The sequence below is a fragment of the Bos mutus genome, chromosome 7 (assembly GCF_027580195.1).
Source record: "Bos mutus isolate GX-2022 chromosome 7, NWIPB_WYAK_1.1, whole genome shotgun sequence".
Lineage (NCBI taxonomy): Eukaryota > Metazoa > Chordata > Mammalia > Artiodactyla > Bovidae > Bos > Bos mutus.
In genome coordinates this window covers 77,782,392-77,926,570 of record NC_091623.1, presented here as the reverse complement: position 1 = coordinate 77,926,570, position 144,179 = coordinate 77,782,392, and the positions used below count along the sequence as shown (strand labels likewise).

Below are 144,179 nucleotides of genomic sequence, written 5' to 3'. Positions count from 1 at the left end.
GCCAGGTGTGAGAGGTAAGCATATAGGCTAGAGAACTTGGGTGCAAATTCAATGTAATCTTGGGCAAGTAACTTAACCTTTCTGGGCCTCAGCTCCCCTGTCTGTAAACTGGGAATAATAGTAGCACCTCCAGTACAGGGTCTGTGGGAGGCTTCCACTGTGCCTGGCTCAAAGTAAGTGAGCCAAAAACGTCAGCAATTTTTTTTTCTTATTATCATGGAGGAATAAAGGCACACCTCATATTCTGCCCTGGCCAGCCTTGGTCACTTCATAAGCCCCTCTCAGTCAATAGCCCTGAGACAGCCAGAGGGACCCTGGCTCCAATCTGGCTACTCTCTTCTGGGCTTGGCTTGCTGCAACCTGCCATCCAGTTCTAGCCTGAGCCTTCCCCCTTTAACTCAGAGTTATCTTTGCCCCCACTTTGCCCAGACCTGCTGAGGCATTGACAGGGTTGGTAATTTTAAGTATCTGCTAACAGGACTTCCTGAGTGGTCCAGTGGTGAAGAATCCACCTGCCAATGCAGGGGACACTGGTTCAATCCCTGGTCTTGGAGGGTCCCACATGTTGCAGAGCAACTAAGTCCATGTGTCAGAACTACTGAGCCTGTGCTTCAGAGCCCAAGTTCTGCAACAAGAGAAGCTATCACGATGAGAAGCCAGTGCACCACAACAAAGCTTAGCCCCTGCTGGCCACAACTAGAGAAAGCCCACGCAGCAACGAAGACCCAATGCAGCCCAAAATTAATTAATTAGTTAATAAAAGAAACAGAGAGAGAATCTACCTTCCAAAGCAGGGCACATGGGTTCGATCTCTGATTGGGGAACTAGGACCACATGCCATGGAGCAACTGGGCCCATACAGTCTGGAGACCACATGCCACAATAGAGAGCCCATTCACCACAAGGAAAGATCTTACATACCTCAACAAAGATCCCACGTGCCGCGATTGAGACCTGACACAGCCACATGAAAAAAAAATATGCTGACATTCCGGTGCACCTACTATGTGCTGAGTACCCTGATCTATCCATTCATTCCCCTAACAAATACTTATTGGCTGTCCCAGATCCACTATGTGCCAGATCTTGTTCTCAGCACTGGGTATACAATGGTGAGTGTAACAGTCAAGGCTTCCCTGGTAGCTCAGATGGTAAGGAACTTGCCTGCAATGCAGGAGGTCTGGGTTCATTCCCTGGGTTGGGAAGAGCCCCTGGAGAAAGGAATGGCAATCCGCTCCGATATTCTTGCCTGGAGAATTCCATGGACAGAGGAGACTGGCGGGCTACAGTCTATTGGGTTACTAAGAGTCTGACGACTAACACTTTCAATTTCAAACAAGCAAGGAAAATATTGTCTAATTGTTTACTGCATTAAGTGCTATGAAGGAAGAGAATTCGGGCATTGTGAGGGTACAGTAAAGGGACACGACTTCAGGCGGTCTGGCAGATCAATTGGGCTGTAGACTTTTTAACATTCCTCCTAGCAGTAGATGAGAACGGCTCCACTTGAGTATGATGCATTCATGGTGTTTTTTTTCCCTGTATTTTATGATTTGACATCTCAGAGGCCTTGCTGATCTGGGAGGGGCTGCCTGCCCATCTCAGGGCTAGGTAACTCCTAGAGGTAACAAATGATTTGCCTGCATATAAACCAACCAATTCAAAGCCTGTACTCCCAACTGCCGCCTTTATCAACTCTCACACACCAAGTCAATATTCCTGGGGCTTTAAATCTCCCCAGCGCCAGGTACTAGATGACTAAGGGTGACTCCTATGAGCTGCCAAAATTAGTCAAACTGTCCAATCTTGAGCCTATTCAGCTGCTTAACCTACAGCTTCCTTCCCACCTTCCTTCCCATGGAAAACGCAGTAAGCGCTCTGAGCCCTGCTCTCCCCTGGCCCCTCCTGCCTCCTGGCTAACCCTGGGGCTTCCCCAAGTGGCCCAGCATGGTCTGGCAGCCCCTTTCCTCTAGGGAACAGTGAGTAATAAAATCTTCCTTCAATGGGTTTAGCTTCTCCAGGTCATCACTCCATCACCTGCATAAATTAAAAATCTCAGGAAATTACCTGGCAGTTCAATGGGTAGGACACCAAGCTTTCACTGCTGAAGCCCTGGGTTCAATTCCTACCCAGGGAACTAAATTGCCACAAGCCATGCAGCACAGCCAAGAAAGAAAAGTCCCACAAGAATATACAATGGAAAAACAGACAGTCTGTTCAATAACCAGCACTGGGAAAATTGGACAGGTACATGTGAAAGAATGAAATTAGAAAATCCTCACACCATATATAAAAAATAAACTCAAAATGGATTAAAGACCTAAATGCAAGACTGGAAATCATAAACCTCCTTGTAAAAAAACATAGGCAGAACACTCTTTGACATAAATTGTAGCAATATTTTTTGGATCTGTCTCCTAAAGTAAAGGAAACAAAAGTAAAAATAAACAAACAGGACCTAATTAAACTTAAAAGCTTTTGTACAGAAAAGGAAACCATGTGATCTTAGTTCCCCAAAAAGAAAAGAACGTATGAAATAGGAGAAAATAATTGTAAATGATGTGACTGACAATGGCTTAGTATCCAAAATACATAAACAGTTCACACAACTTAATATAAAAAAAAAAACAATTAAAGAATGGGCAGAAGATGAGAATAGACATTTTTCCAAAGAAGACATACAGATGGCCAATAGGCACACAGAAAGATGTTTGGTGTTGAGTATCATCAGATTAATGCAAATTAAAGCCACAATGAGATATCACTTCACAACTGTCAGAACAGCTATCATCAAAAAGAACACAGATAACAAATGTTGATGAGAATGTGGAGAAAAAGAAACCCTTGTACCCTGTTGGTGGGAATGTAAATTGGTACAGCCATTATGGAGTACAGCATGGAGGTTTCTGAAAAAATTAAAAATAGAACTACCATATGATCGAGAAATTCTACTCCTGAGGATATATCTGAAAAAATGAACACTAATACAAAAAGACAAATGCAACCCAATGTTCACAGCAGTATCACTTACAATTGCCAAAACATGGAGGCAACCTAACTGTCCATCAACAAACCACAGATGAATGAATAAAGATGTGGCATATATATATGTGGAATACTATTCAGCCATAAAAAATAATGAAAACTTGCCATTTGCAATAACATGGGTGGACTTGGAGGGTATTGTACTAAGTGAAATGTCAGACAGAGAAAGACAAACACTATACGATACAGAATTTAAAAAATAAAACAAACTAGTGAGTACAACAAAAAAGAAACAGATACAGGGACCAAACTAGTGTTTACCAGTGGGGACAGGTAAGGGGAGGGGCAAGAAAAGGGTAGTGGATTAAGTACAAACTACTAGGTAGAAAATAAATAAGCTAAAAGGATATATTGTACAATACAGGGAATATAGCCAATATTTTGTAACAGCTAGAAATGGAATATAGATTTAAAGATTATGAATTACTATGTTGTATATCTGAAACATATAATATCGTACATCAACTATATCTCAATTAAAAAAATAAAACTCCTACATGTTTTATGATTAAGACATCTGGGCAGGTTCACTGACTGATCAATAGAATATTGATTCTATGGTGCCAGTTTCCAGACCCAGGTCTCATGATATTGGGAGTTTCCCCTTCCTGCCTCTTGGAACACTCACTCTTGGGACTCAGCAGCCATGCCGTATGGGATCCCAAGCAGCTCTGTGAAAAGGTTCATGTGGAGAGGAACCAAAGCATCTGGCCTCCAGGCCCTTCAAGCTCCAGCTGACAGGCAAAGCCCACCTACGTAAGCAAACCATGCAAGTGAACCACCCTGAAATGGTCCCTCCTACTCCATGAGCCATCCCTGCTGAGCCCTGTCCAAATGGCAGATTCCTCAGCATAATAAATGACTGTTGTTGCTGTTTGCCAGTGAGCCTTGGTGTGGCTTGTTTTGCAGGAGTGGATAATGGGAACACATGGGGTGGAGTCTTGAGGAGGTGAAGAGTCAGCAGAGATATGAGGGGTGAGAAGAGATGTTGTGTGAGGCATGGTGCAGGGAGGTTCCTGTTAAACATGGACAGTTCAACACCGTCCTTCCTCTTGAAACCCCACTAAAATGATGGTAAAGAGTTTAGAATTGGAATGAATTGATGAGAGATGATCACCTTATCAAGCTAATGATGGTTCACACCAGAGTAAGGATGGGGGTAAGGAGCACCCACAGGCAGTGAAGTGAAAGTCGCTCAGTCATGTCTGACACTTTTCAACGCTATGGCCTGGAGCCCCCCATGCTCCTCTGTCCATGGAATTCTCCAGGCAAGAATACTGGAGTAGGGTGCCATTTCCTTCTCCAGGGGATCTTCCCAGCCCAGGGATTGAACCCAGGTCTCCTGCATTGCAGGTGGAGTCTTTACTGTCTGTGCCACCAGAGAAGCCCAGGAAACAAGCTCAAAACCACAGCAAGCCTGTAGGATGGAAGCTTAGGACCCTCAGAAGCAGAGGTGTGGAGTGGCCTGGAGGCAGGAGACTCGCTGCACAAGAAGCAATTAGATTCCAAACATTACTTCCTCATCCCCACCCTAGAGCACAAGGAGGCTGCTTCCTGGGGAGCTTGAATCAGACAGATCTGGATTCAGGGACCCTTGGCCTGGTGGAGATAGGGGCACCATAGCAAGACAGGGCGTTAAGTGAAAGAGCACACTCTAAATGGTGACTCCCTCAGCTCCTTTCCCCCAATCAGTCCCAAGAGCACTGACCAATATGACCTCTCTCCCAACAACCAGATATAAAAAATTAGAGAGAGCTGACCCACCTAAGAGAAAACCCCTACAGATTCTGAAATGTGGGGCCTCTGTTGGATCCTTCCACATCCAGGAAGCAAGTCCCACAGGTTCCCAGTCAACTTTGTGGAGTCTCCTTCTTAGTTAGAGCCAGGGTGCTGTACTAAAACTGCCATCTTTTCAGGAATTTTGCAAACTGATTGGGATTATGTCGCAGCTTGAAATCAGCAGGGATGGAAGTATTTACACCATGGAAACAAGCAAGCACATCAAATCATGGAAACCTGCTAAAAAAACGCAGACACTGAAAAATCCAAACCAAATCAAACAAAAATGTGGAAATAAAGTCCTGAAATGTGAGGTCAAGTGGGCCTTAGGAAGCATCACTATGAACAAAGTTAGTGGAGGTGATGGAATTCCAGTTGAGCTATTTCAAATCCTGAAAGATGATGCTGTGAAAGTGTTGCACTCAATATGCCAGCAAATCTGGAAAACTCAGCAGTGGCCACAGGCCTGGAAAAGGTCAATTTTCATTCCAATCCCAAAGAAAGGCAAGGCCAAAGAATGTTCAGGCTACTGCACAGTTGTACTCATCTCACACACTATCAAAGTAATGCTCAAAATTCTCCAAGCTAGGCTTCAACAGTACGTGAACTAAAAACTTTCAGAGGTATAAGTTGGATTTAGAAAAGGCAGAGGAACCAGAGATCAAATTGCCAATATCTGTTGAATCATCAAAAAGCAAGAGAGTTCCAGAAAAACATCTATTTCTGCTTTATTGACTACACCAAAGCCTTTGACTGTGGGGATCACAACAAACTGTGGAAAATTCTTAAAGAGGTGGGAATACCAGACCACCTTATCTGCCTCCTGAGAAATCTGTATGCAGTTCAAGAAGCAACAGTTAGAACCGGACATGAAACAACGGACTGGTTCTAAACTGGGAAAGGAGTAAGTACATCAGGGCTATATGTTGTCACCCTGCTTATTTAACTTATATGCAGAGTATATCATGAGAAATGCTGGGCTGGGTGAAGCACAAGCTGAAATTAAGATTGCCAGGAGAAATATCAATAATCTCAGATATTCAGATGACACCACCCGTATGGCAGAAAGTGAAGAAGAACTAAATAGCCTCTTGATGAAAGTCAAAGAGGAGAGTGAAAAAGTTGGCTTAAAAACTCAACATTCAAACAAGATCATGACATCCAGTCCCATCACTTCATGGCAAATAGATGGGGAAACAATGGAAACAGTGACAGACTTTATTTTCTTGGGCTCCTAAATCACTGCAGATGGTGACTGCAGCCATGAAATTAAAAGACACTTGTTCCTTGTAAGAAAATCTATGACCAACCTAGACAGAATATTAAAAAGCAGAGACATTACTTTCCCAACAAAAGTCCATCTAGTCAAAGCTATGGGTTTTCCAGTAGTCATGTATGGATGTGAAAGTTGGATTATAAAGAAAACTGAGCACCGAAGAACTGATGCTTTTGAACTGTGGTGTTGGAGAAGACTCTTGAGAATCCCTTGGACTGCAAGGAAATCAAACCAGCCAATCCTAAAGGACATCAATCCTGAATATTCACTGGCATGAAGGAATGATGCTGAAGTTGAAGCTCTATACTTTGACCACCTGATGTGAAGAACTGACTCATTAGAAAAGACCCTGATTGAAAAACAAAAACCATATGATTATCTCAATAGATGCAGAGAAAGCCTTTGACAAAATTCAACATCCATTTATGATAAAAACTCTCCAGAAAGCAGGAATAGAAGGAACATACCTCAACATAATAAAAGCTATCTATGACAAACCCACAGCAAACATTATCCTCAATGGTGAAAAATTGAAAGCATTTCCTCTAAAGTCAGGAACAAGACAAGGGTGCCCACTTTCACCATTACTATTCAACATAGTTTTGGAAGTTTTGGCCACAGCAATCAGAGCAGAAAAAGAAATAAAAGGAATCCAAATTGGAAAAGAAGAAGTAAAACTCTCACTATTTGCAGATGACATGATCCTCTACATAGAAAACCCTAAAGACTCCACCAGAAAATTACTAGAACTAATCAATGATTATAGTAAAGTTGCAGGATATAAAATCAACACACAGAAATCCCTTGCATTCCTATACACTAATAATGAGAAAACAGAAAGAGAAATTAAGGAAACAATTCCATTCACCATTGCAACGAAAAGAATAAAATACTTAGGAATATATCTACCTAAAGAAACTAAAGACCTATATATACACTGGTGAAAGAAATCAAAGAGGACACTAATAGATGGAGAAATATACCATGTTCATGGATTGGAAGAATCAATATAGTGAAAATGAGTATACTACCCAAAGCAATTTATAGATTCAATGCAATCCCTATCAAGCTACCAACAGTATTCTTCACAGAGCTAGAACAAATAATTTCACAATTTGTATGGAAATACAAAAAACCTCAAATAGCCAAAGCAATCTTGAGAAAGAAGAATGGAACTGGAGCAATCAACCTACCTGACTTCAGGCTCTACTACAAAGCCACAGTGATCAAGACAGTATGGTACTGGCACAAAGACAGAAATATAGATCAATGGAACAAAATAGAAAACCCAGAGATAAATCCACGCACATATGGACACCTTATCTTTGACAAAGGAGGCAAGAATATACAATGGATTAAAGATAATCTCTTTAACAAGTGGTGCTGGGAAATCTGGTCAACCACTTGTAAAAGAATGAAACTAGAACACTTTCTAACACCATATACAAAAATAAACTCAAAATGGATTAAAGATCTCAACGTAAGACCAGAAACTATAAAACTCCTAGAGGAGAACATAGGCAAAACACTCTCTGACATACATCACAGCAGGATCCTCTATGACCCACCTCCAAGAATATTGGAAATAAAAGCAAAAATAAACAGATGGGACCTAATTAAACTTAAAAGCTTCTGCACATCAAAGGAAACTATTAGCAAGGTGAAAAGACAGCCTTCAGAATGGGAGAAAATAATAGCAAATGAAGCAACCGACAAACAACTAATCTCAAAAATATACAAGCAACTCCTACAGCTCAACTCTAGAAAATAAATGACCCAATCAAAAAATGGGCCAAAGATCTAAATAGACATTTCTCCAAAGAAGACATACAGATGGCTAACAAACACATGAAAAGATGCTCAACATCACTCATTATCAGAGAAATGCAAATCAAAACCACTATGAGATACCATTTCACACCAGTCAGAATGGCTGCGATCCAAAAGTCTACAAATAATAAATGCTGAGAAGGTGTGGAGAAAAGGGAACCCTCTTACACTGTTGGTGGGAATGCAAACTAGTACAACCACTATGGAGAACAGTGTGTGAGATTCCTAAAAAACTGGAAATAGAACTGCCTTATGATCCAGCAATCCCACTGCTGGGCATACACACTGAGGAAAACCAGAAGGGAAAGAGACACGTGTACCCCAATGTTCATCGCAGCACTGTTTATAATAGCCAGGACATGGAAACAACCTAGATGTCCATCAGCAGATGAATGGATAAGAAAGCTATGGTACATATACACAATGGAGTATTACTCAGCCATTAAAAAGAATACATTTGAATCAGTTCTAATGAGGTGGATGAAACTGGAGCCTATTATACAGAGTGAAGTAAGCCAGAAGGACAAACACCAATACAGTATACTAACGCATATATATGGAATTTAGAAAGATGGTAACGATAACCCTGTATAAAAAAAAAAAAAAAAAAAAGAAAAGACCCTGATGCTGGGAAAGGTTGAAGGCAGGAGGAGAAGGGGACGACAGAGGATGAGATGGTTATGTGGCATCACCAACTTGACAGACATGAGTTTGAGTAAGCTCTGGGAGTTGGTGATGAACAGGGAAGCCTGGCGTGCTGCAGTCCATGGGATGGCAAAGAGTTGGACACGACTGAGCGACTGAACTGAAAGCAACTCAGAGGCTGGTTTTTGTTCTAAACATTGTAGTATTATTTGAAATGTTTACAATAAATATTCATGTTACTTGGATAGGGAGATCACTGTTACAGGGTTCTTCCAGGTTGTATGAATAATACAAGAGATGGCCCCGGAGCAGATGAGAATGAGGTTTGTCCCAGGAATTGAAAGAGGGACTGTGAGGGTGGAGCACAGGGACAGAGTGGAGAGGGTGGGAGATGGGGTTGGAGAAGGAGACAGGGGCCAGATCATGCTGGGCCCTGTAAGACATGTTTTGTTTTATTATAAGATAAACAGAAGCTTGTTCCAGGGGAGCAGGGGAGTGACAGCACTCATTTACTTCTCTTAAAGATCTTTTGGCTTCTGTGGGCCAGTGGACTGAAATGGTGTCCCAGGGCTGGAGAGGAAGGGTGAGAGTAGAGATATATTTTGGAGACTGGATGTTAGGAAGTCACATAATTTAATTTACTTTAGCGGACAGAGAAACTGGGGCTCAGACTGATCCACTGAGGATCTCACAGCTAAGAGTGAGTGGGATTCAAACAGAGCTCTCCAAACTCAAGGCCCCCGTCTCTTCTGTGCACAGAGGGAAGGGTGCAGCCCTCCCCTTCCCCCCAGATCCCAGCACAAGAGGAAAACCCCTGTTCAGCTATGGACTCAAAATCTTTAAAACATTTGCCTTCGTACATCCAGTAATCTAACTAATCTAAAATAGAGAAACTTTTTGCAGAAAAGTTGTTCCTCACAAGCGATGATTTCTAACCTTGGAAAGTGGAAGTAACCTACACATGAAACACAAGCAAATGCTAAGAAAAACGTGGTCAAGCCCTTGGCAGAATGTTTGGCAGCCTTTAGACATCACGGTGATGAACAGCAAACGTTGCCACGAAAGGAACGCCTACTATGTGCCAGACCCTGGGCTGGGTGCTGTTTAATTCTCACAAGAACATTTCAGGGTAGAAACCATTATACCCACATTACAGATGGGGAAAGTAAAGCTCAGAGGAGTGAAGAGCCTTGGTTGTGCTCACAGAACTGAGAAGCTACACAGCTGTGCTGAGCAGTTCCCTGAGCTTCCCTGAGCTTGCTTCTTCATCTGTAGAACGGGAATGATACCTCCAATAAGTGGTAATTTGGGTGGGGGCAGGTAAATGGCAGTAGAACACGCCAGCTCAGTGCCTGGCATACAGTAGGTGTTTGGCAAATGCAAATCCTTTCTTTTGCATCTTGTGGGCCCATCTTCACCTTCTGACTGCTACTCCCCATGTGGTCACCACAGAAACTGCTCCCATCTCCCTCCGTGCCCCCAACCCCGGCCATGCCCTGAGATCGAGTGTAAACGTCAAAAACAGGGCAGGGCTGTTCTTGTGGATGATGCCAAGGACTATATTTCTGGGTCATTATCTGCAATGGAACTCTGGCCAGTGCCCCTGGGGAAGCAGCTGTGAAAACCCCTGGCTTGCCAAGGTCCCCAAATATGATAGCTGGGGACAACCCACGTGCAGGACAGCAGGGTTACGCTCAGCCAGGTTGGGAAATGCAGATGGACCTGGTTTCTTGGGAGGAGTTAATAAGCCCTCAGTCCTCAGAATCTTGAGTGCTGAGCCACAGTCATCAGCGAAACAAAGATTATTCCATGTGAGGTGCTGGCATGATGGAGGTGGGACTCAGGTCCGGGCGGCGCTAGTGGTAAAGAAGCCGCCTGCCAGTGAGGGTGGACATAACAGCCGTCCCATCCCTGGGTCGGGAAGATCCCCTGCAGGAGGGCATGGCAATACCCCAGTATTCTTGCCTGGAGGATCCCAAGGACAGAGGAGCCTCGCGGGCTACAGTACATAGGGTCGCACAGAGTCGGACACGACTGAAGCAACTTAGCAGCAGCAGCAGCGCATGCACGCACATGGTGAGGAACAGGTGGCCTGGGGGCCAGCTGGGGACAGGGATGGCAGAGGGGACAGAAGTGGTGATGGTGGTAGGGATGAGGTGGGGATGGATTCAACAGTGACCCTTGTGGTGATGCGGGGGTCGGGGGGATGCGGTTGGAGCTGGTGACGGTGATGGTGGTGGGCTGACAGAGGAGATGAAGACAGATTAGGGTTTTGGTGATGCTGACAGGTTTCCAGCATCCATTGTATGAGCAAAATTCAGGGCACTTAACCCTGCCTGGATGAAGCTAGCCCCGGCACCCCCTTGGGGGTGTGATCTTGAACTTAACCCCCTCACCTCTTTTTCTCTCTCCATTGCCCTCCTTTAGAGGTGAACTCAGAGCCACAAAACCATTTGCCAGTAAGTGTGCACCTCACCCAAGCTGAAGTGCAATTAGAAGAGACTCCTGCCCTGGGCTCCAGTCCTGAGGGGAAGGGAACTGGCCGGGATGGCCAGCTAGAACTTTGCACCCATTACCACTGAGTTCTTAGCACACCACGGTCCTAGACAGGAAGGGACGTGACTCAGTAACAGGATCAGAACCCAGAGCAGGACCTGCGTGCTGTCCTCTGCTAGGCTTCTGGTTTTCTCTTTCCCTTCGGCCATGCCCTCTGCACAGGCCTGTGCAAAGCCCCGGGGTCCAGGCAGAGGCAGAACAGCCTTAATTAGGGGCTTCATTCTGCAGGGTCCCTGAGACTCCACCCCCACATCCCCTTCCCACATCCAGCTCTACTCATCTTTCATCAAAATTTCTTCTGACACCCCCTCCCATTCTCACGGGCCCTCAAGAAGCCTGTGACCCACCCTCAGAGCAGTGTGATCTGTTACATTTGGGTAAGGCACAAAGTCTTTCCCCTGAGTTGAGCCTGCCTGGTTCCCGGGGAGGGAAGAGAGGGCTGTCAAGCCCTTTAGGCCTGAGTCCCAGGGAGACTCGGGCTCCTGCTCAACACGCCACTCCACCCCTCTGCCTCCGCGGTCCAGTGCTCCTTCTCCCTGCCATGCCAGGGCCCTGGGTTCACGGAGTCTTGCCTCCTCCTCGTCATGGGAGACACACGCTCATGATAGACACACACTCGTCTGATCATCATGAGGCCAAAGTTCTAACAATCTGGATTCGGTCACCTGAGAAAAATGCACAAAGCCTGTGTGAGCTCGGAAGGCACAGGCTGAACCTGCCCCAACAGGGAGCCTTCCAGCGTCACTGGCTCAGCCACTCCCATGCTCAAGCCTCTGCCATGGCTCCCGCTGGCTGCGGAACCCACTTCCTGTCTCTCCCCCAGGCGCCAGGCGAGCAAGCAGGGCCTCACAGCCGCTGGCTCCATTCACCCTTGCTCTCCAGGCATCCGATCCTCGGGCCACACCTGTTTTCCTTCTTCCAGATATTTGCATATACCCTTCCCTCCACCCAGAACACCTTCCTCAGTCTTCTGCATATGTGCAGATTCCGTCTATCCTCCAAGGCCAGGTTAGGTGTGGAGCCAAGAACAGGCGTTGGCGGCCCCTGCACTGGCCCCTAAGCTTCTGGTAGCCAGCAGGAGTAAGAGACAGAGCAGGCACAGATGAACAGGAAGTGAGTGGAGCAAAACAGATAACCAACGAGGACCTGCTGTACAGCACAGGGAACTATGCCCATATATTCTGTGAAAGCTATAAGGGAAAAGAATATGAAAAAGATTACATATATGTGTGTATGCATGCATGCTCAGTCATGTCTGACTCTGCAACCCAATGGACTATGGCCTGCCAGGCTCCTCTGACCAGGGGCTTCTTCAGGCAAGAATACTGGAATGGGTTGCCATTTCCTTCTCCAGGGGATCTTCCAGATCCAGGGATCGAACCCATGTCTCCTGCAGCTCCTGTATTGGCAGGCGGGTTCTTTACCACCCAGCCACCAGGGAAGCCCCATATAAAGATATGTATGTATATATAACTGAATCACTTTGCTGTATACCTGAAACTAATACAACATTGCAAATACTATACTTCAATTAAAAAAAAGAAGTGAATGGAGTCGCCCAAGGGCCTGACTGGGGAGGGGACCCAACAGAGTCCTGGCCAGTCCCTTCCCCAGGCCTCAACTATGCTTGGCAGCCCCAGGCAGAAGCCTGAGAGTGAAGGAGGGCTCAGCCTTCTTCAGGGCCCAGTCCCTGTACAGCTGAGCCCAGGGCTCTGCTTTGCTCCTCTCTGCCTCTCAGTTTGCCTTCTGAAAAATAGGACTAGGTACATTCTAGAAATTACAGCTTCACTTCCCCCAACCCCTCTCCCCGACATCCCTCTACTCCTCCCCTTTCCCTACCCTCAAAAGGTGCTTGAGAAGGGTTCACAGAGGATGCAGAATTAGAGTGACTCTGGCCTCCACCCTCTGAAATGTGCAGACCCTTGGGAGTCGTGTTGGGTTGGAAGAGGTGTAGCCACCCCCGCGGCAAACAGCTCTCAACAGCCCACAGCTCCAAGACATTTTAGAATTTGGAGGTACTGGGAATGGGGACCCCAAGACAGCCTGGAGGTCTCCCTCCAGGAGGGCCAGATAGGGAGGTGGCCCTCCTCGCCCACAGGCCCGTCCCTGTGGGCTGGCCCCACCACCAGCCATACCACCACCTCCAACTGACCGCAGACTCCCACTTTCGCTTTCTCGCCTTCTTGTTTATTTCTCATGGATATTTCCCATCTGTAAGCAATCAACATTCCAGGGTCCAGGTGAGGAAACCATAGTCCAGAGAAGCTCAGAGAGGGATGCCCCAGAGGTTAGGCCCAGACTGGTTCCCAAACCAGGATTCCCTGGCAAGCCTTGGTCTGGGGTCCACTTGATGCCATCAGGGCCCTCCTGCCCCAGCTCCAGGCTGCTTCCCTGGCAAACACACATGGAATCAGATGGCCCTGAGTTTTGATCGCCACAGTTCACGGGCCTCAGACCTGCCCTCATCCTCCTGCCTCAGTCTCCTTCTTGAGAAACAGGGTTTGGAGAAGAACCAGAGTCCACACAGGGGTATGGCCTGTCTCCATCATTTGGATTTCAGCGTTTTCCAGGCCCCTGCTTTCTGTCTAGTGCCCCAACCCAGCAGTTCCTGAAGAGGACCAGGCCTGGCCCAGCTCTCAGCTGAGTCTCTACCTGGTTCCCCAGGTCAAAGCAATGTATCAGGGCCTCGGCATGTGCCAGAGCTTGGGGGGAGGGTGCCTGTAGTGAGTAACGGCTGGACACTTCCTAGTCCAGCTGAGGTGGCACCGAGCTTCGTTACTGATCACAGGCCAAATTCCTTGGGGCTCTCCAGGGTCTTTCCTGCACTATAACCATCCCCATTCTACAGATGAGGAAACTGAAGCCCAGAAGAGTCACGGAGCCCACTCAAAGTCAGGAGGGAACTGGAATCTGAACCCAGGCCGTTGGAGTTGGAGCCCAGTCCTTCTTCCCTGAGCGCTAGTGCTGCCTGGCTCAGCCACCGTGTCTTCAACCCCTTAAGCTTCCCATGAAAGGGGCCTGAGGCAGCTGAACTCACTTCTCTAGGGGACCTGCCTCCCTTCTGTCCTGAGAAGAAACCTGTTGGATCCAAATCGCCTAAGGCCTTGGAAGGAAAGGGGGCCATCAGGGTCTTGGGAATAGGTGTTACTAGCTCTACACTGCAGAAGACACTGAGGCCCTGTGGCCAGGCTGGGACTCACTCCAGGTACACCCACCTGGGCCCCAGTGCTCACTTCCTCCACCCAGCGCCCCCATCCAGCTGAGGCGGAGGCCCCCACAAAGCTCACCGCGGCCCCAGCGACCCCACTCGGTCCATACCCCTGGCTCGGAGACCCCGCACCCCTGCTGCAGAGAAGCTGTGCCATCCCTACCTGCACCCCCAGGAGGGGCCCCGGAGGCAGCGGATGTGTGCTGGGGCCAGGTGGGCACCGTCTGGGGCCTGCCGTGGCACAGTCAGCAGACTTTGGCACCATCTCCACCTCCCCTGAGAAATCATTAACCCTGAGAGAGACCACACCTCTGGGGATGGGAAAGACTACTCAGGAGGACCGGGCCACAGCTGAAGAGGGGGTACAAGGGCACGACTGAGGCGAGGACCCCCTGCTCCCAGGCCCAGAGGCCTAAGACCCGAGAGCCAGCGCCCAGCAGAGCCGAGCCCACAGGAGGTAGGAACCGGGCCCCGGCCCTGCGGCACCTGTGTGTGGAGGCGGGTGACATCTGGGCCCTCCATATCCTCCCTGCTACAAGATCCCTCAGTGGCAGAGGACCTGTGAGGGAGGTGAGAAGGGAAATAGGTTCTGGGAGGGAAGTAGTAAAACAGTGTGATAATCCAACATGAGGTCTTCAGAGAGCAGTGAAGGCAACCGTGATGGATGCCCTCCTTTGAGGCCCCCACCCTCCCCCAGGGTTCATCCACCCCCACCCCCACCCCCCCCACCCGAGCTGATTTTAAATCACTTCCCCTCCCTGAGCCACAGCCAAGCTGCTTGTTTCTGGCCCATGGGGGGCTGTGACCTCCTACCCTAGGGGCAGGCAAGGGCGGCCAGGGAGACCCTCAGGCCAGGAAGGGCATTCAGTGAGGCCAGGAACAACCAAAAGAGACCATGAGATGCAAATATGCTCTCAGTTCCAGGAAAGTCCTGGGGGGAGGAGGTCGTGCCTCTTGAGAGGAGCTAGAATCAAATTCATTGAGCACCCACAGTATGCTTTATCTCCAACTCAGTGGACATGGGGACAGGGGAGCCTGGCGTGCTGCAGAAAAGGATCATGGGGCTCAGAAAGGAGAAGTGACCAGAAGCCAGGAACTGGCTCTAACGACAGCATCAAGGCCTTCGATGAGGGAAGAGTTCTCCCGGCCTGCCTCACCCCTCCCCATGTCTCCTCGCCCAGCAGGGCATCCTCCACACTTCCTATCCACCCCCTGTTCTGGCTGCCCAGCAGCTCTTCCGGCTTCCCTGGTGACAAGACCCAGTTTTCCTCTGTGGAACCTCCTCACCTAACCCCTCCTTACCCCCAGGGAGGGCGTATGATAAGGCCAGGCACAGCACCTCCCTGGCCAGAGCTTCTGGTTTGGGTTTGGGCATTTGACCAAAATTGGGTCAGATAGAACTGATGAGACTCAAATAAAAGACTTTTGTTGGAACTGTTACGAACAAGAACCTCATTCCTCCCCGCTGGGATGTCCAAGTCTGAGAAAGTGACTTCCAACAGCTGTCTGTCTTACTACCACGAGGGAAAAGGCTACTGAGAAATAACCCAAGACTGAGTTAAAACAGAACTAAAAAATGGAGACAGATGAATTCCTCATGACTTATGCGAGCCCCTAGATATACCCACACCTGAAGCCATCATAAGACTCCTCAGTTACAGAATCAATACATTGCTTTTTCTGCTATGTCTGGTTGAATTAATCTTTCCTGATTATAGTGCCCTTGAGGCAGGAAGTTCCTCATCCCTACACCACCCCACCCAGATGCTAAGGAAGGGGCACAGACAGAGTTAAGGTAAGAGAGAGAAGAGTTTGAACCTGGTTTGGCCAACTCCCTGTTAAGCCTCCTGGAGTTCCCACTTCTCCCCGTAGCATGCTATTGGACATCTGCATTCATAATTTGGAGAGAATAGTATTATTTACTTCATAGGATTCTTGTGAGGATAAAACCAGATCACTGAACTACTGTTCCTGGCATGGGGCCTGGAACACAGCATGGACCCCGCCCACCAGTTGTCTGAGCTCCCAGGGCATTGAATCCGTAGCTTGCCCAGCAACATGCCACTATCCCGTCATCATCCTGGGTGGCCTTCTCCTCGTGGGCAGGACTCACACTTGACTTACACTCAATAGATATATGTATCAGGCAGTTATGATATGACAGACACTTTAACAGAATGTTTGTTTCCCAAATCCCCAATTTTAAAACAAATTATCAAAATACATATGCTGTGTGCACACCCATGTTCATAGCAGCACTAGTCACAATAACTAAAACACGGAAACAATCCAAGTGTCCATGGACAGATGGGTTTGTTGTTGTTGTTGCTCAGTTGTGTCCGATCCTTTGTGACTCCATAGACTGCAGCACACCAGGCTTCCCTGTCCTTCACCATCTCCTGGAGGTTGTTCAAACCCAGGTCCATTGAGTCAATGACGCCATCCAACCATCTCATCCTCTGTTGTTCCCTTTTCCTCCCGCCTTCAATCTTTCCCTGTATCAGGGTCTCTTCCAATGGGTCATCTCTTTGCATCAGGTGGCCAAAGTATAGGATGAGTAAGCAAAATGTGGTCTATACATACAATGGACTATTAGCCTTAAAAAGGGAGAAAATTTCAACACATTGTGATATAAATGGACCTTGTTATGCTAAGTGAGACGAGCCAGTCTCATAAAGACAGAAATTGATTCTACTTATTGGAGCTATTTAGAATAGTCAAAATCGCAGACAGAAAGGAGAATGCTACTTACCAGGGGCCAGAGAGGGAGGAATGGGAAGTAATTGTTCAGTGGGTATAGAGTTTCAGTTTTGTAAGGTGGAATGAGTTCTGGAGATGAACAGCAGTGACATACAACAATATGAGTGTCCTTAATACAACTGTATATTTGAAAATGGTTAAGATAGTAAACTTAATATTATTTATTTTACCATAATTTTTTAAAATTGGAAAAATATGTGCTACAATAAACTTAAAAAGTGAAGAAACCTGGATGAAGGAAAAACAATTAAAAAAACGAGAGGTTAGCCCCTATAGAGTCCATAAAACATTTAAATATTTGCCTTGACATTCCAGATAATTGTCAGAGGTGGGCCATGAATTGGGTTCTGAGCCTCCAAGCAGGCAAGGCAAAGAGGGAAACACGATCTGGGATCCATTAAGCCCAACATCCATCCAACACACATACATAGTATATATGTATGTGAGAGAGAGAAAGCTCACTAGGATCTGGGAGTTGTGGTGCAATTCCAAATACCTAATAGGTTTTACCTCTTGTGTGTCTCCAAGAAAAGGATGCTACAGGATGTTGGATGGCACTTGACATGACTATTAAAATGTAGTTGCTAAGAAACCAGGTTCAGGATCAGGGGCTGAGTTCAATTGTAATGAGGCAAATTACAGAATCTCCCGAATCCTCAGTTTCCTCAAATGTAAATTATGGGTAATATATGAAACCTACCTCAGAAGGTGGTGGTAAGGATGAAAATGAAGTCATGCGCTTAGAGTGACAACGACCAACACAGAGAGAAGGCTCACAGAATGTTAGTTTCGTAATGGTGTGGTGCGATCACTAGGGGCCTAGTTGGTAGGAGGAGAGATGGGCACCTCTGCCCAAGGCTCCAGGCCCATCCCGGACCAAGGGAGCTAGCCTGGTCTCTCTGCCTAGGACCAGGTAGGAAAAACCCCAGCCCTGGCCCCTGCCCTCGCTCCCTGCTCTGACCCCGGGGGCCAACAGCTCTGAGTCACTGCTCTGGCCCTTACAGGGTGTGTCCTGGCCTTCCCAGACCTTTGGCCAGTGTGTGGATGAGCCAGTGTGTGGCCAGATGGTGCCTTTTCCATCTCAAGTGCACCTGTCTGCCTGCCATCAGGTGATCTGAGAAGCTCACTGGGCTCTGGGTTGTAATTGACCCAGGTCTGTGTCAGTTTCGGGGAGTGAGTGGCAAGTGGCCAGGCACAAAATAGGCCTAAGAGGTCAGAATATGAACTCAGATGACCTAGGTCCTAATCGTCTCCCCACAGCTTACCAGCTGGGGGCCTTGGGCAAGAGAGTTCATCTCCCAAACTCCAATGTCCTCATCTGTAAAATGGGCACAACTGCAGAAGCCAAGCCTTAGGTTTGTTATAAAAAATAAGCAGGAAATGCGCTAAAGCACTGGGGCTTCCCGGGTGGTACTAGTGGTAAAGAAACTGTGTAAGCTGTGCAGGAGACACAAGAGACATGGGTTTGATCCCTGGGTTGGGAAGATCGCCTGGAGGAGGGCATGGCAACCCCCTCCAGTATTCTTGACTGGAGAATCCCATGGACTGAGGATCCTGGCCGACTACAGTCCATGGGGTCACAAAGAGTCAGAAGCAACTCAGCACACACACATGCACTGAAGCACTAGCACAGGGCAAGTGACAGAGAGGAGGTAGCAATTTGGACCCACACCAGGGTTTCTTCATAGCCACTGTCTCAGGTGCGTGGTTTTTAAAAGCTTTTTTTCCTTTAAATTATGATTTATTTTTGGCTGCCCTGGGTCTTGGCTGTGGCGCACAGGCTTTCTTTCGTTCGGGCAAGCAGAGGCTACTGTTGGTTGTGGTGCACAGGCTCTAGGGCACAGAGGCTCAGTAGTTGCGGTGCACGGCCTCAGTTGCTCTACAGCATGTGGGATCTTCCCAGACCAGGGATCAAACCCGTGTCCCCTGCATTGCAAGGTGGAGTCTTAACCACTGGACCACCAGGGAAGTCTCTCTAAAAGTTTTGATCAGAAAAATTTTTCGTTGCTTGTCTTTTCTGGCAGTCTACTCTGTGCACTCACTCTGTGCTCAGAAATTGATCAAGTTGAAATCAAGCCCTGACTTGTCCTGTGGTGTCTGGCAAGTCATTCCTCTCTGAGCTACAACTTCATCTGTAACATGAAGTGCCCCGCTCACACCTCAACAGTGTATGGCTTCAGAGGTGACCTGGAGAGCCTGGGCTGGGTGTGTCTCTTTGCTGTGCATGTGTCCAACCCCCTTCTCAACCTTCCAGCTTCACACACTTTTGCAGAATACAAGTTTCCTTCATCACTCTGTCTTACAGCTGAGGAACCAGCCCAAGGTATTAATATATAAACAGCCCCTTGGTGTCAGACTCACGACCTCCCATCCTAGAAATAACTTGAGGACCCATGAGACCAACTCCTCACCCCTCCAAACCTCTGAGCCCCTTCCCAGAGCACATATTCTCTCCAAAGGACCCCTTCCACAGGGCTGCTCTGCCACAGTTTGCACAGTTCCAGTGATGGGGAGCTCACCTCTTCCCCTGACCTCCACTCCATGGCCCCATCTGTATTTGTTTTTATGGAGTTGAGGGTTGCCTGACCACTTCCACTGGGCTTGAGTTCAGGGAGTAACAGGCCCCACTTCCCCTCTCTGCTCTGCAACAACTTCCCTAGAGCCTTCCCTCAGGTTCTTCTCAACACTCTTCACCACCACCATCCTGGGAAGGTGTCACAGCCAGGAAGACTTGTGCTCCCATTCCAGCTCTTCTCAGCCTCAGTTTCCACATCAGGAAAATAGGGGGAAGTAAAATAACACGTGGCTGTCTCTGAGATGGAACAGGCCTCTGAGCCCCCAGGAGTGCAACCTGGTGTCACATGGCCCTCCTGGGGTCCCCTGCCTCTTCTGTGTCCCTTCAATGGACAGGAACTGATTGCTCACCTTGTCCAGGCACTGTGCTTGGTGGAGGACACTGGCCGGGGGGGGGACAAGCATCCCTGCCCCCACAGAGGGAAACTCTGTGTGACAGCAGAGTGGGTCAGGCTACAAGGAAGGAAAGGGAAGCCCAGGGAGAGGGAACAGTGTGTTCAAAGCCCCACTAAGGAAAGAACCTGGCTCCTGGGAGAACTGAAAGATCAAGATCCCTGGAACTCAGGGATCATTTCTTCAAAGGATTGAGTGTCAAAAACCATTGCACATTCATACAATAAGTTGCTAGCCATCAAGTTAGAAAAGAAAGTAAAACAAAATAAATGAACAATAACAAAAACCTGCCTGTGTTCATTGCAGTATTATTCACAATAGCCAATACTTGAAAACAACCTAGGTGTCCAGGATGGATGAAAGAATAAGCTGTGGTATATACATATATACATAGACACACAATGGAATATTCCTCAGCCATAAAAAATAGAGAAATCTTGCCATCTGCAACTACATGGACAGACCTGAGGGGCACCATGCTAAGTGACACATGCTAAACAGGGACACATGCTAAGTGAAATAAGTCAGTTAGAGAAAGGCAAGTAGTACATGATCTCATTGATACGTAGAACTTTTTTTAAAGTCAAATACATAGAAACAGATTGTAGAATGGTGGTTGCCAGGAGCTGGGGGGTGGGGGAAACCAGGAAGTGTTGGTCAAAAGATACAAATTTTCAGTTACATAAGATGAGTAAGTTCTGGGGATCTAATGTACAGCAAGGTGACTATAGTCAATAATACTGTATCTACCTTATACTTGAAAGTTACTATTGAGAGTAGCACAAAACAACCACAAAACAAAAACATGGTAACTATATAGGTGAAGGACCTGTTAACTAACATTATTTAGGGAAACGTTCTGCAGTATATACATGTATTGAATACTGTACACCTTAAACTTACAAAACGTTATATGTCAACATCAATCAGATCTCAATAAAGCTGGGGGCAAAAAAGAATAGACTATTGATATCACCACAGGTTGGATCTCAAAAAACATGATGAAATTGAATGAAAGAAGACAGCATTTACACAGAGAGTTATTCCACTGATACAAAGTTCTAAACACAAAAACAAATCTATAGTGTCAGGAACCAGATTCATAGTTATGATTGCAGGAAACTGACTTGGAGAGGGTAAGAGGGAACTTGCCAGAGTGATGAAAATGTTCTAGATCTTGATCAGATTTTAGTTATACAGAGGTATACATTTATGAAGAATGTACAAGTAAGATTTATTTTACTGTATAGCTACAAAGTATATCCTAAATTAGGCTTTAATGTAGTTCGTATTTAAAAAGAAAAAAACAAAACATATGTTTGCTAAAGGATGAACCAGAGTGAGGTAGAAAGCAGGTTCTGGATGCCAGGCCTGGACAGAAATCCTGAGCCCTGTCACTTCCTAGCAAAAATCCCTCAGCTCGCTATACTTTTGAATCTATAAAACAGGGACACTAATAATATTCCCACACTAGATAGAACTCAACAAAAGTAAGCTTTAAAAAATAAGGTGGCCTCGAGGCTGCGGGCCCTCCCTCGGCAGAGTGTGCCAAGTCCTGGGCTGGGGAAAGAGGGCAGCCTGTGAGAGTAAGGTCTGCAGGGACTACAGCTCCCAGCACGACCCTGATGGAGCGGGGCACGATGGGAGTTGTAGTCCTAGCCGGCTAATTACCCCCTAGGATGCAGTCTGCGGGGATGCCCTCTGCATCCCGGGCCTGAGCAGGTATTCTCACTTTGGTCTAGGCTGGCTGTAGCAATGGACAGAAGCATTCTCTTGTCACTAGTCTCCCTACATCCCGAAGAAGGTTATCATCATTCCCATTTCACAGAAGAGGAAACTGAAGCTCAGAGAATGACCCACAGAGAGGAACCAAGATCTGCTGACCTCAGAGTCTTTGCTCTTTGTATGTAGATCCTTGACACCTTCTCGCCCGCTCTCTCTCTCTCTCTAGCGCGCGCGCGCGCACACACACACACACACAAATGCCGAAGCTGAGTGAGGGGAACAAACTCTCCGCAAAGCAAAGGGTCTTTGAACGGCCACAGGCTCGTATTATCTTTCCTATTTAGTCACTCATCCAAGGTCACACAGGTAGCAAAGGGGTCGCCTAGGGTGCCAGACCCTGTAAGCCTCGCCCTTGCGCGCCCTTTGCGGCCGGACACTGAGTGGGCGTGGCCGAGACACGCTCCGCCTCCTTCCACCCTCCGCTCTCGCGCGCTTGGTGCAGTCCAGGTAGTTCCATACGTGCGCGGGAGTGAGGGTGAAGCTACGTTGCTGCTGTAGACCCCGCGCGCGCGCGCGCGCGCCCGGGTGAAGAAGTCTGTGGATCGTTCCACTGCGTGGAGCCAAAGGGGGAACCGCGGCAGGCGGCGCTCGGGCCGCAGCGGGACCAGGACCCCGGGCTGCAGCGGGAGCAACGCGCCGGCCGCCCGGTGGGGTTAGAGCCCCGCCGCGGCCCCAGGTAACGCACGGCCTGGACCCTGCTCCGTGCGCCCCAGGCGCAGGGCCAACGAGGATGGAGCGATAGGGGGCGGCAGTGGGCTGGCAGTGTAGCGCAGGGACCTCCAGCGAGGCCAGAGTCCGCTGGGCTGCGTCCGCTGGGCGGGAGCTTGCCGTCCTGGGACTCTGGGCCAGAGCCGCTCCTCCCGCTGTCTAGTGTTCCAGTACGGGGAGCTCCTGGGAACTACAAGTCCCAGAGTGCCCTGCGCTCCACGCATGCTCAATCGCAACCCCTGGCGAGTCCCGGCTAGAGCTGGAGCCCAGGAGTCCGGGACAGAGCTGCAGTGCTTTGGCCTCCTTAGGGCTGTCCCAAACACTTTACCAGCGCTCCTTGTCCCAGCTGCTGGGGATCCAGGGCGACCCGAACCTTGCCCTGGGGCTGCCTCGGGTCGGAAGAACAGACCACTGTACGCCAGCGGCGTGGGTACTGCTTTGAGGGTAAAGGAAGGCGCTGGGGCACCAGAGGGTCTGTGTCTTGCCCAAGGTCACACATTCTGTTGCCTGAGGGCTATGAAGCCCGAATCGAGATGGGTCCGGGGTGAGAAAGACGATGTGGGTGTAGGAAGCTGGCCTTGTTGGAGGGAAAATGGGGAATTCAGCTGGACTCATCTCCCGTGAGCTGCCAGGCTTCCACATTCTTGCAGCCCCCGATTTTCATCTCTGGATGCTGTGGTGACCCATACTCGCTCCTTCCTTTGCAGACCCTATGGGTTCCACGGTGACAGCTATAGCAGGGAGGGAGTCAGAAAGGGGATCCCCTCCCATTGCCCTACCCACAAAGCTCACACCTTCAAGCGCACGGTATCTTCCAGTACTGTGGAAGATGAGCACACAGTGGAAGCCACTGTTGACTCACAGTCACCCCTATTTTCACTGGACAAACTGTGAGCCTCGTAGAGGTGGCAGCTTTCTCATATCTAGGTGGTTGGCTTCTGAGGCATTGCACTTAACCATCAGTGTCTGCCTGCCCTCTTAGTAGCCTGTAGGAGATGAACAGCAGTGCTGCACACACTAAGTGCTCAGGAAATGTCATTTGTCACTACTGTTGTCATCATCCTGGTTTTACAGAAGTGAGAATGAGGAAGAGAGAGGCCACATCACTGACCAAGACTCAGAGCTGGGGCCAGAGTGCTGCAGCCTTGAACCCAGACCTGGGAACACCTTTGTAGACAGGCCACCCTCCCCCATATGCTTAAATGGCCTCTGCTTTTAAGGGCAACCAAAGTTTGGAGCTCAGGTGTGTTCAAGCCTGCCCTAAGCAGCAAGGACTTGGCAGAGTGGGACCTATCAACCCCTACCCTAGAGTGTGAGGCTCAAGTCTGATGCTCTGGAGTAGCTGGGAGGTCTGTGTCCTGAGCTGGCTTTATCAGGCTGTGCTGTGTGCTCCTGGACCGTCCCTCAATCTCTGTGTTCTGCCAGCTTCACTTGGGAAGGCTGCTGGGCCCTGCATCTGGAGGAGGGCTTGAGGGGTCTTAGAAAAAAGGAGTGGAGTTCTTTCTGACACCTGATGGAGGGAAGGAGGCAGCCAGCTATCCAGGCTTTTAGGTAGGCAGGTGGAATAGGGGAGGCCCCAGCAGAATCCATCTCCTACAGAGTCCTGGGGTGGAAGCTGGAATGTAGGTAGTATCCAGTACTTTGCATTCAAGGGACCAGGCTTCAAATCCCTCTCTGCCATTCTACTAGTCTGTGATCTGGAGAGGCTTTTTCCCCAAGGACATCTGTGCTTTTGATTATTGGACACTTGGAGACCCTGTGTTGGCATTTGCATTGCGTGAACCAAACTTAATGTTAGCTTAAAATGTGACCCCGTGTTTGCCCCTTGATGGCTATGTGATGGTGGGTGAGTCATGTCCTCTTTTGCCCAAACTTCCTCATCTGTAAAGTGGAGCACACACTGATACCTAGCTCTTAGGTCACCGGGATGACCAGTGAGATGATCAGGGTAGGATTTACCCAGATCATATGCAGGAGACTCCAGAACCCTGATTTCTCCACAGAACTTCATGGGAGGTGCTTGGCCAAGAGTGAGCCACCCCCATTGGTCATTTCTGGAGCTCCTTGGGCCACACTTCTGGGAACTGGGTCAAGGGGAGTCATTTCCTGAGCCATTTTCTTCATCTGTAAGATGAAAGTAACAGAACCTGCCTTCAGAAGGGCGGGGGCAGGGTGGGGTGATGAGGGTGAGGCACACAGTAGGTATATAGGCCACGGTCTCACACTGGGGTTCCAAAGCAGAAGACTCATCAATGAGAGGAAAGTCCAGATTCCTATCTTCCCTGGGAAATTGGGTAAAATTGAGCTTCCTTCCCGCTTGCTCCAGAGTAGATTTTGCATGTGCCCAGGAAAGTTTTTCAGGTTAGGGTTAGGGTGGACATGTTATTGGCCAGAACTCCAGTTTCTCCACAGAACTTCATGGGAGGTGCTTGGCCAAGAGTGAGCCACCCCCATCGGTCATTTCTGGAGCTCCTTGGGCCACACTTCTGGGAACTGGGTCAAGGGGAGTGGGAGACGTGTTATTGGCCTCTGGTCCTGCAGCGGGAAACTTGAGGGCTGTGGGGATTTGCTGAGGGTGTCTCAGGGACATAAACCGGACGGTCACGTGTGAGATAAAGCAGGACGAAGATTTCCTGGCCCTGAAGCATCAGGGGCAAAGAAGAGCAACCCTGAGCTCCTTCCTTGGACATCCACCGTCCAGTGTGAGCCAGGCCCTGCTGGGGGTAGAAGGAGCAGCCCCATGAGATGCCTTCTGCTGCCCTGATGCGGTGTGATAATAGGCGTGCTGCGTATTGTAGAAACCGGGAGACAGGTCAGGAGAGGCTCCGAGCAGGCAGCCTTTGAGCTGAGCCCCTAAGGTTGAGCAGAGTTTGGCCAGAGGTGAGTAGGGGATGTTGACACTTTAGGCAGAGAGAATGGGACAATCAGAGTGCTGGTTTCTTCAAAGGAGTAAGTGGATTATGGAGTAGTAACTGGAGTCACTTCCTGTGTGGGGTGGTGTCCGACTCTTGCAGCCCCATGGACTGGAGCCTGCCAGGCTCCTCTGTCCCTGGGATTCTCCAGGCAAGAATACTGCAGTGGGTTGCCATTTTCTTCTCCAGGGCATCTTCCTGACCCAGGGATCAAACCCAGGTCTCCTGCATTGCAGGCAGATTCTTTACCAACTGAGCTATGAGGGAATCCCAGAGTGTTAGTCACTCAGTTGTGTCCAACTCTTTTCAACCCCATGGACTGTAGTCTGTCTCTGTCCATGGAATTCTACAGACAAGAGTAGTGGAGTGGGTAGCCATTCCCTTCTCCAGGGGATCTTCCCAATCCAGGGATTGAACCTGGTTCTCCATGGCAATCCACTCCAGTATTCTTGCCTGGAAAATCCCATGGACAGAGGAACCTGGTTAGTCTACAGTCCATGGAGTCGCAAAGAGTCGGACACGACTGAGTGACTTCACTCACTCACTCCTGCATTGCAGGCAGATTCTTACCATCTGAGCCTGGTAAGGATTCCCACACTGTGGCCTCATGCAAGTCGCTTCCCTTCCTTGAGCCTCAGATCCTCACCTGTGAAAAGTGATTACCCCTGTGGTGTCTCAGTGAAGGCTGAATGTCAGTGCACTTAAAAATGCTGAATCCTCTCAGGCAAGGAGGAGATTACTGAGTGAGACATGAAGTGATCATGACAGGGCTGTGTGCAAATCAAATGGCGTGAAGTGAAGGGCAGGGTGCATATAGGCCTGAATTCAAAGATAGGGAAGTTCAGCACAAGCTAGAGACTTCACAGCTTCCTGTAAGAGGTGAGATGGGAGCCAAGCTTCAAGCGGCAGAGCAGAGGAATGGATTGGTAGAAAGGAAGAGAGAGGCAGGGAAGGCCAGAGGGAGCACAGTCAGGTAGCTGTGGGAGAGAGGATGGGGAGAAGTGAGCCTGAAAAGTTTGGTGCAGGAAGCTCGTCTTGTTAAGCACAGCCCTCAAAGCTAGGCATTAGGGAGCCATTGCAGGTTCTACCCCTACACAGGCAAGCAGGGGTTGGTCTGTGTACGCACTTCGAGTGTAGGACAGATTTTCTGATTGCTTTTACGGAGTGAGAAAAATAAGAGGTTGGAAGGGATTTAGGGGGAGGGAGAGTGGCAGTAAAGGAGATGGTTAGAGAAAGGCATCCCCATTTATTCTCATGCACGCATAGTTTAATTGTGATGAAGAGAGTTTGGCATTCCAGGTAACATCTGTAGCATGCCTCCTGAATTTGATCTCTGGTCCCTACAGGTCTGCAAATAGCCCCTGGATACCATTTTCAGTTTTTGTGTTATTGGCTGCACATCCACAGTATGGTGTCAGATTGTTGCTGCTCTAAACATTACTTGGATAGGCATGTCTGTTCCCCAAACTTCCTTCAGGGTTGTTTCTATTGGATGCCTCTAAAGGAACACAAGTTTTAATGACTGGAAATCCTTAAGACATACTGTTTTGCAGTAATTTTCTCTAGAATTTTCAGTAGGTTATACGGTATAGGGTTGTTTTTTTAACAGCAAATATACAAAAGCATATCGAATTAAAAATTTGTCCTCCTGGCCCAGTGCTCTCCTTCAGTTCTCCATGAGGGCAGTTATTCAGTCTCCTGTATATCCTTCCAAAAATATTCTATTCTGATACTGAATATATCCTATTTTAAAAAACATTGATACTGTTACCCTCAGTTCAGTATCTTTCAGTTTTGAAATTTGGGATTATGAAATATACCAAAGAAGCAGAGAAAATCACACACAGGCACACGCCCAACAGCCCCACTACACAGGCTTAGCAGATGTTTTAACATTCGTGCTGGTATCTCGTGTAGGGCTGATTCGGAGGTAGCCCTGTGTCAGTGCAGCTCCATCTACAGGAGTCTAGTTATGGATTATTTATATTAGGCCTGTTCTCAGCTCTTGAATATTTTAAATATTATTCTCTTTTTTTTCCCCCATCGATATGGAGGTAATACCCCATTTTGTATAATGTCCCCAGGCAGACATGGAGGCAAAAGGGAAAGAAGCTAGGCTTTGTCTTGGATTCAAGCTTCACCTCAGCAGTGTGACCTGGTGTTAATGACGCCCCTCTTGATGTTCTTTACCTTTGTAAAATGGGTAGGTTGTAGTAATCCGTCTCATAGGAATATTGTAGAAAACTAAAGACTTCATTGGGTTTAGTTAAACTATCCACCTAGGCAAGGAGCTCTCCTACGCCTCGCCTAGAGCAATTAGAGCGCAGGTGGCCTGGAGAATTCCATGGACCGAGGAGACTAATAGGCTACAGTCTAGCGGCTTGCAAAGAATCGGCCAGGACCGAGGGATTAACACTTCCTTTTCACGCCTCCTACTCTAGCTTCAAATTGTTCCCCGCCCCTTTCCCTGGCCACGCTAGGGGCGGGGCGGTTAAATATGTTTGTGACGTCAGCGCGCGCCGGGCCAATCCCCCTTCCCAGTAAGCGTTATTAGCTTATTTGCATGAATTGCCCTTTATTGGTTCGTTGAGCAAGCCAGGCCCGCCCAACTATTTAAAGTCACCGCGCAGTATAAACAAGGAGATGCGGAGCGGCTGGGCCATGATGTCATCGCGGCGCAGTAGCTCTCGGGGCTGACGTCATCTCCGGATAGGTTGCCGGCCCAGGGCTGTTAGAGCCTTCCTAACCACTCAGGCTGGCTTAAGGGACGCTCTTGCCCCGTCGAAGGTCTGGTTCATTGCACTTCAGTGTCCCAGGCGCCGCCCGCGCCCGAGGAGGGAACCATGACACAGTAAGTCCGGGCTGCGGCTCTCCCGGCAGGACCCGTTTCTCGGGCAGGGAAACTGAACCTCAGAAGCATGAGTGATTCGCGAGTTTGCATAGCAAGTTAGAGTTGCAGCCAATTTGTCTTACCCACGTAGAGGGTCTTCCATCTTTAGGTCAGGCCATGTGGCCCCGCCCCTTGCTTGTGATGGCTGCGGTCACTTTAAGTGAGGAGGTGGGGACGAGAAGGAGGTTAAAAAAAAAAAAAATCTGCCCTCAAGATGGCGACCCATAATCACGTGCCGAGCCCCGGCGGGTGATTGGCTCTTGGCACCCCCGAGGGGAGGAGCTCTTGACAAGGGGCGGGGCCCTTGCGGGCAGCTGCCGGCTACTGTTTGCCGGAACCTCCCGGCGCGCCCCCGCGAGTCCCCCTCCCGCCCGGCGCGCGACCCCGCCGCTTCGAATGTTGTGAATCAAATGTGGGGTTTGTTACATTCCGCTGCCGCCGCGGACAGTTCTTAAAGGGCCAGCCGCAGGCAGCTGCGCAAACCCGGCCGCGTCCTGCACTGCCTCCTGCTTCCCAAGGGCCTGAGCTGGCCACGCGTGGGCCTCGCGAGGCAGACGGTCGGCGGACGGACAACAAAGAGAGAGGGCCCCGGAAGGATCTGGACAGCCCCCGGACTAGGGGGTGGGGAAGGGAGCACATTGTTCCGCAGGGCGGGGGCTCTTAAAGGGTCCAGGCAGCATACTCCCACCCCCACCTCCGCCCCCTGCCCAGCTTGGCCGTTCTAGATCGGGAACAAAGGAGTCACGGTGTGGCCGAAGGTGAGTCGGGGTCTGAGCCCCCAACTCCCGATTTCTGCATCCCTAGAACTCCTGCCCTCCTTCCCCTGGGACTGGGTATTGTGATCTAGCTGGCTCTGCAGGAGTTAATCACGGGCAGTCCGGAGTGGGGACGGCGAGGCCTCTAGAATCCGGGACCCCTCCCCACCCCCAGCGCCCACCGAGGCCAGGCCGAGTCTCCTTCAGAGGCTAAGCGCTGCGGTTGGAGAGGAAGGAGCCGCCCTCCCCTGCCGCCGCCACTTCCTTTGTTGTTGCTTTTGTCTCACGCCGAGCACATGGTCCGGGATCCTCGGCTCTTAAAGTCACAGCGCTCTGGCCCCGACGCCGCAATCTGGCCTCTCGTCCCCGATGTTCCTCTGAGCACAGCACAAAGGAGTGAGAAGGGGGTGAGGGAGGCCCCGCTCTGGGCGAGTATCCGTACCATGCCCCCTCCCCCACGCCTGTCCCTTTTCCCGGGGAGGGTTGGTTGAGGAAGCTCCCCGAACCCCTCTACCTCCGCCTAGCCTACATGAGGAGGGGCTTGCCCTTTAGGGACACTGGTTTCCTTCCCCTATAATGTGACCACCTGGTTTCTTGCGTCTTGCTTATTGTGGTTTTATTTGGGAGCTCTGGGAAGGAGAGATTTCCACCCCCATTTTACAGTTGTGGCAACTGAGTCTCAGAAGGGAAGATTTCCTTGACCAAGGTCACCTAGGGAGTCTGGGCTGGCGCACGACTCTTACTTAACTCAGACCCTGGTGGTCCTGCCCTCAGCTGCCACCAGACACCACAGTTGGGTAGCTTTGCTTGTCTTCCAGGCAGTGCTGGGCCCAGCATGCCTCTTTTGGGGGGCTGGTGGGAGGGAGTAGGGAGGGGTGCTTCTCAGCCTACCTCAGTCTGCTCCTGTCCTCAGGGCCTCACTTGGCTTATCATCTGCAAAACAGCCCCTATTCCTGAGCCGCCAGGCCCAAATTATATGTTAGGGTCTCCCTCTACCAGGATGAGGATAGCTGCTTGGGGCACTGAAAGTGCCTGGGGGAGGAGATGGATGCAAGACGCATTCCCTGCTTCTGGGCAAGATTGGATTTAGGGATGGGACCCTCAGGGCTCTTTTTCAGAGACCTTATTAAGAGCCCAGCCCAAAGGATGAGTGGTAAAAGGCAGAGCTAACTAGGTGGTGGTTTTGCTGTTTGACCTTGAGCAAGTTGCTGGCTCCAACTTGGGGCCTCACTTCTTTCCACAATAGGGCTTGTCAGGATGCCTGAAAGAGAAAGCTCTTCTGATCTCCTTTAGGGCCCGCAGTAGAGATTTGGCATTAGGTAATTCTTGAGGGTACTGATGGTAATGCAAGTCAGGGTTGAAGAAGCCTGGGCCTAGGTGACCAGCCAGGACTAAGTCTGACCCGCTTTGGCTTTATAGTCTGGAGTAAGTTACTTCCTTCCTTGGGTCCCAGTTTGCTCAACTGTCAAGTGGGTGAGTTCCCCCTGGGCCATCCCTGTTCCCAGTCAAGAACCAGGGCCCCCTCCTTGCTAGCTGGGGTATTCCCTGAGGGAGCCTGTCTGACTCTCTGATAGTGTAAAGCTCAGCTGATACCTGAGCTTTACAAATCACTGCAGTGGAGTTTGGGGAGTCCTTACCAGTCCCCTGGGAGTGATTATTGGCCTGATCCCATTTTACAGATGAATAAGCTGTGGCTCAGAGAGAGGAAGCAAAGTGCCCAGTCCTCAACCAATACTGGCCCGAGATCAGGGCTGCTGCTGCTGCTAAGTCACTTCAGTCATGTCCAACTCTGTGCGACCCCGTAGATGGCAGCCCATCAGGCTCTCCCGTCCCTGGGATTCTCCAGGCAAGAACACTGGAATGGGTTGCCATTTCCTTCTCCAATGTGTGAAAGTGAAAAGGGAAAGTGAAGTCGCTCAGTCGTGTCTGACTCTTCACGACCCCATGGACTGCAGCCCACCAGGCCCCTCCGTCCATGGGATTTCCCAGGCGAGAGCACTGGAGTGGGTGCCGTTGTTAACAAAATGCAAGGGTTGACACTGTCACCTTTGGCACCATTGGCTACAGCTAGAGGGTTGGATTTCCCAGCTCCTTGCCACTTCCCTTTCCTGTGCTGTGGGAGTTTTTGAAGAGACTGGCCAGAGCAGAATCCCATGGGCCTGGGCCTCTGTGGTTCTTCACCCCTGAGCCTTCACATTGCCCAGCCTTCAACAAGACAGCATAGCATAAGAGGAGCAGTTGAGGCCACTGCTATGTCCCTGGGCACTCAACTCTAGCTGACTGGCCTTGGATCTCATTTTTCTCAGTGAGATCTTCTCCACAGTGTCCCTACTTCTGAGGGTTTCTATGAGGACTTAACTGGGATGGCACATGGAAAGTATTGTAGTTCTTGTTAATAACTCCCCATCAGCAGGACTGAGGTATCTCAGGATCTCCGAGGTCAGTTAGAACAGAGGTTCTTAAGCACTGCCTGTGCTATAGAAACTGCTGGGGAATTTGGTGGAATTCTAGGCACTCTTGTTCCCCAACCTTCTTAAGATTCTGATCCAAAATGTCTAGGGTGGGTCAGGAGTTTGTGTTTCAGTTATTTGGGGGTTTCCTCTGAGTCCCTCTTGGTCTGTGTTTGCTTGGCTGGATCATAAGCAGGAATCGAGGCTGTGTGCGTGTGTGTACACATGCGTGTTAGGATGTGCACTTGGCCTACAAGGGGGTTACAACCCCAGTCACCTGTGGTGGGCAGACGGGGAATGGGTCTGGGATGGCCTGGAGAGAAAGCTCATGCTCAGAGTGAGGGAGTCAAGCAGGAATGAGGGACCAGATTTTCTGCTTCACCACACACACAGTCACACTCACTCACTCTGAAAGGCCAGATTTTTATGTAATCTCCCAATTTTTAATCATTGGCACTAACTTCACTGCTGCCAGACTGATTACATAGACCTGTGTTATCAGCTCTCCTGGGTGCATTTACCACATCAGGCCTGCCCTGTGCTGGATCAATCTACTGGGCCTTGTCCACCCCTCTGCCAAGTGCTGGCTGGGAAGAGCGTGAATTCCAGCTCTTCTGTGGCCTTGGGCCCTGTGCTGTCTTAGCAGGTAGAGAAGAGTCCCCCTTTCAGGCTCATTGTGAAAGTTAGGGCCCACGCACATAAAGCCCAGTGCAGAGGAGAGGAACAAGGAGTCGAGGGGACAGTACACACACTCCTCTGTGAGCACAGAGGCAGCACTTGAGGCTGTGTGTGGAGGAAGCATAGGAGTTGCGTTCTGTGGAGGCGGGGTCCCTGCAGTAGGAACAGCCAAGGGCTGGTCCTGCTAGACGTGCCCTTTAGCTTTGCAGGGCCTGACAGATTCCAGAACTTTCCCTGCCAGGGCCTCATTCCAACCTCTGGAGTTAATGCCCCTCCCGCCCCCGCCCCCCGCAACTTGCCCCACCTGGACCCCAGCTCCTGCACCGCCTCGTTCCCACTCAGCTTCCTCCCTTAGGTTTAGGTTTTTGCTTCCTCTTTTTTCTCAGCAAGCCCTACCTCCCGCTTGCGGGCTGTGTTAGGTCAGGTTTGTACAACCCCCTCCAACCCCCTCCAACCCCTTCCTCCTGCCCCAGAGGCATGCAGCCAGGCCCACCAGTCCATCAGAGGTTGACTTCCTTTATCGCTTCATTGCGTCTTGCCAAAATTCTTGGCCTGGACCCTTTCTTGTTGGCAGCAGGGTACAGCCAGAGGCTTGTAGTCAGCCCACCTCCCCGCTTTGACACTTCCTGTGGCACCTTGAGCAAGTCCTTTCCTGTCTCTGAGCCTCAGTTTTCTGTTCTGCAAAATGGAGCTGACACCTACTCTTAAGAGTAGGTGAAGTCTCACTTGGGTGGGCACTGTGGTAACAGATTATGGAAAGAAACTATACAGTCTACTCTCTTTATCCATGCGTTCACATCCATAGATGTAACCAACATTGGATAGAAAATACTGGGGGGGGGAAATCCATCAAGTTGCAAAAAGCGAAACTTGAATTTGCCCTTTAGGTAGCATTTACATCATATTTACCCAGCATTTACATTGTATTAGGTGTCATAAGTAATCTAGAAATGGTAGGAAGTCTAGGGGAGGATGTGTATAGGTTATATGTGAATATTACAGCATTTCACATAAGGGATTTAAGCATTCTCAGATTTTGGCATCATGGGAGTCCTAGAACCAGTACCCCATGGATACTGAGGGATGACTCCTGACTTGTCTCGGACTGAGAACCCCCAAGGGCAGGAACCAAGTCAGAACCTCTCACATGTTAGTAGTGGAAGGAGTGTAGTCCTTCTTGAGCCAAGCAGGTGGAAGGGAGGAAGCTGGAGTCCCCTCAGGAACCCCACTACCTGTAGGACATATTTGTAGACCCTTGCACCACGACAGGGTTCCCTGGAGACCCACCCGGAGGGAGCCTTACACCAGAGCCACCTGGCCTGGAAGCATGTTAGCCAGCCCTCTGGACTCCCTGCAGGCCAAGGCTCTCTCTGGTCTGTCGGCCCTGAACCCCAGTGCCAGAGCACGGTGCTGCCAGGAGAGCACAGGGGCATGGTGGGCAGCATCAGTGGGCTTCCGGAACCAGGGTGCAGAAGTTTGATGCTCCTTCCCTGACCGCTTATGGAGCAAGGGACTGAACTTTCTGTGCCTTAGTCCCTTTGTTGGTTTGCCTCCTAGGGTCGTGTACCCTGGCGCAGCCCCTCCAGCCCTCTGCCACCCCTGATGCAACCATGGGCTCTGGCAGTGACTAGGTGGGCACCCTCTGCCCCTGGGGGTCAGCGGCGATTCCCTGCAGGACCCAGCAGCAGCCCGGGCCAGCTCTGGGGAAGGTAGGACGGAACTTCCCAGTCCCATGGATCCTGGAGCCACTGGCATGGGGGCTGTCAGCCTGGGCTGGCACAGGGGCCGGGGGCGGTGGGCCCAGGGCCCTGAGCTGTCTTCCTTACCCAGTGGGTAGTGGACCTTTGGCTTCTTCCATGCTCTGTGAATGAGCAGCCCCCGTCAGTGCTACTGGGGCCTCCTCTCTGTGGTGCAGCCCCAGCCACGAGGGCCCCGTGGCCAGCCTGCCGGCCCAGGATGAGCGCTTCCCCTCCCAGCAGCTGCCGCCCCGACCAGCACACCTCCCCGTAGAGGAGCGCCGAGCCTCGGCTCCTGCCGGCGGGAGCCCCCGAATGCTGCACCCAGTCTCCCAGCAGAGCCCGTTCATGGTTGATCTCCACGAGCAGGTAGGCAGAACTCCCCACCCCTGCACTCTGCCTTGCCGCCGTGGCCTCTGGCAAGTCGGTCCAAGGAGCAGAGGAGCAATACCCTGACTTCACCTTGCTGAACTCATTGCTCCGTTCAGGGAGGCATCTTTAGCCCTGGTGTACAGGTTGGTGCATTGAAGCCCAGAGAAGGGAAGGACCTTCCCTGGGGCCACACGGTGGATGAGTTGATAGAGCTAGAGAGCCCCTCCTGGGTTCCCAGAGGACTCTCAGGGGCTTGGGGCAGGAGGTAGCAGCCAGGTCTACAGTGGGTAGGCCCCAGCTAGAGAAGGGAAGAGAGCTGGCCCGGCGGGACTTTCTCACCTCAGGGGCCGCCGAGTGGCCTCCCCACAGTTCTGGGTCTCTCTTCTGCAGGTGCACCAGGGACCTGTCCCTCTGTCCTACACAGTCACCACGGTGACCACCCAAGGCTTCCCCTTGCCTGCAGGCCAGCACATCCCTGGCTGCAGCGCTCAGCAGCTCCCAGCATGCTCCGTGATGTTCAGCGGGCAGCACTACCCGCTCTGCTGCCTCCCGCCCCCGGTGAGTGAGCGCCCACCCAGGCTTCCTGGTCTGTCTCTAGCTGAAGGCCTCAGGCTTGGGCCTGTAGCAAAACTGAGCTGCACTTAACGGCCCTTACCCAGGCTGTCAGAGTCCTCTGGGCTCCAGGCCACAGCCTTGTCCAGAAGAGTGTACGTGTATTCATGTCCAGTGGAAGGGCATTGCAGAGCTCAGGGATGGCCCTGCATCGCAGGGCCTGCTGTATGGTTTGGAGTCGTCACTGTGGGCCTTCAGAGCAAGATGTCCTGCCTGGGAGGCCTAGGCCAGGGCTAGATGGTCCAGAGGGCTTCTCACTGGGTGGAATGGGCCCTGGCCCTGATCCCACAAACCTAAGACTGGACCCAGAGCCCAGAAGTGTTCTCCAGCCTCTGCCCCCTTTCTCAGCAGCTGATCCAGGCGTGTACCATGCAGCAGCTCCCTGTGCCCTATCAGGCCTACCCTCATCTCATCTCCAGTGACCACTACATCCTACACCCCCCGCCGCCAGCCCCACACCCCCAGCCCGCTCACATGGCGCCTCTTGGGCAGTTTATGTCCCTGCAGACACAGCACCCACGCATGGTGAGTCCCGGCGAGGGGTCTGGTGCTACAGGGGATGGTGGGCGGGGTGGGGGCCAGGGGACTCCCCTCGTCACTGACGGCCAAACCCCACCTCCCCCGCCATCTCCCCGCAGCCCCTGCAGCGCCTCGACAATGATGTGGATCTCCGGGGGGATCAGCACCCCCTGGGGAGCTTCACCTACTCCACCTCGGCCCCAGGCCCGACCCTGTCGGCGTCCGTGCCCATGCACTACCTGCCCCACGACACCCTGCACCACGAGCTGTCCTTCGGTGTGGTGAGTGCCACCCCTGCTCTGGCTCGAGGGTGACCGGGGAGACAGGCCCGTGGCTGACCTGCCCCTGGCCCCCCTCTTGCAGCCATATTCCCACGTGATGCCTCGGAGACTGAGCACCCAGAGATACCGCCTGCAACAGCCGCTGCCCCCGCCACCCCCGCCGCCTCCCCCACCACCGTATTACCCCAGCTTCCTGCCCTACTTCCTGTAAGTACCTGCACAGCTGCTCCAGAGCTGTGGGGCTGTGTTCTCCTGGGGCCTTTAGTGGTTAGACCCAAACAGGGTCCCACAGAGGTCCCAGGGCTGCTCGAGCCCCCCCACTCCCACCCCCCAGCATCCCCACTAGACCAGACCTGCACACTCACGCTCCCCAGTAGGGTCCCTAGTGTGAACAGTGCAGAGTTCTGGGCTTAGTTTCATGGTGGGAATCAGGGGAGCCCCGCAATGCTCTCTGTGCCTACTGTCCTTGACCCTGGGCCCACGTGCTTGTCTCCCACTAGCTCGATGCTGCCGATGTCACCAACAGCAATGGGGCCCACCATCAGCCTGGATCTTGATGTGGATGACGTGGAGATGGAGAACTATGAGGTCCCATGGAGCCCGGTCCTGGGAAGTGGGGGCCTGGGGGACCTCCAGCCCTGGCCGCCGCTGACTCTCCCCTCCTGCCCGCGTCCAGGCTCTCCTGAATCTGGCCGAGCGGCTGGGAGACGCCAAACCCCGTGGCCTCACCAAAGCGGACATCGAGCAGCTTCCATCGTACCGCTTTCACCCGGACAGTCACCAGTCGGAGCAGACGCTGTGAGTGCCCGGGCCTCCTCTTCAGCCCCCTCCCCCAGCCTCTCTGAGCACAGATAGGTTTCTAATCTCCTGGGTGGGGCTTTGCGCCCTGCCATGAGTCTGCCCTGCCATCAGTGTTGGGGTGACGCGCTGTGCCTCCTCCCAGGTGTGTTGTCTGCTTCAGTGATTTCGAGGCGCGGCAGCTGCTCCGGGTCCTCCCCTGCAACCACGAGTTCCACACCAAGTGTGTCGACAAGTGGTTGAAGGTAAGGTTCCCATGCTGCTCCCAGGTGTGGGGAGGGAGGAGGGGGACTGGAGGGCTTCCCTCTGCATCCTCTTCGGCATCCAGGAGTTCTGGCTCCACACAGGGAGCCAGGTCCCCACGGCAGCAGAAGAGCCTCAGATGGGATGGGGGTTGGGCGAGAGCGGAGTCTTGACATGTGGTTGTTTCCCCCAGGCCAACCGGACGTGTCCCATTTGCCGGGCCGACGCTTCCGAGGTGCCCAGGGAGGCTGAGTGAGGCCCCACAGCCACCCCGCAGAACCCTGCCCAAAGCTCTGGAAACTCGGGGGCCCAGGGAGGGCGTGGTCCCGGCCTGCCCTGCCGTTCCTGCCTGCCTCTCCAGAGCTGGTGTCAGGGTCAGCCCGAGAGAAGCCCCTGCAATAAGCCCCTGCATTTGCCAAGCTCCAAAGACTCCTTCCCCGTCTGCCCACCCGTCTGCCCACCAAGGAGCAGCCTGAGCGCCCGTAACTCAGTCTCTCCTGTTTGCCCTCGGGTCTGTCTCCTTTTCCTGCCAGCACTGGGAGCCAGGGTCCATTCCCCTAGTGTGGCCGGTGGAGATCGTTGGCCCCAAGATGGGCAAAGGGGGAGCTGTCCAGGGTCGCCTGGTCTCTTGCACTGAAGTGGCATGCCCTCTGTGCAGGTGGCACTGACAGGCGTGGACAGATGGTGGCAGGAAGCCCAAGTGGGTCCTTCTGCCTTGACCCCAGGCAGACTCAGGCAGCCAGGCCTCTGTGAGGGTGGGGCTGGCTCCCTAGAGGGCCCTCAGCCCAGGCACAACATTCCGGCCCCAAGCCCAGGCTGGGGAGCATCAGAGCCTGCCTCCCAAGCAGGTGGGAGGCAGGCTCTGAGCTGGGGCAGATGGGCCCTCTGAGGGCCTGGGCCAGGCCAGGGAGAGTGACCTCCTGTTTTGCTGGTGGCTGCCCTCCCTGGCGGTGACGGTGCCCAGACCCTTGCCCGATCTCCCCTTTCTGTCGTTTTGCATGAACGTGAGGAGCAGCAGTTTTTGTTGATCATTTGGCCCCAAATCGTGTGTAGGATCTGAGGGTGTGGATTTTTAAACAGTCCCTTTTCTTTTGGTTTAATGGGGGTATAGGGACCAACCAGGACCGAGTGCCCCAGGGGCAGGGAATGGTCCGTGCTACACCGCCTGGTCCGCATGCATGTGCACGGCTGGGGCTGGGGTGGCTGGCGGTCGTGGGTGGGGTTGCGGGGTCTGTGCTCAGCTGATAACTGCCATGCACTGTACTGCACACGTCCCCAGAGCCTCCCGGGACCGGACGCTTTTCAGGGCATTTCTCCCTCTAGCCAGGACCTGTCTCCCACCTGCCTGGGTGTGTCTCCTCCAAGGAAGTCCCGGGAGGACTGGGTCCAGGGAGGGTGTGGACCCACCTCCAGGGGCCCCCCTCCAAGCTTGAGCCCTGCCCTCCAAGGTCTGGAGGAGCCCCCATAGGGTCTGGCTGAGTTCCCCACCCTCGCCCTCGTGGTCCCATTCCTTCTCTTCTCACCCCCAGCTGGGGTTGCTGCCCTGAACGAACCGCGTGTGGGGCCGGCACATCCTAGCAGGCAGCCCCTGGCGCCTGCTGCCTCAGGGATGCTCCAACCACCCTCGTTCTCCAGCAGCGGCCCTGGCTTCCCGCCACCCCCCAGCCTGCCATGGGGCCCCATCAGCCTGGCCCCACCCCGTGGAGAACCCAAAGTCTTACTGTATATAACTCCAGGTGACATTTCTATATTTATAGCAGTGTTGAAAACCCCCACGTTTTACACAGAGAACCACCCTCTCCAACCCCCCTCCCTTCCCCACCCCCAAAAAAGGTTTTCAGAACCCTTTCCAGTTCCTGGGGCAGGCGGAAACAGGCTCACGGATTGTGTCGGCTGCAGCAGTGATTCCAGCGAGCAGCTATTGGGGGGGAAACAACATTAAAAAAAAATCACTTAAAAAAAAAAGATTTATAAGACAATTATTTAGGATGTTTGTGATTTGCCGACCTTGCTATAGATGCCATGTTACCAATGATTTCCTGTGGTGGGGGCTTGTCATTGTTTACTGTTTTATTTACCAACTTCTGGCCTAGGCATGACAGTGGGCTCCATCCCCCAGCCCTGGCTGGGCCCAGCACCTGTGTTCTGTGTTAGAAAGGTCTTATATATATATATATAATTACATATATATATATAAACATGTAATTTGGGGGCCCTGTTCCTTGCACATTTTACAGTTACCTCATTTTTCCCATGTATGTATTTGAGAAAATGCTAATATATAGAGAAAAAAAAAATGGTTCTTAAAGCTTAAATGTGTGGTTTTTTCCATTCCATTGGATTCACATTGGTTTGTAGCATTTAACATAACTAGTATGTTGTATTATATATGTGTATACCGATTGAAATTTTTAACAGATTTGTACTTTTTTTAAAATGAAAGTTGCTAGTTCTGCTTGACCAAGTAGTGCAATCATTATTTTTTTTAATATTGTTGCTGATTTCAGAGGGATATTCACTAATAAATGTATGATGTATATCAAGTATTGCCCAAGCTGCTCTTGGCTGCCTGTGTCCTTACTGTTTTAATGGGAAGTAGGGCAGGGGGGCATCAGTCTGAGAGTGGGTAGGGGCCCGAGATAAGAGGGGCAGAAAAGATTGTTTGCTTTGGAACCTTAAGGGAAAAAAAATGATCTCTTGATGGAGAGGGGTCTGCGGGTCCAGTTCAGTGATAACTTACTCTGAGCCAATCTGCTTCACAGGCCAACTAGGTAGGATTCTGTTGGCAACTGACAAGATTCCATCTCACCAGTTTGAGGAAGAGGGCACTTACTAGTCTTGTCATTTACATTCTGGAGGTAGGTTTTGCTTCAGCCTGACTAGATCCGACTCGGTCTTGTTGTAAGGAACCAAGGTCTCACTTTATGATATAACTGTTCTGCATGGTGCTTCCTGGTAGCTCTAGCTTAGTTTAGTTCAGCCGCTTAGTCGCGTCTGACTCTTTGCGACCCCACAGATTGCAGCACGCTAGACATCCCTGTCCATCACCAACTCCCGGGGCTTGCTCAAACTCAAGTCCTTCGAGTCGGTGATGTCATCCAACCATCTCATCCTCTGTCGTCCCCTTCTCCTCCTGCCTTCAATCTTTCCCAGCATCAATCTTTTCCAAGGAGTCAGTTCTTCACATCAGGTGGCCAAAGTATTGGAGTTTCAGCTTCAGCATCAGTCCTTCCAGTGAATATTGAGGACTGATTTTCTTTAGGATTGACTCAAAAGTTTTCTCCAGACTCTCAAAAGAGTTTGCTCTAGTTCAGTGTCTCCTAATTTAGCATCATCTCCATGCAAAAACTTTTTTTTTTTCTAATTCTGTCTAATTAGAATTATTAGTAATTCTAATAATTTCTGATCTGGAGTCTTGTTCAACCAGCAGGTTGTACACCCACTCCTGAACCCTGTGCTACCATTAGGGAGTTAGAACAGCATGACTGGCCCAGCTGCGTTACATACATCCCCACCCATGGGTCCCACTGAACCTACAAAAATTAAGCTGCTCATCCTTGAGCTCAGTGGGGATGAAGGGCCTGAGAGCCACCAAAGGGACCAGACTGGTGAGGTGGAACGTTCCTCCTCTCCATGATGGTGTGTGGTATTGCAGGGCTGCCTGGTGACTTGTTAGTATTGTCAGAGCAGCATGGTTGGGAGCAGGAGTGTCCAGCTGGGGACAGGAGACCTGCTGTGTCTGTGATGTCACCATCTGTGACCTTGGTCAGGGCACTTGTCTTTCAGCCTTTGACTAGTTTGCAGATGAAGGGACAGACTCAGTTGAGTGGTTCCCTAAGTGTTTCAGAGAAAGTCATATGAAACATAATAGGGTTTGTATAAAAAATTGCCATAAAATAAGTTCGGGAAATTCCATGTTGAGAATCAGCTTTTATCACAGGGCTACTCTGAGCCTTGGCTATGTATGCTGTTGTAAATCTATAGCAGTGCATATACACTCTGGGCAGCATTTCTTGTGTTGGGCTTCTTTAGCCACATGCAGGTCCAGGTTGCATTCTTGAGCACACTGGGGCATGGTGAACTAGACCAGTGTAGAAGCTGAGTCCCCAGTCTGAGCGAACTGTCAGATGGGGAAGTCTCCAAGCTCCATTTCAGTATTTCAAAAAGCCTGTAGGAGAGAAAAAAACACAGATAATAACAATTGATGCAAAAAAAAATTTTTTTTTGGACAAAATTCAACATTCGTTCTAAATGATAAAATTTTACAAGGTCATCTATACAAAATCTATAGCTAACATCACCCTTTATGATGTGAAAGACTATTTGCTTACCAATCCTGAGATCAGGACAGGCAAGGATATCTGCTTTCATCACTTTTATTCAACATCATACTGGAAGTCTGAGCCAGCACAACAAGGCAAGAAAAAGGAAATAGGAATGCAGAAATGGAAGTAATAAAACTAACACTATTTGCAGATGATATGATGATGATCTATGTATGTAGAAAATTCCAAAGAATCTACAAATACGTAGAACTAAATGAGTTAGTCAGGTTTGGCAGGCTATAACATAAGTAAACAAAAATTAATTGTATTTCCATAGACTAGCAGTGAACATGTGGAACTCAAGAATAAAAATCTGATTATTTACAATCATTTGAGAGAAAAATGAAATGCATAAATCCAACAAAACATAAGACTTGTATCTTGAAAACTACAAAACACTGATGAAACAAGGCAAAGACCTATATAAACAGAGAAACCTGTCGTATTCTTGGATTGGAAGATTCAGCATAGTAAATTGTTACTTCTTCCCAAATTGATCTCTAGGTTTAATGCAATTCCCATTAAAGTCCAGCAAAGCTTTTTTTTTTTTTTTTTTTTTTTTGACATACTGACATGCTTATTTTAAATTTTACATGAAAAAGTCAAGAAACCAGAGTAGCTAAGGCAATTTTTAAAAAGAATAAAATGAGAAGAACCACTCTTCCTGATTATAAGACTTCCCTGTAGAGACACATTAATCAAGACATTTTATCAGGAGAGGGATAGCCAAATAGATCCATAGGACAGAATAAAAGAATCCAGAAATAGACGTGCACGCACACAACCGATTTTTGAACATTCAATGAATAATTTTTTTCAACAAATACTCCTGGAGTAATTTGATATCCATAAGCCAAAATCACTGTAGATGGTACCAACGTCAATTTTCTGGTTTTACACAAGATGTTATTGTTGAGGGAAAGTAAATGTACGTAAGACCTTTTTGTAATGTTTTTGCAACTTCTATAAATGTATATTTATTTCAAAGTTAAAGGGAAATTAGATAAAGATTTGACATTATGAATCAGAGTGAAATTATATTATCCTTGGGCTGCAATTCTGTCACTTGAAGTGGTCATTCTGGTTACCTCCTATTAAAAGCTCTGCCTGCCACCAACTACAATGCCTGGCCCATGGTGGCCATTTTGGGGAATTAATTAATTGGCAGTTATTTCACCAACACTTGGTATAATTGGCAGCATCTTTTCAACGGTGACACACTACAAAGTGTCCTTGGAAGGAGGAGGGTGGATCTCCCCAGGACTGGATGTTTTCTCACCATTTTCGGGCTCAAGTGTCCTTTGAGCTCAGCCTGTATGCTGACATGTAGAACCTTCAGGGCTCTTCTCTGGGCACAGAGGGTGTAACAGTCTAGACACTCTTTATAAAGGCAGTTCAGTTGCCCCTGAGTCCTCAAGGCCTGGTAGGGTTCTTGAGTTGTCATTTCAGCAAAACTGGCAGAGTACTTCTGCCTCAAGCCAAACACTGTTCTAGGCCTTGGGAAGACTCCAGTGAATAAAACTAAGTTCCTGTTACCACGAAACGGGCATTCCAGGAGAAACAAACAATATAAAAAAACCCTGAAAACCACCATTTCAAATATAACAAGGGCCATGAAAGAGAATGGGCACCTCTATACAGGGTTTTCAGAAGAGGCAACCCATGTTGACATTAATGAGATCTAAGTGTTGGGAAGGAGCTGCTGCTGCTGCTGCTAAGTCACTTCAGTCATGTCCGACTCTGTGCGACCCCATAGACGGCAGCCCACCAGGCTTCCCTGTCCCTGGGATTCTCCAGGCAAGAACACTGGAGTGGGTTGCCATTTCCTTCTCCAATGCATGAAAGTGAAAAGTGAAAGTGAAGTCGCTCAGTCGTGTCCGACTCTAGCGACCCCATGGACTGCAGCCCACCAGGCTCCTCTGTCCATGGGATTCTCCAGGCAAAAGTACTGGAGTGGGGTGCCATTGCTAGTCAGGAGAAAAGCATTCTGGAGGGAAGGAACAGAATGTACAAAGGCCCACAGGCAAGAATGAATTTGGGCAGAGTGAAGTTGGAGAGGAGCCAGCTCCCACAGTGTTCGTTTGTTCTTCCACACCCTGAGTTGAGGTTTTTATTATCTTTGGATTTTATTTGGAGGAACTGAAGCTCAGAGAGGACCAGGGCTAGGCCCGGGGAGAAAATGGGAGAATCAAGATGGCCTTGTTGTCTCTACTTGTAAATTCTCCGAAGTCAGAGAAAACACTTCTGAAAAGCCCAAATGGTGGCCTCTTTGGTCTCTTCTTCCCCTTCTTCCAGGCTCCAGGCAAGCCCTCTCCCACTGCCACCAGAAACTTCCTGGATGAACCGGGAGTAGAAGATTTTTGTCCCTAGGAGGGGTCCTTTGGGGGCTGGCAGCCACAGGAGTTTTGTTTCTTTCCCAAGGTGCCCTGTTTTCACCCCCTCGCTGTGTGTGCTGTTCTCTCTGCTTGGAGGACCACTCACATCCAATGAGCACCCACCACACTCGTTTTTCTCTCACGATCCTTCTATGTTCTTGACTGTAAAACTGTTTATACCTTCCTCACTGGGGCAACTGGGGGCTGACTGAGGCTTGGATAGAGGAGCTGCCATGCGCCCCCTGCCCCCTTGGCCCCTGAATCACACTAAGATGCCTCAGGGGCTTTAAATTCTCTCCTGCTGGTACTGCTGGTACGCATGCTCCCTTCCCAAAGCCCAGCTTGAATGTCCCCTCCTCAGACCCCACACCTCAAGCCAGAGCAGGCCACACTCCACTCTGGTTTCCACTGCACACCATGCGAATGTCTCACCTGTTAGAAGTCCTGCTGGTTGCCCGTGACTTTGCTTCACCAGACCAAGGACCGTCATATTCGCCATGTTCCCGGACCCTAACGAAAGGGCAAGGACACAGGAGGCATTGGTGAGGGTTTCTGAGAGGATGACTGAATAAGTGAATAAATGAGTGAGCTGCTGTTAGGAAAAAGACATGGGAGGTTAACCCCAGTCCCAGGGCCCAGATGATTTTCTACAGGCCCTGCCCTCTCCTTTTGTGGTCCCAGCAACAGTGAAATTAACCGTTCTTTCTCACATTAGTTTTTGTATGGTGATGTCCACTCCCTGGCCTCCACTGACGAGCTGGGACACACCATCATCCTCCACCGTTATTCCGAGCACAGATGAAGTTTCTGAGAGAGAAGTGCAGGCTGGAAAAGCCATCTGAATGGCAGAGGCTCGCGGCCGGCTGGTCAGACTCATGGCCGCAGCAGGTCACCGGAGAGGCTGGTGCCAGGGCCCAGATCAGCCAGAAACTAGCCACATCTCTTGAGGATAAAAGGATTTCTTTGCAGTAAATATATAAACATTTTAGGTGATTCTAACCAAAGTATAAACAGGAAAGAAAAAACAAACCTGAAGCAGATATGCCAAAATATCAGTGTTAATTATTTTGAGTGGTAGGAATGTGAACGATGGTTACTTTCTTTACACTTTTCTGCACTATTTTAAAAGAAATGGCTCTGCCTCTGCTGTATGGGGCGCAACTAAAAACAAAAACCCCAATCTGATTGTGTTATGCTCCAGAGGCGGAAGGCCTGACATCTGAATGTGCCTTCTACGTGTGACAACCCCCATCCCACAACTGCGCTCCACCCATTCTGAGACCTGGACCCCACCCTTTCTGAGGTCTGGCTTTCCATTCTGGGACCTACCTTGTAGTCTTTCAACACACCAGTTTTTTCCTTAAATTAGCTACAGTGGGTTTGTTGTTGTTGTTTTCTAACTACAGACCTCTTTAAAGGGCTTCCCTGGTGGCTCAGATGGTAAAGAATCTGCCTGCGATGTGCGAGACCCGGGTTTGATCCCTGGGTTGGGAAGACCCCCTGGAGGAGGGCATGGAAACCCACTCCATTATTCTTGCCTGAAGAATCCCACAGACAGAAGAACCTGGCAGGCTACACCGGTCCATAAGGTTGCAAAGAGTCAGACACAACTGAAGTGACTAAGTTACTTTTCAACTACAGATCTCTTTAGACACCATAAAGTAAGAACTACATGAGCAAACCCAGGTGTGTGCAGTCCTGCGTGTCTAAAAAGGCATACTAGGCCAAATATGACTTTCATCTACTCTCCTGCTAGGACCTGGGTGATAATGAAGCCAGAGTTAAACAAGAGTCCTATGATTCTGGAAGACTAGAATCATGTAGTCTAGGTACTTGCCTTCTTGGCAATCAGAGGAGTTCAAAAAATTGACAGCATGCTGTTGAAAACTTTTCTATCCAATGTGAGTTGTCTTGGTCTGACTTTAGGCAGGCAAATGCCTGGTGTGAAAGAGTCAAGAGATCTGTGTGTGTTACTTAAGTGTGATTGTATGTAGGAACAGAGAAAAATGAAATTACGATGTTCCACCAGGGCCCCCGAGTTGAGGCCCCGACTTCCAGGCTGGGGACCTGAAAGCCTCTGGATGTTCCCACATGACCTCTGTTTTCAGAAACCAATTGGCAGGAGTGAGGGAGGCAGACTAGTAAATTTTCCTACTACTCCCGCAGTGTGTTCTGGGCTTAATCTCTCCTGGGCCCTCAGTTTGCTGAGACAGGCTTCAAAGTCTACCTACACTCTGTCTTGCTCTCTAAAACAGACATTTCAAATCTCTCAGTCTAATTAGATCTCTGGCCCCATCACTTTCATCATCACTACCCCCAACCTGACAGAGTGAACAGACATCATAACATGGGGACACCTGTAACTTGTCTTCAAATCTACATTCTAGAAGTCAGAATGCACTGACTTTTGTTCCCATCCTTCCTCTTAAGGCCAATGCCTCCCACCACTCCAGTGGCATCTTTCTCTATTGTCCTTCCTCTGTGCATTTTCAACCTCTTTCTCTAAAATCTCTGCTTTTAGTATTTAAACATAACAAAGTCTCTCCTACTTTAAATAACCCTTCCGCAGTCCTGGTTCCTATTTCCCCCCATACTTTCACTGACAAATTCTGTTAGAGCTGCCTACATTTGATCTTCCCACTTCGCCTCTTACGTATTACTTCTGTCTCTGACACTATCTTCCCCCATTGAAATAGCACCTTTGTTCCTAAATTCAGTTTTTGGAAACCAGTAGCTCAGCTGGTAAAGAATCCGCCTGCAACGCAGGAGATCCTGTTTTTGATTCTTGGGTTGGGAAGATCCCCTGGAGAAGGGAAAGAAAGGCTACCCACTCCAGTATTCATGGGCTTCCCTGGTGGCTCAACTGGTAAAGAATCCGCCTGCAATGTGAGAGACCTGGGTTCAATCCCTGGGTTGGGAAGATCCCCTGGAGGAAGGCATGGCAACCCACTCCAGTATTCTTGACTGGAGAATTCCCATGTACAGAGGAGCCTGTCAGGCTACAGCCCATGGGGTCGCAGAGTTGGACATGACGGAGTGACTAAGCACACATAAGCACATTCTCAATTTCTCACTCTCCTTGATCCTCCACATTTAATCAACCTCCTAGTCTTGGCCACTATTTCTCCTAAATAGTGCTCAGTCCATCATTAGCCTCTCTCCATCCCTTCATTTCAGTTCAGTCGCTCAGTCATGTCTGATTCTTTGCAACCCCATGGGTGCAGCACGCCAGGCCTCCCTGTCCATCACCAACTCCCGGAGCTTGCTCAAACTCATGTCCATCGAGTCAGTGATGCCATCCAACCATCTCATCCTCTGTCGTCCCCTTGTTCTCCTGCCTTCAATCTTTCCCAGCATCAGGGTCTTTTCCAATGAGTCACTTCTTCACATGAGGTGGCCAAAGTATTGGAGTTTCAGCTTCAGCATCAGTCCTTCCAAAGAATATTCAGGACTGATTTCCTGTAGGATTAACTGGTTTATCTCCTTGCAGTCCAAGGGACTCTCAAGAGTCTTCTCCAACACCACAGTTCAAAAGCATCAATTCTTAGGTTCTCACCATCCCTAGGCTGCTCCTGATACACAACTCCATCCTGTCACTTCTTATCTTGCCCTCTCCCATCCAGTCTCCCCACAGTGAGAAAATCAACTTTCTAAAACCCGAATCCAGCGTGCCTCCCTTGTTTAAAGCTCTCAGTGGCTTTCAGGATAAAGTGTGAATTCTTTAACCTCTTCACATATTCTGACACCCAACCTGTGAGAATGGAAAGAAGGCAACAATTACTCTGTGTCAAATATCAACTGGGCGATTTCTACATTCCAAAAGGTCTTGTAAGAGGCCAAAGTGGTAATTAAGAGGTCATGGGGGGGCTTCCCTGGTGGTCCAGTGGCTCTCAGTGCAGGGGGCCTACGTTTGACTCCTGGTCAGGGACCTAGATCCCACAGGCCACAACTAAGACCTGGCCCAGCCAAATTAAATAAAAAAAAGAGGTCATGGGTGACCATAAGAGATGGTAAGTGGAGATGAAAGTATAATTAACAGGAGGTTAAGGAAGAAGTGGGGGCTGGTTGTGCAAACTATCTTGGAAGGGAAGGAGACAGGGAGGTGATTTATGGGTAAAGCGAGGGTAAGATTTTGTAAGGGAGGAGATGCCAAATAGTTTGTGGTAGATGATAAAGCAATCCAAGCAACTGAAAAGGGAACAGTTTTTGGTAAAGATCTGGTGATCATAATACAAATGGTGTCTGATAAGAGTATAAAATAACTTTTCTGGACTAAAATTTAGAGATAACACAAACATTTTAAAAAGTAAAAATTTCCATTCCTTTTTGACTCAGTAATTTCACTACTAGAAATTTTTTTCTTGAGAAAATAAACATGGACATGCATATTTAGCTATAGGGATGTTCATCAATTTATTATCTAGAAAAGCAAACAAAAAGTTTAACAATCTAAATGTCGTAAGAGGCTTTTGATCAATATGTGGTACATCTATTCAGGGAAATGCTGCATAGCCATTAAAAAAGATATAGAAGAATGTGTGAAATAAGAGATAATTCAATATTTATAATATTACCCACTTCTGTATTAAAAATGCTTTTATATGCAAAGTCGGGGAAGATACACATCACAATATTAACAATGGACATCTCTGGACAGTGTGGTTATTTTTTTTTGCTTTGAACTTCCTTAAATTCCCATCATGAAAACAACTTATAAAATTATACAATCATACATGCATGCATGCTCAGTCGAGTCCGACTCTTGTGACTCCAAGGACTATAGCTCGCCAGGCTCCTCTGTCCATGGGGTTTTCCCAGAAGGAATACTGGAGTGGATTGCCATTTCCTCTTCCAGGGCATCTTCCCAACCTGGGGATCAAACCCGTGTCTCCTGCATCTCCTGTATTGTCAGGTGGGTTCTTTACCACTGAACCACCTGGGAAGCCCATACACACATACATAAAGTGAATCCATTTATACAAAGTTTAAGAACAGGCAAAACTATGGTGAAAAGTCAGAATAGTTACCTCTGAGAGGCCATTGACTGGGAAGACACACAAGGGAACTTTCTGGGGGCGAGGAGGTATTCTGCACCTTGGTTTTGGTGTACACTTAGGTAAAACTGTATCAAGCTGTGGATTTATGAGCTGGACATTTTACTGTGTTAATTATATCTCTTTTGAGAGAAAATACACCCACAAGACAGAAGAGAAACAGGAAGCAGGTGACAAAACACAGAACATTTTGAGGTGAAAAAGGAAGATGAGGAAGTTCTGTGCAAGACCTCATTTTTCTCAGGAAGTAAGATGTTGCAGTAGGCTTAAGAGTAGGATGCACGTGGGCTTGGATTTGAGAAAGGGGACACAGTGATGCAGTGCCAGTGGGGGTACAAATGTGTGAATTTCCCTGAGCTGGATCAAAGGAGCGGGCACCAACCCCTAGGGCTCCTCAACTCACCGTGATACATGCTAGGATTCTGCAGCTGAAGGAGAAAGAGAAGGGAAATCAAACAGTTGAGTTTACTTTGGGAACTGTGACAGTCAGTACTGGCTTGTAGTGGAGAGAGATGTGAAGCCAACTGTGATGATTCCAGTAGACGCTGAAGTGAGAAGGGACAGAAAGGCTTTGAGGGCAGAGTAGGGACAGTGGAGTTGGAACAGTAACGGCTATGGTGAGGAGGGTCGGTTCTTAAGTCCTGAGGGTGAGGCAGTTCTGAGTGAAGGCCATACTCAAAGCCTAGGACTGCTGGCATAGAAGGGAGAAAGCGACCACTCAACTTTGTGTCCATGTACCCAGTGCCAAGTACTTCACAGATACCAGTTCCTTTAAATGGCATCTGGAGGGACTGTACTGGTAGTACAGTGGTTAGGACTCGGCGTTTTCATTGCCAGGGGCTGGGATGGTTCGGGAACTAAGATCCCGAAAAATGGCACCTGGACTTTGCAAGGATCCTGCTGTGAGGTTTATGTATGAGGAAACTTGCCAGCAGGAAGCAGTTTCAAATCCAGATTTGACTCCAAAGCTGCTTCCCGCAATACTATGCTGCCACAGAAGTTGAATACTATGCTCCACACAAGTGGAGCTGGAATTTTAGGGAATCCACATATGCAGGTGTCCAGTCACCCACGTTGCTGGTGGAAAAAGTATCAGTTGCCGACATCTGGAGAATGGCCAGTAGCAACCACAACAGGATATAGTCCAAGCACATGGCACGTGCTTTGGGAGCTTGCCTTGGAGGACAGCGCATCAAAGTGGCAGAAGAGGCAAGAGGAAGGAACTCTGGGGGCTTGTGGCTCTGTCAGGGTAAAAGCACACATGGAGTCCCAACAGCAGTGGTGGAGGTGTGTCAAGAAAAAGTGTCAGGCACTGTTTGCCCATAAGCAAACTCTCAACCACTCCCTTATTTCTCTCCTTCCTTGATCTGCATGGGGATGAATTGCTAGCAGTGGGCCAGCTACAAACTGGAAAACAGTTAACAGGAGCTTTTACCCAACACTTACTGTGTGCCAGGCACTCTGCAGCAGCAATTTATTCAATCTTCGGGGAAATGCTACATCTGGACCTATCTTACAGATGACACTGAAGCCCAGGAAGTTGTTAGTTGGCCAAAATCACAGCCACAGCCAGGATTTGTGACCAGATGTACCTGGCATCAGAGTTTGCATCTTCCTTGACTACTAATAGATGAAACAAATCTTATATGTCAGCAATCAAGCAAATCTTGTGAACAATCAACTGTAAAGTTTTCATTTTTAGGGGATTCTGACCTAAGGTGAATAAACTATTACTGCAGACTAGACTGAGAAGACATTCTAGTTTGCACTCAAGATGTGGGTTAAAAAATACATACATATATCTTTGGGTAAGCAACAGGGCACTCTGCAGGTGACAAAAACTTACAGAAATGAGTTCTTTGCCCAGGACAGATAGTAGGAAAAAGGCGAAGAACTGAGGCTTAAATTTCCTCAGAAATAAAAATAAGAGCAAAAATAGACTAGGAGGGTAGTTCTCAAAGTCAAGAATCTGTTAGATCCAAAGTGACTCTTCTCTAGCCACTCATTTGCAAGAACATAGGTCTGTACAGGCAGGAGAAATGACATTCCTTAAGAAACTGATTGTTATTAATGCCAGAAAATATACCTTCAAAATACACTTCCTCAGAGAAAGGGGAACAAACGACAACACCTGTGTCAGGCGCTTCATATATATATATATATATATATATATATATATATATATATATATATATATATATATATATATATAGCTTTTCCCCCTCCATTTATTTGATTTCATCTGCAAGCCCATCCTGAGGCAGATGGTATTAACTTCATTTACATTTGGGTAAAACTAAAGCTCATGGGACCTGAGACACTGAGGTTAACAAGACTGACAAATGACAGACCACAATCTGAACGCAGATCCGCCAGCTTTCTATTCACTGCCTGACCTGCCATTTTCACAGGAACACATCATGGGTCTATTTTAACTCCCTGCTTCTTTTTGACTCTTACTTCTTGGCAAAATTCCATTCCCTGATGTTTTCCAACCTTGCCTTCAGACAGAACCACATCTCCCCCAGACAGAAAGACCCACAACTTGGTATGAATATTTTGTTATAAAACATTTAATGTTAACCTACAATACAATGTAAACTTTTATGAAAAAAATTTAAAGTACACTAGATTTCCTCAGTAAATTATCACGTAACTTATTCAGGTGCAGTACACGTTGGGGCACTGCATCCTTTGTGGATGGATTTCTTGTTGCTGCGTCTCTCGCAAGTCCTTAAAAAAACAAACAAACAGAACCAGTTCTAAAGTGGAGCTCCTTCTTCAAGCACCAGATTAATACTCCCCTGACTTTGCGTTCTGGGGGTTATCATTGCATTCTGGGGGTTATCACTCCTTCCCATAGTCATTTTCCGTAACTTTTTCCTTGGCCTTGGCACCATTTGCAATTTTCATAATGACTGTTCAGTTGAAGATTCTAGGTTCTTTTTAGCTTGTTTATAGTTTGTTTTTCTTTTTTAAAGAAGTATTCTCCATTGGCCATTTTTTGTCCAAACATTATAGTGAAAGCAAGGAGAAAGAAGTACTTGCTGCAGGAAATTCTGCAGGCGTGGAAGAAAAAACTGAGGCTGCAGAAATTCAACTGACTCCAACTGGGTATCTTTGCTTGGTCACTTCCTATGGAAATTCAGCCGAATCTACAACTTCAGTCTTGGAAGTGCAGAACAAAACTGGAAACAAGTGTTTCTGTTTAGCTGATGACCTGGCATTTGAAAACAGATGAAATAATCAGGCAATTTGGAAACAAGAGCAAATGCTTGTGGATCACCAGCTTCTCTGTTTTCTCGCTTGAAGGTCCCATCAAGTTCCCAGAGGGCCTTGGGAATAACATACAGATTGTACTGGCATTGACAAAATGTGCATCTTTCATGGAGGAAAGGAGCGGGATGAGTGGCAGGTCTAGATCAGCAAGAAGACAGGAACTGCTCTGAGTAAAGCAGTGCTAAAAAAAAAAAGACAAAAACAAAACAAAGCAAATTGACAGGCCATCCTGAGAGTTGTACTGACACAAACGGACTTTAATGCTCTGGCACTGGACCTCCTTCACTGGACCGGTTAGCAAAAGGCAAGAGGCATAAAGTGCACACTGTAGAAGAAGATGCAGATTGAATTATTAGGCAAAAAAAGTACAACTTCCCAGAGGTGTGGGCAAGATACTTGGTACATCCAGCCTGGCAAAGTCCTGCCAGGGAAATGCAAATTCTAGGCAGGCAGGTTGGTTGAGTTAACTGAAAAAATTCCTCTTTGCGTGCTTGTCAGCAGGAAGCAAACTTCTCACATAAGGTGGACTGGAGAACATGGTTTATCCTGGTATTCACTTCAGATAATATTTTATGGCAATAGCCAGCAATTTCCCACTCATCTGGTCATGGGATGGCAGGAAACCAAGTGGAAGGATGACAGAAGCCAGGAGCGGGATTACATTTTCCTGGAGATGGCGCTGTAGACACTTGTGCCAAGGCCACTGCGAACTTCTCAAGGCCCACAGGTGACACCTGCTGGGCTCCCCACCGGCCCTGGGTGTTTATGCCAACCACTGGGGCAGCAGAAAACAGCAGCCACGTCAGGCAACCTACAAGGGCGGCCCTCAGGTTTTAGCTAAGCAGGAGAAAGCCTCTGGAGACTGCAAATCCAGCAAGTTGTGCTTGACCTTGGTATGAGCCCCTGGCCTCACCACACGCTAGCGAACTGTGGTAACTTCAGTAGGCTGCAATGTTGAGTCTACACCAGTCTACCACAGAACACTTTGGAATACTTGTCAGCTCATGCTAAGACACAGTCTGATCCATGTACCCACTACCATAAACTCAACCACAGACAGACATCCAGAGGCTAAAAACCCCTACTACTTCAACAGCAATAGAGAGGATAAAAACTCGTCTCCACAGCAGGTGGCTGCATCAAAACCTGAAATGTGCCTTCCAACAGTTTACAGAGGCTGAGTTCTGTCTTGGCTTCCTTCAGGCCTATGGTTCTTTCTTTTAAACCACCACTACCACATATTCCTAAGGAGACAGGCAGGGTCCTCTCACATGGTTCTGTTGATTGCATCACAGGCCCTGTTAGTCCTTTGGAAAGGCACCAAGCTTGGCAATTCAGGAAGGCTCAGGGCTGGGCAGAAAGGGCATGCACATGTCAGGAATGAAGTGCCATCCTTTGGTTCAGACCCCATAATGACCACCTAACCCAGATTCCAAGGAAAAGCTGCAGTTTTATGTATAGGTAAATCTACATGGAGTTCATACCACATATACGGGTGTATTGGTACATACACAACCTTTGCAGGAGTACAAACCCGGACTTCCTCCCATTGCCCCAAGTGGGGTGCACAGGTGGCAAGAAAGGACAGCAAGAGTTGGACCAAAAAGAATAACCTCTCTGGGAACATGAGAGGGACAATGGCAGAAATAAGCACAAACCAGCCCAGGGCACCTTTATTACACTCTTGTGGGCTAAAGAGCCCAGGGCAAAAATTCATGGGTTTAAAAACTGGCTCTTTATCAAATAATGTTAAGGAAAACAAATATACCTATGTCAGCCTTATTCCTTTGGTCATTACAAAGCAACAGAAAAAAATTTAAAATTATTCATAAATCGTAGGAAGCTGAAGGAACATCTCTCTGCCCTGTGCCTTCTCTTCCCTCTTCTCTAGAGGTGGGAGAAGCGAGTCCTCAGGAGACGCTGCAGTAGCTGTTTGATGGAGGTTTTCACTTTTATTTTCCATAAAAGCAAGAATGCATGAGCTCTAGTGGGAATGTGCCCTTCCCCAGTTGGGACACTGGCTGGGTTGGAGGTGAAGAGTCTCCTTTCACTGGAAGGTGTGTGGTGCAGAGGGAGTAGGGAAGGGTGGGCTTGCCGGCGGGAACGTTCATTGCTAACCTTGCGTGCACACACAGGTGGTGACTCTTGCAGGCAGCATGGTTTCTGATCCTTCCTTAGGATGCAGCAGTCTTTAAAAAAAATATTGTATTATAATAATAATAATATCAATCTCTCTTATTTTTTTGTTTTTGTTTTTTTTCCATTTCTTTTGGGGATTGGGGTGGGAAAGAAGAGGAAGAAAAAGTGTCATTCGTCTGTTAGGTCCTGAACAAAGAGAACTTCTGTGTGGCTGAGTCCGGCCTCCTGCAGCGTTGGGGGGTTGGGCCACTCCTCTGAAGGGAGGCAGGGCAGCACCCTTCGGGGAAAATTGGCTTCGATCTGAAACTTTTCAGGGCTTTCTTTCAAGGAGAATAAGAAGTCGTGGATTACCTGCAGAGGTCACAGAGAAAAAGGGCAGTGAGAAAACACACACACACAAATACACACACAAAAACTATGAAATCAAATACACCCCAGCTCTCTCCAGGATGACCTGGAGATACAAAATTACTGCATTACACTGAAATTTCATTTCAAAATCCATCCATTTCACAGAGCAATGCAGGGAAGCTCTTTTAAGAGATTTGTTACCCAGTCCTGCTATGAATTCATACATTTCTTTCTTTGAAAACTGGTCTGATATAAACAACAAACCTTGCTGTTGTTGAGTTGGTAAGTCCTAGTCTTTGAGACCCCATGGACTGTCACCCACCAGGCTCCTCTGTGCATGGTATTTCCCAGTCAAGAATACTAGAGTGGGTTGCCATTTCCTTTCTCCAGGGGTCTTTCTGACCCAGGGGTTGAACCCACATCTCTTCAATTGACAGGTGGGGTCTTTATCACTGAGCCACCAGGGAAGCCCTAAACATTTTTTACTTAGGAATAGTCAAGAGTTACAGAAAAGTCAGAAGCATAGGTATAGTATTTTTTCTTTGAATCCAACTGAAAGTGAGCTACCAACTGAATGTCCCATCATCCCAGAATACTTGTGTATATTTTACAAAAAGGGCAATTACCTTCATAATACAAAACCTGCAAAATCAGGAAACTTAACTGACACTATAAAAATGTACATTAAATTTTCATTCAGGCTCCATTCAAGTACTGGTAGTTGCCTTTTAGAGCAAAAGCATCCAGTTTAGAATTGTGTGTTGCATTTAGTAGCTGTCACATCTCCTAAGTCTGTTCCTTTAGCCTGGAACAAATTTTCAGGATTTCCTTAACTTTCATAACCCTGACACTACTAAAGGTTTCCGGTCAGTTTTTTGCCTCTTAATTTGTTTATCTGAAGTTTATTCATGATTAATTCCAGTTATGCATCTTTAGCAGGAGTGTTATAGAAATGATGTGATCTACTCAATGCATACTATTCAGGTGGAGTGTAATTTCAATTTGCTCTATTACCTATGATGTCCACTGTGATCACTTGATTAAGGTGGGACCTGCCAGGCCTCTTCACTCTTAGTCTTTTCTCCATTGTAACTAAGGAATATTTCTTGGGGAAGTACTCTGAAACTCCAGGAACATTCTGCTCCTCAAATTTTCTTCAATTTATTAACATAGAGCCATGCTTCCCTATTTTATTCAATAGGTTCTAATGCTCAAACTGTCTCTGATGGAGTCTGAGAAGCCCAATGAAGCTGGCTTCTGTGTATTTCTGACCTGTCTCCGATGTTCTCTGAATAATTTCTTGCTTTGTGGCACAAGGTGTTACAGGCGAATCTTGTATTTTCCATCAAAGCCCTTAACTTTCATAAGCCATTTCTCCAAGGAGCCCTGATTATTCTTTTTAAAAAATTTTTAAATTTTTGGTTGCACTGGTCTTCATTGCTACATGCAGGCTTTCTTTTGTTGTGGCTAATGGAGGCTACTCTCTCACTGCAGTGGCTTCTCTTGTTGTGGAGCACAGGCTCTAGGCCCATGGGCTTCGGCAGCTGCAGCACTCAGGCTCAGTAGTTATGGCACAACACACAGGCTTAGTTGCTCTGCAGCATGTGGGATCTTCCTGGACCAGGGACTGAACCCACGTCCCCTGCGTTGGCAGGTGGACTCTTTACCTCTAGACCACCAGGGACATTCCCTGGTTCTTCCTAATGGACAATGGCATTTAAAAACCATGACCTAGGGAATTTCTAGGTGGACCAGTGGTTAGGATTCCATGTTTCCATTGCAAGGAGCACAGGTTCAATCCCTGCTTAGGGAACTAAGACCTTACATGCTGCATGATGTAGCCAAAGAAAGAAAAAAATAAGAAAATAAATAAAAACCATGATCCAGGTACTAAAAGTATGTTCACTGCTACTGGGGTGCTGATGTTCCTAGGCACACTCTGTGGAGAAAGCTAGGCAATGTGTACATACATATACACATCTGTATCTTTATTTCCCTCTATATATGCTGAATGCTCAGAGTTGATTCCTCTTTCCAAATGTACACCCTCCTTACCTGGTTCTGGCTTTAATATCTACTCCATTCCCAGGCCACCTGGGCTCTGACTTCTTTGCACTGGGTGTCCCCACAAGTGGATACCTCCTTAACTTGATCGAGATCAGGACCAGCACCCTCCATGTGGACCTCTCCTCTGAGAAAGCCCTCTTACTCTAGTCTGGCTCTGACAAGATACAGGTAAGTTCTTATTTTCCCCTCTCTCTTAACTCCACCCATTAAGAATACACACCCTGGCTGATCTATGGTCCTATTCATCTCATATGCCATTTCTTTTTAAAAGATATTTATTTGGCTGTGCTGGGTTTTAGTTGTGGCACGTGGAATCCTTAGCTGTGGAACGTGAACCCTTAGTTGAGGCATGCAAACTTTCAGTTGCAGCATCTACTTCCCGGACCAGGGATGGAACCGAGGCCCCCTGTGTTGGGAGCATGAAGTCTTAACCACTGGACCACCAGGTAAGTCCCTTTTGTTTTTTAAACAAGTATTTATTTGGTGGTGTCAAGTCTTAGGTGTGGCATGCAGGATCTTCACTGTAGCACATAGGAACTTTTCATTGCAGTGCGTGTGAGCTCAGCAGTTGTGGTGCGCCGGCTTAGTTGCTCCTTGGCATGTGGGATCTTCTGAGACCAGGGATTGAACATATGTCCCATGCACTGGAAGACCAGGGAAGTCCCACATATTCCATTTCTAACAAGACTCTAAGGGATGTGCTATGAAGGACACTGCGTTCAGGTCCCTCACAAAGATCAGGAACACACTATTCAAGTTACACTTACTTTTTGGAGGGAATCTATTTCTATTTCCTTTTTATTCCACCTCTCATATAAGTATATTCCCTTTTGGTGAAGCAGTCCTTCCTGCGTTTGTCTTAACTTAAACTTACCTCTTTAGAATTTTTAAGGGGCTATAGCTACAAATCCATTTAAAGAGTAAGTTCATTTTCCTCTTATCTAATCCATTCATGATTTTACAAACTTCTCATATTTTGGTCAACCTTAATAATTTTCAGTTCCCTTCTGTCTTTGCAATTTCCATTAACATTCATTCTCCTTTTCTTTTCTTGAGATGCATCAGTTAGACTTGCACCAAGTATTCTTGGTATGAACCCAGTAAGGGTTTTACAAAAGGGCAAAACATCTTGCTCCTTTTTCAATCACTGCTTGATAATACTCAACACTAATACAACACTGGCATTCTTTATCACTGGCAATGCCCTAAAACCATCAAGAAACACATAAAATCACTCTAGAGGTGCCTTTTGGTTCGTAATGGATAGAAAAATGAGTTCTGGGCTGAGTTTAATTTGGATTCTCTCACATGCATTTATTTAGGAGAAAGTCAGGTGCCACTTTTCTGCCCACTCACAGAAGCTGGAGATTTTTGTACATTTTATCCTTTTTTTAATCCTAGCATTTAATCACTGTCAAGAGTTGAGTATCATGTGCAAACAGTGCATTTCATGTAACATTCACTCATCCAGAGTATGTATAGAGGGTAGAATTCACAGGAAGATCACAGTCTGTGAGGGCACTAAAAAACTGTAACTCATTCTTCAGCTACTTGCTATTAACACTACGAATGTTAAATGAAAAGCCAACAGGGCCACTATACCTCCTGTCACACTTCTTTCCTATCTTTGAGCCCTGTCCTCATTTCTCCATCTTAGTTTTTATTTTTTAAAATAACTTTTAGTGTGAATCTTTTTAAAGGCTTACAAGGATTAAATATTTATTAACAAAACAAATTGGTTGGTTACCCTTTAACTAAAAGTCTATTCTATTCCACAATTCTAATAGACTTTCCTCTAAAACTCTGAGGAGAGCAAATTTTGGTTAGGCTTTTCATATATGTAATGAGAGTTTGGGGAGTAAAAGCTCCAGAAGAGCTTGGGCATACTACAGGGAAACTGTTAGTCAAGATGGTTGCAAGCTAAAACCTACACACAAAACAGCAGTTAGGAGACACATCAAGGCAAGGGAATGAACATATAGTAACCATCTACAACATGGTAGGTCCTGTTTGAGGCTCATTCATGTTATTCCCAAATAAAATACCCAAAGTTAGGGATGAAGAGTACCTTCCTCCATATAAATCAGTATATAAATGAGAGAGAAATAAAATGGAGAAGCTATTTATTTCACCAGGATGCCTCACAACGTTTTACTGTGAATTAGCTCTTTGAATCATCTTAACATTCTTAGTAGTCAGCAAGCTCTGTGAATTTCAGAACCAAACTTTACTCACCTGCATAACTCACAGGGTACCCAGCACAGGGCCTAAAATACCTTCAGTTTAATGTTATCAGAGGGCAAGTCATATTTCCATTGTACATTTGCCATATATCTGAGGCCCTCTAAGAGATTCTGTAACTTGCTCAATGTTCTCCAATTAAACAGAAATAAGTAATCAATGTGCCACCCAGCCTCACCTACCCACAGAGCAGCCACATTTCTATTATGCGGTTTGTTGTTGTTTAGTCACTAAGTCATGTCTGACTCTTTTTCAACCCCATGGACTTTAGCCCGTCAGGCTCCTCTGTCCATGAGATTCCCCAAGAAGAATACTGAGGTGTTTTGCCATTTCCTGCTCCAAGAGATCTTTCTGACCTAGACATTGAACCCAAGTCTCCTGCATTGGCAGGTGGATTCTTTACCACTGAGCCTCCATGGGAAGTCCAATTACGCAGTTTACTCCTGATTATTTCAAGGGATCAGGGAAATGGCAGAATATAGTATGGTTGTAAATTTGGAAAGGCAACATGCCAACACAATATAAACATAAAGGCAACATACCAACACTAAATATAATTCCTTCTGATAAAAAACATAAAATATAGCATTTGAATGTTTACTATGAACCAGGCACAATGTTAAGTACTTTACATACGAACTTAATTCTAATTATCCTACTACAGAGTGACCATTATACTCATTTTACAGATGAAGAAACTGAGGCGTAGAGATTAAGTAAACTCACCAAGGAGAGACATCTATTAACAACAGAACAATGAGAATTTGCTCCTCATTCTGTAAGACTCTGTCTGTGCTTTTAACTACATCCCTGCTGTCACTTTAGTCGTGTCCAACTCTGTGTGACCCCATAGACGGCAGCCCACCAGGCTCCTCCGTCCCTGGGATTCTCCAGGCAAGAACATTGGAGTGGGTTGCCATTTCCTTCTCCAATGCATGAAAGTGAAAAGTGAAAGGGAAGTCACTCAGTCGTGTCCGACTCTTCGCAACCCCATGGACTACAGCATACCAGGCTCCTCTGTCCATGGGATTTGCCAGGCAAGAGTACTGGAGTGGGGTGCCATCGCCTTCTCCAACTACATCCCTATGGAATGACAAATACTATTTACCTATGGACACCAGCTATACAATGTAGCCCTACTACATGGGGCTTATGGGTTAACCTGAGAAGAAACAAACAGTGACAACTGCATGAAAACTGCACATGCACTTATATCCAGTTGTGTAATTCCAGTCATTCTAGGGCCATGGGGATAGAGCCTTTTCTACACAGCAAGGGCTGCTGATGGGATTCTGAAGCCAACGAAAGCCGAGCAGCAAAGGAGAGTCTCCCACCTCCAACATCTGAGTCTTCTGTGGAACTTCTTGGTAAGGTATCTTTTCTTCTTGGCAGAGCTCAAACATGACATAATGAATCTTAATAACTGCTCTGTGTTGGCAGCTAGACCTGAAGGAACCTACAATAATTCAGTACCCTCTTCACTCTCTGTTCTACCCCCTTCCTCCTCTGTTCATTAGAGCAGCAGATAAACCAACAACATTCTTGAGAGTCCTTAAAAGCTTTCAGATCTATAGCCCAGACATTAACACTTCACACAGTTGAGGCAGTCCTTACTGTTAGAGACTGTGAAAAGTGGAATCGTCTCTCTACTCGAGAATCATTGGGTAATTTGAAAATGATTTTGACACTTTCAGGGTCATCAGGGGAAGGCTCTGGGGGCAGGCACTCCAACTTCCTTTCCTTCTCCTCTTGTAAATTCTGTAGAGACACAAAGCAAAGGTGAGACTATGGTTCCAATTAGGGAACAAGGAAACAAGAAATACAATCATATTATGTAGGTTTACTGGGCAGTATCAGGAAAAAAACTTCTTGGCAAGAGTCAGAAACACCTTACTTCAAATTATATTTATCTGATTGCACACCACTGCATCACATATATTATTTATTGACTATGTTAAGGTATGCAACTGTTAGAAAAAAGGGAAGGACTAAAAGACACTGGCTATAATCAAGCAGCAATATGCAATGATGAAACAAGACCATGAATTAAATGTCAGATGACCTAACACTGGTACTTGAATGTTTAAACACTATTGCTGTGAACTAGCATATTGAACTGTTTACTATCTGTTTATGCTTCCTTTTCATGGAACAGAGCTGTTTTACATAACCTTTATACTTACTCTTATATTTGTTTTAATAAACTTAAAAAAAAATACTTTTTGTGAAAAATGTAGTAAACACTAAAACGGCATGGAGAATTTAAATCATTCACAATCCTATCAACTAGTGTTTTCCTTTCACACTTAAGAAGAGAGTGAGTCTGGGAGTCACCAGAAGCAGACAGGCTCCTCACCCGCCGCCGCCTCTCCTCTGCCAGCTTCTGCTGCTGCACCTCCTCCTCCTTCCTCCTCTTCCGTTCGCGCTCCTCTCGCTTCTTTCTCTCTTTCTCCTGGTCAGCTCTCAGAGAGGCCAGGTAGGCCTCATCCTGCTGCTGTCTCAGCACCTGGGTCTGGTTTCGTTCTTCCCTGTGGACAGATCAAAAGCACAAAAGGAAAAGATAAATCTCACAAAGCCCTGTGTTTCCTTATACTGAAAATTTTTTAGGGGGTTAAAAAGGTTGACAATCTGGGCAGAAGACTATTTCACACTATCATGAGAGAGTACAAAGAAAGCATGCAGAATCTAAATGCACTGTCTCTTGTCTTAATTTGGCAGAAAAAGAAATGGTGAGTTTTTCCATCTCTTTTCAATTTTTCATGTAAAACTACCCTTTCCCCCCAATCCTAACAGAAGTAACTCAGTATTATTACCATCAAATGATCATCAATATCATATTTTATAGGTAAATACCTTCTTGGGTAACTGCATTTTTATATATGTTGCTTTTATAAAACCAAAAAACCACACACATATTTTAGCAGATTTGAAAAATACAGAAATTCAGAATTCTATTAATCAAAAAGGAAACACTGACATTTTAGGATATTTCTTTTTCTCTCTGAAAAATTGGGTATGTATGTAGAGTGTTGTGTGTCTGTGTCTGTAAAATTAAAAGAAAATATCCCAGAATGTTAAAGTGGTGGTAGGATTGAATTAAAATTTTTTCTTTGTGCTTTTCTGTGTTTCCTGAATTTTCTACATTAATTTCTGTATATTATATGATGGCAGGGCGTGGGGAGTTATAACCATTCCTCAGTTTTTATATTTAAGTTCTTTATATCATGCTCAGCTATTTTAAATGACATGATCTGTGATCTTGAGCACAGTCTTATCTTTATTTTGAATGACATCTCCAAGAACAAATGATCTGATGGAGTTATTTAGGTCAAAGTATCAATATATGAATATTTTAACATTAAATGGAGAAGGCTTTTGAAGTTGCCTAACACAGAGAAGAAGTCAGGATTTGTGAAGCCCCAGGTAAGGCACCCACGTCTGCAGCTGGTCTCTCAGTTCCAGAGAGGAACTCCCCTGTACCTCTCTAGGCGTTCAGACACCAGGTAAGTCTGATTTGCATCCATGATAAATGTCAGCTGGTTAATGAGGTCATCAGGCTGAATGAGGCCTTCTAGACGTCCTACCACAGTCATCCTCCGATCCTTCAACATAATCATGGCCAGGAATGGATAGGTGTTTTCTCTTAAAGCCTGAGAGACTGACAGAAAGAAGATCCAAAAAATCAAGGGCAGGACTTAGGGATGAAACAGATTAATTCTTAGAGTTCACACAACAAGCAAGAGATAACTGCTTTAGTCTCAATTGGGAAACAATGGAGGTGTCATTTATTCCCTGCCTACCTTTTTTCCTCTTCTAGTTTCTCAATCTTTTTGTTGTTGTTGTTGTTATATATTCGTGTTCCTATGTCCAATTAGTCTGATTAGAGTAGGACAGGCTTTTCTGGTGGGGTGTGGTTGTCATGATGATGCTAGAGCAGGCTGCAGAGTTCAAGGACGATGTCTATTTGACAGAGCAAAAAGGATATACAAGGACTCTGCTGCTGCTGCTGAGTCTCTTCAGTCGTGTCCAACTCTGTGCGACCCCACAGACGGCAGCTCACCAGGCTCCCCCGTCCCTGGGATTCTCCAGGCAAGAACACTGGGACTGGGTTGCCATTTCCTTCTCCAATGCATGAAAGTGAAAAGTCAAAGTGAAGTCGCTCAGTCGTGTCCTAGTCTTAGCAACCTCATGGACTGCAGCCTACCAGACTCCTCTGTCCATGGGATTTTCCAGGCAAGAGTATTGGAGTGGGGTGCCACTGCCTTCTCCACAAGGACTCTGGCTACTGCTTATTATAATAATCTTACTTTGTGCTGGTTGGGGTCAAGCCTAAAGAGGCCAAGGCTGCAACTCTCCAGTTTTCTGTTACTGGTGATGATCTAAACCATCATCTTCCCTATCTTTTGTTCCTTTTATCCAATTCCTTCCTTATCCCCTTTTCCTATGTCCCATACATGCTACCCAATAAAAAAAGGGCTAGCTTTTCTATTCTGAACAAGCTTAGAAAGTTGGTCCTCCAAATAACCAAGATTTTACCATAACAGTTTTACCTTATGATTTGAAAAGAAGAGATTTGAAGCTTCTATAAAAAATACCCTTAGTCTCCTTCTATCACTGGTCATCTCCAAAGCCATATTAGAATGTCAAATATGCAAGGACTTATCAGCTGTTTAAAAACCAATTAGGAACAACAATTCGGATTCCAGGATGCAGACAAACCACCTACTGCATCTTTGGTTCTCAGGATTTAGCACAGAACCTGTATGCCAATATATACTCAAAAGTTGCTGAACAGAAGTAGCTGCAAAGTAAACTATGTTTTCCTTCACTAGATGCCCTTATATCTTATGGTGGTTTAGTTGCTAAGTTGTGTCCAACTCTTGTGACCTCGTGAACTGTAGCCTGCCAAGCTCCTCTGTCCATGGGATTCTCCAGGCAAGAATACTGGAGTGGGTTGCCATTTCCTTATCCAGGGGATCTTCCCGACTCGGGGATCAAATCTGGGTCTCCTGCACTTCAGGCATATTCTTTACGATTGAGCTACCAGGGAAGCTGGTACATCTTACACTGACTTCTAAAGATATTTACCTCCAGTTAAGAGTTTGTTACAGTCAGTAAAGATCTGAGCTTTCTGAATCCCTATCGGCACTCAACATACTAGAACAACTATCTCACTGTGTAAGAAGCTCTGGTAAAATTGCTAATGACAAGAATAGACTCTGGTAAAAAGCCCACTAAGATTAAAGACAAGTTGCTGGCCAGGACTGGGTATTTTAAAAAACAAAACAGGTTCTGGCAATGGTTAACTGTAATAAGTGGGCTAGAGTCTGACAGACCTGAGCGTGCTCCAAAACTTGCTAACTGTATGATTGTGGGCCAGCAGCTTCAACACCTAAACTATACAGTGGAGGTAATACAACCCCATCTCTTATGACTGCTGAGAGGTTTGGTTGGCCAAAGAATAGTCATGCGATAAATGGCGTGTCCATCCAGATTATTTGAAAGATATTCTAACAATTTCAATGAGGGAAAAAAAAAACAACTTACCTCTGTATCCCTCAGGTTTGTTTGTGGAGCATGCCCAGAAGAGCATCCTAGTGTTTATTAGTGAAATAACTTCAGGTGCACAGAGTGTGTTGCTGGGGAGAGGGATGAAAATGACGTAAGAGGAACTTGCTTACCACAACTATCAGCAGATAAGATCAGAAAAGAGAGAGAAAAAAAACAATCCACTTACCGACAGAATTCATCAGAGTCCTGGTGATCGTCTCCATGAAGATAAACCAAAAGAAAGCGAAGCTCCCGTTTGGCATCATTAAGTGCCTGTGAGAAACAGAAGATCACTAATTATGATGATGACTGTGCCTCAAGCTTTTAATTAGGATAAGGGTCCTAATGGATACAGCTATGTATTTAGGAACAAAAGAAGAAATAAGAAAAGAAGGGAAGCAAGAAAACCAGAAAACTCCTGGGCTTTTCTATCTTCACACCCCCGGCATTCCTCTCCCAATAGAAAGTCCATATGCTAATACGCTCCAATGAAAAAGTTTTTAGTGTTGTTAGGATTTAAATTGTATTAGGCAAGTGAGAATAAAGAATAAGCAGGCTGACAGAAAAAAGCCCCATGTAATCACAGAAAAGTCAGCTGTTCCCACAGTCTAAAGGATGATAAAAACAGGAGAATCTGACCTGAAAAAGGAGACGAGAATTTTGCCACTTGATAGCTACAGCATAATAAATACTGTGAAGATAAGCCAGATCCCTGGCCACATGCCAAACAGGGATGAGAAAATGAGAGACCCAAGGGCATTTTAAAGAGCATGAGTTTTAAAAGATCTTCAAAAACAAGGCAAGTATCCCACATTCCTGTGTGTGCTTTTCCATTTGTAGACTCCTAGACACATTACAATTCAGTTAAGGTTTCCTGAATGACCAATAGTGGTCTACCCTCAGGATCACAGCGAAGAGGGTATATGAGAGGACCCATCTCATTCACGACTGTATCTCTAGCATTGAGCACAACGTGTGGCATATAGTAGGTGCTTAAGGCTTACTGAATGGGGTGGGAGCAGCCAGTGAGAAAAAACAGATGTGGGAGAATCAGACAGGAAGCCAGAGTCAGCATTTTTCTCCTTTTCCAGATAGATTCAGGAATCCTGGAGGCTGCAGAACAGAACCGTCCTTAGGCACATGCCCACCGTGTGCTTCTACCTTGTTTTCTGGTGAAGTGGGGTGTGCCCAATACCCAAAGAACTCCTACTAATCTTCGCCCCTGAGAGATAACAACAGTCAAAGGTGTGTGTTGCTTGGGTTAAATGAGATGTGCTGCCTTGAGTCTATGGTCTATGCCCTTATTCAGTTCTGTGAGGGATCCAAGAAGACTTAGGCTTTGCCTACAAGGAGCTTATGGTCTGTATAGGAGATAAGACATGAACACAAACAACTATAAAATAAGGAAGACTGTGAAATTGCTATAACATTTAAAAAAAAACACTATGAAAATACAAAAGACTATTTTAGTCTATAAGTAGGCAGGGTAGAGTGCAGCAATCAGGAAAGGTACAAGAGGGGCGAGACACGAGCTGGTAAAGGATGGGCAAGATTCCAGTTAACAAAAATGTGAGGAAGGCATTCCAGATAGAGGAAACAGTAAAGTAAAAGCAAAGGCACAGAGGTGGGACGTTACAAAGTGTGTTAAGGGGATTGTTTAGCTGGAACCTAAGGTACAGGAAAACAAGTTATGCAGGAAAGACCTCAAAAGGAGGTTGGGATTAGATCAAAGAGGGCCCAGCTAAAGGGCTTGTGTGTGTGTGTGTGTGTGTGTGTATGTATAAGCCATAAAAAGTCATTTAAAGTTTTTGAATAAAAGAATGACATGATCAGTGCTGGCCTATGCTTTGAGGATAGAACCATATCAATAAATTGGCATCTATATGGTTTGTGGCACTGACCTGGCTGTATGTTCCCAGGTAGAAGACAGGGTGTGCCCTCCCATATTTCTCTTCAAAAGAGTGCATAAATGAAACAATGTCCCCAACGGGATCAGTGACCCGGTTGCGAGGGTCAGGCCGTATAAAACGAAGAGCAAACCTGGGGAGGAAGGAATAAATATCACATGAATCGGCTTACTGTAGTGCATACGGAATAGGCCAGTTTGTAAAGATTCCTATACAGAGCCACAGGCATGGCAGCAAGGGGAGGTGAAACACCTCTGAGTGGACCATCAAACCTGAGAAGACAGTCTGGCTCAAAAGCCACAAAGCAGCAAGTTGTGCCACAGCCTGTTTAAGAAGAATGCAAACTACTAGGATTATAAATTTCAACACTGGCGTAAACAAATATTAAATGCTTTTTGCAGAAAAATTTAGGACTAAAAGAACTGGGAAAGGAAGACCCAATATCCACAAAGGTCATGAGTCAGGCTGTGCCCTCAGACTCTTGTAATGGCACTGTCTAAAACAGCCAAGAGCCACCTATGGCTATCAAAATTACCAAGAAAATTAATTCAATACAATAAAAAAATTTAGTTCACCACTCACAACAGCCATATTTCAAGTGCTCAATAGCCACATGTGGCTAATGGCTTCCACACTAGACAGCGAAGACACACAACATTTCCATCATCACAGAAAGTTCTATTTAGACAGTGCTGTTCTAGAACAGAGCTGTCTCTTTCTGATTGTTCTACTTGCCTCTCCCTTTCCTTTCTGTTCTCTTGGAATTTTGAATTATGAATCCACATCCCCAAACTATTCAGATTATGGACAAGAACTTCAAATCCAAACTTGCACTCATGATTTACTTGCTTGTCAATGGGGCAAGTAAATTTTGCTCAGTGATTTATGGTTGACAGCATCCACAGAGAAGTTATAAAATTGATCTAGACAACACTTGGCCAGAGTTGAAAACTTGGCAGTTACTTAAGTTTAAAGATGGTACATCTGTTTCTGAAGAGGCCATCTTATCACATTTGTATAGTACCATTTATTTATCCTTTGGGTTTCCATAAAAGGCAAAGGAGCAGGGGCTTGATAAGTCAAGGTGCTACATAACGTTAAACAAGTTGCTTGGATGATACAGTTGCATTAAAATTAGTAACACATGCCATGCATATTTTTCCCCAAGGAAGTGAACAATATTCATATACTTGAAGAAATTTCAGCATAGAAAAGCTAACTACACTATGATACTCTCCTTACCAAATACTAAGTCAGTTCTTCATCCCCTTAACAAATTCCCCATATATACACAATGTCACTTGGAATTTCTCCTGAATAATCAAATCTAACTCATTGACACAAACATTCCAGAGCAAATTAAAAATAAAATAAAAGAAAGAAGCTGTGTATGTGGAGGAGTGATTAGAAATCCTTAAGATTAATGTTTTGATAATTTTCTCTGAAATCAAGTATTTTAGGATTATCTTATTACTCTAAGTTTTCAAATTTTATGAATGAATGGATAAAGGTTTTAATTATTTTTTGTTGTTGTTCTTTCTCATCACAATATAGTCCAATGGCCAACACAATTTAGGACAATTAGCTTAAAAAAAACAAAACAACAGAGATATCAACTCCATCTTCATTATGATTTTAAAGATTTTTACATGCACCTCTGAAGCTGGTCGGTCCATACCTTCAGGCTCTGTTGCCTAGAGTAAGGCAAAGATTAGCCTGTATTCAGAGTCAGGTACAGGTTGCGCTGTACGCATACAAGGCTACATTTGTTGGCCTGGATGCCCATAAACATTCTAGTTCTCCATAAAGATTAGGTGTGGATTCATCTATTACTGAGTTCCAGATCAGACACTCAAGTCTGATGTGCACCTTGGGTCCCCTGACATTTTCCAATCTTTCTGCAGCTTCTTGTGCTGAGCTCTCCAAACGGTGAAAGAAGGAAGTGAGAAGAAAAGTAATGGTGTGAAGCAAGAGTGTACACACGTGTGGAAGGGTTATAGTGCCAGCAACCTATGGATTGCCAAGACAGAGGGAAATGTACAGAAGGGGTGTCTAGAATAGTGAAACTGTTATAGGAGGAATCTGGGGAAAAATGGGTCATTTCAGAGCAAGTCAATCTGTTGGAATTATGAGTTGTAAGATGGTTTAGGGTGAAAGTTAATAAGGAGTATGAAGCTAGTAAAGGTAACAAAGGTTGGAACAGAAAGGGTGTGAAGACTAACTGAGGAATGTAGGCGGAAAACATGGTGGGATAGGGAGGATACAATAAATATAGGAAGACTCATTTGTGAAAATAACATCTGTTGTTACGTTCGAAAAACTGAAAATATTTTCATGCTATATGAAATACTTTAGGAAAGGTATTCAATAATGATGATAAACTGGCAAGTTGAAATTGATCAGAGCATAAACCTTAGTCTGATCTGTTTCTGCTCCAAAGTCTACCCTGTTGCTACTAAACACATGGATACAAAGGTACGTACCTAAATATATCAAGTATTGTGTAATAGGTAAACCGGAATGGAAGCATTATCAAGTAATAACCCCATCCAAGCAGCCCCTGAAATTCCAAAAACAAAGTTAGATATCATTCTCCCAACCCCTAATACCTTAACTGCTAGATAAGATTTTCATTCTTTTTTGTCCTTTATGTGATTTCTCCTTCTGTCACATATGGTTCTCTTTTCCTGGACCACTTCATCTTTCTTAAAAAACCAACTACTTAGGACCTCATTTCATCTAATACTATCATAATTTTTGTATTAAATCTGCTTGAACACTTTTTGTGCAGCTACCTATATTAGTTGTCAAATTCAATTCCAAGTTTTCCTCCCCAAATCATAAATATTCATTCTTTCATTTTTAGAGTTAACACATTAAAATGTAGTATATAGAAATAACAAGAAAGATAACCAATATTACTACCTTGGACCTCTGTATGTAAGTGATGAATAATTATACTAATCACAATTACAAATCTCCAAATAGCTGCTAATTTCAATAGTAGTGTTAATTATTTTAACAATATTGATTATTGCTGCTCTTATTATTAACTAATGAATACATAGGGCTCTATAGCTTACAAAGCATTTATTATATGTTATATTATGTTAATGTGATATCCTCTTTGTGTCCATGGCCAGGGAACTCTAGAGCTCTGGAACTCCATTAGTCGACATTAGGGTCTCAAACACAGTCAAGCCCAAAACAAACTGCAGTAACACTGGGCACGTATAGAAGGACTCTTTTTTTTTTTTTTTCCCTCTCACTGCACTGCACAGCTTGTGAGATCTTAGTTCCCTGACCAGGGATTGAACCTGGATCCTCAGCAGTCAAGTGCAGAATCCTAAGCACTGGACTGCCAGAAATTCTTTTGAACTACTCCTTGAATCATATAATCCTCTAAGATTCTGTGCTCTTCTACTGTTAAATACTTTAAAACAGCTACTTAGAAACTCTGTTTTTTAAATCTTACCAAGTACTCTGCAAAAGGAATGATGGAATACATTTTAAACTCAAGTGTAAGAAGTGAGTGTTAACTCTTAAGAATAAGAAAGAAAAACTCTAAAAGTTCTCTGGAGTTCACTGTGAGTATACACACCTGACTTCCCTAATCTGACTGCGAATAATCTGAAAAGGGAAGAATGCCTCTTTATTCATCTCTAGATTCCCAACAGCAAAATATCAAGTACCCTGAAACACTCTTAAATGCCAACTGAATATAACTGAATCACCTCCTTGCTACTACTAGCCCTGAGATTAATTTCAAAAATATGGCCAAGGCTCCCACAGAACTTCCAAGTATTTTCCTAGAAGTACCTTAAAATTAAGCAAAATGAAACAGCAAAGAATTCAGTAAACATTAATTTAAAAGTGCAGGATCTACTAAACACAAACATTTTTAGACACGTAAATACATGTAGATAAAGTGTCATAAACACAAAACAAGGCACAGAAAACTCTTCAAGTAACTGGCATAGAAACAGGGAAAAAAAGGATAGTTACTTTCTTTGGTTCAGTAAGGAATCAAGAAAAAAATGATACACCCAATAAATCTACCAAGGAGCTAGGTCAAGCTAACAGGTTTATATTCTCAATATTCCTTTTGCTCCTATCATACAGAGATCAACATAACCAAGTAAAAGAACTTTTAAAATAAAAAAGGGAGGGATTCCAGCTATGAAATAACTTGCCCTTGGTTGTGGTCTTGAGACAACATAGCTGTAGATCCTGTGGTCAGCTGTATTAACTTGCAAGGGTCGAGATGGTGGTGGGTTGAAAACACTTGGTACACCCTCTTGCTCGTTCAATCTGTCCTGTACAGCAGCCTGAGAAGAAAAAAACAGTAGCTTCAATGATGCTCATATCAACCTAGAAGAGACAACTATTACTGGTGTGTCAAAATAGGTCACCAGGGAGTACACACTCATGAACCTTTTTAACTTGCTAAGGTGGGAGGCAATGTGTGGTGATGGCTCCAGAATTCATACACAGAAGAGTCCCAAGGAACTTGTCTGGAAGCTCACTGCTTTTATCCAGGTGGTATATGCTATTTAGGGTGGCTGGGATACAAGGTGTTTCACTGTACAAGCATAAGGAAAACCACCCACAGAGAACACAACTGTAGACGGTGCCCCCAGAACTGTGCAATGGAGCCATCTTGATGGGTTGGTATTGAGGGAAAGCGTGGCTTTGGAGCAGAGAAAGTTAGGTCTGAATCCTAGCTCCAGCAATGAGAGAAGTTGCTTGGCTTATGTGCCTCAGTTTTCTCACATGCAAAATAAATAAACAATACTTTTCAGGGTTAATCTGAAAAGTTAATGAGATGACCATACACAATTCTAATATAATTCCTGGCACAAAGATGATATTCAGTAAAAAAAAAAAAAAAAGTTTCATTCCTTTCCTAACTCTGCCCCTGAAACTGGCTATTTGTCCCAGTGTAGTTAAAAAATTTGGCTTTACCCAAAGGGAAATCTGATCTCTACCTTCAGCTTCTGCAGGTAATCTATGTCACACCTGGTAAGAATATCTTTGCTATGGGATTTTATGGTGGGGCTGAGCACCCTAGAAAGACCAACCATGTAATTTAGGCTGGGGACTTTGAGTAATGCATTATCAGTCAACCTAGAGACTGAGTTCAATTACATAGGCAACCAGTCAAATCAATCATACCTATGTAATAAAGCCTCAGTGAAAAACTGTGGACATTGAAGCTGTGGTGAGCCTTCCTGGTGGGTTAACACTTGGTGCCTATTGTTAAACATCTGGGCCAGGAGGGTAACAAGTATTTGGAACTCAAGACTTTGCACAAACAGCTTCTTTCTTTAGCTGATTTACATCTGTATCCTTTCCCTATAATAAACTGCAACCATGAGTTGTAATAGCTTTCAGTAAGCTCTTTTAGTGAATTATTACACCTGCATGTGGTTTTAGGAACACCTTGAACTTGCAGTTGCTAAAAGAAGTAAGGATGGTCTTTTAGAGGACTGTATACTCTCTAACCTTCATAGCTGGCTTTAAACTTTGCCTCTAGGTTTTACATTTTCAAGTGTTGAGACACAATTCAATGGGAAAGAACAGTCTTTCAACAAATAAGGCTGAGACAACTGATACCATATGCAATATAATGAAGCTGACCTACTAAAATCACCCTATATACAAAAACTAACTCAAGACCTAAATGTAAGAGCTGAAACGATTAAACCCTTAGAAGAAAACATAGCTGAAAAAAAAATCTTTGTGATTTTGGATTAGGCAATGGTTTCTCAGATAAGATATTAAAAGGACAGGCAACAAAAGAAAAAAACAGATAAACTGGACTTCATCACAACTTAAAAACTTTCATGCACCAAAGGACACTATCATAGAGTAAAAAGACAACCCCACAGAATGGGAGAAAACATTTACAAATCATGTATCTGATAAGGGTCTAGTATCTACAGTATATAAAGAACTCTTACAACTTATCACTTAAAAGACAAACAACTCAATTTAAAAATGGGCAAAGTACTTGAATAGGTATTTCCCCAAAGGAGATAAACAAATGACCAAAAAGCATATAAAAAAATATACCTCATTAATCATCAGAAATATGCACATGAAAATCACGAGATACTACTTAACATCCATTAGAATGACCATAATAAGAGACAGATTTTTACAAATTGTAGGTGACGGTATGGACTTCCTAGATGACTCAGTGGTAAAGACTCTGCCTGCCAATACAGGAGACATAGCTTGGATCCTTGGGTTCGGAAGATCCCCTGGAGGAGGAAACAGCAACCCACTGCAGTATTCTTGCCAAGAAAATCCCATGGACAGAGGAGCCTAGCGGGCTACAGTCCACGGGGTCACCAAAGAGGACACAACTAAGTGACTGAGCACCCGTGCACGTGAGGATGTAGAAAAACTGGAACCATCAGGCACTATTTTTGGGGTATAAAATAGTGTAACCTCTCTGGAAGCAGTCTGGCAGTTCTTTGAAAGGTACTCTGAGACCCCACAGACTGTAGCCCAGCAGGCTCCTCTGTTCATGGGATTTTCCAGGCAAGAATACTGGAGTTGGGTGGCCATTTCCTCCTCCAGGGGATCTTCCTGACCCAGGGATTAAACCTGAGTCTGCTCTGTCTCCTGCATTGGCAGGCAGATTTTTTAAATCACTGAGCTACCTGGAAAGTCCTAGAGTTATCACATGATTCAGCAATTCTACTCCTAGATATATACCCAAGAGAAATGAAAACATATGTCCCACACAAAAACTTGTACACTAATATCCACTGCAACATTAATAATAAAAACTGAAAGTGGAAACAATCCAAATATCTATGAACTGATGAATGGATAAAGATACTGTGGCATATTCATACAAAGAATATTATTTGACAATAAAAAACCTGATACATATTGTGACATGGATAACCAAGTGAAATAAGTCAGATACCAAAGGACAAACATTGTTTGAGTCCACTTATATGACATATCTAGAACAGTCTAATTTTATAGCGGCAGAAAGTAGAGTTGTGGTTACCAGAGGCTTGGCGGAGACAGATGGGAAGTAACTGATTTAGTGGGTAGAGAGTTTGTTTGGGAAGATGAAAAAGTTTTAAAGATGGATAGTGGTAATTGTTGTACAACAATGTAAATGTCCTGAAATTAATGTCACTAAATTATACTGCCCCTTAAAAATTACATACCTGGCTGAAGCCAGATGTTCGTCACATACTTCAACTAAAACTATATATCACAAAAGACTAAAACCAGAAGTGAATATGAAAATTCAGCTGTTTTTTACTAAGCCAGACAAAAATATCTGCAAACATTTATGTTAACATACAATGAGTTTATTATTTTAAAAATGAATACTAAACTAAGAAAAAAAATATGACACTGAAAGATGAACTCCCCAGGTCGGTAGGCGCTCAATATGCTACTGGAGAAAAGCAAAGAAATACCTCCAGAAGGAATGCAAAGGCTGACCCAAAGTGGAAACACCACCAGTTGTGGATGCGTCTGGAGATGAAAGTACAGTCTGATGCTATAAAGAACAATACTGTATATGAACCTGGAATGTTAGGTCTGTGAATCAAGGTAAATTTGAGGTGGCCAAACAGGAGATGGCAAGAGTGAACATGGATATTTTAGGAATCAGTGAACTAAAATGGAGTGGAATGGGCAAATTTAATTCAGATGACCATTATATCTACAACTGTGGACAAAAATCACTTAGAAGAAATGGAGTAGTCCTCATACGTCAACAGGAGTCCGAAATGCAGTACTTGGGTGCAGTCTCAAAAATGACAGAATGATCTCTGTTTCCAAGGCAAACCATTCAGTATCACAGTAATCCAAGACAATGCCACAACCACTAATGCAGAAGAAACTGAACGGTTCTATGGAGACCTATAAGACCTTCTAGAACTAACACCAAAAAAGGATGTCCTTTTTATCATAGGGGACTGGAATGCAAAAGCAGGAAGTCAAGAGATACCTGGAGTAACAGGTATATTTGGCCTTAGGGTACAAAATGAAGCAGGGAAAAGGCTAACAGAGTTGGGCCAAAACTTTCTGGTCATAGCAAACAGCCTCTTTCAACAACACAAGAGATGACTCTACACATGGACATCACCAGATGGACATCACCAGATTGATTATATTCTTTGAAGCCCAAGATGGTGAAGCTCATTCCAGTCAGCAAAAAAAAAACAAAACCAGGAGCTGACTGTGGCTCAGATTGTTAACTGTTAATTTATTGCCAAATTCAGACTTAAATTGTAGAAAGTAGGGAAAACCAGCAGGCCATTCCGATATGACCTAAATCAAATCCCTTATGATTATATGGTGGAAGTGACAGATGGATTCAAGGTATTAGATCTGATAGAGTGCCCCTGAAGAACTATGGATAGAGGTTTGTAACACTGTACAGGAGGCAGTGATCAAAACATTCCCAAGAAAAAGAAATGCAAAAAGGAAAATTGGTTATCTGAGGACACCTTACAAATTATGTGAGAAAGAAGAGAAGTGAAAGGCAAAGGTGAAAATCTGAATGCAGAGTTCCAAAGAATAGCAAGGAGAAATAAGAAAGCCTTTCTAAGTGATCAATACACAGAAGAAAACATAGAGTGGGAAAGACTAGAGAAGTCTTCAAAAAGCTAGAGATATCAAGGGAACATTTCATGCAATCACAAGCACAATAAAGGACAGAAATGGCAAGGACCTAACCGAAGCAGAAGATATTAAGAAGAGCTGGCAAGAATACAAGGAAGAACTATACAAAAAAGATCTTCACGACCCAGACAACCACGGTGGTATGATCATTCACCTAGAGCCAGACATTCTGGAGTGTGAAGTCAAGTGGGCCTTATGAAGCATCACTAAGCACAAAGCTAGTGGAGGTGATGGAATTCCAGCTGAGCTATTTCAAATTCTAAAAGATGCTGTTAAGGTGCTACACTTAATATGCCAGCAAATTTAGAAAACTCAGCAGTGGCCACAGGACTGGAAAAGTCAGTTTTCATTTCAATCCCAAAGAAAGGCAATGCCAAAGAATGTTCAAACTACCACACAACTGCACTCATCTCACACTAGCAAAGTACTGCTCAAAATTTTCCAAGCCAGGCTTCGACAGTATGTGGACCAAGAATTTCCAGATGCTCAAGATGGAGTTAGAAAAGGCCGAGGAACCAGAGATCAAATTGCCAACATCCTCTGGATCATAGAAAAAGCAATAGTTTCAGAAAAACATCTACTTCTGCTTCACTGACTACACTAAAGCCTTGGACTGTGAATCACAACAAACTGTGGAAAATTTTTAAAGAGATGGGAATACCAGACCAGCTTATCTGCCTCCTGAAAAATCTGTATGCAGGTCAAGAAACAACACTTAGAAGCAGACATGGAACAATGGACTGGTTGGAAATTGGGAAAGGGGTATGTCAACGCTGTATATTGTCACCCTGCTTATTTAACTTACATGCAGAATACACCAAGTGAAATGCCAGGCTGGATGAAGCTCAAGCTGAAATTAACATTGCCAGCAGAAATACCAATAACCTCAGATATGCAGATGACACCACCCTTACGGCAGAAAGCAAAGAGGACCAAAGAGCCTCTTGATGAAGGTGAAAGAGGAGAGGGGAAAAAAGTTGGCTTAAAACTCAACATTCAAAAAATGAGGATCATGGCATCTGTTCCCATCACTTCATGGCAAATAGATGGGGAAACAATGGAAACAGAGACAGACTACTTTGAGGGGCTCCAAAATCACTCAGATGGTGACTGCAGCCATGAAATTAAAAGACACTTGCTCCTTGGAAGAAAAGCTATGACCAACCTAGACAACTTATTAAAAAGCAGAGACATTCTTTGCTGACAACTATCTGTATAGTCAAAGCTATGGTTTTTTCAGTAGTCATGCATGGATGTGATAGTTTGACCATAAAGAAGGCTGAGTGCCAAAGAATTGATGCTTTTGAACTGTGGTTTTGGAGAAGACTCTTAAGAGTCCCTTGGACTGCAAGGAGATTAAACTAGTCAATCCTAAAGGAAGTGAACTCTGAATATTCATTGGAAGGACTAATGCTGAAGCTCCAAAACTTTGGCCACCTGATGCAAAGAGAAGACTCTTAGAAAAGACCCCAATGCTGGGAAAGATTGAAGGCAGGAGAAGGAACGACAGAGGATAAGAGGATTGGATGGCATCACCAACTCGATGGACATCAGTTTGAGCAAGCTCCAGGAGATCGTCAAGGACAGAGAAGTCTGGCATGCTGCAGTCCATAGGGTCGCAAAGAGTCAGACACAACTGAGTGACTGAACAGAGCAACAACATGGTAATAAACAAACAGATACAGCCTATATAAATAAAAGCTCTTTGGAGAACAACATATATATTCTGGGGCTTCCCTGATGGCTCAAACAGTAAAGAATCTGCCTGCAATACAGGAGACCCAGGTTTGATCCCTGGGTCAGGAAGATCCCTTGGAGAATGGAATGGCTACCCACTCCAGTATTCTTGCCTGGAGAATTCCACAGACAGAGGAGCCAGGCTGGCTCATCTACGGGGTCACAAAGAGACACAACTGAGCAACAAACACTTTCACTTTTCACTTTTAACACACAAATATTTCTAGAGAGGAACAAAAATATCTGGGAAAAAAGCAAAAGAAATCGTTAATACTACTATGTTGGGAATGTAGGACTGTGAGACAGTGGTAGGGAAGTGATCAGACCCAGATTTTTTCATACTTAATCTTAGGCTTTGTTTTAACTTTTTAAGCTAAATTTTTTTTCTTCTATTAATTGATCTTTAAAAATTGAAGTATAATTGATCAATTTCTGCTGTACAACAGTGATTCAGTTATACACATCTATATTATTGTTCTTCAGTACTCAGTCATGACCAACTCTTTGCAACCCCAAGGACGGCAGCACACCAGCTTCCCTGTCCTTCACAATCTCCTGGAGTTTGCTCAAACTCATGTCCATTGATTGATCATGCCATCTAGCCATCTCATGCTCTTGTCATCCCCTTCTCCTCCTGCCCTCAATCTTTCCCAGCATCAGAGTCTTGGTTGACTGGTTTGATCTCCTTGTAGTCCCAGGGACAAGAGTCTTCTCCAACACCACAGTTCAAAAGCATCAATTCTTTGGCGCTCAGCTTTCTTTATAGTCCAACTCTCACATTCATACATGACTACTGGAAAAACCATAGCTTTGACTGGATGGACCTTTGTTGGCAAATTGCTCTACTTTTAATATGTTATCTATGTTGGTCATAGTTTTTCTTCCAAGGAGCAAGTGTCTTTTAATCTCATGGCTGCAATCACCATCTGCAGTGATTTTGGAGCCCCCCAAAATAAAGTCTCTCATTGTTTCTGCTGTTTTTCCATCTTTTTTGCCATGAAGTGATGGGAATAGATGCCATGATCCTTGTTTTCTGAATGTTGAGTTTTAAGCCACTTTTTCACTCTCCTCTTTCACTTTCATCAAGAGACTCTTTTTTAGTTCTTCACTTTCTGCCATAAGGGTGGTGTCATCTGCATATCTGAGGCTATTGATTTTTCTCCCCACAGTCTTGATTCCAGCTTGTGCTTCTTCCAGCCTAGCGTTTCTCATGATGTACTCTGCATAAAAGTTAAATAAGCAGGGTGGTAATATACAGCCTTGATGTACTCCTTTTCCTATTTGGAATCGGTCCGTTGTTGCATGTCCAGTTCTAACTGTTGCTTCCTGACCTGCATATAGGTTTCTCAAGAGGCAGGTCAGGTGGTCTGGTATTCCCATCTCTTCAAGAATTTTCCACTGTTTGTTGTGATCCACATAGTGAAATGCTTTGATGTAGTCAATAAAGCAGAAGTAGATGTTTTTCTGGAACTCTCTTGCTTTTTCCATGATCCATCGGATGTTGACAATTTGATCTCTCGTTCCTCTGCCTTTTCTAAATTCAGCTTGAACATCCGGAAGTTCATGGTTCACGTACTATTGAAGCCTGGCTTGGAGAATTTTGAACATTACTTTGCTAGCGTGTGAGATGAGCGCAATTGTGTGGTAGTTTGAACATTCTTTGGCTCTGGAATGAAAACTAACCTTTTCCAGTCCTGTAGCCACTGCTGAGTTTTCCAAATTTGCTGGCATATTACGTGCAGCACCTTAACAGCATCATCTTTTAGGATTTGAAACAGCTTAGTTGGAATTCCATCACCTCCAGTAGCTTTGTTCACAGTGATGCTTCCTAAGGCCCACTGACTTCTCATTTCAGGATGTCTGGCTCTAGGTGAGTGATCACACCATTGTGGTTATCTGGGTCATAAAGATCTTTTTTGTATAGTTCTGTGTATTCTTGCCAACTCTTCTTAATATCTTCTGCTTCTGTTAGGTCCATACCATTTCTGTTCTTTACTGTGCCCATCTTTGCATGCAATGTTCCCATGGTAGCTCTGATTTTCTTGAAGAGATCTCTTAAGTCCTTCCCATTCTGTCATTTTCCTCTGTTTCTTTGCATTGATCACTGAGAAGGCTTTCTTATCCTTCCTTGCTATTCTTTGGAACCCTGCATTCAAATGAGTATATCTTTCTTTTTCTCTTTTGCCTTTAGGTTCTCTTCTTTTCTCAACTATTTATAAGGCCTCCTCAGACAACCATTTTGCCTTTTTGCATTTCTTTTTCTTAGGGATGGTATTGATCACTGCCTCCTGTACAATGTCACGAACATCCGTCCATAGTTCTTCAGGCACTCTATCAGATCTAATCCCTTGAATCTATTTGTTATTTCCACTGTGTAATCAGAAGGGATTTGTTTTAGGTCATACCTGAATGGTCTAGTGGTTCTTCTTACTTTCTTCAATTTAAGTCTGAATTTGGCAATAAGGAGTTCATGATCCGAGCCACAGTCAGCTCCCATCTTGTTTTTGCTGACTGTATAGAGCTTCTCCATTTTTGACTGCAAAGAATATAATGAATCTGATTTTGGTATTGACCATCTGGTGATGTCCATGTGTAGAGTCTTCTCTTGGGTTGTTTTAAGAGTGTGTTTGCTATGACCAGCATTCTCTTGGCAAAACTCTGCTTGCCTTTGCCATTTCATTTTTTCATTTTATACTCCAAGGCCAAATTTGCCTGTTACTCCAGGTATCTCGACTTCCTACTTTTGCATTCCAGTCTCCTATAATGAAAAGAACATCTTTTTTTTGGTGTTAGTTCTAGAAGGTCTTTTAGGTCTTCATAGAACTGTTCAACTTCAGCTTCTTCAGCATTAGTGATTGGGGCACAGACTTGGATTACTGTGATATTGAATGGTTTGCCTTGGAAACGAACAGAGATTATTCTGTTGGTTTATTTCACTTAGTATGATATAATCTCTGGCTCTATCCATGTTGCTGCAAATGGCATTATTTCTTTTTTTCTTTTTTTATGGCTGAGCAGCATCCCACTGTATATATACACACATCACATGTTCTTTATGTGTTCCTCTGTTGGTGGACATTAGGCCGGTTCCATGCCTCCTCTGTCGTGAATGGTGCTATACGCCTAGCGGGGGCGCTGTGTCTTTCTGACTCACAGTTCCGCTGGACGACACCCTGGCGGTGGACCTGCTGTGCCGTGTGGCGATTCTGAGTTCAGTGTCCTGAGGAGCCGTCACACTGTTTTCTGCAGTGACTGCACCAACTACTTTCCCACCAACAATGCAGGAGGATTTGTTTTCCCCACACCCTCTCCAGTATCTGTTATTTGTAGAATTTTGAATGATGGCCATTCTGACTTGAATGTGATGGCACCTTACTGTAGCCCTGATTTGCATTTCTGTAATAGTTAAGTGATACTGAGCATCTTTTTGTGTAACTTAGAATGAAAGTTACTTTTATGTATTATTTTTAGGAGTTACTGAAAGTGAAAAAATGTAAATATGGCATAATTCCATTTATGTAACAAGAAAATTATATACAAATCTATACAGCTATATAAACAAACAAAATAGTGTTTCTCAATAACTCCTGGACCAAAGAAGAAAATAAAACATTTAAAATAATAGTTTCAGAAGAAAATTCACAGGCTTAAATGTAAGAGTACAAATAAATTAACAAAGCTTCAAAAATCATAATGGTTAAAAAAAAAAAGGAGAACACAAACCTACAAAAGTATGGTAAAATACATTAACATCAGATTTTGTTTTATAAACAGTAAAAAGAACTGATAAATACAAGAGCTTTTTATAAACAAGTAAAATAAGTCTCCAGCAAATCTCATTTTTTTTTTCAAATCTCATTTTTAAAAAAGGAAAGTAAGCATAATAAAAACCATGAGAAGAGGGAATAATAGAACAAACATAGAAGAGAGAAAATGACATAGTGCTTGAGACAGCCTATGCTAATCTCTAAACCTATCCTGAAAATCTCTAAGAAAAAAGGATCCTCAAGAAAGCTTATCAAGAAAAAAGTAGGCAACAAATAGATTATGACCAATGGGAGGAAAATGAAGAAGTTAATACAGAAAAGGCAGAAGCAAGTTTTAAATTGCTTCCTTTTCAATCTATGCTAACTAGGCTTCTCAACCCATTTTATCAAGTCAGTCATTTTAAAAAGCCAGCATATGCTTGACATAAAAGTCTAACAAGGAGACAATACCAAAGTATCATACAGAGCAGCATCATGCTTTCTGCCTAAAATGTATTCCCCTTAAAATTCCACATTCATCATTCCTTTTCATCATTCAGGTGTCAGCTCAAATATAACCTCCCTAGAAAGGCCTTACTTGACCACCCTATTAAAATGACTTTCCTTATCCTCTTTATTCTATTTTCTTTACTCATCTTATTCACAGCATTTATTACAAACTGAAGCTCCATGAGAATAGGGACTTAAGTCTTGTTTGCTCTAGTGCCAGAGCCTAGAATTGCTCCAAAATAGCGCTGAATAACTAAATACCACTTGTAATCCAGTACTCTATTCAAATAATATACCATAATTAAATAGTTAAGTTCAACAGACATCAAAAGTGCGCTTGATTAAACTCAACATCCACTAATAAAGCAAGAAAAGAAGAACAGTCAACAGATATCTGAGAGCCTATGATATACTAGGATCAATTTTAGATGCTGGAATACAATAGTCAAAAAAACCAAAACCACTCTGCTCTCATGGAGCTTATTACATTCTAGTAGCTCTATCTCAAAATAATAACTAGCATTACACTTGATAATAAAACATTGGAGGCATTATAGTGAGGACAAGGTGTTTACTGCTACTGCTGCTGCTAAGTCAAGTCAGTCGTGTCCGACTCTGTGCGACCCCATAGACGGCAGCCCACCAGGTGTTTGCTATTACCATTATTAATTGAGACTATTCTGAAGTACTAGCCAATTCATCATCAAATAACACAAAAGATCCATATACTGAAAAAACAAAAATAACGAGCTGCAGGTAACATAACCAAATAGAAAATTCATAAGAATAAATTTTAAAATATTTAATAAAAAGGTTCACATTATGGTATCTGGCTGTAAATCAAATATAGAAAAACCAGTATTTTCCCCAAAGAGTCATTAAGAAAATATAAAGAGGGAGGGACACTATACTGAGGGATTTGGTCACAATCTTTTCTGTGATTTTATAAACTCTGATTATAATCTTCACCTTTCACACAAATTTAAAGACTGCTGCTGCTGCTGCTGCTGCTGCTGCTAAGTCACTTCAGTCGTGTCCCACTCTGTGCGACCCCATAGACGGCAGCCCACCAGGCTCCTCCGTCCCTGGGATTCTCCAGGCAAGAACACTGGAGTGGGTAATTTAAAGACTAAAGAGCTGTAAATTAAAAAAACAAAAACAAAAAACAAACTATTGAGAGAAGATTTTTGCTGTGAAAAGGAAAAAAAGAAACGTACACGTCTTTGAGATCTGTTATCAGAGCAGGGAGTAAGAAATAAGTACACTCATAATGAATCCTATAATACCTCTATGTTCCAGTTATGCTGTTCCAAGGTATGGCGACATTGATCCATAGATTCTATGCCAGTCAGATCCTGAAAGATAAAAACAAAAAGTTACTTAGCAAAAACCAACAGTACATGGTGGATATTTTTACCCTCAATAGAATACTTACAAATACTGCAGGGGAAATACTCTACCAAGTGCTGAAGGCAAACAGATACACAAGTATGGTAAAACATCACAATTCAGAATTCATTCAAATGGTTATCATATATGTTAAAACAAACAAAAAATTTCTTGTCTTAACTTCAAGGCTTTTAATTAAAAAGACTACTTGACTATATTCTCTCAAATTCAAGTTTAAAAAATGAAAGACTTCTTCAACTTCTACATTCAGCAAAACAGTCTTATTTAATGTTAAACATCTATTCTGTTTATAATACATACTCATATAACGCAGGTTTTCTGCAAAACATGCCTTTCATTAACTTACATATTTTAGCTATTAGCATAAGACTTAGCTTATAATACAAACTGTGTAAAACTTTTTATTAAAAAGAATCTGTAATTCAGATGTTTCCCTCCTGTAAGTACTCTCCCTACTCCCTTCTCCTTACACGACTTTTAGGTTTCACTTTGTCTATGATCAAATAAATCTGCTCTGACTCTTCTCTCATCCCCCTCTAAATGTAGAAAATTTCCTAAAGATGTGTCTTTGGCTTTTGCCTCTTCCTGGCAATCTCATTTAATCCTCAGCCTTCAATGATCCTTTCTACTCAAATGACTCCTAAATGTATTTCTTCTCTTCTGAAGTTTGGCAGCACATTTCCAATAGCCTATTCAACATTTCCATCTAGATGTGGCACAAGTACCTCAAATATATCATTTAAAACTACTGTATGTGTTAATGACACCACCATCTTCCAAACTATACAGGCAAAGATGACATCTGGAACCTCAGTCGCATCTCTGAGTACTCTATACTTTGAACTACACACTTCATCGGTAACCAAGTTCTGATGGTTTTCTGTATCTATAACCATATTTCCATTCCCACAGCTAGCATCTTCAATCAAGCTTTTATGATACCTCAAGTGAATGGTCACAATAATTTCTCTTCCTAACTCTTCCCCACCTCCCCTGGTCTCCCTACTCCTGTGTGTGTGTGTGCTACTTCTCTGCTCAAAACTTTTCAGCTAACTGGATAACAAATTCCAAAATTCTTAGCTTGGCATTCAAGTGTTCCTACAATGTAGCGCCAACGTAGATTTCGGCATTATTTTCTATTTTCCTTTAGGTATTCAAAACTCAACAAATCTAACAGCTTCTGTGTATACCAAATGACCAGAACTTCCACAAAGCTAAATCCTAGCCTTCCTTCAAGGTCTAAGAGAGAAGCCAAACCTACCCAACTATCCTTTTCATGCAACATATGTCTACTGTTATTGTCTATTCTGTGTTATTACTATGTCCAGGGATACAGGGATAAATACACAGTCTCTATCCTCAACAAATCCCTCTTAATAACCAGCAAGCAACCGGAAAAAAGAGATTGATCTCAACCTGACAAGAATGTGGTAACATGCACTGGTGAGTCAGGAGGCTGAGATTCTTGCTTTGGTTCTGTAACCTATGATTCAAAGACCAGACATAATTGAATTCCAGATTCCTTTATGTACAACGAGGGATTTAATTTGGACTGAATATCCTTTCCAGAGCTTAAAAGAACAAAACAAAAATTAAAGTTTGCATTCTTTAGGTATGCACCTGTTTATTTTTTTAAACTACACAGAAATTTAAAAAAATTTAAATTACACAGTACAGAAACTTTGTTAATATATTTTTATGCTTAAAATACTGCAGAATTTTCAATACTGAAATTAGAAAGCTCTGTTAAGAACTCTAGAGATCTATTAAGAACTGATGGCTATGACAGCTCTGACCATCTTTAATTTTGGTTCCTGACCATTCTGGGCCTCTTACTACTTTGGCTATTCCCTTCTGGCTTGTACTATGTTGGTGCAAAAGTAACTGCAGTTTTTCTTTGTTGACCTTTGCTGTTTGATATCGGAATACATTCTTAAATAAATGTGGTGATGTTATACATCATTTTAATGTGCATTTCATACTTTTTTTTGCTAATGACTTATTACTTGCTGTTTATTTTATATTTATTTTAAACTAGGGATATGATGTTAAACAAAAAGCAAATTCAAGTGATTTTTAAATTTGAGCTCACTGGGTCATAAAGCAGGCAGACAACTTGCAACATTCACAATGCATTTGGCCCAGGAACTGCTAATGAACATACAATGCAGTGGTGGTTCAAGAAATTTTGCAAAGGAGACAAGCGCCTTGAAGATGAACATAGTGGCCGGCCATCATAAGTTGACAATGACCAACTGAAAGCAATCATAGAAGCTGATTCTCTTACAACTACACAAAAAGTTGCCAAAGAACTCAAAGTCAACCATGCTGTGATCATTTGGCATTTGAAGAAAGTTGTAAAAGTGAAAAAGCTCGTTAAGTGGGTGCCTTATGAGCTGACGGCAAATCAAAAAAAATCAATTTGAAGTGTTGTCTCCTCTTGTTTTATGAAACAGTGAACAATTTCTCGATTGGATTGTGACATGGGACAAAAAGTGCATTTTATACAGCCAGTAACGACCAGCTCAGTGGTTGGACTGAGAAGAAGCTCAGAGCACTTCTCAAAGCCAAACTTGCACCAAAAAAGGTCATGGTCACTGTCTGGTGGTCTGCTGCTGGTGTGATCCACTACAGCTTTCTGAATCCTGGCAAAACCATTCCATATGAAGCACGCGCAAATCAAAGAGATGCACAGAAAACTGCAACACCTGCAGCTGGCATTGGTCAACATAAAGGGCCTAATTCTTCTCCACGATAACGCACGATGCAGGTCACACAACCAACACTTCAAAAGTTGAACGAACGGGGCTATGGAATTGTGCCTCATCCACCACATTCACCTGATCTCTTGCCAACCAACTACCACTTCTTCAAGCATCTCGACACCTTTTTGCAGGGCAAACGCTTCCACAACTGGCAGGATGCAGAAAATGCTTTCCAAGAGTTCGTAGAATCCCAAAGCATGGATTTTTATGCTACAGAAATAAACAAACTTATTTCTTGTTGGCAAAAAAGTGTTGATTGTAATGGTTCCTATTCTGATTAATGAAGATGTGTTTGAACTTACAGTTAGAACTGGACATGGAACAACAGACTGGTTCCAAATAGGAAAAGGAGTATGTCAAGGCTGTATATTGTCACCCTGCTTATTTAACTTATATGCAGAGTACATCATGAAAAATGCCAGGCTGGATGAAGCACAAGCTGGAATCAAGACTGCTGGGAGAAATATCAATAACCTCAGATATGCAGATGACACCACCCTTACGGCAGAAAGTGAAGAGGAACTAAAAAGCCTCTTGATGAAAGTGAAAGAGGAGAGTGAAAAGTTGGCTTAAAGCTCAACATTCAGAAAATGAAGATCATAGCATCAGGTCCCATCACTTCATGGGAAATAGATGGGGAAACAGTGTCGACTTTATTTTTGGGGGCTCCAAAATCACTGCAGATGATGACTGCAGCCATGAAATTAAAAGACGCTTACTCCTTGGAAGGAAAGTTATGACTAACCTAGATAGCATATTCAAAAGCAGAGACATTACTTTGCCAACAAAGGTCCGCCTAGTCAAGGCTTTGGTTTTTCCTGTGGTCATGTATGGATGTGAGAGTTGGACTGTGAAGAAAACTGAGTGCCAAAGAATTGATGCTTTTGAACTGTGGTGTTGGAGAAGACTCTTGAGAGTCCCTTGGACTGCAAGGAGATCCAACCAGTCCATTCTGAAGGAGATCAGCCCTGGGATTTCTTTGGAAGGAATGATGCTAAAGCTGAAACTCCAGTACTTTGGCCACCTCATGCAAAGAGTTGACTCATTGGAAAAGACTCTGATGCTGGGAGGGATTGGGGGCAGGAGGAGAAGGGGACAACAGAGGATGAGATGGTTGGATGGCATCACTGACTCGATGGACGTGAGTCTGAGTGAACTCCGGGAGTTGGTGACGGACAGGGAGGCCTGGCATGCTTCGATCCGTGGGGTCACAAAGAGTTGGACACAACTGAGCGACTGAACTGAACTGATAATGATTTAAATTTCACAGTCCGGGGACTTCCCTGGTGGTCCAGTAGCTAAGATTCCCTGCTCCCAATGCAGGAGGCCTGGGTTCAATCCCTGGTCAAGGAATTAGATCCCACATGTCACAACTAAAGATCAAAGATTCTGAAAGCCACAACTAAGACCTGGTGCAGCCAGATAAAAAAATTTTTAAAAGTCACAGTTTGAAACTACAACTACTTTTGTACCAAGCTAGTAATAGAATCTCCTTTAACTTTTGATTACTTTGCTGTCCACTGCAGAGAACTGGTATGTCAGGGTTCCACTTCTCTATATATTCTCTTTAAGAACTGGACTTTACTTTTACCTTCTTCTCAGGGTATGAATGACCACTGGGTCTTTACCAAAAATATTTTCTACCTCGCTTATTCACCTATCATTTTCTATCATCTATTATGGCTGTTTACGTAAACTCATTCTACTGCCTTATTACAGGATGCAGGCTCCTTAAGAAAAAGGAATGTGATTCATCTCTATATAATGCTCCCCAGTACCTTGTACACAAGAGATGCAGTTTAGATCTCTCGGTCCGAAAGATCCTCTGGAGAAGGAAATGGCAACCCACTCCAGTATTTTTGCCTGGAAAATTCCATGGACAGATGAGCCTGGTGGGCTACAGTCCATGGTGTCTCAAAGTCAGACACACTGAGCAAGCGCATGTGCACTCACGCACACGCGCACACATGCCCACCCCTGGCACACAGTAAGGGCTTAAAAGGTTACAGAAAAAGGTTGTCCAAGTTAAAAAGACCTTTTAGGATAAGCTTCAATAATCATCGCCAGTAAGTGAAACCCTCTAGACATTTTCACTGTACATTAATACCCTGAGTTTTTTTTGAAAAATTAAACTCCAAATATTCTAACTAGAGGCTAAGCTAGTAGTTAAAAATACCTATTTGCAGAATATCCCCTTATGAATTAAAGTTCATAATCATTTTAATTGTCACATAATATGTCAATTGGCAAAAACAATTGACATACAGATGCTATAACTGCTTCTGATTTTTTGCTATTAAAATACCATTCTCATGAACACTTCTGTTTATAAAGTTTCTCTGTATTGAGGATTTCCCCCCGAGGATCCAGCTAAAAATTACAGGCCAAGGAATGTACATATTTTTATGTTCTTGACACATACTGCTAAAACGCACTAAAATGCACTTTAAAAGGACCATTCCAATTTATATTGATTAGGGTTGGTTTCAATGTGAGTCAAAAGCTAAGTATGTCTCAAGCCAATAATCATTTCATGCCAATTAGGTTTTGCAATGCCAGCTTTCTTCAAAAAGAAAGACTATAACGGGTATAGCTTGAGACACTACATAAGCTTTGCTACCAATTTTCTCCTCACCTCCAACACATTTAGCTCTAAGCACATACAGAAGAGAAGTAAAACAGAGAAGCCGAGGGAACATTATATTTAATAACTTCAGTTATTGGTTTCAAGCTCCTCCCAAACTAATTTCTTTAGAACCCAATAGGCTGTAATTCTGTTTAAATTTTATTTATTTATTTATTATTTTTGGCCCTGCTGGGTCTCCGTTGCTCTGTGGGTTTCTCTTCAGTTGCCACCAGCCAAGGATACTCCCTAGTTGCAGTTCGTGGGCTTCTCATCACAGTGGCTTCTTTTATTGTGAAGCACGGTCCCCAGGCACACAGGCTTCGGCAGGTACAGCATGTGGGCTCAGTAGCTGCGGCTCCCAGGTTCTCAAGTGCAGGCTCAATAGCTGTGGCACACTGGCTTAGTTGCTCAGAATCATGTATCATCTTCCTGGACCAGAGATCAAACCCATTGTCTCCTGCATTGGCAGGCAGATTCTTTACCACTGAGCCACCAGGGAGGCTCCTGTAATTCTCTTAAAAGGAACTGGCACAAAGCATAAGAATCTGTCTGCCAATGCAGGGGACACGGGTTCGATCCCTCGTCCGGGAAGATCTTTCACATTGAAGAACAACTCAGCAGGTGCGCCACAACTATTAAGCCTGTGCTCTAGAGCCCACAAGCCACAACTACTGAAGCCTGCGCACCCGAGAGCCTCTGCTCTGCAATAAAAGAAGCCACCGCAACGAGAAGCTGGCACACCACAAGAGGAATAGCCCTGTTTGCCATAACTAGAGAAAGCCTGAGCAAAGCAATGAAGACCCAGTGCAGTCAAATAAGTAAATAATTTTTAAAAACTTTCGAGAAGAGAACCCACTTCTCTCTATATCCCCTAGATCCAATGCAGTACCTTAGCATACAGTAGAAAATATTTAAATGAACACTCTGTTCTCATGTCAATGATCAACTTTTACTTCATCACTCTGTAGTTTTTAAGTACTGTTCATTATTACTTTGTGTAAGGAATTATATATTTTCCTCAACAATCCTATGGGTATCATCATACCCAGTATCAGTTGAGAATATCAAGACTCTTTAAAAAAGAATTATGTGGAAGACCCTCCACACTAATTCAGGTACACAGTTAAGTGCTCACTGAAGGTCAACTAAATCTGTAATCTCATCTAACCGGCTTGCTCTTTAGAATTTTGCTTTTACACTAAGATCTACTGACATCTGAGGTGACATGAGATGGCACTGGAAAAATAGCTTCAATATGTAGAAAATTTTAACTTCGGCACCCTCTAATCTTTCAGGACCAGTGTCTACCACAAATCCCCTACTCGGGCTGGTTTACCCAAGTCTGTCTTACTGAGAATCATCCCTGGTTACAAGATGGTCTCTCCCTTCCTTCTCCCCCCAGAGCTAATTCCTCTTCCAGGAACTGCCCATGGCAAGGATGTAGCACAAATGCTACACTTAGTTTCATTAATTTATACAAGTGTAACAGAAGGTGGCTCAGTGGTTAAAAAAAAAAAAAAAAATCAACCTGCAGTGCAGGAGACCAGGGTTGGATATCTGGTTCAAGAAGATCCCCTGGAGAAGGAAATGGCAACCCAGTCCAGTATTCTTGCCTGAAAAACCCAATGGACAGAGGAGCCTGGTATACCGGCTATAGTCCATGGGGTTGCAAAGAGTTGGAGAGGACTTAGCAACTCAACAGTAACAACAGCCTGACAGCATTAGTACCCTGAACTCCAATCAATCTCTAAACAGCGAAATGCATAAGGGAGATTAGAGGGAAGTGTGTGAACTATTTGATATCCTTCTACTCCAGCCTTGGTCTAATTTCCTCCTTTCCCAAGTCAGTTGATAACAGGATGTCAACATTACTTGGCAACCTACTTCTGAAATATTCTGATCCTTGATCTCTTGCTTAAGCGTAACTCAAGGAAGGTATCACAACCAGATATATATCATTCAACTACTTGGAAAGGGACTGCGCAACTAGACTTAATTACTCTAATGTAATCACTAGAGTGCTTTCCTAAGAAGTGTTTCTTTCCACATCTCATCTGTTTATATATATATATATAACAAACACTGTAGGAGGTTGGGGCAAAATCTCAGTTGAAATCTAAGCACTCTCTAAATTTCACTGGGTTCGGCTCTAGCTTGTTGAGGATACATTTTTTTTTAAATATTTATTTTAATTGGAGGGTAATTACAATATTTTAATGGTTTCTGCTATACATCAACTCAAACTGGCCACAGGCATACATGTGTCCCTTCCCTTCTGAATCCCCCTCACTCCCCACCCGACCCCGGTTGTCCAGGGCTCTTGCTTTGGGTTCCCTGCATCATACATCAAACTCCAACTGCCTATCTATTTTACATATGGTAATGTATGTTTCAATGCTATACTCTCAAATCACTCCACCCTCTCCTTCTCCCACTGAGTCTAAAAGCCTGTTCTTTATGTCTGTGTCTCCTTTGCTGCTCTGCACATAGGATAGTTGGTACCATCTTTCTAGATTCCATATATATGTGTTAATATATGGTATTTGTCTTTTTCTGACTACTTCACTCTGTGTAATAGGCTCTGCTGCTGCTACTGCTGCTAAGTTGCTTCAGTCATGTCCGACTCCGTGCGACCCCAGAGACAGCAGCCCACCAGGCTCCCCCGTCCTTGGGATTCTCCAGGCAAGAACAGTGGAGTGGGTTGCCATTTCCTTCTCCAATGCATGAAAGTGAAGTCGCTCAGTCATGTCTGACTGGCAGCGACCCCATGCACTGCAGCCTACCAGGCTCCTCCGTCCATGGGATTTTCCAGGCAAGAGTACTGGAGTGGGGTGCCATTGCCTTCTCCAGTAATAGGCTCTAGGTTCATCCACCTCATTGAAACGGACTCAAATGCATTCCCTTTTTTTAATAGCTGAGTAATATTCCACTGTGTATATGTACCACAACTTCCTTATCCATTCATCTGCCAATGAACATCTAGGTTGCTTCCATGTTCTAGATATTGTAAATAGTGCTGCAATGAACACTGAGGTACATGCGTCTTTCTCAATTCTGGTTTCCTCAGGGTATATGCCCAGTAGTGCAATGCCAAAGAATGCTCAAACTACCGCACAACTGCACTCATCTCACATGCTAGTAAAGTAATGCTCAAAATTCTCCAAGCCAGGCTTCAGCAATGCATGAACTGCGAACTTCCAGATGTTCAAGCTGGTTTTAGAAAAGGCAGAGGAACCAGAGATCAAAGTGCCAACATTCGCTGGATCATGGAAAAAGGAATAGAGTTCTAGAAAAACATCTATTTCTGCTTTATTAACTATGCCAAAGCCTTTGACTGTGTGGATCACAATAAATTGTGGAAAATTCTGAAAGAGATGGGAATACCAGACCACCTGACCTGCCTCCTGAGAAACCTATATGCAGGTCAGGAAGCAACAGTTAGAACTGGACAGGGAACAACAGACTGGTTCCAAATAGGAAAAGGAGTACGTCAAGGCTGTATATTGTCACCCTGCTTATTTAATTTCTATGCAGAGTACATAATGAGAAACGCTGGGCTGGAGGAAGCACAAGCTGGAATCAAGATTGCTGGGAGAAATACCAATAACCTCAGATATGCAGATGACACCACCCTTATGGCAGAAAGTGAAGAGGAACTAAAAAGCCTCTTGATGAAAGTGAAAGTGGAGAGTCAAAAAGTTGGCTTAAAGCTCAACATTCAGAAAACGAAGATCATGGCATCTGGTCCCATCACTTCATGGGAAATAGATGGGGAAACAGTGGAAACAATGTCAGACTTTATTTTTGGGGCTCCAAAATCACTGCAGATGATGATTACAGCCTTGAAATTAAATGATGCTTACTCCTTGGAAGAAAATCTATGACCAGCCTAGATAGCATATTCAAAAGCAGAGACATTACTTTGCCAACCAAGGTCCGTCTAGTCAAGGCTATGGTTTTTCCAGTGGTCATGTATGGATGTGAGAGTTGGACTGTGAAGAAAGCTGAGCGCCCAAGAATTATGCTTTTGAACTGTGGTGTTGGAGAAGACTCTTGAGAGTCCCTTGGACTGCAAGGAGATCCAACCAGTCCATTCTGAAGGAGATCAGTCCTGGGTGTTCATTGGAAGGACTGATGCTAAAGCTGAAACTCCAGTTCTTTGGCCACCTCATGGGAAGACTGACTCATTGGAAAAGACTCTGATGCTGGGAGGGATTGGGGACAGGAGAAGGGGACGACAGAGGATGAGATGGCCGGACGGCATCACTGACTCGATGCACATGAGTTTGAGTAAACTCCGGGAGTTGGTGATGGACAAGGGAGGCCTGGCGGGCTGCAAATCATGGGGTCACCAAGAGTCTGACACGACTGAGCAACTGAACTGAACTGATGGTAGTTTTATTCCTAGTGAGGATGCATATTTTAACATTTGTTTTCAGTTATTCCCAGAGAGAAACTTAGCAAAAAGCAGAGATCTCTGTTCTCTCCTTCCTCCAACACAGAGAGCTTTGCTTTATACAATAAGCAATATGTCCTCTTTGGTAGCAGCAGGAGAAATGGAAAGAAGTCCTTTCAGGAAGTGAAAGGCCAGGCTTTCAACCTAGGCTCTAATGTGTAACTAAAGCTTTTATACTCAATCTTTATTATTTACATTTAATTACTGATTTACCAAATTAAATACCTGCAGATTCCACTTACTAAGCACTTATTCCTATGTAATAAGCACTGTAAGTAATAAAGTCCTCATTTTCACCACTGAGAAACCCAAGTATTCAAGAGGGCATGTACTTTGTGTAAGAATATCCTTATTTAAGAATAATAAGTGGTACAGCCAAGATTGAAACCTTGAGTAACAATCTCTGAAGTCCAGGTTGTCTCCTATGCTATTATTTAATTAATTCATTATTAATTATTTAATTAATTCATGTTAGAAAACAAGAAGTTTTCAATAAATTCTCAATTTGGAAATTTTCAACAAAATTTTTGTTCAACTGAGAATAAAACATCTGGAATTTTTTTCTATTTTCACATTAAAGCAATGATAAAGTGAACACAATATTTCAATTTATTATTGAATTAATTAATTAATTCATTATTAATTAATTAATTAATGTTAGAAAACAAGAAGTTTTCAATAAATTCTCAATTTGGAAATTTTCAACAAAATTTTTGTTCAACTGAGAATAAAACATCTGGAATTTTTTTCTGTTTTCACATTAAAGCAATGATAAAGTGAACACAATATTTCAACCCCCTCGTTTTGCATAAAAGGAAACTAAGGCTTAGCAAAGTGAACAAGCTTTCCCAAGTCACAGAGCAAGAGAATAGCAGAACTATCCCATCTTATTCCCAGTCTCTTCTTTGTTCATTGTATCTGCTGCTAAGTCGCTTCAGTCGTGTCCGACTCTGTGTGACCCCATAGATGGCAGCCCACCAGGCTCCCCTGTCCCTGGGATTCTCCAGGCAAGAACACCGGAGTGGGTTGCCATTTCCTCCTCCAATGCATGAAAGTGAAAAGTGAAAGTGAAGTCGCTCAGTCGTGTCCAACTCTTAGCAACCCCATGGACTGCAGCCTTCCAGGCTCCTCCGCCCATGGGATGTTCCAGGCAAGAGTACTGGCGTGGGTTGCCATTGTCTTCTCTGTCATTGTATCTACAGGCAGCTAAGTAACAGCTCATAAATGTACATAAAATTATTTTCCTATATGCCTAGAGTCAACAAATAATCAGTATAGATATGTTCTTTGAATATAGTTTGGTGTCAAGTAAAACTGGAAAACGCTGCTTATCAAATCTCCTTTCTGGAAATTCCCAATACATTTTTTTTTAAAAGGCTTTGAAAACTCTTGCCTTCAGTTAAAAGGAAAAAAAAACCCTTTAACCTCACATAAAGGAGGTTTTTTTTTTTTTTTTTTTAAAGAACTCAAACTAATATCCATTTGAAGAATTTTCCTACAGAACTGTTTGTGAACCACAGGTATAGACCATCGAGAGATGTCAAACTAATGTTCCATGTGAATCAAGAGCTAACCATACCCACACAGTAGCTTCTTAAACAAACCCACAATATTTATCCAAGCAATTAAGAGTAGGTGGAATAAGGGATGGAACTTTGTCGGAAATTTAGAAGACACTCGAGTCTTCAACAATCCTTCTCTACCATTCACTAGCTTGGTGCCCTTTAACATCTTTCTGAGTTTCAGTTTCTTTACTGGTAAAATGTAAATAAAAATACTCATTAACTCACTAGGTTGTAAAAAGTAAGTGTACAATGCTCAATTTAGCTATTATTTTTAAGAAACATGAAGGAAACATTAAAAGTGAGAATGTTATAATGAACCTTAGTTTATGAGGACAAGAAAGACATTTGTACATCAATTAAGATGACCATGTGGATTTTTCCCCTTCATTTTTTAATGTGAAGTATTAAGTGGATTGTTTCATATATTGAACCACTCATGCATTCCAGAGATATATCCCATTGGTCATGGTGTATACTCCCTTTAATATGCTGTTGAATTCAGTTTAGTAGTATTTGCTTGAGGATTTTTGCATTAATGTTCATAAGGGATACTGGTCTGCAGTCTTCTAGTAGTATTTGAGAATCAGGCTAATGCTGGCTTCAAAGAATGACTTAGAATGTGTTCCCTCCTTTTCAGTTCTTCAAATGTTTCGGTACAATTCACCAGTGAAGCTACTGGTCCAAGGTTTTTTTTGGGAGAGTTTTAACTATGGATTCAATCTCCTTACTAGTTACAGGTCTATTCAGATTTTCTATTTCTTTGTGACTTAGCCTTGGTAGGTTTTGTATTTCTTGGAATTTGTCTATCTCATCTAGGTTATCTAATTTGTTGGCATTCAATTGTTCACAGTACTCACTTCAGAACTTTTTTTTTTTAACAGAATTGGTAACGTCCCCATTTTCATTTCTTTTGGCCGTGGGACATGCCAGACCCTAGTTTCCCAACCAGGGACTGAACGCATGACCCCTTCAGTGGAAGAGCAGAGCCCTAACCTCTGAACCACTGGGGAAGTTCCCCCATTTTCCTTTCTGGTTTTAGTAATTTGAATCTTGTTTTTTCCTCATTCCACCTAGCTAAAAAGTTTGTCAATTTTGTTGATTTCAAAAGACCAATTTTTGATTTCACTGATTTTCAGTCTTATTTTTCTATTCTCTCTACTGTTTACCTAGGCTCTCTCCTTTACATTTCCTTCCTTCCACTAGCTCTGAGTTTAGTCTGTTCTTTCTCCTCTAGTTTCTTAAATTATAAAGTTAGGTTGTTGATTTGAAATCTTCTGGTACTGTACTGTACTGTACTACATTGTATTTTGAATTTTGGCAGCATGCAGGATCTTAGTTCCCTGATCAGGGATCGAACCTGTGCCCCATGCACTGGAGCATGGAATCTTAACCACTGAAATGCCAGAAAGACCTTTTATTATTACTTTTTAAAATTGAAGATCTTTGGTGTTTTTTAACATTCATGTTTAAAAGCTACAAATGCCCCCTACCACTCCCCAAGCATCGTGTGCTGCATCCTGTAAGTTTTGGCACACTGTATTTTCATTCTCATTCATTTCTACATATTTTCTAATTTCCCTTGTGATTATTTCTTTCATCCATTGGTTAAGTGCGCTATTTACATAAATTCATGAAATTTTCAATTTTATTTCTGTTCATCCATTGGTTAAGTGTGCTATTTACGTAAATTCATGAAATTTTCAGTTTTATTTCTGTTATCAATTTCTAGAAACTACTTTGTATGATAGCTATCTACTAAAATCAATTGAGACATGTATTCTTGTATCCTTTATTATATCTTTTTTAATAAATCAATCAACAAAAGTGAATCCCTGAGGTCTGTGAACCATTCTAGCAAATTATCAAACCCCAAATGGGAGTCATGTGAACCGCAATTTATAGCTGGTCAGTAAAAAGTTCAGGTGGCACTGGAAGTGAGGGCAGTCTTGTGGGGCTGAGCGCTTAACTTGTGGGATCTGATGCTAACTTCAGGTAGACAGAGTCCAAATAGAACTACATTGAATCTGGGAGAACTGCTTGATGTGTGGAAAACCCCACACATCTGTTTCGAGTAAAAGAGAAACACAGAGGAGTTGCTTTTCCTTCTCATTTACCTAACACCATGTGCTTAGTCATGTCTTACTCTTTATGACCCCATGGGCTGTAACCCACCAGGCTCCTCTGTCCATGGAGACTCTCCAGGCAAGAATACTGGAGCGGGTTGCCATGCCCTCCTCCAGGGGATCTTCCCCTGGGATCGAATCCAGGTATCCCACACTACAGGCGGATTCTCTGCCATCTGAGCCACCAGGGAAGCCCACCTAACACCATATATAAAAATTAACTCAAAATGGATCCAAGACCCAAAAGTAAAACCTAAAGCTATAAAACACTTAGGAAAAAACATAAGCTAAAAACTTCCTGACACTGGATTTGGGAATGATTTTTCTTTCGTTTCTTTAAATTGGCTGCATGGCATGAAGGATCTTAGTTTCCCTGTGGACCCTGATTTGGAAGTTCAGAGCCTTAACCACTGGACCACCAGGGAAGTCCTAGGAATGATTTCTTCAAAGTGACACCAAAGGCAAAGGCAATAAAAGAAAAGAGACAAACTGGACTTTGTGACAATATTTAAAATTAGTACAACAAAAGACACTATCCAGAGTAAAAAGACAACCCCAGAATGGGAGAATATATTTTTAAATTATGTATTTGATAAGGAATTAACATTCAGAATATAGAGAACTCTTAAAACAACAACAAAAACACAACTTGATTAGGCAAAGGACTTGACCAGACATTTTGGCAAAGAAGATACACAAATAACCAACAAACACATGAAAAGATGTTCAACATCACCAATCATTAGGGAAATGCAAATCAAAACTATAAGGTACCACTTAACACCTGTTAATATGGATACTATTGAAAAAACAGGAAATGAAAAGTGCTGGCCAGGATGTGGTGAAACTAGAACCCTGTGCACCACTGGTGGGAATGTAAAATGTTACAGCAACTGTGTAAAACAATGTGCAGCTCATCAATAAATCAAAAACAGACCTACTACATGACACAGCAATTCCACTTCCGCGTGTATACCTAAAATAAACGCAGGCTTGAAGAGATACCTGTACACCCATGTTCACAGCAGCACCGTCCACGGAAGCTAAGATGGGAAATAACCCAGTGTCCATTAACAGATAAGGCAAATAAGCACAATGTATGTATACGTAAAATGGAGTATTATTCAGCCTTTAAAAAGAAGAAACTTTTGCAATATCCTACAAGAATGATGAACTTTCAGAATATTATGCTGAAAAAAACAAGCCAGTCATAAAAAGACAAATACTACATGATTCCACTTCTATGAAGTATTTGGAGTACTCTAAATCATAGAGAAAGACAGTAAACTGGTGGCTGCCCTGGGCTAGAGGAAGGGGGAAATGGGAGTTATTGTCTAATGGGTGTAATTTCAATTTCACAAGATAAAAAGAGTTTTGAAGATGAATGATAATGGTCGCACAACATTACAGATGTGTTTGTTATTACTAAATTGTATACTTAAAAATTGCTAAGATGGTAAATTTTCTATGTATTTTACCATGTTTGAAAAACTGGGGGAAAAACACATTTTTAATATATTGTGAGATGAATTTGAACTTGCTTAAAAGGTTCTGAAGTACTACAGTTTGTTTTCTAGGAATCAAATAAATTGATTTTTTTTGTTTTTCCCTTCCTCCTTAAAAAGGGATACTTAAAGCCACAGGAATCGCTTTAACAAAGATAAACATCAGGAACAACTGCACTGGGACTTCCCTGATTAAGTCTTTGGTTAATTCAGTGGTTAAGAATCCACCTTCAAATGCAGAAGACATAGGCTCGATTCCTAGTCAAGGAACTAAGATTCCACACGCCTTGGGAGATAAGACTGAGCACAGCTAGAGAAGCCCACCACTACAACAAAACCCCTCTGGGAAGTGAAATTTCTGGTGAATTATTAAATTCACTCAACAAATAATTGACATCATGTGGCAAGCACCATAAAGAAATCACAGTTCTGATTCCCAATAACTTTGTGGAGTAAAAAGACTTGTAAATAATTAAATTATTATGACAATGACCATATACCAGTAGTAAACAAATCCAAGTGTTCCAGGGGACTCAGGATGATATCAAAGTTCTGAGCTGAAAACTAGTGGAAGGAGGTGTTTCAGGACAATAGAGGAATATGCATGGAGGCACAGAGGAATGAGAAAGAATGTCATGTTAAGGAAACTAAAAAATATCACTGGAATAGAAATATAAAGGGTAGAATGAATATTATAGAGTTAAACAGTGAAATAGGAGTCAGATCATGAAAAGTAAAGAAAGATTTCATGCTGCTTTAATCAATACAAAGCAAATTAAAAATCTTAATGAGTTGACATGATCAAATCTTTGCTAGAAAGATTCTGGAAAAACTAAGAATTAGGCTAAATTGAAGAGGAGAGAAACTTGAAACTAGGAGCATTGGTACAGTCACTGAAATAGTTCAAAGTATATTGAAATGTAAGTATAAACTAGGGTAGAGGCAATGCAGATAGAGTGGACGGTTAATTGAGTGTGGTGGATTTTTTGGTTTGATTTAACTCCACTGCAGACAGTAATTATAGCCATGAAATTAAAATACCTTTGCTCCATGGAAGGAAACCTATTACAAACCTAGACAGTGTATTAAAAAGCAGAGACATCACTTTACCAACAAAGGTCCGTCTAGGCAAAAATATGGTTTTTCCAGTAGTCATGTACAGATATGAGAGTTGGACCATAAAGAAAGCTGAGCACTGAAGAATTGATGGTTTCGAACTGTGGTGCTGGAGAAGACCCTTCAGAGTCCCTTGGACAGCAAGGAGATCAAACCAGTCAATCCTAAAGGAAATCAACCCTGAATAGTCACTGGAAGGACTGATGCTGAAGCTGAAGCTCCAATACTGACACCTGATGCAAACTGCTGATTCACTGGAAAAGACTCTGATGCTGGGAAAGAATGAAGACAAAAGGAGAAAGGGGCAGCAGAGGATGAGATGGATGGATAGCATCAGTGACTCAATGCACATGAGTTTAAGTAAACTCCGGGAGATGGTGAAGGACAGGGGAGCCTGTTGTGCTATAACCTGTGGGGCTGCAAAGAGCTGGACATGACATATGGACTGAACAACAACATTCAACTCCAACAGGAATTTATAAACATTAATACATATACACATGCATACATACTGAAAAAAAAATTCCCCAGATACTTAGCATGAAAACATTTTCTCTGCTAAATTTATTCCAAGAAACTGACACTTTCATGAAATAAGAGTTTAAAGATACACATATACAACTGGAAGCATTAACATCAAACCTTCAGTTTTATTACTTATTTTTTGCTATTCATTTTAAGAAAAAATATAATATAGATAAATGGCCACTAAGATTTCCTAAATATATTAAAAGACTGTTAACTGGCCCAAAAGAAAATTGACAAAATTAATCTTTACCAATATTCACCTCAAAGACAGGCAGGGTTTCCCCAGTGGCACAGCAGTAAGAATTCGCCTACAATGCTGGAGGCAAGTTTGATCCCTTGGTGGGGAAGGTCCCCTGGAGAAGGAAATGGCAATCTACTTCAGTATTCTTGCCTGAAAAATTCCACGGACAGAGGAGCCTGCAGGGCTATAGTCCATGGGATTGCAAAGAGTCGGACACGACCCAGCACGCACGCGCACACACACACTCACAGATTTGCTTCTAAAAGAATATCTGCAGTACAGATAATCCTCCACTCAAGAGTAATCTGAATTTATACTGCTCTGCCAATTACACAAATGTTATTACTGAAAACACTTAGAGGAATGTATAAACAAACACTGCTGGCCAGCTCAATCTGAAGAAACCACCCCAAACCTGAATAAACTTGGATCACAAATGCCTGTGATTGTTACATAAAGATGTAACAAACAAACAAAAGCCCAGCAAGAACTACTGAATCAGTTTGTCCAAAAGCTTACAAGACAGTAACTGTGTTCTTGAATAACAACACTCAACAACACAAAGATGTTAATCACATCCCCTCAAATTCATTTATAAATTTGATAAAATTTCAATTTTATGAAGCTGATTATAAAGTTCTTTTGGAAAAACAGGTAAACAAGAAAATCTGTGAAAATCCTGAAAAAGAGCAACAAAGAGACCACCTCTTCAGATTAAAATATACTATCTCTTGTTGTTCAGTCGCTCAGTCATGTCTGTTTGTGACCCTATGAACTGTAGCACACCAGGCATCCCTGTCCTTCACTATCTCCCTGAGTTTGCATGATACAATTTTGAGTAGTATGTTTAAGATAAATGGAACAGAAAAGAGAGTTGAGGAACTGACTTAACTGCATACAGAATTTTGTACTGAGAAAGGAATTTCAAAACAAAGAGCAAAAGAAAGTTAAAAAATAAACAAAAACAAAGAAAAACCCTCGTAGACCCTATTTCTTAGCTTTAGGTTTACAGGAAAACTGTATAGAAAGTATGTATGGACAGTTCCTATACTCCCTTCACGACACCCACTTCCCTGTTACTAACATCTTGCAGTGTTGTGCACGTGTTATAACTGCATTATTATTAACTAAAGCCCCCAGCTTACATTAGGGTTCACTCTTTGTCATACACTCTATGGGTCTTGTCAAATACATAATGTTATGTATCTATCATCATAGTGCCATAAAGAAGAGTTCCACTGCCCTAAAAGTTCCATGCTCCATTTGTTCTCTCCCCTCTAACCCCATCCTTGGCAACCACTGATCTTTATACTATCTCCTATAGTTTTGCCTTTTTCAGAAAGGCATATAGTTGGAGTCAGGTATAGAAGCTTTTCAGACTGGTTTCTTTCACTTAATATTCATCTAAGGTTCCTCTGTGTCTTTTCTTCTTTTTGTTTCCTCTGTGTCTTTTCATGACTTGAGAACTCATTTCCCCTCAGCCCCCACGGAATAATATTTTATTGTATGGAAGTACCAGTTTGTTTATCCATTTATATACTGAAGGAGACCTTTGTTTCTTCCACCTTTTTGGCAATTGTGAATAAGGCTGCTATAAACATCTGCATGCAGGTGTCTGTGTGGACATAAAGTATTTTTATTTTACTTTAGGTAAATACTGCTGGATCATATAGTTAAGACTATGTTTACTTCTTTTTTTTTTTTTGGCTGCACAGCTTGTGGGATCCTCATTCCCTGACCAGGCATTGAAGCCAGGCTGTAGGCAGTGAGAGCTCTGAGTCCTAACCACTAGACCACCAGGGAATTCCTTAAGACTATGTTTACTTTTTTAGGAAACTGCATAACTGTTCCAAAGTAGCTGTACTATTTTGTATTCTCACTAGTAACAGATGAGTTTCTGTTGTTCCATATCCTTGCATTTGGTGTTTTAGATTTTAGCCATTCTAACAGTTTATGGTGGTTATCTCATTGTTATAGTTTGCAATTCCTTAAATGATATTTGATGTTCAGCATCTTTTCATGTTTATCATCTCCTTTATATTTCTTCATTGGTGAGGTATCAGTTCAGATCTTTTTCCCGCTTTTTAGCTGAGTTGCTTCTTTACTGCTCAATTTTAAGAGCCCAAGCATACAAGTGTTTAGAAGAAAACACAAGTGAATTCTTCTACTGCCTAAGTGTGGGGAAGTCTTTAACCATGACTCAAAATTCATAAGCAATAAAGGAAAAGATTTTGTATTACACAAATCAAATTCTGAGTGTGTAACAAAAAAAACCACCACAACATGAGTGTGGCCAAAACACAGCATCATACAAAAAGAAAAGAGCTGAGAACGACGTCTGCAACTTATTTAATAGACGAAGAGTTAATATCCCTAACGTATATATTAAAAAAAAAAAAAAACCAGAAGAAAAAGGATGGGACTTCTCTGGTGATCCAGTGATTGGGGCTCTGTGCTTCTACTACAGGGGGGATGAGTTCAATCCCTGGTCAGGCAACTGGGATCCCACATGCTTCAAAGTGAGGCCAAAAAAAAAAAAACCCCACCAGAAAAGGATAACTTGCTACAAAAGTGGGTAAGTGGACTATTCATTGAAAAATAAACTCAAATGGTCCTTAAAAATACAAACGTTGATCAATCTCACTCATAAGGGAAAAGTAGATTAAAAACTACACTAAATTTGACAACATATTCTGTTAGCGAGGTTGCTGGCGCCCTCAAACATTGCTAGTGGGAACATAAAATGGTACAATCTTCAGAAGGAAAATTTGGCAATATCTAGCAACGTTACAGGAGAAGGAAATGGCAACCCACTACAGTGTTCTTGCCTGGAGAATCCCAGGGACAGGGGAGCCTGGTGGGCTGCCGTCTATGGGGTTGCACAGAGTCGGACATGACTGAAGCGACTTAGCAGTAGCAGCAATGTTACATATTTATATGTATATACATGCATTTAACCCTTTGATCCAGAAACACTAGCAAAAAATAAAATGTTAGTGCACAAGGCTACTTACCATTATGTTATTTATTATAGCAAATAATGAGAAATAACCCAAATATCCATCAGGAGGGGGCTAAATTATGGTATGTATACAATAGAGTATTACACAGCTGTAAATATCAAAGAGAGAGAATTTCCTACAATGCCATGCAGTGATCACAAGAAAATAATAAGTATAAAAGGCAGGTGGAGAAAAGTGTGTAATAAATACCACCATCTATCTTTTTTAAAAGGGGGAGTCACAAATTTACTTAATACTTACATTTTTAAATGAAAGGGTTTGTTATTTTTTAAATTCTAAGCTTATATACGAGGAGAAGGCAGGGAAAAGAACAGAGTATAAGGGATAATAAGGAGTTAGATTTCTTTAAATATATTGCTACATGTAGATTTGACTTTGGAATCATATAGCTGTTTTATAAAACAAAATTTAAAAAGCAGCAGCACCAACAATCCCTAAACATCACAAGTAAAAATCAATGTAGAGATAGTAGCATAACAACTCAAAACTATCCCACATGACTTGAAAACACAGTAAAATTGGCTTCCCTGTCGGCACAGTGGTAAACAATCCGCCTACCCATTCTGGAGACTCTGGTTCAATCCCTGGGTCAGGAAGATTCCTTAGAGGAGGAAACTGCAACCTACTTCAGTATTCTTGCCTAGAAAATTCCATGGACAGAGGAGCCTGGTGAGTGGGCTACACTGACAGAGGAGTCACGTGCGTGTGCATGCTGTTATGTCTGTCTCACTGCGGACATAATGAGATGGACATAACTGAGCATGCACACGCACCTGACTATACATTCTACAATAAAAAGGCTTAAATTGTTTTAAATAATCATATTGTTGTTACTGCTGCTGCTAAGTCGTTTCAGTCGTGTCCGACTCTGTGTGACCCCATAGACCGGCAGCCCACCAGGCTCCGCCGTCCCTGGGATTCTCCAGGCAAGAACACTGGAGTGGGTTGCCATTTCCTTCTCCAATGCATTAAAGTGAAAAGTGAAAGTGAAGCCACTTAGTCATGTCCAACTCTTAGCAACCTCATGGACTGCAGCCTACCAGGCTTCTCCATCCATGGGATTTTCCAGGCAAGAGTACTGGAGTGGGGTGCCATTGCCTTCTCCGATTGTTGTTACTAGTAAGGGTATTATTTTGAGACACTTAAAGTGATGATTATGTGATAAAGCAAATGAATCATCATGTTAACCTCATTAAGAACCACATTTTTTGGTATAGAGAAAGGAGAGGTAAAACATAGTGCAGAATTTTAACTAGCAGTCCTGAATTTGAATTGGAAATATAAAACTGTTTCATCATGAATTAAATAAATACAAATATATGTGTGTGTCTGTATTATATATGTACTTCCTAGTTCTAGTAACTAAAAATTCTAGCCCAACCCAAACGCAATGAGCCAAGGCACACACACATTTCCTGGAGAAATGGCTAATTCAAGATTTAGGTAGAAAATGCCCAAGATGAGTCAAACATCTTTTAACTTCAGAAAGTTAAAAAGCTATCAAAGGCTACTGGGGCCATGTCAATATAATAAAGTCTTTAGGAACAGAAACACAAGGCTCTTACAAACTCAAAAGGGAATTATTTTCTGTGATTCTGGAAAAATAAAATTGTGTATCTATTAGGTTTTCCTTAAATAAATAAAAAAAAGGCCATCAGGAACCAACCTAAACAGATTCACAGCTGTCAAAGATGGCCCAATCTAAGCCTCAATAAGCACAATGGCATGAAATGTACAACATTAAATATGTTTACATCTGTGACTTCATTGCAAATTTAAAAAATTTACAATTAAAATTTTAAAAATCTGGCTGGTTACTTTCTAGGATGCTGGGAATCAACCCATTATTTAAAAACTAATAACTGAAAGGATTAAATGTTTATCTTGCCTTTATTATACATACTGTGTGCTATGCTTAGTCATGTCTGACTCTGCAATCCCATGGACTGTAGTCCACTAGGCTCCTCTGTCTCTTGGATTCTCCAGGCAAGAAGACTGGAGTGCGTTGCCATTTCCTCCATCAAGGGATCTTCCCAAACTAGGGTTTGAACCCAGGTTTCCCACAATGCAGGGAGATTCTTTACCAGCTGAGCTACCAGGGAAGCCCTATACATACTATAACTTAGTGTAACTAAACAGGTAAGGGAACGTATATCTTTATAGAAGACTCCCTATTAATAAATAAAGAAAGGAAGACAGAATCAAACTGTCATCACATTGCATGTGAAAAGACTCAGTTCAGTTCAGTTCAGTCGCTCAGTCGTGTCCAACTCTTTGCGACCTCATGCATCGCAGCACGCCAGGCCTCCCTGTCCATCACCAACTCCTGGAGTTCACCCAGACTCAACGTCCATCGAGTCAGTGATGCCATCCAGCCATCTCATCCTCTGTCGTCCCCTTCTCCTCCTGCCCCCAATCCCTCCCAGCCTCAAAGTCTTTCCCAATGAGTCAGCTCTTCGCATGAGGTGGCCAAAGTACTGGAGTTTCAGCTTCAGCATCATTTTCTCCAAAGAAATCCCAGGGTTGATCTCCTTCAGAATGGACTGGTTGGATCTCCTTGCAGTCCAAGGGACTCTCAAGAGTCTTCTCCAACACCACAGTTCAAAAGCATCAATTCTTCGGCGCTCAGCCTTCTTCACAGTCCAACTCTCACATCCATACATGACCACTGGAAAAACCATAGCCTTGACTAGACGGACCTTTGTTGGCAAAGTAATGTCTCTGCTTTTGAATACGCTATCTAGGTTGGTAATAACTTTCCTTCCAAGGAGTAAGCGTCTTGAAAAGACTATGTAAAAGCTAATGAAATATAATGTATTAATATTAAGCTTATAAAAAATGTATCCAAGGATACCAAAACTAATAAGCTAAATTAGAATTTTCAAGTGAAAAAACTTTACAAAGTTTAATTAACACTTTTAATTCCCAAATCAGAGTTAATTCTGTATATGTGAAAAATACCAGACAAGTCTTCTGTTTAAAATACTTTCTGTATGTATTCTTTTTGAAGAGGACTTGCACTCCTTCAAGTATATGTTGCTGCTGCTGCTAAGTCGCTTCAGTCGTGTCCAACTCTGTGTGACCCCATAGACGGCAGCCTACCAGGCTCTGCCGTCCCTGGGATTCTCCAGGCAAGAACACTGGAGTGGGGTGCCATTTCCTTCTCCAATGCATGAAAGTGAAAGTGAAAGTGAAGTAGCTCAGTCGTGTCCGACTCTTCACGACCTCATGGACTTAAGCCTACCAGGCTCCTCCGTCCACGGGATTTTCCAGGCAAGAGTACTGGAGTGGGGTGCCATCGCCTTCTCCGCAAGTATATGTCAGGCTACTTGATAAGTGTTTGTCTTCTAATTCCAATTTTAAAAAAGGACAACATTCTTACAAATTCTCAATTCTACTCTTTTATCAAATATTCCCTGGAAGAATACAGAAATGTAAAAAAAGTGTGCACAACTGAACAATCTCCCAAACAGCCTCTTTTTAGATAGAGCCCTAGTATTTATCAGGTACTTTACATGCACTATCTCATACCCTCTAAGAACCCAAGACACCCTTTCATGATGAAAATTTAACTGGGAATAGAAGGGAACTTTCTCACCCTGATCCAAGAAACATTCATAGCTGACAGAGACACAGAGAACAGACTTATGGACAAGGCAGGTGAGAGGGGAGGAGGAAAGAGAAGGTGGACTGTATGGAGACAGTAACATGTAAACACGTATTACCGTATGTAAAACAGACAGCCAGTGGGAATTTGCTGCACGACTCAAGGAACTCAAACCAGGTCTCTGCAACAACGTAGAAGGGCGGGATGGGGAGGGAGATTCCAAATGGAGGGGACAGAGGTATACCTATGGCTGACTCATGTTGATGCTCAGCAGAAACCAAAATAATACTATAGAGCAACTACCTTCAGTTAAAAATAAATAAATTAAAAAAAATACAGCTAGTATAATAACAGTCAAAGACTAAATGATTTCATCCTAAGATTAGGACAAGACAAAGATGTTTATTCTGGCCATTTTTATTCCACACTATATTAAAACTTTTAAGCACGAAGGAGGGGAAAGGCACCCAGATTGGAAAATAAGAAGCAAAACTATTCACAGATAACATAATCTTATATATAGAAAAAACCTAAAGTTTAAAAAAAATGAATAGAGAACTAAAAATGAGTTCAACCAAGCTGAACAATGCAAAATCAGTACACAAGAATCAGTTATATTTCTGTATTTCTATACACTAGTAATGAACCTGAAAATAAAATTAAGAAAACATTTCCTTTCCCAGTATAATCAAAAAGAATAAAATATGTAGGAATAAATTTAATAAAAACAAGTGCAAGATTCGTACACAGAAAACTACAAAACATCGAGAGAAACTAAAGATGACTTAAATAAATGGAAAAATTCTCATATTCCTGGACCGAAAGATTTAGTATTAAGATAGCAAGGCTCCCCATATTGATCTAGAGTAAACAGCAATTCCTATCAAAGTCCCAGCTGGTAATTCCTATCAAAGTCCCAGCTACCTTTTTTGTAGAAATTGACACAGGTGATGCTACAATTTATTTGGAAATGAAAAGGATCCAGAATAGCTAAAACACTTCTGAAAAACAATGTTGGAGGAGGACTACTTTCTGACTTCCACTTATTACACAACTGCCAATAGTCAAAGACAGTGTAGTTAACAGCATGAGGATAGATACAGACCAATGAAACAGAAACCAGAGTCCAGAAATAAATCCTTAGTTATGGTCAACTGATTTTAAACAAGGGTTTCAAGGTTATTCAATAGAGAAAGAATAATCTTTTCAAGAAATGGTGTTGGGAAAACTGGATATCCACATCCAAAAGAATGAAGTTAGACCCCTATCTAAAATCCATTAACTAAAAATGAATCAGACCTTATACATAACAGCTAAAACAAAAGTCTTAGAAGAAAACAGGTGTAAATTTTTCTGGATTACACCATGGTTGCTTAGATATGACTGCTAAAGGACAAGCAATAAAAGATAAAGCAAGTAAATTGGACTTCATCAAATTAAAAAACTTCTGAGACACCACCAAGTGAAAAGACAACTCAGAGAATGAGAGAAAACATTTTGCCAATGATATATCTGACAAAAGACTTGTGCTCAGGATACATAAAGAATACTTACTACTCAATAACAAGAGAAATAGCCCAATTAAAAAATGGGCAAAGGACAGAAATAAACCTACTCATCTATAGTCAATTAATGACAAAGGAGGCGAGAATATGAAACGGAGAAAAGACACCCTTCAACAGTGGTACTGGAAAAGCTGGACAGCTACAATGAAATGAGAAACACTCCCTCACACCATACACAAAATAAAAACGGTTTAAAGACCTAAATATAACACATCAAGCCATAAAACTCATAGAAGAGAACACAGGCAAAAATACTTGGACATATATCAGAGCAATGTTTTCTTAGATCAGTCTTCCAAGGCAAAAGAAATAAAAGCAAAAATAAACAAATGGGACTTAATCAAAGGTGAAGGCTTTTGCACAGCAAAAGAAAGCATCAAAAAAGGAAAAAAAAGCAACCTAAAGGAATGGCAGAAAATATTTGCAAATGATGCAACCAACAAAGGTTTAATAATCCAAAATATTACAAACGTCTCATATAACTCACCATCAAAAAATCCCCAAATAATGGAATCAAAAAATGGGCAGAAGACTGAAATAAACATTTCTCCAAAGACACACAGATGGCCAACAGGCACATGAAAAAATGATCAACATCACTAGCTATTAGAGAAATGCAAAGTCTAAACCACAAGGAGTTATCATGTCACACCTCTCAGAATGGCTGTCATAAAAAGAACACAAATAAACGCTGGCAAGGGTGTAAAGAAAAGGGGAACCTTGCACACCACTGGTGGGACTGTAAATTGGTGTAGCCACAAAACTAAAAAACAAAACTAAAAACAAAACTACCGTATGACCCAGCAATTCCACTCCTGGGTATATACCTGAAAAACACAAAACAAAATGGTCAAAATTTGGACTCCCCTGGTGGTCCAGTGGTAAAGAATCCACCTACCAATGCAGGGGACACGGGTTTGATCCTTGGTCCTGGAAGATTTCCACATGCTGTGGGGCAACTAAGCTCATTTATCACAACTACTGAGCCCAAACACCCTAAAGTCTGTGCTCTGCAACAAGATAAGCCATGGCAATGAGAAGCCAACATGCTGCAACCAGACAGCAGACCCTTAGTTGCTTGGCAACTAGGGGAAGCCCAGTTTAGCAACTAAGACCCAACACAATCAAAATAATTAATTAACTGCTATTAAATGGAGTAAACTTTTAAAACTTGCAAATAACTATATTGTATACCTGTAGCTTATATAATATTGTACACCAACTATACTTCAGTTAAAAGATACAGCGTGTACACATACATACACATATATGTACAATGAAATATTACTCAGCCATAAAAAAAGAATGAACTATTGCTATCTGCAGCAACATGGATGGGCCTGGAGAATATCATACTAAGTAAGACAGAAAATCAGTCTGATTTTGGTGTTGACCATCTGGTGATGTCCATGTGTAGAGTCTTCTCTTGTGTTGTTGGAAGAGGGTGTTTGTTATGACCAGTGTGTTCTCTTGGCAAAACTCTCCCCTATAATGAAAAGGACATCTTTTTTGGGTGTTAGTTTTAGAAGATCTCATAGGTCTTCATAGAACTGTTCAGCTTCTTCAGCATTACTGGTCGGGGCATAGACTTGGATTACCATGATATTGAATGGTTTTCCTTGGAAATGAACGGACATCATTCTGTCATTTTTGAGACTGCATCCAAGTACTGCATTTCGGACTATGTTGACTATGAGGGCTACTCCATTTCTTCTAAGGGATTCTTGCCCACAGTACTAGATATAATGGTTGGTCATCTGAGTTAAATTCACCCATTCCAGTCCATTTGAATTCGCTGATTCCTAAAATGTTGAGTTCTCTCTTGCCATCTCCTGTTTGACCACTTCCAATTTGCCTTGATTCACAGACCTAACATTCCAGGTTCCTATGCAACATTGCTCTTTACAGCATTGGACCTTGCTTCCATCACCAGTCACATCCACAACTGGGTGTTGTTTTTGCTTTGGCTCCGTCTCTTCATTCTTTCTGGAGTTATTTCTCCACTGATCTTCAGTAGCATATTGGGTACTTACCAATTGGGGAGTTCATCTTTCAGTGTCTTATCTTTTGCCTTTTCATACTGTTCATGGGGTTCTCAAGGCAAGAATTCTCCGGTGGACCACATTTTGTCAGAACTCTCCACCAAGACCTTAGACAAGGCTGTGGTCCATGTGATTAGATTAGTTTTCTGTGATTGTGGTTTCTAGTCTGTCTGCCCTCTGATGGAGAAGGATAAGAGGCTTATGGAAGCTTCATGATGGGAGAGACTGACTGAGGGGGAACTGGGTCTTGTTCTGACAGGTGGTGTCACGCTCAGTAAATCTTTAATCTAATTTTCTGTTGATGGGTGGACCTGTGTTTCCTCCCTGCTATTTAGCTGGGGCCAAACTATAGTGGCTACTCCACTGGAGGAGCTACTCCATGTTCAAGGTCAGGAGGGGCGGCAGTGAGGAGATACCCCTCGTCCAAGGTAAGGAGCAGCGGCTGTGCTTTGTTGGAGCAGCCGTGAGAGATACCCCACGTCCAAGGTAAGACAAACCCAAGTAAGACGGTAGATGCCGTGAGAGGGCATCAAAGGGCAGACACACAAACCATAAACACAGAAAACTAGTCAATCTAATTACACGGACCACAGCCTTGTCTAACTCAATGAAACTAAGCCATGCCGTGTGGGGCCACCCAAGACGGACGGGTCATGGTGGAGAGGTCTGACAGAATGTGGTCCACTGGAGAAGGGAATGGCAAACCACTTCAGTATTCTTGCCTTGAGAACCCCATGAACAGTATGAAGAGGCAAAATGATAGGATACTGAAAGAGGAACTTGCCAGGTCAGTAGGTACCCAATATGCTACTGGAGATCAGTGGAGAAATAACTCCAGAAAGAATGAAGGGATGGAGCCAAAGCAAAAACACCACCCAGTTGTGGATGTGACTGGTGATAGAAGCAAGGTCTGATGCTGTAAAGAGCAATATTGCATAGGAACCTGGAATGTTAAGTCCATGAATCAAGGCAAATTGGAAGTGGTCAAACAGGAGATGGCAAGAGTGAACGTCGACATTCTAGGAATCAGCAAACTAAAATGGACTGGAATGGGTGAATTTAACTCAGATGACCACCATATCTACTATTGTGGGCAGGAATCCCTTAGAAGAAATGGAGTAGCCATCATGGTCAACAAAAGAGTCCGAAATGCAGTATTTTGGATGCAATCTCAAAAATGACAGAATGATCTCTGTTCATTTCCAAGAAAACCATTCAATATCATGGTAATCCAAGTCTATGCCCCGACCAGTAATGCTGAAGAAGCTGAAGTTGAACAGTTCTATGAAGACCTAGAAGACCTTTTAGAACTAACACCCAAAAAAGATGTCCTTTTCATTATAGGGGACTGGAATGCAAAAGTAGGAAGTCAAGAAACACCTGGAGTAACAGGCAAATTTGGCCTTGGAATACAGAATGAAGCAGGGCAAAGGCTAATAGAATTTTGCCAAGAGAACGCACTGGTCATAGCAAACACCCTCTTCCAACAACACAAGAGAAGACTCTACACATGGACATCACCAGATGGTCAACACCGAAATCAGACTGATTATATTCTATGCAGCCAAAGATGGAAAAGCTCTATACAGTTAGCAAAAACAAGACCAGGAGCTGACTGTGGCTCACATCATGAACTCCTTATTGCCAAATTCAGACTTAAATTGAAGAAAGTAGGGAAAACCACTAGACCATTCAGATATGACCTAAATCAAATCCCTTATGATTCTACAGTGGAAGTGAGAAATAGATTTAAGGGACTAGATCTGATAGACAAAGTGCCTGATGAACTATGGATGGAGGTTCGTGACATTGTACAGGAAACAGGGAACAAGACCATCCCGATGGAAAAGAAATGCAAAAAAGCAAAATGGCTGTCTGGGGAGGCCTTACAAATAGCTGTGAAAAGAAGAGAAGGGAAAAGCAAAGGAGAAAAGGAAAGATATAAGCATCTGAATGCAGAGTTCCAAAGAATAGCAAGGAGAGATAAGAAAGCCTTCCTCAGCGATCAATGCAAAGAAATAGAGGAAAACAACAGAATGGGAAAGACTAGAGATCTCTTCAAGAAAATGAGAGACACCAAGGGAACATTTCATGCAAAGATGGGCTTGATAAAGGACAGAAATGGTATGGACCTAACAGAAGCAGAAGATATCAAGAACAGGTGGCAAGAATACACAGAAGAACTGTACAAAAACGATCTTCAAGACCAAGATAATCACGATGGTGTGATCACTCACCTAGAGCCAAGCCAGACATCCTGGAATGAGAAGTCAAGTGGGCCTTAGGAAGCATCACTACGAAAAAAGCTAGTGGAGGTGATGGAATTGCAGTTGAGCTACTTGAAATCCTGAAAGATGATGCTATGAAAGTGCCGCACTCAATATGCCAGCAAATTTGGAAAACTCAGCAGTGGACACAGGTCTGGAAAAGGTCAGTTTTCATTCCAATTCCAAAGAAAGGCAATGTCAAAGAATGCTCAAACTACTGCACAATTGCCTCATCTCACACGCTAGTAAAGTAATGCTCAAAATTCTCCAAGCCAGGCTTCAGCAATACGTGAACCGTGAACTTCCAGATGTTCAAGCTGGTTTTAGAGAAGGCAGAGGAGCCAAAGGTCAAATTGCCAACATCCGCTGGATCATGGAAAAAGGAAGAGAGTTCCAGAAAAACATCTATTTCTGCTTTATTAACTATGGCAAAGCCTTCGACTGTGTGGATCACAATAAACTGTGGAAAATTCTGAAAGAGATGGGAATACCAGACCACCTGACCTGCCTCTTGAGAAACCTATATGCAGGAAGCAACAGTTAGAACTGGACATGGAACAACAGACTGGTTCCAAATAGGAAAAGGAGTACGTCAAGGCTGTATATTGTCACCCTGCTTATTTAACTTCTATGCAGAGTACATCATGAGAAACACTGGGCTGGAGGAAGCACAAGCTGGAATCAAGACTGCCGGGAGAAATACCAATAACCTCAGATATGCAGATGACACCACCCTTATGGCAGAAAGTGAAGAGGAACTCAAAAGCCTCTGGATCAAAGTGAAAGTGGAGAGTCAAAAAGTTGGCTTAAAGCTCAACATTCAGAAAACGAAGATCATGGCATCTAGTCCCATCACTTCATGGGAAATAGATGGGGAAACAGTGGAAACAATGTCAGACTTTATTTTTTGGGGCTCCAAAATCACTGCAGATGGTGACTGCAGCCATGAAATTAAAAGACGCTTAGTCCTGGGAAGGAAAGTTATGACTAACCTAGATAGCATATTCAAAAGCAGAGACATTACTTTGCCAACAAAGGTCCGTCTAGTCAAGGCTATGGTTTTTCCTGTGGTCACGTATGGATGTGAGAGTTGGACTGTGAAGAAAGCTGAGCGCCAAAGGATTGATGCTTTTGAACTGTGGTGTTGGAGAAGACTCTTGAGAGTCCCTTAGACTGCAAGGAGATCCAACTAGTCCATTCTGAAGGAGATCAGTCCTGGATGTTCTTTTGAAGGACTGATGCTAAAGCTGAAACTCCAGTACTTTGGCCACCTCATGGAAAGAGTTGACTCATTGGAAAAGACTGACGCTGGGAGGGATTGGGGGCAGGAGGAGAAGGGGACAACAGAGGATGAGATGGTTGGATGACATCCCTGACTCGATGGTTGTGAGTCTGAGTGAACTCTGGGAGTTGCTGATGGACAAGGAGGCCTGGCGTGCTGCAATTCATGGGGTCGCAAAGAGTTGGACACGACTGATCGACTGAATTGAACTGAAACTATAGTGGAGGTAATGAAGATAATGGGGATCTCCCTCAAAAGATCCCATGCATGTACTGCTACACTCAGTGCCCCCAACCCTGCAGCAGACCACCATCAACGCACGCCTCTGGCGGAGACTCCCGGATACCCACAGGCAAGTCCGAGACAGTCTCCTGTGGGATCACTGCTCCTTTCTCCTGGGTCCTGGTGCACAAGGTTCTGTTGTACCCTCCAACAATCTATTTCCCAGTCCTGTGTACGTTCTGGCAGGTCTATGGTGGGGTTAACGCCAACCTCCTCCAAGAGGACTTATGCCATACCCACACCCAGAGCCCCTGTCCCTGCTGTAGTCCACTGCTGACCCATACCTCCACAGGAGATGCTCAAACACAGTTCTCAGTCTCTGTGGGGTCCTTGGGACCTGGTGTGCACCAAGATTTTTTGAGCCTTCTAGGAGTTTCTGGTGGGAATGGGGTTTGATTCTAAACGTGAATTTGCCCCTCCTACTGTCTTGCTGGGGCTTCTCCTTTGCCCTTGGGTGTGGGGTATCTCCTCACAGCCATTCCAGCGCCTACCGTCTTACTGGGGTTTCTCTGACCTTCGACGTGCGGTATCTCCACATGGCCGGAAGGACTGATCATTGAAAGGACTGATCACTGATCACTGTTCATGGGAAGGACTGATGTTGAAGCTGAAACTCCAATACTTTGGCCACCTGATGCAAAGAAATGACTTATTTGAAAAGACCCTGATGCTGGGAAAGATTTAAGGCCGGAGGAGAAGGCGACGACAGAGAATGAGATGGTTGGATGGTATCACCGACTCAATGGACAGGAATTTGAGTAAACTCCAGGAGATGGTGATAGACAGGGAGGCCTGGCGTGCTGCAGTCCATGGGGTCACAAAGTGGCAGACACGACTGAGAGACTGAACTGAAGACAGAACAAGATGCATATCATATCCCGTATCTATGGCATCTAAAAATAGTACAAATGAATCTATATACAAAAACAGAAACAGACTCACGATTACTAAAAGGGAAAGGAATAAGAGGAGATGAGAGATAAATTAGTAAGAGAATGGGATTAAAAGCTACAAACTACCATACATAAAATAGACAAGCAACAAGGATTTACTGCGTAACACATGGAACTAAATTCAGTATCTTTTTTGTTTAGTTACTAAGTCCTGTCCAAATCTTTTGCGACCGCACGAACTGCAGCCCGCCAGGCTCCTCTGTCCATGGAATTCTCCAGTCAAGAATAATGGAGTGGGTAGATATTTCCTTCTCCAGGGATCTTCCTGACCCAAGGGTCGAACCTGGGTCTCCTGCATTGCAGGCAGATTCCTTACCATCTGAGCCACCAGGGAAGCTCTAAATGGCCAATAAACACAAGAAAAAATGCCCATCATTATTTAGGTCATTAGGGAAATGCAAATCAAAACAACGAGATAATATCTCACACTTTTAGGAAGGTTTCAAAGATGAATGATTAACAAATGTTAGTAAGGATGTGGAGAAACAGGAACCTTCACATACTACTGCTAGGGAAAATGGTGTAACTGCTTTGAAAAAAGTTTGGCAATTTCTCAAAAAGTTAAAGTTACCATGTGACCCAGCAATTCTACTCCTAGCTGAAACGAAAACATGTCCCAATAAAAACTGGTATGCAAATTCGTAGCAGTATTAATAAGCTGAAAAGTGAAAACAATACAAATGGCCATGGATTGAAGAATGGATAAACAAAACGTGTTTTATCCACACAATGAAATATTACTGGCCATAAAAAAAATACCGATACAGGCTACAATATGGATGAATTTTGACAACATTATGCTAAATGAAAGAAGTGAGGCACAAAAGGCTGTGTAGTATATGATTCCATTAATACCAAATGCCCAGAACTGGCAAAATCCTTAGAGACAGAATATAGATTAGTGGTTACCAGGGGTGAGAAGGAAAGAATGGGGAGTGACTGCTAATGGGTTTCTTCCTGAGGTGACAGAAATACTCTAGAAGTACACAGCAGTAATGACTCCCCAACTTTGTAAATATACTACAACCATTGAACTGCATACTTTAAAAGGATTAATTTACGATTTTAAAAGGGTTAATTTATATGTGAATTATATCTCAATAAAACTGCTATTAAGAGCCCAAGACATAAAACTAGAAAATTAGCAGTTAGAAAATTAGTAATGATCAGAAAACATGATAAGAAACTGGATAGAAAATAAAGTTAAAAAAAAAAAACTAGATAAATATGCAAAATACCACAGTGTTTCTATTGGTAACCACTTAGAAATAAACAGGTATCCCATTCACAGGGTGACCAAAACTACAAAATACCTAGGAATAAGTTCAATAAGGAACGTACAAAAATCTAAAAGAAAGTAACCAAAAATATTTTAAGGGACATGTGACATCTGAATAAAGAAATGTACATGTTCCTGAACTTCAACCAGTCCCAAATTAATATATTATTTTAAGCAATTTCTATAATTCCATGGCTGCACAAAATGATTTTTAAATGTACATGAAAGAACTTGTAAGAATTACCAATAATCTAAAAAAAGAATAGGGAAAGAGTCCTGTCCTCTCAGATATTAAAATTTGATATAAAGCTGGTATTATTAATTCAGTAATGCTACTAGCAAATAGGTTATGGAGAAGTATGATAAAGAGGACTACTCAAATCAGTTGGGGGAGGAACTGACTATTTAGCTAACCTACAGTCTTTACTGGAAAAATGTGAAGTTGGTTTCTCATCTCATATATACAGAAATTAATTCCATATGGATTAAAGACCTGATTTTAAAAATACATCTGTAAAATATTTTTAAAACAATAGAGAACATTTGTATAACCTCATTAAGTGGAAGGCATTCTTACTCAAAATAGACAATCAAAAGGCCAGAAAGAACAAAAAGGCAATCAGTCGACAATTTTAAACAAGTCTAAGGGAAGAGATAATGATACTAAAGCTGAAACTCCAGTACTTTGGCCACCTCATGCGAAGAGTTGACTCATTGGAAAAGACTCTGATGCTGGGAGGGATTGGGGACAGGAGAAGGGGACGACAGAGGATGAGATGGCTGGATGGCATCACTGACTCAATGGATGTGAGTCTGAATGAACTCTGGGAGTTGGTGATGGACAGGGAGGCCTGGCGTGCTGCGATGCATGGGGTCGCAAAGAGTCGGACACAACTGAGTGACTGAACTGAACTGAAGGGAAGAGATAACAAGCAAAGATAAATGATGTCATGAAAGAAAATATTTGCTATACACGTCCAGTATAGAGAACTTGTACAAACTGCTAAGAAAATGTCAAATAATCCAAAAGAAAGTGAACAAAGGATAAACAGGGAATTTATATAATAACTAACCATAAATAGCCAAAAGAACTTCAATCTCATCCACAATCAGGAGTTTATAGAACAATGAAATTGAAAATCAGCACATTTTATTTGGCAACCAGAAAACATAACTTCCATTTAATGTGGGACACATGCATTATCTCTATTTTTTTAAAACAGAGACTGATAAGCCAATCTGTCACTCTTATATTCCTACTCTTTTCCATTTGAAATAGCTTAAAACAAGTGTTTGCATTAGCTGTTCAAACTCAAGTGACTGCAAAACAAAAATCAAGAATTATAACTACCACTATCACTAGAAATGCAAATTGAGGTAAGGACTCTGAAAATTTAATCAGATCGACAAAAACTGAAAAGACACCATTCAATGCTGGCAAGGATGTGGAGAAGCAGGTCGTCTCACATCCTCTCAGTGAGACCATGGGCTGCCAAAACTTCCTGGAAAGTAGTCTAGCACATTTTTAGGATTCTGTTTAGAATTAAAAGCCCTGCTATATTAGCTATATCCCCTAGAAAGTGAAAGTGAAGTCGCTCAGTCGTGTCCAACTCTGTGCAACCCATGGACTGCAGCTTACCAGGCTCCTCCATCCATGGGATTTTCCAGGCAAGAATACTGGAGTGGGGTGCCACTGCCTTCTCCAGGGGATCTTCCCGACCCAGGGACTGAACCCAGGTCTCCCACATTGCAGGCAGACGCTTTAACCTCTGACCCACCAGGGAAGCCCATCCATCCTTAAATTCCCTGAACACTTCCTTCACTTTCATGTTCTAACTGAAGCTTGGCTTTTCCCTAAAAATACTCCCTCATGGAAAAAGCAAGAGAGTTCCAGAAAAACATCTATTTCTGCTTTATTGACTATGCCAAAGCCTTTGACTGTGTGAATCACAATAAACTGTGGAAAATTCTGAAAGAGATGGGAATACCAGACCACCTGACCTGTCTCTTGAGAAATCTGTATGCAGGTCAGGAAGCAACAGTTAGAACTGGACAGGGAACAACAGACTGGTTCCAAATAGGAAAAGGAGTATGTCAAGGTTGTATATTGTCACCCTGCTTATTTAACTTATATGCAGAGTACATCATGAGAAACACTGGGCTGGAAGAAACACAAGCTGGAATCAAGACTGCCGGGAGAAATATCAATAATCTCAGATATGCAGATGACACCACCCTTATGGCAGAAAGTGAAGAGGAACTAAAAAAAAAGCCTCTTGATGAAAGTGAAAATGGAAAAGTTGGCTTAAAGCTCAACATTCAGAAAACAAAGATCATGGCATCTGGTCCCATCACTTCATGGGAAATAGATGGGGAAACAGTGTCAGACTTTATTTTTTGGGCTCCAAAATCAGTGCAGATGGTGACTGCAGCCATGAAATTAAAAGACGCTTACTCCTTGGAAGGAAAGTTATGACCCACCTAGATAGCATATTCAAAAGCAGAGACATTTCTTTGCCAACAAAGGTCCGTCTAGACAAGGCTATGGTTTTTCCTGTGGTCACGTATGGATGTGAGAGTTGGACTGTGAAGAAGGCTGAGCGCCGAAGAATTGATGCTTTTGAACTGTGGTGTTGAGAAGACTCTTGAGAGTCCCTTGGACTGCAAGGAGATCCAATCAATCCATTCTGAAGGAGATCAGCCCTGGGATTTCTTTGGAGAAAATGATGCTGAAGCTGAAACTCCAGTACTTTGGCCACCTCATGTGAAGAGCTGACTCACTGGAAAAGACTTTGAGGCTGGGTGGGATTGGGGCAGGAGGAGAAGAGGACGACAGAGGATGAGATGGCTGGATGGCATCACTGACTCGATGGACGTGAGTCTGAGTGAACTCCGGGAGTTGGTGATGGACAGGGAGGCCTGGCGTGCTGCGATTCATGGGGTCACAAAGAGTCAGACACGACTGAGCGACTGAACTGAACTGAACTGAAGCCCTCTCCCGTTTTCCCTCTCCTACCTGTGGGTATGGAAGTGAGAGAATGGTGCTCCTTGTTCATTCCCACTTTGGGGGATTCTTCTTCCCTTCTCCTTAAAAAGTCCATCTTCATGTAGAGGAGATTAAGAGAATTCACGTTAGCGATGATTTCCAGGATTAGAATCACACTCTTGGACTTTCTTTATTGTGTTTTCTGTCTTAAAAGTGTCCCATACTATTTCCACTGGCCCTACTCACTCACCTGTAGGTGAAAACAAAATCAAAACCTAAAGCCAGAGAGGCAGTGTTAGGTGACAGGAAAGAGAACCAGACTTCTGGATTCTAAGCTCATACTAACCTTAGGTAAACTATATCCTCATCCTAGTTTACTCACCAACACCAGAACCTACACCATGCTTACTGGGAGGACTTAATGATACAATGCATCTAGAGCACTTTGGATAAGTAAACGTTCGATAACTGTGTGTGTGTTAGTCACTCAAGTCTGCCATGTCTGACTCTGACCCTATGGACTACTGCCTGCCAGGCTGCTCTGTCCATGGTATTTTCCAGGGAAGGATAATGGAGTGGGTTGCCATTTCCTTCGCCAGGGGATCTTTCCAACTCAGGGATTGAACCTGGGTCTCCTGCATTGCAGACAGATTCTTTACCATGTGAGCCACCAGGGGAGCCCAATAAGTGTTCAAACAACATAAAAATAAATACACCTTCAAACCTCAAATTTCATACTCCTGTACAAGAAGAAAAGAACTCTTCCTCTACTGGCCACGCATAGCTCCCTCAGTCCCTTCTCTTTGCCCATGTCATTCTTCTCCAGGTGTTCAAACAAAACCTAGAGGCAGTACATCACGCAAGTCTGCTACACTTGGAAACTTGGAAAAATGGACTTCAATACAAATGACCTTCCCCGTATTTGCATTAGCTCCTCTAAAAACCCATTATTTCCCATTTGAAGCACCTAAAACAAATATGGCATCGTTTACTCATATTCAACTAGATCCAAAATAAAGAGGAGAAAATAACTAGAAAAATCTTAAAAGACATAATACGGACTCAGAACCTGCTAAATATACCCTAAGGAGTTCCAATCAAATCACATGTCACAAAAACGGTAAAACAGAAGAAACCTGAGATTTCCAAAATATTTTACTTTTTGCTAATTTCAATATATAAAATGAAGCAACATTATTAAAAACTGACTCCTAGCAGTATCATCTGCTCTGATCCCTGTGGAGAGTCCAAGCACACGCTCCATACTTTTAGTGAAGCAAACTTGAAACCCAGTGTCATTTCACTCGAGAGTTAGAAAAAACCTCTGGTGGCTCCTCATGCCTACAGATTAAACTTTAAACCATTGAACATTGCTCTGAAAGGCCTCCAAAATCTGGCTCTAATTTACCTTTCCAGTCTTATTTTAAACTTCCAATTCTTGAAATCCATCACAACAAACACATTCCACATTATTTCACAGTCATCTCTCAGCTGTGAACATATTCCTGCCCACCTCCAGTTATTTCATTCCTCCTTCAAAGTAGCAAAGAACAGTGGAAGGAGTCCAGCCTTTAAGTTCAGATCTAGACCCACTAGATTTCTAATTCTAATTCCATCCCCACTGCTTAACAGCTTAATTATCTGGAGAAAATACTTCAATAGACCCATTTCCCTACCTAGGAGGCATACGACCTGTGGCACCTTCACAAGGCTATTGTGAGAATTACGCATAATGGTTATAAACTGTCTAGCACCATGCCTGAGGCACAGTAGAAACTTAATGGTAACTACTAAGCCAACTTCTTTACCCCTCCCACCTTCATCAATACTATTATTCCCTAAATTTCCTTGGTTTATACCCCTATGTTTATTATACTTATGAGCACTAATACACTGAAAAATATCGATTATTTATGTATATATCTGGCTTCTCCATTAGCTTATAGGCAAGATGGCTATGGGTATGGATTTCTAAATTTCTGTCACTTACTACTTCAGCAAGTTACCTGGCCTCACAGAACCTGTTTCTTCGTTAATACACTGAATTGGGGTTAACACCTTACAGTGTTATGAAAAGGTTTAAAAGAGTTAATGTACATCAAATACCTGGTATAATGCTTGACACCTAGTAAATTTCGGAGTGTTAATGGTTAATCTGGATGGTGAACCTGATCCAAGCAATTGCTTAGAGAACACACAAATGTAAAATGTACTTGCCTTATTAAATAAAGCAATCTTAATACAATTCTAACCTGCTACTCACCTCTCTTATTGATAGAAATACCCAGTGAAGACAAAAACAGAGGTTCCCATGCACTTTATCTCAGAAATGCTACCACATATTCATGTTCTTCCAGGACCAGACTTAGTACTTCATGACTCGTTTACGGTTCACATCACCTCATTACACTTTAAAACCATACAGGGGCTTATCTCTCAAGAGTTGTAAGGAATAAAATGATCTGCCAAAGTTAAACAAAACTCTGAAATTAGTGGTCTACCAGGAAGTGGAAGCTAGTTGTTCGCTCTTTATTCATTCTAATTCTAATCTGCTGTATCATCAATTTCTCTACTCAGAACTCCAATCAAATGTCAACTACTCCTATGACAGTATTTTCCAATCTATACGCTTCCAACCCATTGCTTGATTTAAGAGAAAACACTTCAAAATTAACTGCAGCGAAATCAAGGAAACCACAGAAAAGCTAGAACTTACAAAAAGGAAAAAAAAAAAAAAGACAGTATTAGAGCACTGGCATTCCACTTTCAGCTGTACACTGCTACTCCCACGTGTTGCACAGCATCACCTCAAGAACTCAGGAAATGCTGAGGAAATGCAAGGGACCTGGCTTTAAATCTGACACCATAACCTACTAGCTGTGTAAACCAGGCATGTTACTTCTTAAGCCTCATATCCCTCATCTTTAAAACAGAGATTGTGACTATATGAATCTCATAGGGCCACTGTATTAAATACAATTGTTGTATTAAACAATTAAACTCTTGTATAAAATGCATTAGTGTGCTAAGTGTTTCAGCAAAGTACTTAGACCACCACACTCAATAAATGGTATTCTAACCATTTGGTGTTATGGCCTGAGCACTACAGTTCTTGGTAAACATCGCGGAATTAATGAACACTTAGCACAGTTTATATTAGGAAATAGGTGCACCACTAATTTTAATTCTACCCTAAGTTAAATAAGGATTAACAGTTGCAATACTGTTTGAGAGAAGTTTACTGTTTATGAAGCCCTTTAAACATCCATAAACTCACTGTGATCTCCACAACGTCCTTAGGGGGTAAACACTCAAGACATGTACCGCAGAAATAAACTGGTACCCATTAGGGTAACACAGAACCAAGGTAACCTAAGTTTCCTCCAACCGGATTCTCCAGCTAAGGGATAAGGTGTTTAGTGTCAAAAGTGTTTAACCTACACATCCACTAAAACGAGGCAGACTGCAGCAAGTGTACCGTCCATCCTCCTCAGAGTCAAGCGCGTGAGTCCAGGAATCAGCTCCAGGAAATAACCCCCTTCAGAAGGCACAGATGACATTTACAACGCTGCATTGTTTCAATACGAGGTGTCCTCCCACACCTTTAGGGTGGGGGCCGTTTCTGCCCCCGCCCTACCAAAGCGCCCAACACAGGACCTGGCACCTAAAAAGCCCTCAATGTTTGTAGAAATGGCATGGGGAAGTTGGTGAAAAGCTCTAACAGAGACCCGAAACGAGGCCAACTCCACGGTGGGGATTAAGCATCTCAGCGAATCCAGAGTCGTGGGCGGAGAGGGTCCAACCGGTAACCTGGTTGGAAAGGATGGCTAAGGACGGGCACTGCTAAAGGGGAACCTGGAGAGCTGACCCTCTGATGAGAGAGAGCGAGAGCAGGTCTGGCCGCAGCCATTCCTGGAAGGCCGGGGACAGACAGAGGTTCGGAGGCCGGGGGCACCTAGCAGGGCAGTTGGCGGCTGGGGGGGAGGGGGCCGTCTGCTGGTCTGAGAAGAATCTCGGGCCCAATCTGAGCAGGGTTCTGGGCTCCTCTAGGGACCCACTCCCTAGCCCGCGGCAACATTCGCTGCACCGAGTGCTCGCTGCTACCTGAAACTGCAGCAGCTTCTCTGTCTGCTCCTGGGTTAGATCCCGCTCCTCAGGCGCCGCCATTTTGCCGCCGCCTCTACGCTTCTGACCCGTCCGCACCGTCACCCGCCGGAAGTGACCTCAGCAGCACCCACATCCGGTCTGAACGGCCGCCGGCGCGCAACTGCGTCTGCGCATGCCGGCCCAACCCAGGTGCTGGGGTGGGATGGAAATAGTGATAATTTCCGCCGCCAGAGGGCGCCTTCTCTCGTGCTGACCCCGAACACTTCCGAAAATAGTCCAGGAACTGTGTGGACAAGTCGCCTTTTGGAGTTAGGCGAAGGCAGGATAGATCTTTGAAAGAAAAGTTATGACCAACCTAGACAGCATGTTAAAAAGCAGAGACATTACTTTGCCAAATGTCCGTCTAGTCAAAGCTATGGTTTTTCCAGTAGTCGTGTAGGGATAGGAGAGTCGTGAGAGTAAAGAAAGTTGAGCGCCGAAGAATTGATGCCTTTGAACTGTGGTGTTGGAGAAGACTCTTGAGAGTCCTTTGGACTGCAAGGAGCTCCAACTAGTCCATACTAAAGGAAATCAGTCCTGAATATTCACTGGAAGGACTGATGCTGAAGCTGAAACTCCAATACTTTGGCCATCTGATGCAAAGAACTGACTCATTTGAAAAGACCCGGATGCTGGGAAAGATTGAAGGCAGGAGGAGAAGGGGAAGACAGAGGATGAGATGGTTGGATGGCATCAGCGACTCAATGGACATGAGTTTGAGTAAACTCTTGAGAGTTGGTGATGTACAGGAAGGCCTGGCATGCAGCAGTCAATGGGGTTGCAAAGAGTCAGACACGACTGAGTGACTGAACTGAACTAAAGTCAGGATCTTCCAGACTTATGACCCTTGAATAGACCTCAGAGCCAAGAGGTTCCGAATGCTTCGGTAACTCCCTAATGCCACTCGACAGATTTTGCCTGCTCTTTAACCATTTTCATCTCTAGTGTTTCAGAATGTTTCTTAAGAAATTGTGAGAAAAAAAAAAAAGAAATTGTGGCCGTTCAGAAATATCAGTCGTTTGATGTTTGATTGCTCCCATGATGTTTCCAAAAGCCCTTGACCATCTCTCACTCTGAAAGTCCCTGAATACTGGGCCAGGGGTGGGAGGCATTTCCCCTCACCGCCTTCGAACCAGAAGCTGGAAGATTAGGGGCTCATGAAAATTGTTGGGACTCGGCCACCTGGGCTCTGCCAGACTTAGGCAGAGCTCTCTGTCCACTCCTTTTGGGACTCTGCCCCTGCCTGCCTCAGGCCTTCTCGGGTTTCTGCCCTCTGGCCCATCTTCTCTGTGATCAACCAAAGGAAGATCCCATGAGTGGGATCAGAGGACTTGGATTCAGGTTCCAGTGTCCACGTGGAAAAGTACTGGACATCCTTGAGCAAACCTCCTCCTCTCTGGTCTAGTTTTGCCACTGAGGGAATGAGGTTCACCGGAAGCCCCAGATATGCTGCCTTATCTCACTCTCCTTGGAAGCAGCCCCTCACCCTTTCTACTACCTTATCTCTACCTCTCAATGTCTGCCTTCTTATGCACTTTCCTTTCCCCTCCAAACCCTCCACCTCTCCTGAGATCTATTTTCATTTCCATTTCTTTTCTCCGGCCACCTGTTTTTCTGTCCAATCTCCAGAAGGCTTTGGGAGGCAGAGGGGTCAGGGTCTGGTGCCTGCTTTTCCATCAAGTGTCTGTCTAACTCCTAGCAAGGCACTCAGCCTTCCTAGGCCCCATTGTCCTCCCTATCTGTGCTATCTGACCCCACCAATTTCACAGCATTTAAATTGCTGAGACAGAACCCGAAGGGCTTTTGAAAACTAAAGTTCAGTGAAGAGTACAATAAGAGATGGAAGGACTTAAGTTTGGGCTATTTCTTTCAGGCCTGAATCCAGTCTTATAATAGGTCTTGAGAAATGGAGTATTTCCTGCCATATCAATAAACAAGGATGCCACAGTCATCAGTGATTCTAGGCCTCCAGGGCAACCAAGAAGAACAACCTGTGATCCAGCAGCCACTTGCTAAGGTTAGCACTGAGGGAAAGAGGCAGGATACTGGCCCTAGATAGCTGAGATGCATACAAAAGAAATGATTTCCATAAACCCAAACTTTCATTTTCTCATGTATAGAAAATCACCAAATTCCTTGACTCAAGATATCTGGTTTTCTTTAATTCACAAAAATACCTTTGATGTTCAGACTTCCTGCCCTTTGTTGCAAACCTCCATATGACCTGACTCCTCCCCACACTCCTCGGAGCAGTTCTCTCAGGGTTACTTGAGATGCTGCCTCCTGGGCTTAAGCCCTGAAAATTTCTGCCGAATAAAGCCTAACTCTCAACATTTAAGTTGTGACTTTTTTTAAAACCGACAGTCTGCACAAACTTTATGACAATGTCCTGGAATTTTTCTTAGACCTTTAAAGTAAAATTGGAAGCAAGTAGCAGCCTGTGTGGATCACAATAAACTGTGGAAAATTCTGAAAGAGATGGGAATACCAGACCACCTGACCTGCCTCTTGAGAAACCTGTATGCAGGTCAGGAAGCAACAGTTAGAACTGGACATGGAACAACAGACTGGTTCCAAATAGGAAAAGGAGTACATCAAGGCTGTATATTATCACCCTGCTTATTTAACTTATATGCAGAGTACATCATAAGAAACGCTGAACTGGAAGAAACACAAGCTGGAATCAAGATTGCGGGAGAAATATCAATAACCTCAGATATGCAGATGACACCACCCTTATGGCAGAAAGTGAAGAGGAACTCAAAAGCCTCTTGATGAAAGTGAAAGTGGAGAGTGAAAAAGTTGGCTTAAAGCTCAACATTCAGAAAACAAAGATCATGGCATCCGGTCCCATCACTTCATGGGAAATAGATGGGGAAACAGTGGAAACAGTGTCAGACTTTATTTTTTTGGGCTCCAAAATCACTACAGATGGTGACTGCAGCCATGAAATTAAAAGATGCTTACTGCTTGAAAGGAAAGTTATGACCAACCTAGATAGCATATTCAAAAGCAGAGACATTACTTTGCCAACAAAGGTCCGTCTAGTCAAGGCTATGGTTTTTCCTGTGGTCGTGTATGGATGTGAGATTTGGACTGTGAAGAAGGCTGAGCACCAAAGAATTGATGCTTCTGAACTGTGGTGTTAGAGAAGACTCTTGAGAGTCCCTTGGACTGCAAGGAGATCCAACCAGTCCATTCTGAAGGAGATCAGCCCTGGGATTTCTTTGGAGGGAATGATGCTGAAGCTGAAACTCCAGTACTTTGGCCACCTCATGCGAAGAGTTGACTCATTGGAAAAGACTCTGATGCTGGGAGGGATTGGGGGCAGGAGGAGAAGGGGACAACACAGGATGAGATGGCTGGATGGCATCACTGACTCGATGGACGTGAGTCTGAGTGAACTCCCAGAGTTGGTGATGGACCAGGAGGCCTGGCGTGCTGTGATTCATGGGGTCGCGAAGAGTCGAACACGACTGAGCGGCTGAACTGAACTGAACTGAGCAGCCACTTGAGAGACTTTTTTTTTTTTTTAACATCAATTCAAAGCTTAAAGGAGATGCAGTACTATTCAACATCTCCAATAATGATGGATCCAGAAGAACTAGATGAGGGACTGCAAAGTCAGTTGCCTTCTAGAGTTGTTGCATAATTCTGATTTAAGATGTATTCTTTCCATGCACAAATTTTGCAGTTGTATTAAACACCATTCAATGTTCTGCTTTTCATACACCCTCTTAATCTACATTTCCCTTTTCTTTGAATGAAGATGTGGTTATAGAATATTTTACTTAAAAAAAAAAAAAACCCTATCGTAGGAATATGATATGACAAATTGGAGAGTTCATTCCATGAGTAAAGGTAGTTTCTGCTTCTTAGCTGTAGTTTTTGGCTTCCATGTAAGGCCAATGGAGGGATAAATTAGGAATTTGGAGTTAACAGGTACATACTAGGACTTCCCTGGTGGTCCAGTGGTTGAAAATCTGCCTTGAAGTTCAGGGTTCAACACGGGTTCAATCCCTGCTCTGGGAAGAGTCCATACGCCTCAACTAGGGGGCAGCAACAAAGACCCAGTGCAGCCAAAACCAACTAAGTTTTAAAAAAAGAAAAGTTTTAAAAAAAGAAAAGTTTTAAAAACAGGCAAATATGGGGAAATAGATAAGCAACAAGGTCCTACTGTATAGCACAGAGAACTATATTCAATATCTTATGATAATAATGGAAAATAATCTGAAAAAGAATATGTATGTGTATATATACAAATAAGGGACTTCCCTGGTGGCTCAGACGGTAAAGTGTCTGCCTGCAATGTGGGAGACCTGAGTTCGATCCCTGGGTCGGGAAGATCCCCTGGAGAAGGAAATGGCAACCCACTCCAGTACTCTTGCCTGGAAAATTCCATGGACAGAGGAGTCTTGTAGGCTACAGTCCATGGGGTCACAAAGAGTCGGACACGACTCAGCGACTTCACTTGCTCATATATGAATAACTGAATCACTTTACCATGTACCTAATGAATGTATCTACTAAAGAGAAACAGACTCACAGACATAAAGAACAGACTTGTGGTTGCCAAGGGAAAGGTAGGTGAGGGAGGGAAAGATTGGTAACTTGGGATTAAAAGATGCAAAGTGTTATATATAGTGTGACTAAACAGCAAGGTCCTACTGTATAGCACAGGGAACTATATTCAGTATCCTGTGATAAAGCGTAATGGAAAAGAAGATGAAAAGAAAAAGAATTTGAAAGAATATATATGTATGTGTGTGTGTAACTGAATCTCTTTGTGGTGCAGCAGAAATTGACATAACATCGTAAATCAACTAATATTTCAATAAAATTTGAAAAATTATATGCATCTACAGATTTTGCTAATTTATTCAACAAGTATTTATTGAATGCTTGTTCTGAGCCAGGCTGTGGACCAGATGCTAGAATGGTAAACAAGACACAGCCACAGTTCTTGAAAGAATACATAGTTAAATGAAAATTTAATTGGATTTTCATCAGTCTCTGGACTGGTGTGTGTGTGTGTGAGAGAGATTTTTGAGTCCCAGTTTTATGCCTATAACACAATGGGATTTGTCACTGAGAGCTAAGAGAATCTAATGAATAATTGTTCCTCTAATTCTAGTAATAAGGATTTGTTAACTCCATACCATTTTATTCCTGATAAGGATGAAATCTGCCCTATTGAGTAATGAAAATCCTAGAACAAGCCCTCAATTTCTGAGTACCTGGAACATAAGGTATTTTCTGTCAGTTGGGGACACGGCATTTTGATAGCTGAGTAAAGCAGACCATTGAGATGGCAGCAGCAGTTTTTTGTTTGTTGGCTTTCTGTCCATCAAATTATTCATTATAGGTTAAGTGACACCAGCAGGAATTAAGAGGACTCAACTAGATTCATTCAAAAAGTAGGAGAATTGAGAGAAGTAATACCTTTACCCAATAGTGTATTTTAGATTCTCAGGCTTATGCTAAGGGTGTTTGGAGTGATTAAAATAAACTAAGCTTGGAAACAAAGTTTTGCCTTATGTAAGTCACGAAGTACATCTCCTGTTCTGCAGGGAAACAAGTTGTTACTGTTCAGTAGCTAAAGTGAAAGTGAAAGTGAAGTTGCTCAGTCGTGTCCAACTCTTTGTGACCCCATGCCCACTAGGCTCCTCCATCCATTGGATTCTCCAGGCAAGAATACTGGAGTGGGTTGCCACTTCCTTCTCCAGGGTATCTTCCTGACCCAGGGATCTAACCCAGGTATCCCGCATTGCAGGCAGACACTTTAACCTCTGAGCCACCAGGGAAGCCCCTGTTCAGTAGCTAAATCATGTCCAGCTTTTTGCGACCCCATGGACTGTAGCATGCCAGACTCCTCTGTCCTGTACTCTCTCCCAGAGTTTCTCAAATTCATGTCCATTGAGTAGATGATGTTATCTAATCATCTCATCCTCTGCCATCCCCTTCTCCTTTTTGCTTTCTATCTTTTCTAGCATCAGAGTCTTTTCCAATGAATTGGCTCTTTGCATCAGGTGGCCAAAGGTTTTGGAGCTTTAGCTTCAGCATCAGTCCTTCCAGTGAATGTTCAGGGTTGATTTCCTTTAGGATTGACTGGTTTGATCTCCTTGCTGTCCAGGAGACTCTCAAGAGTCCTCTCTAGCACCATAATTCACAAGCTTCAATTCTTTGGTGCTCAGCTTTCTTTATGGTCCAACTCTCACATCCCATCCATGACTACTGGCAAAATCATAGCTTTGACTACACAGACCTTTGTTGGTAAAGTAATGTCTCTGCTTTTTAACACACTGTCCAGGTTTCCCTTATAGCTCAGCTGGTAAAGAATCCACCTACAATGGGGGAGACCTGGGTTCAATCCCTGAGTTTGGAAGATCCCTTGGATAAGAGAAAGGCTACCCACTCCAGTGTTCTTGCCTGGAGAATGCCAGGGACTGTATAGTCCATGGGGTTGCAAAGAGTCAGACACAACTGAGCAACTTTCACTTTCACTTTCCTTGGTGGCTCAGTAGTAAAGAATCCACTTGAGATGCAGAAGATGTGGGTTCAATCCCTGGGTCTGTAAGATCCCCTGGAGGAGAGCATGGTAACCCATCCAGTATTCTTGACTGGAGAATCCCATGACAGTGGAGCCTGGCCAGCTACAGTCCGTAAAGTCAAAGATTTGGACACGACTGAAGTGACTTAGCATGCACACACTAGGTTTGTCATAGCTTTCCTTCCAAGGAGCAAATGTCTTTTAATTTCATGACTGCAGTCACTCTTCACATGGATTTTGTAGCCCAAGAAAGTAAAATTCGCACTGATTCCACTTTTCCCCCTTCTATTTGCCATGAAGTTATAGGACCATATGCCATGATCTTAGTTTTTTAATGTTGAGTTTGAAGCCAGCCTTTTCACTCTTCTCTTTCACCCTTATCAAGAGGCTCTTTAGTTACTCTTCACTTTCTGCCATTAGAGTGGTGTCATCTGCATATCTGAAGTTGTTGATATTTCTCCTGGAAATCTTGATTCCAGTTTATAATTCATCCAGTCCAGTATTTTGCATAATGTACTCTGGATAGAAGTGAAATAAGCAGGGTGACAATATATAGCCTTGACATACTCTTTTCCCAATTTTGAGCTAGTTATTTGTTCTATATCCAGTTCTAACTGTTGCTTCTTGACTCACATAAAGGTTTCTCAAGAGATAGATAAGGTGGTCTGGTACACCTGTGTCTTTTAAAGATTATCCACAGTTAATTGTGATCCACACAATCAAAGGCTTCAGCATAGTCAATGAAGCAGAAGTAGATGTTTTTCTGGAATTACCTTGCTTTCTCCACAATCCAAAGAATGTTGACAATTTGATCTCTGGTTCCTCTGCCTTTTCTTACCTGAGTATTGCACTATTAATTTTGTGGCTTTGGTAAGTGAATATCTCTGTCTCAGTTTGCTCATCTCTTAGCTGTAAATGAATAATTCCTACCTCACAGTTTGTGGCAATGATTAAATCATAGAGAACATATAAAATTTATGGCCTTATTATAGCCACCTTGCAGACTTGGGAGAGGATAGAGTGAAACAGTGTATTATCTGTCACTATTCAGAATAACCAAGATATGGGAAAAATTAAATGCCCATCTGCAGACAAATGGATAAGGAAGATGTGAATATATACTCAGTGGAATATGACTCAGCTATAGAAAAATATGAAATAAATGCCATTTGCAGCAACATGGATGGACCTAGTGATTCTCAAACTAAGTGAAGTAAGTCAGAAAAAGACAAAATATCGCCTGATATCACTTACATGTGAAATGTAAGATACGACATGTAAGATACTACAAAATAAACTTATCTATGAGACAGAAACAGACTCACAGACACAGAGAACAGATTTGTGGTTTTCAAGGGGCAGGAGGGTTGGGGAGCAGTGGATTGGAGTTGTTGGGGATTAGCAGCTGTGAAGTATTACATAGAGAATGGATAAACAAGGTCCTACTGTATAGCACAGGGAACTATTCAATGTCCTGTGATAAATCATAATAGAAAAGAATATGAAAAAGACTATATCTATATATATATACACACACACACACATATGGGCTTCCCAGGTGGTGTTAGTGGTAAAGAACCTGCCTGCCAATGCAAGGGATGTAAGAGACATGGATTTGATCCGTGGGTCAGGAAGATCTCCTGGAGGAGAGTATGGCAACCCTCTCCACTATTCTTTAAAAAAAGTTATTTATTTATTTGTTACTTTTTATCTTTTTTGGCCACACCATGCTGCATGTGGGATCTTAGTTCCCAGACCAGGGATTGAACCCAGTGGAAGCATGCAGTCTTAACCACTGGACCACCTGGGAAACCCCACTGGACCACCTGGGAAACCCCAAACTCCAGTATTCTTTCTTGGAGTTCTCCCATGAACAAAGGAGTCTGGCGGGCTACAGTACATAGGGTCGAGACATGACTAAAGTGACTTAGCACACATGCATGCACACACACACATACATATCTGAATCACTTGCTATATACCAGAAACTAATACAACAACTGTACTTCAACTAATACAACTGTAAATCAACTGTACTTCAATAAAATATTAAAAAAAAAAAAAGAGAAAAGGCTTTATTATTGCTAAAGCCATTTTCAGAAGTTAGACTTTGCTATAGATTGACTCAGCACATGTTACTGTCTTACATTTACTTAGCTTTGGGGGTGGCCTAGCCTCAGGAATCTCCTAGAATAACAGGAAGTCAATTGCAGTATCAGTTGGGAAACGACAGAGCCCCAAAGATATACAGTCGGTAATAGACTGTATCTTTCATGTGTGTGTGTGTGTGAATCACTAAATCGGGTCTGACTCTTTGTGACTCCATGGACTGTAGCCTGCCAGGCTCCTCTGTCCATGAAGTTCTTCAGACAAGAATACAGGACAGGGCAGCCATTCCCTTCTCCAGGGGATCTTCATGATCCAGTGATCAAACCTGGGTCTTCTGCATTGCAGGTGGATTCCTTACTGTCTGAGTCACCAGGGAAGCCCCGTCTGTTACAAAGGAACTCTTAGCTTCCAATCTCATCTCTTCCCTGGAACACTGCAGTTTTCTCCTAACTGGTCTCCTGGATTTTACTCTTGCCCCTCTCATCACAGCTGCCAGAGAAGCTTTTCAAAAAGTAAGTCAAATCCTATCACTCCCCAACTCCAAACCTATTTGCTTCCCATTGTCTTGGAATAGAATCCAAGCTCCTTTCTGTGACCAACAAGGAAGCCTACCCTACACTTTTCGGGCCTCATTATTGTGAACTCATTACTCTCAAACCTCCACCTCATTATTCTTAGTCATACCTCAAGGACTTTGCATTTTTAGTACCCTCTGCCTGGAACACTTGAGTCCTCACGACAGGTCCCTTTTGATGTTCAGATCTCAGTACATGAGTATAACAACCTCAGATAAAACCTAAAATGTATGTTTTCTTCAAATCACTAGTAACTAGATGCTATTGGGTTGCTTATCCATTTATCTCAAAGCTCTGTGTTCCAGAAGGAAAAGAGAGGCCAAGTTGGCTTGGGCCATTACTGAGCGCCCAGTACTGAGAGCTGCACAAGGCATAGAGTCAAAGGTCTATAAATATTGAGCCCAGGCTAGATCCTTAGAGCAAAGACCTCATGAATGTAGATGGACTTATGGGAATACAGCCTTGGGAACTAAATCAGGAAATAAAGCTACTGCCTGTTGGATGTAGACAGAAAGTCTTTACTCACAGCATCTCAAATAGAGAAGAAAAGGAGAACCACCTAAGTTTTGCCCGATGGAGGAAAGGATGCTAATAACAGTGACTTTTAAGGTAGATATTTTTTTAAGGCAGAAATAGTTTATTGCTCTTTTAAAACCCCATGTTGATAAAAAAAAATTACATGATTTGTGAACTGTCAATAAGTTCAAACAACACCTCAGTTGGCAGAGTGGGAAAGCGAGGGAAAGAAGGAGACCTACTTACAGATGGTTTCAGTAACTCAGATGCATTGAAATTATCCCTACAGTCTTAGACTCTGGCTTGGGGGAGAAGAGGGGAGGATGTTTCCCAAAAATATAGTGTAGGTTCCACTGAACCAGATGCTCAGATTACCATCTGGATACTTTGGGCTCAATATGCCAATGAACATGGAGATGGAAGCATTACCATACTGCCAGGGCAACCCTCCCCCATTACAGTGAGGGACCAGGGTTGCTGTTACACACAACAGAGTCCGGAAAAGTGGGACTGGAGCCCAGGGGATTCACTGGGACATCTCTGCACACTTCTGTACACAATGGTAACAGAAAAGAAGCAATTGCAACAACTGTAACCTGACACGGTTGAGGCAACGCAGACCCTGCGTAAATCAAAGTCTGGATATCTCCTCAGGAAAGCAATCAGGCCAATGAGTTGGGAAGTATTAGAGAAGGCAATGGCGCCCCACTCCAGTTCTCTTGCCTGGAAAATCCCATGGACAGAGGAGCCTGGTAGGCTGCAATCCATGGGGCTGCTAAGAGTCGGACACAACTGAGCGACATCACTTTCACTTTTCACTTTCATGCATTGGAGAAGGAAATGGCAACCCACTCCAGTGTTCTTGCCTGGAGAATCCCAGGGACAGCGGAGCCTGATGGGCTGCCATCTATGGGGTCGCACAGAGTCGGACATGACTGAAGTGACTTAGCAGCAGCAGCAGCAGCAGCGAAGTATTAGCCAAGAGTGACAAAATCTAGACTGAATGGTAGGAGGGAGATAATGGAATGTTCACTTAGAGCTTCAGAACCAGCCTCAGCTGCAGAGAACCGTAGCTTGTCTTGCTAACTCATTTTTCCTAAGTCTTAAGAGAGATTGTGGCTTGTTGTTCACTTGCTCAGTTGTGTCTGACACTTTGCGACCCCATGGACTGCAGCATGCCAGACTTCCCTGACCTTTCACCATCTTTCGGAGCTTGCTCAAACATGTCCATTGAGTCAGAGAAGCTATCCAACTATCTCCGGGATTTTTATGAACAGCTGGACTTGTACCCCGCCTTTCAGAAGGAGTGAGGTCCTTTTGCCCACAGTAGAGGAGACCCATATTGTCAGATGAGACCAGGTATGATGAGAGGGAATGAACAACACTGAGGGCCCGAGGGTGTACTGTGTCAGACGACTCTTACGTTCTCACTTCAGACCTTTGCAGTTTCACCTGTCTTCAAGGCCCTTGGTCACTTGTTTCAGCTCAGCCACTTCCGTGGTGACCAGCTCTATGTGGATCCTATCTAGTCACCACCATGGTGACACGTTTACACAGACACGGCCTGACAGTGCTTCACCTCATGGGTGCGCCTCCCACCCCACAGCTTGCCTGTTGCTACTGGAGTACGAGACACTGTGCACCAGCACAATGTCCACACGTGTACTACACAGAAGTGCGGGAGAATTCATGTCTCACGGGGCAAAACCCTGACCTCTGAAAGCTGATATCTGCCAAATGAAAACTTTTCATTTCCTGCTCCGTGTTGAGCTATCTTAAGATGCAAGCATTCAGATGGTCTCTCGGAGGCAGACCCATGGGATGGAGCGATGTAGTTCCTACCAAACAGTAGCCTTCCTCCTGTATTTCTCCCTGTTCCTTGCCTCCCTGCCTTGTTCTGTCATGCCTGATACCTTGGAATTGCGCTCCCCAGTAAACTGTAAACATGTAAGCTTTTGATTCAGGCTGTTTTCTATGGGACCTAGCCTATGACATTGTGTATCAAATTAGTGGCTCAACCACATAGAAAATAACAATTTCAAGTGAATTTAAAACACACTATCTGCAGGGCCGTAATCCTACATTTTCCCAATAGGCCATATCCTAAAAACAGAAAAATCTTAAATGATATTTAGTAATCACAGGTCAATAATAATATTGATGTTGTTATTTAAAAACTGTACAGATATAGAAAACAAATATATGGTTACCAAAAGAGAAAAGACCCTGATGTTGCAGAAGATTGAGGGCAGGAAGAGAAGGGGGTGACAGAAAACAAGATGGATGGATGGCATCACTGACTCAATGGACATGAATCTGAGCAAACTCCAGGAGATAAGGGACAGGGAAACCTGGCATGGGGTCACACAGAGTCAGACATGACTGAGCGACTGAATAACAATAACAAAAGGGAAAGGAAGAGGAGGGATTAGGGGATTGGGATTAACAGATACACAGTACTATATATAAAACAGATAAAACAACAAGGACCTACTGTATAGCACAGGGAACTATATTCAATATCTTGTAATAATCTGAATCTGAAAAAGAATATATATTTGTGTGCATGCATATGTATAACTGAATTACTTTGTTGTGCATCAGAAACTAATATAGCACTGTAAACCAACTATACTTAAATAAAAAATAAATTTAAAAAACTATATATGGGGGCTTCCTTGGTGGCTCAATGGCAAAGAATCCACCTGCCAATTCAGGAGACCCAGGTTTGATCCCTGGATACCCTAGATCCCTGTCAACCTACTCCAGTATTCTTGCCTGGGAAATCCCATGAACAGAGGCACCTGGTGGGCTACAGTCCATGGGGTCACAAAAGAGTTGTACATGACTTAGCGACTGAACAACAATAGCATATCTTCCTATAGATAGAGCAAGAAAGAGTGGTCATATTATGCATTAGAACCAAGATTTATGGCTTCCCAGATGGTGCAATAGTAAAGAATCTGTCTGCCACTGCAGGAGAACCAAAATTTTTGGTGAAAGAGATATATATAGATCTAAAATCAAAAGGATTAAGTAAAACATTGTAATCTTAAATTTGAATTAGAAATATTAATAAGAACACAATTTATTTTTCTTTTTCAAACAGAAAATGTGTTGCCCAATTCTGTTGACTAAAGAGGTCTATTAAACGTAATTACTGAGGAGACCCAACAACGGTTTCTAAATATCATTTTCTGCTAAGAGATCACAGAACTCTTTGAAGAAATGACTAATCCCAGTCTGAGGGCAGGTAATGTACAGGATGAGCCAGGAATGTGTGTCAGAGAGCAAACAAGCTGTTGAACTGTTACAAGGGGCCAAAGATGGGGAAATTTAAGCATCAGAAATTATAATGATGGGCTTTTCTGGTGGCTCAGTGGTGAAGAATCCACCTGCCAGTGCAGAAGACATGGGTTCGATCCCTGAACCAGGAAGATCGCACGTGCTGCAGAGCACCTAAGCTTCTGCACCACAGCTTTTGAGCCTGTGCTCTAGACCTTGGGAGCTGCAACTACTGAGCCCACGAGCTGCAGCTACTAAAGCCTGTGTGCTCTAGAACCCATGCTCAGCGACAAGAGAAGCCACCACAATGAGAAGCCCATGCACCGCAGCTAGAGAGTAGCCCCTGCTTACCCAACTAGAGAAAAGCCTGAGCAACAATAAAGATCCAGTACAGCCCAAAAAAATTTTACATAAATAAATAAAATTATTTTAAAAAATGTAATGACTATCTCTTCTGTACTGAATTGCCTTTGCAACTTTGTCAGAAATCAGTTGTTTATATATGCGTATGTCTTTTTTCTAGACTATTTTCTTTCATTGACCTATTTGTTTATTTTGATGCCAAAACCACACTGTTTTAATAACTGTACCTGTATAATAAGTCTTGAAATCTGGTAGTGTTAGTCCTCCAATTTTGTTCTTTACCAAAGTTTTTTTTTTCTACTTTAGGTACTGCCGGAGTTCTGTGATTGCATTGACTCTATTTTTTTTTTCTAATTTATTTATTTTAATTGGAGGCTAATTACTTTACAATATTGTATTGGTTTTGCCATACATTGACATGAATCTGCCATGGGTGTACATGTATTCCCCATCTTGAACCCCCCTCCCACCTCCCTCCCCATATCATTCCTCTGGGTCATCCCAGTTCACCAGCCCCGAGCATCCTGTATCATGCATCGAACCTGGACTGGTAATTCATTTCCCATATGATAATATACATGTTTCAATGCTATTCTACCAAATCATCCCAGCCTCGCCCTCTCCCACAGAATCCTATAGTCCTACTGTTCTATACATCTGTATCTCTTTTGCTGTCTCTCATACAGGGTTATCGTTACTGTCTTTGTAAATTTCATATATATGCATTAGTATATGTGAACTGTGAACTTCCTGATGTTCAAGCTGGTTTTAGAAAAGGAAGAAGAACCAGAGATCAAATTGCCAACATCTGCTGGATCATGGAAAAAGCAAGAGAATTTCAGAAAAACATCTATTTCTGCTTTATTGACTATGCCAAAGCCTTTGACTGTGTGGATCACAATAAACTGTGGAAAATTCTGAAAGAGATGGGAATACCAGACCACCTGATCTGCCTCTTGAGAAATTTGTATGCAGGTCAGGAAGCAACAGTCAGAACTGGACGTGGGACAACAGACTGGTTCCAAACAGGAAAAGGAGTACGTCAAGGCTGTATATTGTCACCCTGTTTATTTAACTTTTTTTTGTTTGTTTGTTTATTTAACTTCTATGCAGAGTACATCATGAGAAACGCTGGGGTGGAAGAAACACAAGCTGGAATCAAGATTGCCAGGAGAAATCTCAATAACCTCAGATATGCAGATGACACCACCCTTATGGCAGAAAGTGAAGAGGAACTCAAAAGCCTCTTGATGAAAGTGAAAGAGGAGAGTGAAAAAGTTGGCTTAAAGCTCAACATTCAGAAAACGAAGATCATGGCATCCGGTCCCATCACTTCATGGGAAATAGATGGGGAAACAGTGGAAACAGTGTCAGACTTTATTTTTTGTGGCTCCAAAATCACTGCAGATGGTGACTGCAGCCATGAAATTAAAAGACGCTTACTCCTTGGAAGGAAAGTTATGACCAACCTAGATAGCATATTCAAAAGCAGACATTACTTTGCCAACAAAGGTTCATCTAGTCAAGGCTATGGTTTTTCCTGTGGTCATGTATGGATGTGAGAGTTGGACTGTGAAGAAGGCTGAGCACCGAAGAATTGATGCTTTTGAACTGTGGTGTTGGAGAAGACTCTTGAGAGTCCCTTGGACTGCAAGGAGATCCAACCAGTCCATTCTGAAGGAGATCAGCCCTGGGATTTCTTTGGAAGGACTGATGCTAAAGCTGAAACTCCAGTACTTTTGCCACTTCGTGTGAAGAGTTGACTCATTGGAAAAGACTCTGATGCTGGGAGGGATTGGGGGCAAGAGGAGAAGGGGATGACAGAGGATGAGATGGCTGGATGGCATCATTGACTCAATGGACGTGAGTCTCAGTGAACTCTGGGAGTTGGTGATGGACAGGGAGGCCTGGCGTGCTGTGATTCATAGGGTCGAAAAGAGTTGGACACGACTGAGCAACTGATCTGATCTGATTATTGTTTTTCTTTCTGGCTTACTTCACTCTGTATAATAGGCTCCAGTTTCATCCACCTCATTAGAACTGATTCAAATGTATTCTTTTTAATGGTGGCGTAATACTCCACTGTGTATATGTACCACAGCTTTCTTATCCATTCATCTGCTGATGGACATCTAGGTTGCTTCCATGTCCTGGCTATTATAAACAGTGCTGCGATGAACATTGGGGTACATGTGTCTCTTTCAATTCTGGTCTTCTCAGTGTGAATGCCCAGCAGTGGGACTGCTGGGTCGTATGGCAGTTCTATTTCCAGTTTTTTAAGGAATCTCCACACTGTTCTCCATAGTGGCTGTACTAGTTTGCATTCCTACCAACAGTGTAAGAGGGTTCCCTTTTCTCCATACCCTCTCCAGCATTTATTGTTTGTAGACTTTTGGATCACAGCCATTCTGACTGGCATGAGATGGTACCTCATTGTGGTTTTGATTTGCATTTCTCTGATAATGAGTGATATTGAGCATCTTTTCATGTGTTTTTCAGCCATCTGTATGTCTTCTTTGGAGAAATGTCTATTTAGTTCTTTGGCCCATTTTTTGATTGGGTCATTTATTTTTCTGGAATTGAGCTGCAGGAGTTGCTTGTATATTTTTGAGATTAGTTGTTTGTCAGTTGCTTCATTTGCTATTATTTTCTCCCATTCTGAAGGCTGCCTTTTCACTCTGCTTATAGTTTCTTTTGTTGTGCATAAACTTGTAATTTTAATTAAGTCCCATTTGTTTATTTTTGCTTTTATTTCCAATATTGAGGGAGGTGGCTCATGGAGGATCCTGCTGTGATATATGTCGGAGAGTGTTTTTCCTATGTTCTCCTCTAGGAGTTTTATAGTTTCTAGTCTTATGTTTAGATCTTTAATCCATTTTGAGTTTATTTTTGTGTATGGTGTTAGAAAGTGTTCTAGTTTCATTCTTTTACAAGTGGTTGACCAGTTTTCCCAGCACCACTTGTTAAAGACATTGTCTTTTCTCCATTGTATATTCTTGCCTCCTTTGTCAAAGATAAGGTGTCCATAGGTGCATGGATTTATCTCTGGGCTTTCTATTTTGTTCCATTGATCTATATTTCTGTCTTTGTGCCAGTACCATACTGTCTTGATGACTGTGGCTTTGTAGTACAGCCTGAAGTCTGGCAGGTTGATTCCTCCAGTTCCATTCTTCTTTCTCAAGATTGCTTTGGCTATTCGAGGTTTTTTGTATTTCCATACAAATTGTGAAGTTATTTGTTCGAGCTCTGTGAAGAATACTGTTGGTAGCTTGATAGGGATTGCATTGAATCTATAAATATGGTTTTTATTTTTCAATTTGTTAATGTGGTGATTGATTTGTGGATATTGAAGAATCCTTGCATCTGTGGGATAAAGCCCACTTGGTCATGATGTACGATCTTTTTAATGTGTTGTTGGATTCTGATTGCTAGAATTTTGTTAAGGATTTTTGCATCTATGTTCATCAGTGATATTGGCCTGTAGTTTTCTTTTTTTGTGGCATCTTTGTCAGGTTTTTGTATTAGGGTGATGGTGGCCTCATAGAATGAGTTTGGAAATTGCTTCCTCTGCAATTTTCTGGAAGAGTTTGAGTAGGATAGGTGTTAGCTCATCTCTAAATTTCTGGTAGAATTCAGCTGTGAAGCCCTCTGGACCGGGGCTTTTGTTTGCTAGAAGCTTTCGATTACAGTTTCAATTTCTGTGCTTGTGATGGGTCTGTTAAGATTTTCTATTTCTTCCTGGTTCAGTTTTGGAAAGTTGTACTTTTATAAGAATTTGTCCATTTCTTCCAAGTTGTCCATTTTATTGGTATATAATTGCTGATAGTAGTCTCTTGTGATTCTTTGTATTTCTGTGTTGTCTGTTGTGATCTCTCCATTTTCATTCCTAATTTTATTGATTTGATTTTTCTACCTTTGTTCATTGATGAGTCTGGCTAGTGGTTTGTCAATTTCATTTATCCTCTCAAAGAACCAGCTTTTGGCTTTGTTGATTTTTGCTATGGTCTCTTTTGTTTCTTTTGCATTTATTTCTGCCCTAATTTTTAAGATTTCTTTCCTTCTACTAACCCTGAGGTTCTTCATTTCTTCCTTTTCTAGTTGTTTTAGGTGTAGAGTTGGGTTATTTATTTGACTTTTTTCTTGTTTCTTGAGGTATGCCTGTATTGCTATGAACTTTCCCCTTAGCAATGCTTTTACAGTGTCCCACAGGTTTTGGATTGTTGTGTTTTCATTTTCATTTGTTTCTATGCATATTTTGATTTCTTTTTTGATTTCTTCTGTGATTTGTTGGTTATTCAGCAGTGTGTTGTTCAGCCTCCATATGTTGGAATTTTAAATAGTTTTTCTCCTGTAATTGAGATCTAATCTTACTGCATTGTGGTCAGAAAAGATGCTTGGAATGATTTCAATTTTTTTGAATTTACCAAGGCTAGATTTATGGCCCAGGATGTGATCTATCCTGGAGAAGGTTCCGTGTGCGCTTGAGGAAAAGGTGAAATTCATTGTTTTGGGGTGAAATGTCCTATAGATATCAATTAGGTCTAACTGGTCTATTGTATCATTTAAACTTTGTGTTTCCTTGTTAATTTTCTGTTTAGTTAATCTATCCATAGGTGTGAGTGGGGTATTAAAGTCTCCCACTATTATTGTGTTATTGTTAATTTCCCCTTTCATACTTGTTAGCATTTGTCTTACATATTGTGGTGCTCCTATCTTGGGTGCATATATATTTATAATTGTTATATCTTCTTCTTGGATTGATCCTTTGGTCACTATGTAGTGTCCTTCTTTGTCTCTTTTCACAGACTTTGTTTTAAAGTCTATTTTATCTGATATGAGTATTGCTACTCCTGCTTTCTTTTGGTCTCTATTTGCATGGTATATCTTTTTCCAGCCCTTCACTTTTGGTCTGTATGTGTCCCTTGTTTCGAGGTGGGTCTCTTGTAGACAGCATATATAGGGGTCTTGTTTTTGTATCCATTCAGCCGGTCTTTGTCTTTTGGTTGGAGTATTCAACCCATTTATGTTTAAAGTAATCGTTGATAAGTATGATCCCATTGCCATTTACTTTACTGTTTTGGGTTCGAATTTATACACCCTTTCTGTGTTTCCTGTCTAGAGAAGATCAAGCTTTGGCTTGTCTGTAAAGCTTTTGACTTCTCCTTCATATTTGAATGAGATCCTTGCTGGGCCCAGTAATCTGGGCTGTATATTACTTTCATCACTTTCAGTATGTCCTGCCCTTCCCTCCTGGCCTGAAGAGTTTCTATTGAAAGATCAGCTGTTATCCTTATGGGAATCCCCTTGTGTGTTATTTATTGTTTTTCCCCTCCTGCTTTTAATATTTGTTCTTTGAGTTTGATGTTTGTTAATTTGATTAATATGTGTCTTGGGGTGTTTCGCCTTGGGTTTATCCTGTTTGGGACTCTTTGGGTTTCTTGGACTTGGGTGGTTATTTCCTTCCCCACTTTAGGGAAGTTTTCAACAATTATCTCCTCAAGTATTTTCTCATGGTCTTTCTTTCTGTCTTCTTCTTCTTCTGGGACTCCTATGATTCGAATGTTGGGGCGTTTAACATTGTCCCAGAGGTCTATGAGATTGTCCTCATTTCTTTTAATTTGTTTTTCTTTTTCCCTCTCTGTTTCACTTATTTCTACCATTCTATCTTCTACCTCACTTATTCTATCTTCTGCCTCCATTATTCTACTGTTGGTTCCCTCCATTTATTGCATTATTCATTATATATTGACTCTTTTTTATTTCTTTTAGGTCCTTGTTAAACCTTTCTTGCATCTTCTCAATCCTTGTCTCCAGGCTATTTGTCTATAATTCCATTTTGTTTTCAAGATTTTGGATCATTTTCACTATCATTATTTGGAATTCTTTATCAGGTAGATTCCCTATCTCTTCCTCTTTTGTTTGGGTTGGTGAGCATTTATCCCATTCTTTACCTGGGTATTTCTCTGCCTCTTCATCTTGCTTGTATTGCTGTGTTTGGGGTAGCCTTTCTGTATTCTGGCAGTTTGTGGAGTTCTTTTTATTGTGGAGTTTCCTTGCTGTGGGTGGGGTTGTACAGACGGCTTGTCAAGGTTTCCTGATTAGGGAAGCTTGTGTCGGTGTTCTGGTGGGTGGAGCTGGATTTTTTCTCTCTGGGGTGCAATAAAGTGTCCAGTAATGAGTTATGAGATGTCAATGGTTTTGGAGTGACTTTGGGCAGCCTGTATATTGAAGCTCAGGGCTATGTTCCTGTGTTGCTGGAGAATTTGTGTGGTATGTCTTGCTCTGGAACTTGTTGGCCCTTGGGTGGTGCTTGGTTTCAGTGTAGGTATGGAGGCGTTTGATGAGCTCCTATTGATTAATGATCCCTGGAGTCAGGAGTTCTCTAGTGTTCTCAGGATTCGGACTTAAGCCTCCTGTCTCTGATTTTCAGTCTTATTCTTACAGTAGCCTCAAGACTTCTCCATCTGTCACTTCCAAGGCGATTCCCTCTGTTTTAGCTTCTTCTGTTTGCTGGTCTCTTCAGTGTCTAATTTCTGCCCTGACACAAGGGGGTGGTGGTGGACACTTTTTTAGGCTCACTTGTTCAGTCATGCTGTGGGGAGGGAGAAACACTGCAAACAAATAACTGGCGTGTGTTCACAGTGTCTCGGCCACACTGGGCTTGCCCCCGCTCACAGTGCGTGTGTATTTTCCCTGTCTACACTGCTTAGGCTCTAGGTTGCTCTGCTGGGAACTGTCTGAGGCCAGCCCTGGGTTGTATGTGCTTCCCAAGTCTAAGCCGCTCAGGTTCAGGTACTCGGGTACTCCACAAAGGTGCAGACTTGGTTGTGCCTGCGTTTTGTGCCCTTCCCAGGTCCGAGCAGCTCAGGTGACCAGGTGTTTGGTGAACATGGTTGCTGCGACTTATCGCCTCCCCCGTCCCTGCCACTCGGTTTTCTGGATGTACAACTGGGGCACCTTCTCAGGCGGATGTCGACAGTCCAGAATCCCAAGAAGTCTTGGTTAGCAACGAAGCCTGCTTGCAGTTTGGTAGATGATGCCTCTCTGGAGCCGCGATTGTCCCCTTCTGGCTCTGGCTGCCCTCATCTGCCTGGGTCTGGCGGGGGATGGGCCGGTCCACAGGCGGCTAGCTCTTGTCAGTCCTTTGTTCCTTTGTTCTGTGAGCGGGCCTGGCCTGGCGGTGTCTTAGGTTAGGGCTTTTCGCCTGGTAGCTATCTCACAGTCTGGTTTGCTATCTCGAGTCAGTTCTCTCAGATTGCCCTCAGGGCATTCAGGCCCGGTCCTTACTCTAAGCAATGCAGCCCGCACCTCCCTGCCCAGCCCCCGTTTGCTAGTGGCAGATGCGGGCGTCTGCGCTGCTTCTCCACTGGGAGTTACTGTTGGGCACGTAATCTGTGGGTTTTAATTATTTATTTATTTTTCCTCCCAGTTATGCTGTCCTCTGAGGTTCCAAGGCTCACCACAGCCTCGCCAGTGAGAGTGTTTCCTGGTGTTTGGAAACTTCTCTCACTTTTAAGACTCCCTTCCCAGGACGGATCTCCGTCCATGCCTTTTTCGTCTCTCTTTTTATCTTTTATATTTTTTCCTACCTCCTTTCGAAGACAATGGGCTGCTTTTCTGGGTGCCTGATGTCCTCTGCCAGCATTCAGAAGTTGTTTTCTGGAATTTACTCAGCGTTCAAATGTTCTTTTGATGAATTTGTGGGGGAGAAAGTGGTCTCCCCGTCCTATTCCTCTGCCATCTTAGGACCACCTCTACATTGACTCTATAGATTAATATGAGGAGAATTTACATCTTACTATTGAGTCTTCTAATCAATGAACAAAGAATTGTCTCTCCATTTATTTAAATCTTAACTTCTCTCATTCTCTCAGCAATATTTAGAAGTTTTTAGTGTGCAAGTCTTTCATTTTATTTGTTAGAGTTATCTCTAAATATTTAATATTTTTGATGCTATTGTAAATGACATTTTTAAAAATTTTATTTTATTTTTAAACTTTACAATATTGTATTAGTTTTGCCAAATATCGAAATGAATCCTGTAAATGACATTTTAACATGTCAATTTCCTCTTGGCCATTGCTTGTATGTAAAAATAAAATTCATTTTGTATGTTGATCTTGTATCCTGTATACTAGTTGAACACACATATTAGCTCTAGTAGCTTTTTTTGTAGAATCTATTTTTCTACATAAAATAATCATGCTGTCTATATATGTGTATAAAGATAATTTTACTTCTTGGTTTGAAATATAGAACCT

At 43.6% G+C, this 144,179-nt stretch overlaps 2 protein-coding genes across 9 annotated transcripts; one reads left to right on the top strand and one right to left on the bottom strand.

Annotated features, from left to right (window-relative positions):
- The first annotated feature begins 22,297 nt into the window (after positions 1-22,297).
- RNF44 (ring finger protein 44) lies at positions 22,298-38,602 on the top strand. 7 transcript variants are annotated; one of them, XR_011464801.1, is made up of 12 exons: positions 22,298-22,527; positions 33,802-33,953; positions 34,160-34,349; positions 34,743-34,910; positions 35,313-35,489; positions 35,603-35,764; positions 35,847-35,971; positions 36,265-36,352; positions 36,441-36,562; positions 36,708-36,807; positions 36,999-37,620; positions 37,665-38,602. XR_011464801.1 is itself a non-coding variant. In XM_070374115.1 (11 exons), exons 2-11 carry the CDS (start codon positions 33,847-33,849, stop codon positions 37,059-37,061), a joined length of 1,302 nt encoding a protein of 433 aa, XP_070230216.1. In that variant the 5' UTR covers positions 22,298-22,527; positions 33,802-33,846; the 3' UTR covers positions 37,062-38,602. The 7 variants fall into 7 exon arrangements, 6 of the variants coding, with proteins under 6 accessions (XP_070230216.1, XP_070230219.1, XP_070230218.1 ...); XM_070374115.1 differs by having other exon boundaries at positions 36,999-38,602; XM_070374118.1 differs by having other exon boundaries at positions 22,299-22,527; positions 35,316-35,489; positions 36,999-38,602.
- A 14,883-nt stretch (positions 38,603-53,485) lies between these two features.
- FAF2 (Fas associated factor family member 2) lies at positions 53,486-122,610 on the bottom strand. 2 transcript variants are annotated; one of them, XM_005892572.2, is made up of 11 exons: positions 122,479-122,610; positions 82,040-82,108; positions 70,287-70,421; positions 68,577-68,653; positions 66,088-66,226; positions 64,374-64,459; positions 64,184-64,275; positions 62,117-62,294; positions 60,993-61,164; positions 60,251-60,394; positions 53,486-54,328 (listed from the first exon to the last, which is right to left on the bottom strand). In XM_005892572.2, the coding sequence occupies exons 1-11, from the start codon at positions 122,539-122,541 to the stop codon at positions 54,146-54,148; spliced, it is 1,338 nt and encodes a 445-aa protein (XP_005892634.1). In that variant the 5' UTR covers positions 122,542-122,610; the 3' UTR covers positions 53,486-54,145. The 2 variants fall into 2 exon arrangements, with proteins under 2 accessions (XP_005892634.1, XP_070230215.1); XM_070374114.1 differs by lacking the exon at positions 122,479-122,610 and adding an exon at positions 99,108-99,187.
- Between the last annotated feature and the right edge of the window lie 21,569 nt (positions 122,611-144,179).

Coding starts and splice junctions, on each gene's coding strand:
- FAF2 (XM_005892572.2), bottom strand. CDS start 122,541: ATGGCGGCGCCTGAGGAGCGGGATCTAACCCAGGAGCAGACAGAGAAG. Junction 82,109..122,478: donor AGAAGCTGCTGCAGTTTCAG/GTAGCAGCGAGC, acceptor TTTATCTTTCAG/GATCTGACTGGCATAGAATC. Junction 66,227..68,576: donor ACAATACTTGATATATTTAG/GTACGTACCTTT, acceptor CTTCCTCCCCAG/GTTTGCTCTTCGTTTTATAC.
- RNF44 (XM_070374115.1), top strand. CDS start 33,847: ATGCAACCATGGGCTCTGGCAGTGACTAGGTGGGCACCCTCTGCCCCT. Junction 35,972..36,264: donor AGCTTCCTGCCCTACTTCCT/GTAAGTACCTGC, acceptor GTCTCCCACTAG/CTCGATGCTGCCGATGTCAC. Junction 36,353..36,440: donor TGGAGATGGAGAACTATGAG/GTCCCATGGAGC, acceptor GCCCGCGTCCAG/GCTCTCCTGAATCTGGCCGA.